Raw genomic sequence first — 142490 nt, 5'->3', positions numbered from 1 at the left:
TGAACTGCTTAAAAAACACATAATAGGGTAAGACCCAAGCCCTTAATGCCTACCCATGTTCCTACACAATGTAGAAGGATACTCTGACCCACTGCATCGAATGCAGCAACCCTATCTCAAAAAAACCATGTCAGCAGCCAACAATAAGTCATTTGTAACCTTAACACTACTATGGTGAGCTCTAAACTGTCAAACTAACTGAATGGAAAACCAACAAAAACTGTTTGAAATATCAGTCATTTCATATTGCTAACATTACTTTTGAGAACTCATTTTATTGAGTCATTTAAAATGGACCTACAGGAAGCTTATTTACCATTATAGCAGTTTCTCAGTATTTTCAAACTTTACACAACAATATATCTAAATCATAACTCAATGATTGCAACCTAGGAGGTCATGATGTAACATTTGGATCACTGTGTTTTGCTGGTTTGTCTTTTTACAGACACAGTATCATATCACGGCATTACAAAATTAGGATTACACTCAACTCTTCACTCTACTGGCAATGTAAGAGAACATATCAAAAAATAAATACAAGTGCTCAGGACACATTACATCTTTACATAGAAAATAGCTGTTTGCTGCTGTGTTAAGTTTAAAATCTAGTTTATAGAATCTTTAACAAGGTAAATCTGGTGTGAAGCCACTTTACTACATATACCTCTTTGAGCCTGGTCCATAAGGTCCGGGAGCTGGTATCTCCATCCAGGCAACAGCAGCTGACCAACAACACCTGGAAAACACAAGAACAAACACCTGAAACACTTGCAGGAAAACATGGCACAGAATATTTACTGCTTCTACAGAGTTTACAAGTTTGAATTTAACACCATGGTAACAATTACACCAAACACAAACTATGACACTACAATAGAAAACCAGTTGACGCAAGTTTATCACATACAAACATACATAAACACATGGATGAATTTGACTAAAAATGATGAATTCATTTCAGTTTTTGCTAAAACCTCGACTTGATTCAACAACAAAAAGGACTAAAGAGCTCCCTGCAGGTTAAAACCCCCCCCCCCCCCCACCCCTTCCCCCCATCACAACAATCACACTTTGAGTTTAGAAGTGGAGAACGTCTCCTGAAGTTGGGTCATTTTTCTGTACAATATAATAATAACAATTACATCATGATTATCATACTTTTTTTTCCCCAATTACAGAAGACATCCACAAAAATGTCATTCACTGCAACTACAGTACTTTGCTTTTATTTGAGGTTATCTACGTATACTACATCATGTTTGTACATTGAATTTGGCAAAGACACAAAACTGAGCACTAGAGTTGTGCCGATGCAAGATGGACGATCGACTTTAAAACATTAAGACATGCTTGACTTATTTCCCCACTAATGTACCAACTTATTATTATTATAAGCAGGTGATTTAGTCACACATTTAAACACACACACACAAACGCATGAAAACGACTGAAAACTGAAGTAAGTCAAAAGGTTTCACATAAAGACAGTGCTAATGCTAATGCTAATGCTAAAGCACGCAGCTAATTAGTTAGCTCGTTAGCCTAACCTTTGCGCCGCAGGTGTGTTCTGCGTCCAACCGTTTCACTCACACTCCACAATAACTGCTCCGTTTCTTTTGTTTTTTTTTTTTGCTCGGTCTCATTCTAGTCAACAAACTTCCAAACAACATCCGCTCAAATGTCGGTTTTACTCTGTGTTTTCGTTAGTTTTTCCCTATTTGTTTCTCCCACAGTGTCACGGCGCAGACGTCAGCCAACGTCGGTGCACAAACACCTGATTGGTCGGCTGACTCTGGTGTAAATAACTTATCATTTCAATCAGCAAATATTTGAGTGTGATTAACATCAGTCATTAGTACAGTTCTAATAACAACATTAAAGCATCATTGTCAAAACACTTGATGCCGTCTCTGTTCAAAGTCTTAAACAAAGGAGATATAAATCTGAATATGTCCATAGGGAGAGTTCAACTCAGAGGTCAAATCGAAGAACACACTAAAAGGAAACGACAAACACTGAGAATGGGAAGGGGGGGGGGCAACATTTACTTCTCACTTCAACTTCAGATCTAAATCTGTTGTTCAAATCAGAAACGTGTCAAGATGTTGAGAAATGAATCAAACTGAGGCTGGAGCTCTGTGGGTTGAACAAGTCTTTACCCATTATAGGAAAACATCCCACTGGTGTATGTGAGTGTGGAAGTTATTCATCCCTACAGGATGAATAAAGTACATGTGTGTGTGTGTGTGTGTGTGTGTGTGTGTGACAGGTCACAGCTCAGTGAAATGCTGCTCCACACTACTGTCGCTTCTACAGACAATGACCAGGTGGATTATGGGATGTTTATTACACACAGCTCCCTCCTGCAACACAGCATACACTCTAACTATCACCGGTCTCAGGATAATCACAGGAAAGTCCTATTTTCTCTGTGCATTTCAATAAACAATAAAATAAAATACACAAATCTTTTCATATGAAATAAAAACAAAAATGACATTCCAGTGTGATCGTATAGTGTATATTGTTATTCCACAAGCATAAGTACAAACCCCCCCCACCACATAATCCATTATGTGACATAAAATTGATTTTAAAAACACTTTCTACATTTACCATGAGGTAAGTACAGAAATACACTAAATTTAGATGAACAAATATTAACCCTTTAGCTGAACAGGTGGCAAAACATACAATAAAATGTCATGAAAGGCAACATAACAAAGTGCACAGCATATTACCTGCAACGCAGCACACAGCACAGCATCACCGGTCTCAGCATAATCTGAACAACACATGGAACAAGGGAAAGCTTTTAAGATAGTTTAGCATCATTACGAGTCTCCAAAAAGTATGTATGGCTTAACAAATCACAGTAAGTGCTAAAAACACTTAGCACAAATATCAGTGAGCACATTACACAGCAACATATAAAACATGAACACCGGAAACCAAAATCATAGATTATTCATGATTATTTTCTCTCAATAAGGATTTTTTAAAATGTATTTATTGCAAAATGGGAACTATTAGGAAAAAATCCGCATAATCAATTTGATAATACATCTCCATAAATCCTCCGACGATAAAGCATTTCTGCTGTTCCGGTAGGTGATTATATCTGTGACTGAACACAAAGAGAAAAGCTGTCCGACAAAACATATCTGGTATTTTTATCGAGGCGACACCCATCTATGTCTCTGTTGTTGTTTTGGTTGCTGGTTTGCTGCCGGTACTTTATGCGGGTTCAGATTTAACTATTGAACAACTTGTTTAATAGGTCAGGGGCCCGACTGAAAGGGGCCCCGAGACAGCTGCAGATTCTCTGAGGGAGGATAAAGTGTTCAGACGCTTAATGAAGAAATAAGGCAATTTAGAAATTCTCCTTTACAAGGTATAATCCTGCATCCAAAGCATTACTTGTGTTATATTATTCTATATTAGTTATTATTGTATTATTCCAGATGTGTTAACTAATTCATTCAAATGTATCACTGAACTCTTGTGACCTATAGTGTCTTTTAATATTTCTGTCTGAGGGATTTCTCTGAATCTTAATTACATCATAATATTTCTGTGTGGGATATGTGAGTTTTGTTGACAGACCTGTGAGTAAAGAGACTGACTCACCTCACATCAGCCTCTTTCTGCTGATTTCTGTAGTTGTGAATCACGTCACTGCAGCTTCATGACGCCATCTAGTGGACTGATGGTAGAAGTACAGCAGCTGACGGCAGCTTCCTCTGCCTCACACTGATATGAAACAGAGAAGAAGAGCCAATCAGCGGAGGAGCAGCTGGAGAAATGATGTACATTTGAGTCGATGTGCAGATGAATGATGTGTGTTTCTCTCCACATGAAGGTAGAAAGTGTGTGTGAGCTGATGTGGATGTGAACTCAGCAGCATGGATCAGTGTGAGGACAGAGAGGAGGGAGCCCCTCCCTCTAAAACCACTCTGTGTGGGGAACATGAGAGAAAGACCAGAGCTCAGAGGTGAGATGAGGATCTCTAACTGTCCATGACTCACATCACTGCTCCATCATTATTCACACTCAAAGCTCTGTGTGTGTTAGGGTTAGAGACACACCACACTCTGCTGGACCTGGACCGGGACCTGGACCTGGACATAGACATGGACCTGGACCTGGACCTGGACATAGACGTGGACCTGGACCTGGACCTGGACCTGGACATAGACCTGGACGTAGACGTAGACATAGACGTGGACCTGGACCTGGACGTAGACCTGGACCTGGACCGGGACCTGGACGTAGACATAGACGTGGACCTGGACATGGACCTGGACCTGGACCGGGACCTGGACGTAGACGTAGACGTAGACATAGACATAGACATGGACCTAGACATGGACCTGGACCTGGACCTGGACCGGGACCTGGACGTAGACGTAGACATAGACGTGGACCTGGACGTAGACCTGGACCTGGACCGGGACCTGGACGTAGACATAGACGTGGACCTGGACCTGGACCTGGACATGGACCGGGACCTGGACCTGGACCGGGACCTGGACGTAGACATAGACATGGACCTAGACGTGGACCTGGACCTGGACCTGGACCTGGACCTGGACCGGGACCTGGACGTAAACATAGATGTAGACATAGACATGGACCTGGACCTGGACCTGGACGTAGACGTGGACCTGGACCGGGACCTGGACCGGGACCTGGACGTAGACGTAGACGTAGACATAGACGTGGACCTGGACCTGGACCTGGACCTGGACCGGGACCTGGACATAGACGTACACATAGACGTGGACCTGGACCTGGACCTGGACCTGGGTCCAGCTGTGTGTCCATGAAGAGTGACCAGTCCATGGAATTTCCTGTTAATTTCAGACAATCTGTTGATGGAAGGTCAGAATTTAAAACAGTCAGAAAGACATTTCTCACTAAAAGTCATTTGTTGTGTTTATTTAAAGATTGAAGATATTTTTCATCAGTTTTTATTCAACATGCACATTTATCAGTTCTGTTTTCGTTTCAGGATCCAGCAGCAGAGACCAGACTCTCCTGAACCCAGCTGTCTGTCTTTAAAGAGCGACGGGTCTATGGGCAGGATCATTGACTTTAAAGGGCGACGTCCATCAGCTGATCAGATGTAAGCTGTAACTGACAGTGAGACTCAGGTTATTGCAGAAAAGAACTAGTTTGTACGACGTGTTGTCGGACCCGGTCTGAAATCAAAGTGTTTGTGTCTGTTGTGAACGTCCTCACTGGAAGGTGGAGGTAAAACAGTGGAGGCTTGGTGAGAGCTGTTGGGACTAAAGCAAACGCTGAGCTGAAAGCTACAAACAGCTGCAGACCGAGCTGTTGATTCTCAGTGGGATCAGCAGGACTGGTAAACCTTTACCGCCGCAGGGAGTCGTCCGATTGGCTGTCACGTCCAAAAGTGACTTCGTGGACCTTTAGCTTGTGTCCGTCTCTGTGTGGACAGACGTAATGTGAGCTCATTCTTCATGATTCCTCCACAGAGTGGACCAGGAGAGCTCAGAGGTTCCCAGGTCTCAGTCTGCCCAGCAGCATCAAACACAGCTGGACTCCATATTTATGGTCTGTACATGTACAACAACTACTGTTCCATCTGTTGTGTTCACAATAATCTCCGTGCTGCACTTTCAGACCAGTGGACTGTCAGTCTGTCCAACATGGATCTGATGTTTGATGCTGTCATTCATATAGTTTTCTGTTCCAGCTGCTGGAGGAGAACACGGTCGCTTTTGTCAAGAACGAGCTGAAGAAAATGCACAAGCTTCTGAGTCCAGATTACCCAGAATGCTCAGGGAGTCGGAGGGAGGATGAGGAGCTGTTGGGCGGTGAGGACGAAGAGCAGAGGAGGAGCAGCAGAGAGGCGTTTGTGAAGATCACAGTGAACTTCCTGAGGAGAATGAAGCAGGAGGAGCTGGCTGACTGTCTGCAGAGCAGTAAGAGGATTTCTCTAAAGATTCAACATGATGGAGAAATGAGACATTTACTAACATCAACACATGGAGGGAAACATGGTCATAGAGTCATTCTTTAGGGGAATTAAATGTTGTATTTTCTCATTGATCTTGTTTCTTGTTTGTTCATTCAGGACATTTTGCTGCAGTTTATCGACGTAAACTCAAATCTAACCTGAAGAAGAAGTTCCAGTTTGTGTTTGAGGGGATCGCTAAAGCAGGAAACCCAACCCTTCTGAACCAGATCTACACAGAGCTCTACATCACAGAGGGAGGGACTGGAGAGGTCAATGATCAACATGAGGTCAGACAGATTGAAACAACATCCAGGAAACCAGACAGACCAGAAACAACCATCAGACAAGAAGACATCTTTAAAGCCTCACCCGGAAGAGACGGACCAATCAGAACGGTGATGACAAAGGGAGTGGCTGGCATCGGGAAAACAGTCTTAACACAGAAGTTCACTCTGGACTGGGCCGAAGACAAAGCCAACCAGGACATACAGTTCACATTTCCATTCACCTTCAGAGAGCTGAACGTGCTGAAAGAGAGAAAGTTCAGCTTGGTGGAACTTGTTCATCACTTCTTTACTGAAACCAAAGAAGCAGGAATCTGCAGGTTCGATCGGTTCCAGGTCGTGTTCATCTTTGACGGTCTGGATGAGTGTAGACTTCCTCTGGACTTCCACAACACTGAGATCCTGACCGATGTTACAGAGTCCACCTCAGTGGACGTTCTGCTGACAAACCTCATCAGGGGGAAACTGCTTCCCTCTGCTCGCCTCTGGATAACCACACGACCTGCAGCGGCCAATCAGATCCCTCCTGAGTGTGTTGACGTGGTGACAGAGGTCAGAGGGTTCAATGACCCACAGAAGGAGGAGTACTTCAGGAAGAGGTTCAGAGATGAGGAGCAGGCCAGCAGCATCATCTCCCACATCAAGACATCACGAAGCCTCCACATCATGTGCCACATCCCGGTCTTCTGCTGGATCACCGCTACAGTTCTGGAGGAGGTGTTGGAAACCAGAAGGAAAGGAGAGCTGCCCAAGACCCTGACTGAGATGTACATCCACTTACAGAGTCCAGACGGACGCCTGGACTTGTTCCTCCGCTTCCTCCTGGGTCTTTCGCTGCAGACCAATCGGACTCTCCTACGAGGTCTGATGACACAGACAGGAAGTGGCTCAAAGACCAATCAGGAAACAGTCCAGTACATCAAGGAGAAGATTGAAGAGACTCCCTCTGCAGAGAAAAGCATCAACCTGTTCCACTGTCTGAATGAACTGAATGATCGTTCTCTAGTGGAGCAGATCCAACAGTCCCTGAGATCAGGACGTCTCTCCACAGATGAACTGTCTCCTGCTCAATGGTCAGCTCTGGTCTTCATCTTACTGTCATCAGAAGAAGATCTGGACGTGTTTGACCTGAAGAAATACTCTGCTTCAGAGGAGGCTCTTCTGAAGCTGCTGCCAGTGGTCAAAGCCTCCAACAAAGCTGTGTAAGTGTAGAGAGAGTTGATTTATTCATCATTATATAAAGACACTTCTGTCTTTTCAACAGGAGAGAAAATAACTTCCTTTCTTCTTTAATTCCTCCAAACTTTACTGTTTCTTTCAATAATTCAGTTTTTTCACCTCTGAAATAAAGGTGTCACAATGTTTAGGATTTATACCACAAACTGGGAAATGTACACGTATACGTTACACTTCAATCAATTCGAAGAAACCACAAACTGACAACCTTTAACATCTACACCCACGTGAAGGGAGTTACTCAAATCGCCTCCTCAACATACATGGAGCACATGGATGAATTTGACTAAAAAGGACGAATCCATTTCAGTTTTTGCTAAAACCTCAACTTGATTCAACAACAAAAAGGACTAGAGAGTTCCCTGCAGGTTAACACCCCCCCCCCCCCCCCATCACAACAATCACACTTTGAGTTTAGAAGTGGAGAACGTCTCCTGAAGTTCGGTCAAGGTGGGTCATTTTTCTGTACAATATAATAATAACAATTACATCGTGATGATCATACTTTTTTTTTTTTTTAAAACCATTTTCACAATTACTGAAGACATCCACAAAAATGTAATTCACTGCAACTACAGTACTTTGGTTTTATTTGAGGTTATTTATGTACTTTGAAACATCGAGACATGCTTGACTTATTTCCCCACTAATGTACCAACTTATTATTTGTAGTATTAATGTGAGCTGGTAATACTTCATGCACCCAGAATAAACCGGAACCACAAACTGCTATACCACAACATACATTTATTTACGATGCACGACATAAAAGGCTCGTCTCCAGTCGACAAGCAGCGAGGGAGTTTTGCTAGAAGGACACAATGTCGGTCTCACTGAAGGAGTAACGGGGCAAAATGTACAATTCAGTGAATCCACTCAAACATGAACAAACAAGCCAAAAAAATACAAAAATAATTCACTAATGTGGAGCTACACTGCACAGTGTTTCCTCTACATTCATTTAGCAGTGGTGGCCCGCCACTGCTAAATCATAGCCGCCACGCCTTCAAATTTCTTTTATTTTTTTATTTTTTATTTTTTAATTGTCGCAAATGCACCACCACCACCACATCTCTCCACCTTCACAGCCTGTGTGATGATGAGCGCAACAGCGGGGGGAGGGGAGGGAGGGAGTGGGGGGGTGGTTGGGGGATCCTATTGGAGTTAATTACTCGCGAGAGCGCAGCCTTGAAAGTGACGTCACGTCAGGCACCAGGTGAGAGTCAGAGAAGTGTAGTCGTGAGGATTAAGGTCGACTTATTATCCAACTCAGTGACGCTAACTTGGGTAAACTAATCGATAGCGTTAAGCTCATATCTACACGTCATTAAGTTTTAACTGCTGACTGCTTGTTCAGATGCTTCTCTAAGAAGAAGAAGACGCTAGTCAGGTAGCATCATAAGCCTGTTACTGACTCGGTAAAAAATAGTGTTTTAATGTTGACACTTGTGATCAGATGTGATGTGAGTGTAAACTATATAACGCTGTCAGCGTTACGTCACTCACACTTTTAATGTAATCTTATTAGACAAGTGACATTAGAGACAGGGAGGAGCTGTTAAACAAAGTGAAGGAGAGCTGGGTGAAGGTGCAGGAGAGAGTTGAGCCCCCCCCCCCCCCATAGCATGCCCCCCCCCACTGCTGAAAAAAATCCTAGAGGAAACACTGCTGCAACATAAGGAAGCCTAAAGTATAGAGTTAGAAATAAAACAAGCTCATTCACCACAAAACACATGAGGGGAATTCCACTTAAATCAAATCAAAGTGACTGAGAAGCAGGTGATTTAGTCTCTCACACACACACACACACACACACACACACACACACACACACTCTCTCTCTCTCTCTCTCTCTCTATCATTTTTCATCTCTAACTTATAATGAATAACAAATAAATAACTAGAACTTTTTTGCGCGCGCGCGCCACGTTTCCTTGTTCAATTTTAGTTTCACTTTCACATTTTCAGGTTTGTTTGTGACGCAGATGATTTCCTCCTCTGAAGGTAATGTGATCCGTGTTTGACCGTCGCTACCTGATTGAAAACCTGACTCTAGACTTACTTTAGTTTCATCGTCGTTATTTTATTATAATCTTAATGTAACTCTTCAGAGCTGTAACTGGAAAGTTCCCGCCTGAATCAGCCTGTGGAGGAGGCGGAGATGAGCCGCTGCTCTCCCGCCGTCTGAACCACTAAATGCGGCCTGAGCTCTGCCGGACAGCCGCTGGAGAACAGCTGGGACTTTCTCTGTGGGTGAACGGTCTGTCATTAGATTCACACTGTAGGACAGATGTGGACAGATGTGGACTGATGTGGACTCAGTGTGGCGGGCTGAGGGGCAGACAGCTGCTGTTGTTATTAAACAAGTAATCATGGCCGTATTCAGGAAGATAACTGCGTCACAAACCTGCCGCTCCTCCAACAGGAACTTCATCTTTATGAACATTTGAATTTAAACGTGATCGGTGACGTCATGAAAGAGATTTCCTTTGAATTAAGATTTGATCTTATTGTGAACTTTATTGAGACTGTCAGTCATTTATTTTGGAGCTGTCTCTTCAAGTTATTTGGAGGGGTGTGTCTGATTGTGACAGTAACTAAGTACATTTACTCCAGTACTTTACTGAATTACAATCTTAATTGTACTTTACTAGAGTATATCCATGTTCTGCTTCTTTATACTTGTACTACATTCATTTCACAGCTACAGTTACTTTTCAGACAATATGATGATATAATAACGACAGAGTCCATTCTGCATGATACTTGATGCTTTAACTATATTTGACTAATAACACTTGTGGACTTTTACTCTGGTAAAATGATTAAGAAGGATTTTCACTTGTAGTGGAGCCTTTTTCTCTCAATAAGGATTTTTTAAAATGTATTTATTGCAAAATGAGAACTATTAGGAAAAACTCTACATAATCAATTTGATAATACATCTCCATAAATCCTCCGACGATAAAGCATTTCTGCTGTTCCGGTAGGTGATTATATCTGTGACTGAACACAAAGAGAAAAGCTGTCCGACAAAACATGTCTGGTATTTTTATCGAAGCGACACCTATCTATGTCTCTGTTGTTGTTTTGGTTGCTGGTTTGCTGCCGGTACTTTATGCGGGTTCAGATTTAACTATTGGACAACTTGTTTAATAGGTCAGGGGCCCGACTGAAAGGGGCCCCGAGACAGCTGCAGATTCTCTGAGGGAGGATAAAGTGTTCAGACGCTTAATGGAGAAATAAGGCAATTTAGAAATTCTCCTTTACAAGTTATAATCTTGCATCCAAAGCATTACTTGTGTTATATTATTCTATGTTATTATTGTATTATTCCAGATGTGTTAACATGTCAGGAGCATTTTAATGTTCATCACAATGTAAACTTACTTGTAAACTGGTTCTAAGTTCTTGATTTCTATTGGTTTACAGGCCTGTTGCACTGCACTGTTCAGTTTCCACTGATTAATTAATTAATATTTCTGTCTGAGGGATTTCTCTGAATCTTAATTAGATCATAATATTTCTGGGTGGGATATGTGAGTTTTGTTGACAGACCTGTGAGTAAAGAGACTGTCTCACCTCCCATCAGCCTCTTTCTGCTGATTTCTGTAGTTGTGAATCACGTCACTGCAGCTCCATGACGCCATCTAGTGGACGGATGGTAGAAGTGCAGCAGCTGACGGCAGCTTCCTCTGCCTCACGCTGATATGAAACAGAGAAGAAGAGCCAATCAGTGGAGGAGCAGCTGGAGAAATGATGTACATTTGAGTCGATGTGCAGATGAATGATGTGTGTTTCTCTCCACATGAAGGTAGAAAGTGTGTGTGAGCTGATGTGGATGTGAACTCGGCAGCATGGATCAGTGTGAGGACAGAGAGGAGGGAGCCCCTCCCTCTAAAACCACTCTGTGTGGGGAACATGAGAGAAAGACCAGAGCTCAGAGGTGAGATGAGGATCTCTAACTGTCCATGACTCACATCACTGCTCCATCATTATTCACACTCAAAGCTCTGTGTGTGTTAGGGTTAGAGACACACCACACTCTGCTGGACCTGGACCGGGACCTGGACCTGGACCTGGACCTGGACGTAGACGTAGACGTAGACATGGACCTGGACCTGGACCTGTTGCAAAGAGGTGGGCTGTAACTAACATGATAATATTGCTGTAGTTTAAATAGCTGTGTATCCAGAGGTTTATTAATGTGTTTATTTGCAGCACCGTTCTTCTTCATGTTTATATTCTCATATCTGAAAGCTGTGCAGTATAACCAGTCTTTAACTGCAGACCTCAATTTAACATTTCCTCCACACACAGTCTGACTGTTGAACCCTCTGTTCCTGTTGTCAGACGACTGAGTATAAAACGTGGTTCATCTCAATTCCCTTAAATCCTCGTTTCCCTCTCGCATCTCTTCCCTGCGTCTTCGTCCCTCCGACTGAAGACATGAGAGATGATGAAGGAAAAGATGTGAGGAGACAAGGAGACGAGGAGACATGGTTTTAGAGAAATGAGACGTCCTTCTTTCTGAACCTTCATCTCCTCTGACAGCGGCTCAGCTGGATCAGCTGTCAGCTACATGTGCATGAACCATTTCTCATGACTCTGTTTTCATGTTGTTTTCACATTGATCCACTGAACTGCATGTTCAACAGGTTTTCTGTTCAGTGGTGAAAAAACACACTTATCCTGGTTTCTTAACTGTATCCACAATAGACTGTTGGACTGTGTTCTGGAAGCACTTCAGATTAAATCCTGTGTCTTTCAGGAGGAAACTGGAAGAACCTGGATCCAGCTGTGTGTCCATGAAGAGTGACGGGTCCATGGATCGTCCTCTTCAAGTCAGAAGATCAAGAAGGTCAGAATTTAAATCTGACAGAAAGACATTTCTCACTTAAATTCAGTTGTTGTGTTCAAGAAGCAATTGAAGATATTTTTCATCAGTTTTTATTCAACATGCACATTTATCAGTTCTGTTTTTGTTTCAGGATCCAGCAGCAGAGCGACGGGTCTATGGGCAGGTTCATTGGCTTTAAAGGGCGACGTCCATCAGCTGATCAGATGTAAGCTGTAACTGACAGTGAGACTCAGGTTATTGTAGAAAAGAACCAGTTTGTACGACGTGTTGTCGGACCCGGTCTGAAATCAAAGTGTTTGTGTCTGTTGTGAACGTCCTCGCTGGAAGGTGGAGGTAAAACAGTGGAGGCTTGGTGAGAGCTGTTGGGACTAAAGCAAACACTGAGCTGAAAGCTACAAACAGCTGCAGACCGAGCTGTTGATTCTCAGTGGGATCAGCAGGACTAGTAAACCTTTACCGCTACAGGGAGTCGTCCGATTGGCTGTCACATCCAAACGTGACTTCGTGGACCTTTAGCTTGTGTCTGTGTCTGTGTGGACAGACATAATGTGAGCTCATTCTTCATGATTCCTCCACAGAGTGGACCAGGAGAGCTCAGAGGTTCCCAGGTCTCAGTCTGCCCAGCAGCATCAAACACAGCTGGACTCCATATTTATGGTCTGTACATGTACAACAACTACTGTTCCATCTGTTGTGTTCACAATAATCTCCGTGCTGCACTTTCAGACCAGTGGACTGTCAGTCTGTCCAACATGGATCTGATGTTTGATGCTGTCATTCATATAGTTTTCTGTTCCAGCTGCTGGAGGAGAACACGGTCGCTTTTGTCAAGAACGAGCTGAAGAAGATGCACAAGCTTCTGAGTCCAGATTACCCAGAATGCTCAGGGAGTCGGAGGGAGGATGAGGAGGTGTTGGACGCTGAGGACGAAGAGCAGAGGAGGAGCAGCAGAAAGGCGTTTTTGAAGATCACAGTGAACTTCCTGAGGAGAATGAAGCAGGAGGAGCTGGCTGACTGTCTGCAGAGCAGTAAGAGGATTTCTCTAAAGGCTCAACATGATGGAGAAATGAGACATTTAAAAATAAACACAGCACAGGCTTTGCCTCATCATGATCAGTGTTTTACATGCAGCATCCGCATTGCCTTCATGTTGTGACACTAAACTTACCTTAAGTGGTAACATTTGCTCTCTCTATCTCTAAAAATACATACAGTCATGGCCAAAAATATTGGCACCCCTGCACTTCTTTCAGATAATGCAGCATTTCTCCCAGAAAATTGTTGCAATTAAAAATGCTTTTGTATTCACATGTTTATTTCTTTTGTTTGCATTGGAACAACACAAAAAAGCAGAGAGAAAAGCCAAATCTGACATCATTCTAAACAGAACTCCAAAAATGGACTGGACAAAATTATTGACACCCTCAACTTCATATTTGGTAGAACACACTTTGGAAAAAATTACTGAAATCAATCGCTTCCTGTAACCATGAATGAATTTATGAAACCTCTCTACTGGTATTTTGGGCCACTCTTCTTTTGTCAACTGCTCCAGGTTGCTCAGATTTGATGGGTGCCTTCTCCCAACTGCTGTTTTGAGATCTCTGCACAGGTGTTCTATGGGATTTAGATCTGGACTCATTGCTGGCCACTTCAGAACTCTCCAGCGCTTTGTCTTAAACCATTTTTGGGTGCTTTTTGAAGTATGGTCTGGGTCATTGTCCTGCTGGAAGACCCATGACCTCTGATGGAGACCCAGCTTTCTGACACTGGGTCCTACATTGCGCTCCAAAATTCTTTGGTAGTCTTCAGATTCCATGATGCCATGCACACAGTCAAGGCACCCAGTGCCAGAAGCAGCAAAGCAACCCCAAAACATCTGTGAACCTCCACCATGCTTGACCGTAGGGACCGTGTTCTTTGCTTTGAAGATCTCATTTCGTTTTCTGTAAACAGAACAATGATGTGCTTTACCAAAAAGCTCTATTTTGGTCTCATCTGTCCACAGGACGTTCTCCCAGAAGGATTTAGGCTTCCTCAGGTTTTGGCAAACTCCAGTCTGGGTTTTTTTATGTCTCTTTGTCAGCAGAGGGGTTCTCCTGGGTCTCCTACCATAGCATCCCATTTCATTCAGATGGTGACAGATAGTGCGAGCTGACACTGTTGTACCCTGTGTCTGCAGGTCAGTTTGAATTTCTTTGGAAGTTGATCTAGGTTCTTTATCCACCATTCAAACAATCCTTCATTGCAATCTTTCATCAATTTTCCTCTTCCATCCACATCCAGGGAGGTTAGCTGCAGTGCCATGGGTTGTAAACTTCTTGATGACATTGCGCACAGTAGACACAGGAACATTAAGATCTCTAGAGATGGACTTGTAGCCTTGAATTGTCCATGCTTTTCCACAATTTTGGTTCTCAAATCCTCAGACAATTCTTTGCTCTTTCTTTTCTCCATGCTCAGTGTGGTACACACAGACACATAACACAAAGGTTGAGTCAACTTTTCTCCATTTAAACTGGTTGCCAGTGTGATTTCTATATTGCTGGCACCTGTTACTTGCCATAGATGAGTTTAAATACAAATTAAAGGAGCATCACATGCTTGAAATCCTATTATTTCTTACAATTTTGAAAATGTGCCAATCATTTTGTCCAGTCCATTTTTGGAGTTCTGTGTAGAATTATGTCAAATAATTTGTGTTGTTCCAGTGCAAACAAAAGAAATAAACATGTGAATAGCAAAGCATTTTTAATTTAAACAATTTACGGGGAGAACTTGTGCATTGTCTAAAAGAAGTGCACAGGTGCCAATATTTTTGGCCATGACTGTATGAACAAGTCGAGGCAGCCACTACAAACAATATTTGGAATAATTATAAATTATGTGCTATGAATCCTAAGATGTAAACCTTCTTTACTGGTCATTGTGTTGTTGCAATGCTGTTTGTTATTCATCTGATTTTAGGTTTAAACCAGTTGCTGCCCTGCAAAGTTTGTCACAACAAGGCATCTGTTGTTCATGTCATGGTTTCAGCAAACAGGATGGGAGGGGCGAGGGGGCGGTGAGGATTTGCTCACAGTGTGAATTTGTTTAGAGTCATACTCCATTCTCTTGTTGGTGAACAAGTTAGATACAGCTACTTTCAGAAAATATACTTTTGTGTCCGTCCAGAATCTCCTGCTATGTGCCAACCTAGACTCAAATCTAACCTGAAGAAGAAGTTCCAGTGTGTGTTTGAGGGGATCTCTAAAGCAGGAAACCCAACCCTTCTGAACCAGATCTACACAGAGCTCTACATCACAGAGGGAGGGACTGGAGAGGTCAATGATCAACATGAGGTCAGACAGATTGAAACAACATCCAGGAAACCAGTCAGACCAGAAACAACCATCAGACAAGAAGACATCTTTAAAGCCTCACCCGGAAGAGACGGACCAATCAGAACGGTGATGACAAAGGGAGTGGCTGGCATCGGGAAAACAGTCTTAACACAGAAGTTCACTCTGGACTGGGCCGAAGACAAAGCCAACCAGGACATACAGTTCACATTTCCATTCACCTTCAGAGAGCTGAACGTGCTGAAAGAGAGAAAGTTCAGCTTGGTGGAACTTGTTCATCACTTCTTTACTGAAACCAAAGAAGCAGGAATCTGCAGGTTCGATCGGTTCCAGGTCGTGTTCATCTTTGACGGTCTGGATGAGTGTAGACTTCCTCTGGACTTCCACAACACTGAGATCCTGACCGATGTTACAGAGTCCACCTCAGTGGACGTGCTGCTGACAAACCTCATCAGGGGGAAGCTGCTTCCCTCTGCTGGCCTCTGGATAACCACACGACCTGCAGCAGCCAATCAGATCCCTCCTCAGTGTGTCGACATGGTGACAGAGGTCAGAGGGTTCACCGACCCACAGAAGGAGGAGTACTTCAGGAAGAGGTTCAGAGAGGAGGAGCAGGCCAGCAGGATCATCTCCCACATCAAGACGTCACGAAGCCTCCACATCATGTGCCACATCCCGGTCTTCTGCTGGATCACTGCTACAGTTCTGGAGGAGGTGTTGAAAACCAGAAGGAGAGGAGAGCTGCCCAAGACCCTGACTGAGATGTACATCCACTTCCTGGTGGTTCAGACCAAACTGAAGAAGGTCAAGTATGATGGAGGATCTGAGACGGATCCACACTGGAGTCCAGAGAGCAGGAAGATGATTGAGTCTCTGGGAAAACTGGCGTTTGAGCAGCTGCAGAAAGGAAACCTGATCTTCTATGAATCAGACCTGACAGAGTGTGGCATCGATATCAGAGCAGCCTCAGTGAACTCGGGAGTGTTCACACAGATCTTTAAAGAGGAGAGAGGCCTGTACCAGGACAAGGTGTTCTGCTTCGTCCATCTGAGTGTTCAGGAGTTTCTGGCTGCTCTTCATGTCCATCTGACCTTCATCAAGTCTGGACTCAATCTAATGTCAGAAGAACAATCAACCTCCAAGAAGTCTGAACCAAAACAAGACAAATCTGCAGAGACAAATTTCTACCAGAGAGCTGTGGACGAGGCCTTACAGAGTCCAGACGGACACCTGGACTTGTTCCTCCGCTTCCTCCTGGGTCTTTCGCTGCAGACCAATCGGACTCTCCTACGAGGTCTGATGTCACAGACAGGAATTGACTCACAGACCAATCAGGAAACAGTCCAGTACATCAAGAAGAAGATCGAAGAGACTCCCTCTGCAGAGAAAAGCATCAACCTGTTCCACTGTCTGAATGAACTGAACGATCGTTCTCTAGTGGAGCAGATCCAACAGTCCCTGAGATCAGGAAGTCTCTCCACAGATGAACTGTCTCCTGCTCAATGGTCAGCTCTGGTCTTCATCTTACTGTCCTCAGAAGAACATCTGGACGTGTTTGACCTGAAGAAATACTCTGCTTCAGAGGAGGCTCTTCTGAAGCTGCTGCCACTGATCAAAGCCTCTAACAAAGCTGTGTAAGTGTAGAGAGAGTTGATTTATTCATCATTATATAAAGACACTTCTGTCTTTTCAACAGGAGAGAAAATAACTTCCTTTCTTTAATTCCTCATGATCATTTCTTCAGACTGAGTGGCTGTAACCTCTCAGAGAGAAGCTGTGAAGCTCTGTCCTCAGTCCTCAGCTCCCAGTCCTCTAGTCTGAGACACCTGGACCTGAGTAACAACGACCTGCGGGACTCGGGAGTGAAGCTGTTGTCTGCTGGACTGGAGAGTCCACTCTGTACACTGGAGACTCTCAGGTCAGGATCCATCAACCTGTTTATCTGATGACAGTTTAACAGAGCAGCAGGTGTTGACAGAGGGTTCCTGTGTGTTGTTTTGTGTGTTCAGTCTGTCAGGATGTCAGGTCACAGAGGAAGGCTGTGCTTCTCTGGCCTCAGCTCTGAGCTCCAACCCCTCCCACCTGAGAGAGCTGGACCTGAGCTACAATCATCCAGGAGACTCAGAACTGAAGCTTCTGTCTGCTGGACTGGAGGATCCAGACTGGAGACTGGACACTCTCAGGTATGTAGAGGCCTGCTGCAGACACACACACTGTCTGATAGAGGAGGGACTTTATGCAGGTGCAGACTTTACTATTAGACAAGGTGATGAAGTATCTTCTCCATGTCTCCTCCCTACTCTGTATATTTAAAGATGAAGACTCCACTTCCTGTTTCTCTGTGGTCAACGTACATCCATAGACACAAGCCTCCATCTGAACACAGTCATCAAACAGTCTGTGTATGAGAGCCATGTAATGTCCATGTGTGCATGCTGACAGAGAACGTGCTGGTCTGACCCCCCTCCTCCTTTCAGGGCGGAGCCTGATGGAGTCCGATGGTTGACACCAGGTCTGAAGAAGTGTAAGTGTGTTTTTAATGTGATTGATGAAAACAAAGCAGCACATTCAACCGTCTTCAAACTGTCACATCACTGATGTCAGGAGTCATCATCAAACTGTCAATAACTGATCAGATGATCAATAACTGCAGCTGTGTCTTGTTCTCTCCATCAGATTCCTGTGAACTCACAATCGACACAAACACAGTGAACAGAGAGATCAAACTGTCTGACAACAACAGGAAGGTGAAACATGTGGAGGAGGATCAGTCATATCCTGATCATCCAGACAGATTTGACCTTCGACCTCAGCTGCTCTGTTCAAATGGTCTGACTGGTCGCTGTTACTGGGAGGTCAAGTGGAGCGGACATGTTGAGATATCAGTGAGTTACAGAGGAATCAGCAGGAGAGGAAATATGAAAGATTCTGTGTTTGGATGGAACAATCACTCCTGGAATCTGAACTGCTCTGATACTCTTGGTTACTCTGTCTGTCACAATGACAGAGAAACATATATCTCCTCCTCCTCCTCCTCCTCCTCCTCCTCCCCCTCCTCTAACAGAGTAGCAGTGTATGTGGACTGTCCTGCTGGCTCTCTGTCCTTCTACAGAGTCTCCTCTAACAAACTGATCCACCTCCACACCTTCAACACCACCTTCACTGAACCTCTGTATCCTGGGTTTGGGTTCTGGCCCTTGTGCTTGCCTGGTTCCTCATTGTCTCTGTGTTGAATGTAGCAGAGAGAGAAACGTTCTAATTGTTGAACAGATAGTTCAGTCTCTACAAGTCCGTCCGAAAATTATCTTTGTAACGATACACTGAGCATAACGAATCACTAAGTTTCATTTATTTAGTACTTCCTGTCTTATTGTGAAATCACTAACATGTCCTGTCATTTCAGTCCAATCATCCTCACCTGGTCCCCACTTACTACCTGCCCCTGCCCTTCCCTGTCAGTAGACCCTGTATATGTACTAGAGTTTCCTTTGTTCCTGTGTCTGATTGTCATTGTTGTGCGTGCTTTCTCATGGTTTTCCTCGTGTGATTGATCATGTGATGGCCTAAGTCTGCCTTTTGTAGACTGGTAACAAATTTGTATTACTGCAGTGTATAAGAGCACATTACATAACGTACAAAGTAGTGTAGCAAAGTAATAATAAAGTATATTGGTTATTATCCATAAAGTTTGCTGTTGGAATGTGTCAAAACTATAACAGCGTACTATTACATATATTCATGTTCTATTGCATCTATATCTCGTATACCCACGATACATTTTGAATTTGCTTGTAACACAAACAAATGTACACTTGAGTCTCACTAATCAAACAGCCATATACTTAAAGTGTATAAAGTACTCTTGAAGTTGTTTCATTTTACACATAAAAGTTCACTGAATACACTTCAATTTAATTAATACTAAAGTATAGTTGGTATAATCAGCTGTTCAAAAATATTGTACTTTAAGTTAACTAATCATTAACATGCTTGAAGTATACTGGTCCTTAGTTCCGCTACTAAAACTTAATTCTACTTAAACTCTACTTAAAGACAGAAGCGACGATTATTACAGGAGAAAAATGTTGACTTTCACTTTGTGAAGATTCTGGCCGTGATGTTCTTTTCTTTTCACAATAAAAGTGAATATCAGTGTTTGGTCTTTCTCTGAATCTTAATACAACTGAGACTCTCTCGTGAGGTGGTTGATGACTCTAGAAATTTTGAGGTTGTTGGTTCAATCCTGAGACAGATTTTTAATGTTGAAAGCCAATATCTAGAGGAAAGACTGGAAGTCTCCAAGAGAAGAACTGGTTTTTGTTTCTGTCCCAGTCTCTCAAGCTGTTGAAGACTTGTCTAAAGGTTAGAGGTCATGGGTTTTAATCCTCAGTGACTCAATGAAGCTTGAAGTCCAACACTAAAAGTTGAGAACTCAAAATCTCTCTCAACCTCAAAGTGTTGAGACATTTAGAGGTTGTGTGTTTGATAATTAGCATGTCAGAGAGTCCAACATCCAGAGGAAAGACTGAGAAGCTTTTAGAAAAGGCCAGTTATCTAAAGCGCATGTCTTTGGACTGCGGGAGGAAGCCGGAGCACCTGGAGGAAACCCACACACAACAGCTGTGTAGGAGGCTTAACACTGGTTGTGGAAGACAGTTTCATGTCACAGGTCACACACCGTGACAGGACTGAGCACAGCAACAAGACACAAGCTAGTTATACTGCATCAGCGAGGTCTCCCCCGGACAAAGATTTCAAAGCAGACTGGGGTTTCAAGATGTGCTGTTCAAGCTCTTTTGAAGAAGCACAAAGAAACAGGCAACGTTGAGGATCGTAGACGCAGTGGACGGCCAAGGAAACTTAGTGCAGCGGATGAAAAACACATCGAGCTCAACTAAGGGAAGGGAATAGGAAGTCAACTGCCCCATATTGTAAGTTCATCAGTAAATGCTATGTGATTTATTCTCAGTAACACCCCATGCTGTTGTTTTCAGCTGTGATGGAACTGGTTCACTGAGCAATAAAGAATATATGGAAACTTTACTGTTTCTTTCAATAATTCAGTTTTTTCACCTCTGAAATAAAGGTGTCACAATGTTTATTTATATATAGGATTTATACCACAAACTGGGAAATGTACACGTATACATTACACTTCAATCAATTTGAAGAAACCACAAACTGACAACCTTTAACATCTACACCCACATGAAGGAAGTTACTCAAATCGCCTCCTCAACATACATGGAGCACATGGATGAATTTGACTAAAAATGATGAATTCATTTCAGTTTTTGCTAAAACCTCGACTTGATTCAACAACAAAAAGGACTAAAGAGCTCCCTGCAGGTTAACCCCCCCCCCCCCATCACAACAATCACACTGAGTTTAGAAGTGGAGAACGTCTCCTGAAGTTGGGTCAAGGTGGGTCATTTTTCTGTACAATATAATAATAATAACAATTACATCATGATTATCATACTTTTTTTTTTCACAATTACTGAAGACATCCACAAAAATGTCATTCACTGCAACTACAGTACTTTGGTTTTATTTGAGGTTATTCACGTATTTATGTACTTTGAAACATCGAGACATGCTTGACTTATTTCCCCACTAATGTAACAACTTATTATTTGTAGTATTAATGTGAGCTGGTAATACTTCATGCACCCAGAATAAACCGGAACCACAAACTGCTATACCACAACATACATTTATTTACGATGCACGAAATAAAACGCTCGTCTCCAGTCGACAAGCAGCGAGGGAGTTTTGCTAGAAGGACACAATGTCGGTCTCACTGAAGGAGTAACGGGGCAAAATGTACAATTCAGTGAATCCACTCAAACATGAACAAACAAGCCAAAAAAATACAAAAATAATTCGACAATGTGGAGCTACACTGCAACATAAGGAAGCCTAAAGTATAGAGTTATAAATAAAACAAGCTCATTCATCACAAAAAACAGGAGGGGAATTCCACTTAAATCAAATCAAAGTGACTGAGAAGCAGGTGATTTAGTCACACATTTAAAAACACACACACACACACACACACACACACACACACACACACACACTTACACACTTACACACTTACACACACACACACACACACACACACACACACACACACACACACACACTCACACACACATACACACACACTTACACACACACACAAACACTTACACACACACACACTTACTTACACACACACACACACTTACACACACACACACACTTACACACACACTCTTACACACACACACACACTCACTCTTACACACACACACACTCTTACACACACACACACTCTTACACACACACGCATGAAAACGACTGAAAACTGAAGTAAGTCAAAAGGTTTCGCATAAAGACAGTGCTAATGCTAATGCTAATGCTAATGCTAAAGCACGCAGCTAATCAGTTAGCTCGTTAGCCTTACCTTTGCGCCGCAGGTGTGTTCTGCGTCCAACCGTCTCACTCACACTCCACAATAACTGCTCCGTTTCTTTTGTTTTTTTTGCTCGGTCTCATTCTAGTCAACAAACTTCTCCACTAATGATGTTTTTTTTCACGGTGCTAACAAACCAAAGTGACGAGAAATCCGCTCAAATGTTGGTTTTACTCTGTGTTTTCATGAGTTTTTCCATATTTGTTTCTCCCACAGTGTCACGGCGCAGACGTCAGCCAACGTCCGCGCACAAACACCTGATTGGTTGGCTGACTCTGGTCCGCCTAACGACCGCTTCCGATTGGTGGAAATAACTAATAATTTCAATCAGCAAATATTTGAGTGGTAATTACTGACAGAGACCACTGGGGGCAGTGTTCATGATAGTTCGTGAGTCTCCGTTACTGTAACATCCATCCACATGAATGTTTGTATTAAAGATATCACTTTTGGTATCAGTGTGTTCTAATAACAACAACATTAAAGCATCATTGTCAAAACACTTGATGCCGTCTCTGTTCATCAATCTGACACGTGCACTTTCTCTTTTCATCACCAGAGGGCGCCACATCACCATCAATGAAGAGTCAGAGTCAGAGTCAGAGTCATGTGAAGTGACAGAGACTCACAGAGGAACTATCAGATCTGATATTAGGAAACACATTGAGTCTGTTTTATATAGACGTGGGAGGACGGGTTGTGAATCAGGTTTTGCTGCGATGGAGGGAAATGAAAGAGCAGGTTCTAATGAAAAGTCGGTCTTTAAAAAAAGGAGAAATAAATCTGAATATGTCCATAGGGAGAGTTCAACTCAGAGGTCAAAACGAAGAAGACACTAAAAGGAAACGACAAACACTGAGAATGGGGGGGGGGGGGGGGGGGAAACGACAATTACTTCTCACTTCACCTTCAGATCTAAATCTGTTGTTCAAATCAGAAACGTGTGAGGATGTTGAGAAATGAATCAAACTGAGGCTGGAGCTCTGTGGGTTGAACAAGTCTTTACCCATTATAGGAAAACATCCCACTGGTGTATGTGAGTGTGGAAGTTATTCATCCCTACAGGATGGATAAAGTATGTATGTATGTATATGTGTGTGTGTGTGACAGGTCACAGCTCAGTGAAATGCTGCTCCACACTACTGTCGCTTCTACAGACCACAGAGGATGACCAGGTGGATTATGGGATGTTTATTACACACAGTTCCCTCCTGCAACACAGCATACACTCTAACTATCACCAGTCTCAGGATAATCACAGGAAAGTCCTATTTTCTCTGTGCATTTCAATAAACAATAAAATAAAATACACAAATCTTTTCATATGAAATAAAAACAAAAATGACATTCCAGTGTGATCGTATAGTGTATATTGTTATTCCACAAGCATAAGTACAACCCCCCCCACCACATAATCCATTATGTGACATAAAATTGATTTTAAAAACACTTTCAACATTTACCATGAGGTAAGTACAGAAATACACTAAATTTAGATGAACAAATATTAACCCTTTAGCTGAACAGGTGGCAAAACATACAATAAAATGTCATGAAAGGCAACATAACAAAGTGCACAGCATATTACCTGCAACGCAGCACACAGCACAGCATCACCGGTCTCAGGATAATCTGAACAACACATGGAACAAGGGAAAGCTTTTAAGATAGTTTAGCATCATTACGAGTCTCCAAAAAGTATGTATGGCTTAACAAATCACAGTAAGTGCTAAAAACACTTAGCACAAATATCAGTGAGCACATTACACAGCAACATATAAAACATGAACACCGGAAACCAAAATCATAGATTATCCCAGACCATGCAAGAGGACATCTCACCACAGTGAAGTCCTCTTTTCTCTGTGCAGTTCCCACACCAACCACTGCGCCAATAGATGGCAGTGTTGCACCTTTTTTGCCATAATTTAGATATGTATGTATGTATGTATGACTGAATGTGAATGTGAATAAATATCAATACAACTACCAAGTATTCAGCCTTTGTTGAGCTAGTAAAACAGTGAAGGGAAGAGGAATATTAACAAAGTGTGCCAACCACTTAACCTGAACCAAAAGGACAGAGATGTGTGTTGTGTTCACACACACACACACACAGACACACACACACACACACACACACACACACACATACAAACAAACACACTCTCTCTCTCTCTCTATCATTTTTCATTTCTAACTTATAATGAATAACAAATAAATAACTAAAACTTTTTTGTGTGTGTGTGTTTGTGTGCGTGCGCGCGCCACGTTTCCTTATCTGTATCTATTCATTCTCCCCCCGTTTCCTTGTTCAATTTTAGTTTCACTTTCACATTCTCAGGTTTGTTTGTGACGCAGATGATTTCCTCCTCTGAAGGTAATGTGATCCGTGTTTGATGTTTTAGTCGTTAACACCGTCGCTACCTGATTGAAAACCTGACTCTAGACTTACTTTAGTTTCATCGTCGTTATTTTGTTATAATCTTAATGTAACTCTTCAGAGCTGTAACTGGAAAGTTTAGACAGACTTTACAATGTCGATCACACAGACACAAACATGTCCGCCATGTTGTTTCGATGTTTTCAATGGAAGCGGGGGAATAAGAGGAGAAACAGAGTTAGTTGGTGGTCGGTGGTTAACAGTTATTATTAAACTCCTTATTACTGTGTAGCTCCACTTGCTGATGACAGGAGGCAGCTGTTCCCGCCTCAATCAGCCTGTGGAGGAGGCGGAGATGAGCCGCTGCTCTCCCGCCGTCTGAACCACTAAATGCGGCCTGAGCTCTGCCGGACAGCCGCTGGAGAACAGCTGGGACTTTCTCTGTGGGTGAACGGTCTGTCATTAGATTCACACTGTAGGACAGATGTGGACAGATGTGGACAGATGTGGACAGATGTGGACTGATGTGGACTCAGTGTGGCGGGCTGAGGGGCAGACAGCTGCTGTTGTTATTAAAGAAGTAATCATGGCCGTATTCAGGAAGATAACTGCGTCACAAACCTGCCGCTCCTCCAACAGGAACTTTATCTTTATGAACATTTGAATTTAAACGTGATCGGTGACGTCATGAAAGAGATTTCCTTTGAATTAAGATTTGATCTTATTGTGAACTTTATTGAGACTGTCAGTCATTTATTTTGGAGCTGTCTCTTCAAGTTATTTGGAGGGGTGTGTCTGATTGTGACAGTAACTAAGTACATTTACTCCAGTACTTTACTTAATTACAATCTTAATTGTACTTTACTAGAGTATATCCATGTTCTGCTTCTTTATACTTGTACTACATTCATTTCACAGCTACAGTTACTTTTCAGACAATATGATGATATAATAACGACAGAGTCCATTCTGCATGATACTTGATGCTTTAACTATATTTGACTAATAACACTTGTGGACTTTTACTCTGGTAAAATGATTAAGAAGGATTTTCACTTGTAGTGGAGCCTTTTTCTCTCAATAAGGATTTTTTAAAATGTATTTATTGCAAAATGGGAACTATTAGGAAAAACTCCACATAATCAATTTGATAATACATCTCCATAAATCCTCCGACGATAAAGCATTTCTGCTGTTCCGGTAGGTGATTATATCTGTGACTGAACACAAAGAGAAAAGCTGTCTGACAAAACATATCTGGTATTTTTATCGAGGCGACACCTATCTATGTCTCTGTTGTTGTTTTGGTTGCTGATTTGCTGCCGGTACTTTATGCGGGTTCAGATTTAACTATTGAACAACTTGTTTAATAGGTCAGGGGCCCGACTGAAAGGGGCCCCGAGACAGCTGCAGATTCTCTGAGGGAGGATAAAGTGTTCAGACGCTTAATGGTTGTGTTATATTATTCTATATTAGTTATTATTGTATTATTCCAGATGTGTTAACATGTCAGGAGCATTTTAATGTTCATTACAATGTAAACTTACTGATAAACTGGTTCTAAGTTCTTGATTTCTGTTGGTTTACAGGCCTGTTTCACTGCACTGTTCAGTTTCCACTTATTAATTAATTAATTAATTAATATTTCTGTCTGAGGGATTTCTCTGAATCTTAATTACATCATAATATTTCTGGGTGGGATATGTGAGTTTTGTTGACAGAGTAAAGAGACTGACTCACCTCACATCAGCCTCTTTCTGCTGATTTCTGTAGTTGTGAATCACGTCACTGCAGCTTCATGACGCCATCTAGTGGACGGATGGTAGAAGTGCAGCAGCTGATGGCAGCTTCCTCTGCCTCACGCTGATATGAAACAGAGAAGAAGAGCCAATCAGCGGAGGAGCAGCTGGAGAAATGATGTACATTTGAGTCGATGTGCAGATGAATGATGTGTGTTTCTCTCCACATGAAGGTAGAAAGTGTGTGTGAGCTGATGTGGATGTGAACTCAGCAGCATGGATCAGTGTGAGGACAGAGAGGAGGGAGCCCCTCCCTCTAAAACCACTCTGTGTGGGGAACATGAGAGAAAGACCAGAGCTCAGAGGTGAGATGAGGATCTCTAACTGTCCATGACTCACATCACTGCTCCATCATTATTCACACTCAAAGCTCTGTGTGTGTTAGAGACACACCACACTCTGCTGGACCTGGACCTGGACCTGGACCTGGACCTGGACCTGGACCTGGGTCCAGCTGTGTGTCCATGAAGAGTGACCAGTCCATGGAGTTTCCTGTTAATTTCAGACAATCTGTTGATGAAAGGTCAGAATTTAAAACAGTCAGAAAGACATTTCTCACTAAAAGTCAGTTGTTGTGTTTATTTAAAGATTGAAGATATTTTTCATCAGTTTTTATTCAACATGCACATTTATCAGTTCTGTTTTTGTTTCAGGATCCAGCAGCAGAGACCAGACTCTCCTGAACCCAGCTGTCTGTCTTTAAAGAGTGACATGTCAAAGGGCAGGCTCATTGGCTTTAAAGGGCGACGTCCATCAGCTGATCAGATGTAAGCTGTAACTGACAGTAAGACTCAGGTTATTGTAGAAAAGAACTAGTTTGTACGACGTGTTGTTGGACCTGGTCTGAAATCAAAGTGTTTGTGTCTGTTGTGAACGTCCTCACTGGAAGGTGGAGGTGAAACAGTGGAGGCTTGGTGAGAGCTGTTGGGACTAAAGCAAACACTGAGCTGAAAGCTACAAACAGCTGCAGACTGAGCTGTTGATTCTCAGTGGGATCAGCAGGACTAGTAAAACTTTACCACTACAGGGAGTCGTCTGATTGGCCGTCACATCCAAACATGACTTCGTGGACCTTTAGCTTGTGTCTGTCTCTGTGTGGACAGACGTAATGTGAGCTCATTCTTCATGATTCCTCCACAGAGTGGACCAGGAGAGCTCAGAGGTTCCCAGTGCTCAGTCTGCCCAGCAGCATCAAACACAGCTGGACTCCATATTTATGGTCTGTACATGTACAACAACTACTGTTCCATCTGTTGTGTTCACAATAATCTCCGTGCTGCACTTTCAGACCAGTGGACTGTCAGTCTGTCCAACATGGATCTGATGTTTGATGCTGTCATTCATATAGTTTTCTGTTCCAGCTGCTGGAGGAGAACACGGTCGCTTTTGTCAAGAACGAGCTGAAGAAGATGCACAAGCTTCTGAGTCCAGATTACCCAGAATGCTCAGGGAGTCGGAGGGAGGATGAGGAGGTGTTGGACGGTGAGGATGAAGAGCAGAGGAGGAGCAGCAGAGAGGCATTTGTGAAGATCACAGTGAACTTCCTGAGGAGAATGAAGCAGGAGGAGCTGGCTGACTGTCTGCAGAGCAGTAAGAGGATTTCTCTAAAGATTCAACATGATGGAGAAATGAGACATTTACTGACATCAACACATTCCTCAGGGGAAAAATTACCATATTTTCTTGATGATTCAGTAAAGATCTAATTTCTTGTCTGTTCATTCAGGACAATAATTTAGTGATGTTATTTAATCTAAACAGTGTCCAGTTTTGATGCCCTGATGATGGATAAATGGTGAAGGGGCAGAGACATCTCCTCCAAAGAAAACCACATTTTTATCAACTACAACATTAAAGGCACCTTGTTATTATAATATTGATCTTGACCTCTCTGTCCTCCGTCCCCTTGATGGGACCTCGAGGACGGGTGGAAAATTCTAATTTCAATGCTGCTTCTACAAACAATGTTTGGGAAAATTATGTGCTATCAATCCCAATCTGTAAACCTTCTTTACTAGTCATTGTGTTTTTGAAATGCTGCCATAGAGCAGCAAATTGTTATTCTTCTAATGCTAGTTTTAGATCAGTGGCTGCCCTGCAAAGTTGTGTTAAGTAGTGTTGTTAGTGTTGGCGTGTCAGGAAACAGAATGGGAGGGGCAAGGGGGCGATGAGTAGCTCACAGTGTGAATTTGTTTAGAGTCTTACTCCATTCTGTTTTTGGTGAACAAGTTAGATACAGCGACTTTAAGAAAATATACTTTTGTGTCCGTCTAGAATCTCCTGCTATGTGCCGACCAAGACTCAAATCTAACCTGAAGAAGAAGTTCCAGTGTGTGTTTGAGGGGATCTCTAAAGCAGGAAACCCGACCCTTCTGAACCAGATCTACACAGAGCTCTACATCACAGAGGGAGGGACTGGAGAGGTCAATGATGAACATGAGGTCAGACAGATTGAAACAGCATCCAGGAAACCAGTCAGACCAGAAACAACCATCAGACAAGAAGACATCTTTAAAGCCTCACCCGGAAGAGACGGACCAATCAGAACGGTGATGACATTGGGAGTGGCTGGCATCGGGAAAACAGTCTTAACACAGAAGTTCACTCTGGACTGGGCTGAAGACAAAGCCAACCAGGACATACAGTTCACATTTCCATTCACCTTCAGAGAGCTGAATGTGCTGAAAGAGAGAAAGTTCAGCTTGGTGGAACTTGTTCATCACTTCTTTACTGAAACCAAAGAAGCAGGAATCTGCAGGTTCGATCGGTTCCAGGTCGTGTTCATCTTTGACGGTCTGGATGAGTGTAGACTTCCTCTGGACTTCCACAACACTGAGATCCTGACTGATGTTACAGAGTCCACCTCAGTGGACGTGCTGCTGACAAACCTCATCAGGGGGAAGCTGCTTCCCTCTGCTCGCCTCTGGATAACCGCACGACCTGCAGCGGCCAATCAGATCCCTCCTGAGTGTGTTGACGTGGTGACAGAGGTCAGAGGGTTCACTGACCCACAGAAGGAGGAGTACTTCAGGAGGAGGTTCAGAGATGAGGAGCAGGCCAGCAGGATCATCTCCCACATCAAGACATCACGAAGCCTCCACATCATGTGCCACATCCCAGTCTTCTGCTGGATCACTGCTACAGTTCTGGAGGAGGTGTTGAAAACCAGAGAGGGAGGAGAGCTGCCCAAGACCCTGACTCAGATGTACATCCACTTCCTGGTGGTTCAGACCAAACTGAAGAAGGTCAAGTATGATGGAGGATCTGAGACGGATCCACACTGGAGTCCAGAGAGCAGGAAGATGATTGAGTCTCTGGGAAAACTGGCGTTTGAGCAGCTGCAGAAAGGAAACCTGATCTTCTATGAATCAGACCTGACAGAGTGTGGCATCGATATCAGAGCAGCCTCAGTGTACTCGGGAGTGTTCACACAGATCTTTAAAGAGGAGAGAGGCCTGTACCAGGACAAGGTGTTCTGCTTCGTCCATCTGAGTGTTCAGGAGTTTCTGGCTGCTCTTCATGTCCATCTGACCTTCATCAAGTCTGGAGTCAATCTGATGTCAGAAGAACAATCAACCTCCAAGAAGTCTGAACCAAGACGAGACAAATCTGCAGAGACAAACTTCTACCAGAGAGCTGTGGACGAGGCCTTACAGAGTCCAAATGGACACCTGGACTTGTTCCTCCGCTTCTTCCTGGGTCTTTCGCTGCAGACCAATCTGACTCTCCTACGAGGTCTGATGTCACAGACAGGAAGTGGCTCAAAGACCAATCAGGAAACAGTCCAGTACATCAAGGAGAAGATTGAAGAGACTCCCTCTGCAGAGAAAAGCATCAACCTGTTCCACTGTCTGAATGAACTGAATGATCGTTCTCTAGTGGAGCAGATCCAACAGTCCCTGAGATCAGGACGTCTCTCCACAGATAAACTGTCTCCTGCTCAATGGTCAGCTCTGGGCTTCATCTTACTGTCCTCAGAAGACCATCTGGACGTGTTTGACCTGAAGAAATACTCTGCTTCAGAGGAGGCTCTTCTGAAGCTGCTGCCAGTGGTCAAAGTCTCTAACAAAGCTGTGTAAGTGTAGAGAGAGTTGATGTATTCATCATTATATAAAGACACTTCTGTCTTTTCAACAGGAGAGAAAATAACTTCCTTTCTTCTTTAATTCCTCATGATCATCTCTTCAGACTGAATGGCTGTAACCTCTCAGAGAGAAGCTGTGAAGCTCTGTCCTCAGTCCTCAGCTCCCAGTCCTCTAGTCTGAGACACCTGGACCTGAGGAACAACGACCTGCGGGACTCAGGAGTGAAGCTGTTGTCTGCTGGACTGGAGAGTCCACTCTGTACACTGGAGACTCTCAGGTCAGGATCCATCAACCTGTTTATCTGATGACAGTTTAACAGAGCAGCAGGTGTTGACAGAGGGTTCCTGTGTGTTGTTTTGTGTGTTCAGTCTGTCAGGATGTCAGGTCACAGAGGAAGGCTGTGCTTCTCTGGCCTCAGCTCTGAGCTCCAACCCCTCCCACCTGAGAGAGCTGGACCTGAGCTTCAATCATCCAGGAGACTCAGGACTGAAGCTTCTGTCTGCTGGACTGGAGGATCCAGACTGGAGACTGGACACTCTCAGGTATGTAGAGGCCTGCTGCAGACATACACACTGACTGATAGAGGAGGGACTTTATGCAGGTGCAGACTTCACTATTAGACAAGGTGATGAAGTATCTTCTCCATGTCTCCTCCCTGCTCTGTATCATTAAAGATGAAGACTCCACTTCCTTTCTCTCTGTGGTCAATGTACATCCATACACACAAGCCTCCATCTGAACACAGTAATCAAACAGTCTGTGTATGAGCCATGTAATGTCCATGTGTGCATGCTGACAGAGAACGTGCTGGTCTGACCCCCCTCCTCCTTTCAGGGCGGAGCCTGGTGGAGTCCGATGGTTGACACCAGGTCTGAGGAAGTGTAAGTGTGTTTTTAATGTGATTGATGAAAACAAAGCAGCACATTCAACCATCTTCAAACTGTCAATAACTAATCAGATGATCAATAACTGCAGCTGTGTCTTGTTCTCTCCATCAGATTCCTGTGAACTCACAATCGACACAAACACAGTGAACAGAAGGATCAAACTGTCTGACAACAACAGGAAGGTGACACACGTGGAGGAGGATCAGTCATATCCTGGTCATCCAGACAGATTTGACCAGTGGCCTCAGCTGCTGTGTTCAACTGGTCTGACTGGTCGCTGTTACTGGGAGGTCGAGTTGAGTGGATGCGTTGATGTATCAGTGAATCACAGAGGAATCAGCAGGAAAGGAAACAGTAAAGACTCTGTGTTTGGAGAGAACGATCAATCCTGGAGTCTGCACTGCTCTGGTGCTGGTTACTCTGTCTGTCACAATAAAACAAGAACATCTGTTTTGTCCTCCTCCTCCTCCTCCTCCTCCTCTGTCTCTAACAGAGTAGCGGTGTATGTGGACTGTCCTGCTGGCTCTCTGTCCTTCTACAGAGTCTCCTCTAACAAACTGATCCACCTCCACACCTTCAACACCACCTTCACTGAACCTCTGTATCCTGGGTTTGGGTTCTGGCCCTTCTCTAGTCCTGGTTCCTCAGTGTCTCTGTGTTGAATGTAGCAGAGAGAGAAATGTTCTAATTGTTCAACAGATAGTTCAGTCTCTACAAGTCCGTCTGAAAATGATCTTTGCAATACACAATACACTGTAGTAATAAGTAATAATAAAGAATATTGGTTATTATTCATGAAGTTTGCTGTTGGAATGTGTCAAAACTATAACAGCGTACTATTACATATATTCATGTTCTATTGCATCTATATCTCGTATAACCACGATACATTTTGAATTTACTTGTAACACAAACAATGTACACTTGAGTTTCACTAATCAAACAGCCATATACTTAAAGTGTATAAAGTACTCTTGAAGTTGTTTCACTTTTACACATAAAAGTTCAGTGAATACACTTCAATTTAATTAAAACTAAAGCATAGTTGGCTTAACCAGCTGTTCAAAGATATTGTACTTTAAATTAACTAATCATTAACAAACTTTAAGTATACTGGTCCTTAGTCGCGCTGCCAAAATTTAATTTACTTGGCAAATTTTTTTTCACCAGGGATAATATCACCACAGGATAAAAATGTTGTTGACTTTCACTTTTTGAAGTTGTGTGTTTGATAATTAGCATGTCAGAAAGTCCAACACCCAGAGGAAAGACTGACAAGCTTTTAGAAAAGGCCAATTATCTAAAGCGCATGTCTTTGGACTGTGGGAGGAAGCCGGAGCACCTGGAGGAAACCCACGCACAACATGCTGATGCTGCACAGAAAGGCCACTGCACCACCGTGCTGCCCTGCTGGTCTTTAACATGCACATGATTTTCCTGGCAGTTACTCTGCATGATGAGTACTTTTACTTTGATACTTTCACTACATGTTACTGATAGTACTTGTTGACTTTTACTCAGGTAAAATTATAAAGCAGGATTTTCACTTGTAGTGGAGTGTATTTACTTCTTAACAACTTTTTCTCTTAATTAGGATTTTAAATGTATTTATTGTGTTTGTTTTGGACAACAGCACAAAAACAACTATTAGGATCAACTCTACCTGATAGATTTGAGAACACTTATCCATCTCTGTAAATAATCTGACAATAAAGCATTTCAGCTGCTCTGGTAGGTTATTATATGGATGATTATTTACGGTGCAAACAGAAAAGCTGTCTGTCCAAACATATTTAGTGTCTCCAAACAAAGTCAAACTACAACTTTACATGTTCTTAAATTCTTCTGCGCAGTAACTTTGCTTATCTTTATTTTGCACCTGATTTTCCTGGCAGTTATTGACGATCCTCCACCCTTCACACACACACACAGACCCTTCTGGTTGTTGCCATGTTGAACTTTAGTTTCACTTTGAACAAACATGATGTCGCAGATGTTTTTCTCCTCTGAAGGTAATGTGAGCAGTTTTTAATGTTTTACTCGTTAAGACCTGTCGTTACCTGAGTCACAGTAGAAGTATTGATGTTGATATTTAGAGTAGAAGCAAAGTTACACTAGAAGGATAATTCTGCTTTTTAACTAAATACATTTCCTAATATCATATATATATATAATGCAATTTAAAGATTCTCCTTTGCAAGTTATAATCCTGTATCCAAAGTATTACTTGTGCTTTATTATTCTATACTAATATATGTGTCATTATTACACTTGTGTTAACATGTAAAGAGCATTTTAATATTCCTTTTAGTATAAACATTTACACGTTTTGTTTATAACGTCTGTGCCGTCTTGCTGCTTTGAATTGATGTGGGAACTAAATACTTCTTTGCTTCTTGAGCTCCAGATCTTATCAAGAGTTTCATCAGTTTGGACTCCAGGTATTAATTACAGGTAAGATAGAGACAGTGTGCAGTTAGTCCTCTTCTAACTAATTCATTCAAATGTATCACTGACCTCTTGTGACCTATAGTGTCTTTTAATATTTCTGTCTGAGGGATTTCTCTGAATCTTAATTAGATCATAATATTTCTGTGTGTTTTGTTGACAGACCTGTGAGTAAAGAGACTGACTCACCTCACATCAGCCTCTTTCTGCTGATTTCTGTAGTTGTGAATCACGTCACTGCAGCGTCATGACGCCATCTAGTGGACGGATGGTAGAAGTACAGCAGCTGATGGCAGCTTCCTCTGCCTCACGCTGATATGAAACAGAGAAGAAGAGCCAATCAGCGGAGGAGCAGCTGGAGAAATGATGTATATTTGAGTCGATGTGCAGATGAATGATGTGTGTTTCTCTCCACATGAAGGTAGAAAGTGTGTGTGAGCTGATGTGGATGTGAACTCAGCAGCATGGATCAGTGTGAGGACAGAGAGGAGGGAGCCCCTCCCTCTAAAACCACTCTGTGTGGGGAACATGAGAGAAAGACCAGAGCTCAGAGGTGAGATGAGGATCTCTAACTGTCCATGACTCACATCACTGCTCCATCATTATTCACACTCAAAGCTCTGTGTGTGTTAGGGTTAGAGACACACCACACTCTGCTGGACCTGGACCTGGACCTGGACCTGGACCTGGACCTGGACCTGGACCTGGACCTGGACCTGGACCTGGACCTGGATCCAGCTGTGTGTCCATGAAGAGTGAATTCAGACAATCTGTTGATGAAAGGTCAGAATTTAAAACAGTCAGAAAGAAGTTTCTCACTAAAAGTCAGTTGTGTTTATTTAAAGATTGAAGATATTTTTCATCAGTTTTTATTCAACATGCACATTTATCAGTTCTGTTTTTGTTTCAGGATCCAGCAGCAGAGACCAGACTCTCCTGAACCCAGCTGTCTGTCTTTAAAGAGCGACGAGTCGAAGGAGTTTGTCATTCACTTTAAAGGGCGACATCCATCAGCTGATCAGATGTAAGCTGTAACTGACAGTAAGACTCAGGTTATTGTAGAAAAGAACTAGTTTGTACGACGTGTTGTTGGACCTGGTCTGAAATCAAAGTGTTTGTGTCTGTTGTGAACGTCCTCACTGGAAGGTGGAGGTAAAACAGTGGAGGGTTGGTGAGAGCTTTTGGGACTTTAGCAAACACCGAGCTGAAAGCTACAAAGCAGTTTGTCGACGTAAACTCAAATGTAACCTGAAGAAGTTCCAGTTTGTGTTTGAGGGGATCTCTAAAGCAGGAAACCCAACCCTTCTGAAGCAGATCTACACAGAGCTCTACATCACAGAGGGAGGGACTGGAGAGGTCAATGATGAACATGACAACCACTCTGTGGATCCATCTTCTGTTTCATGTCAACTTTTCTCTTCTTTCTACATTTCTGCTCTTTTCTCTGACATCTGTCATTTCACATCCTGCTGGTCCTCACTTGTCCTGTAGTTGCCTCAGTGTGTTCCCACCATCTCCAGTCACCTGATCCCTTCATCCAGCAAATAGAGGAAATAGTTTGGGTGTTGAAGACGTCAGTTGATGGATTATTAGTTGTCAGGTTTCTCAGCGTGTCAGAGTCGGAGCAGGAAGCTGCTGCAGGTTAAATATTAAAGATAATAAAGTCATATAAAGGTGCAGCAGCTGATGTTTGAGCGGAGCTGCAGGTTCAGACTGGTTCATAAGTGTTTCACTCTGACAGCAGCCTGCACACACAGAGGACTGGTGAAGGACAACAAGCAGAGGATTTCAGCTCATGGTTTTCTTCACAGACCTGGTCCAGACCCCAGAGAGAGTGAAGAATCTGAGTAAGTGGACCTTTGATTGATTTCAGTCTCTGACGTTTGCTCTTCATCACAGACGAGCTGCTGTTTGTTTGTTGGTGTGTTGACGTGGAGAACAGAAGAAGAAGAATGACTCCACAGCTCTTTAATTCTTTCATTCATACATCGTCTTTCTCTTGTTTCTGAAGGTTTTATTTGCTTTGTAAAGTGTCTTTGGGTGTTTAGAGAGGGGCTTATAAATACAATGTACTATTATTATTATTATTATTATTATTATTATTATTATTATTGTTGTTATTATTAAAGTTTATCCAACAACAGACACTTGAGAATCCAGCTCAGTCCACAAGTAGATCTTTCCTGATGAGACACAAGTCAAATCAGACTGAAGTGTGTGTGTGTGTGTGTGTGTGTGTGTGTGTGTGTGTGTGTGTGTGTGTGTGTGTGTGTCACACTCTACACTTCACATTAGAACTGATTCAGTTTGATCCTTGAAGCTCGTTTGTTTTTTATTGTGACTGTTTTTATTTGAACGTTGAACAGACTCATAATAAAACTCTGAACCAGAGTCCTGATATCAGATCCTGATCTAGATGCTGGACTTTGATCTAATAACAAGTTGTTTTATGAAGGATCATGATTCATGTTAAATTGGGGCAATGACTGTGGTTACCATGGTTACACACAGAGTGATCTACATGAATAGTCTCTAACAGAAACCAGTGAGCGCCCCCTGGTGGCTCCTGTCAGTCTACAGGGATCCTGGAGGATGGATTGATGGTGGATGTGAAGGGTTAACAGGAGTCTCACTGTTGCCTTCAGTGCAAATTTTCATTTACATTTATTTTATATTTTTAATTACATTTTACCTCATTAAAAAACAAGGTGACATTTACATGAAGCATATTTTTATATTATGTTTCTAGACGTATTGAAATAGAAGAAATAAGCACTAAACATAGAAATCATCATATTAAAAGCCTGTAAAACACAGTTATACGTCAGCTACGACTGACACACTGACTCTGTCTGGAACAGGAGCTTTGCAGCTTCACAGTGATCAGAGAAAGTGTCAGAGTGAAGTTTGTAAAGATTTGTCCAGAAACACTGAAACATTAAAATTATAATGAGTCAGAGCTGTAACTGTAAAGTCCAGACATGTCCGCCATGTTGAGTCGATGTTTTCAGGAGAAGCAGAGTTAGTTGATGAACACAGAGTCGTTATTACTGTGTAGCTCCACTTACTGATGACTGGAGGCAGCTTTTCCCGCCTGAATCATCCTGTGGAGGAGATGAACTGCTGCTCTCCTGCTGTCTGAGCGTCATGACGCCATCTAGTGGACGGATGGTAGAAGTGCAGCAGCTGATGGCAGCTTCCTCTGCCTCACGCTGATATGAAACAGAGAAGAAGAGCCAATCAGTGGAGGAGCAGCTGGAGAAATGATGTACATTTGAGTCGATGTGCAGATGAATGATGTGTGTTTCTCTCCACATGAAGGTAGAAAGTGTGTGTGAGCTGATGTGGATGTGAACTCGGCAGCATGGATCAGTGTGAGGACAGAGAGGAGGGAGCCCCTCCCTCTAAAACCACTCTGTGTGGGGAACATGAGAGAAAGACCAGAGCTCAGAGGTGAGATGAGGATCTCTAACTGTCCATGACTCGCATCACTGCTCCATCATTATTCACACTCAAAGCTCTGTGTGTGTTAGAGACACACCACACTCTGCTGGACCTGGACCTGGACCTGGACCTGGACCTGGACCTGGATCTGGACCTGGACCTGGACCTGGACATAGACGTAGACGTAGACGTAGACGTAAACCTGGACCTGGACCTGGACCTGGACCTGGACCGGGACCTGGACATAGACGTAGACGTAGACGTAAACCTGGACGTGGATCTGGACCTGGACCTGGATTCAGCTGTGTGTCCATGAAGAGTGAATTCAGACAATCTGTTGATGGAAGGTCAGAATTTAAAACAGTCAGAAAGACGTTTCTCACTAAAAGTCAGTTGTTGTGTTTATTTAAAGATTGAAGATGTTTTTCATCCGTTTTTATTCAACATGCACATTTATCAGTTCTGTTTTTGTTTCAGGATCCAGCAGCAGAGACCAGACTCTCCTGAACCCAGCTGTCTGTCTTTAAAGAGCGACCTGTCAAAGGATGTTTTCATTGACTTTAAAGGGCGACGTCCATCAGCTGATCAGATGTAAGCTGTAACTGACAGTGAGACTCAGGTTATTGTAGAAAAGAACTAGTTTGTACGACGTGTTGTTGGACCTGGTCTGAAATCAAAGTGTTTGTGTCTGTTGTGAACGTCCTCACTGGAAGGTGGAGGTAAAACAGTGGAGGCTTGGTGAGAGCTGTTGGGACTAAAGCAAACACTGAGCTGAAAGCTACAAACAGCTGCAGACTGAGCTGTTGATTCTCAGTGGGATCAGCAGGACTAGTAAACCTTTACCGCTACAGGGAGTCGTCTGATTGGCCGTCACATCCAAACATGACTTCGTGGACCTTTAGCTTGTGTCTGTCTCTGTGTGGACAGACATAATGTGAGCTCATTCTTCATGATTCCTCCACAGAGTGGACCAGGAGAGCTCAGAGGTTCCCAGGTCTCAGTCTGCCCAGCAGCATCAAACACAGCTGGACTCCATATTTATGGTCTGTACATGTACAACAACTACTGTTCCATCTGTTGTGTTCACAATAATCTCCATGCTGCACTTTCAGACCAGTGGACTGTCAGTCTGTCCAACATGGATCTGATGTTTGATGCTGTCATTCATATAGTTTTCTGTTCCAGCTGCTGGAGGAGAACATGGTCACTTTTGTGAAGAACGAGCTGAAGAAGATGCACAAGCTTCTGAGTCCAGATTACCCAGAATGCTCAGGGAGTCAGAGGGAGGATGAGGAGCTGTTGGCCGCTGAGGATGAAGAGCAGAGGAGCAGCAGAGAGGCGTTTGTGAAGATCACAGTGAACTTCCTGAGGAGAATGAAGCAGGAGGAGCTGGCTGACTGTCTGCAGAGCAGTAAGAGGATTTCTCTAAAGATTCAACATGATGGAGAAATGAGACATTTAAAAATAAACACAGCACAGGCTTTGCCTCATCATGATCAGTGTTTTACATGCAGCATCCGCATTGCCTTCATGTTGTGACACTAAACTTACCTTAAGTGGTAACATTTGCTCTCTCTATCTATAAAAATACATACAGTCATGGCCAAAAATATTGGCACCCCTGCACTTCTTTCAGATAATGCAGCATTTCTCCCAGAAAATTGTTGCAATTAAAAATGCTTTTGTATTCACATGTTTATTTCTTTTGTTTGCATTGGAACAACACAAAAAAGCAGAGAGAAAAGCCAAATCTGACATCATTCTAAACAGAACTCCAAAAATGGACTGGACAAAATTATCGACACCCTCAACTTCATATTTGGTAGAACACACTTTGGAAAAAGTAACTGAAATAAATTGCTTCCTGTAACCATGAATGAATTTATGAAACCTCTCTACTGGAATTTTGGACCACTCTTCTTTTTCAACTGCTCCAGGTTGCTCAGATTTGATGGGTGCCTTCTCCCAACTGCTGTTTTGAGATCTCTGCACAGGTGTTCTATGGGATTTAGATCTGGACTCATTTCTGGCCACTTCAGAACTCTCCAGTGCTTTGTCTTAAACCATTTTTGGGTGCTTTTTGAAGTATGCTGTGGGTCATTGTCCTGCTGGAAAACCCATGACCTCTGATGGAGACCCAGCTTTCTGACATTGGGCCCTACATTGCACTCCAAAATTCTTTGGTAGTCTTCAGATTTCATGATGCCATGCACACAGTCAAAATGTTCTCCCAGAAGGACTTAGGCTTCCTCAAGTAAGTTTTGGCAAACTCCAGTCTGGCTTTTTTATGTCTCTTTGTCAGCAGAGGGGTTCTCCTGGGTCTCCTACCATAGTGTCCCATTTCATTCAGATGGTGACAGATAGTGCGAGCTGACACTGTTGTACCCTGTGTCTGCAGGTCAGTTTGAATTTCTTCAAACTTTATCATTGCAATCTTTCATCAATTTTCCTCTTCCATCCACATCCAGGGAGGTTAGCTGCAGTGCCATGGGTTGTAAACTTCTTGATGACATTGTGCACAGTAGACACAGGAACATTAAGATCTCTGGAGATGGACTTGTAGCCTTGAGATTGTCCATGCTTTTCCACAATTTTGGTTCTCAAATCCTCAGACAATTCTTTGCTCTTCTTTCTTTTCTCCATGCTCAGTGTGGTACACACAGACACATAACACAAAGGTTGAGTCAACTTTTCTCCATTTAAACTGGTTGCCAGTGTGATTTCTATATTGCTGGCACCTGTTACTTGCCATAGATGAGTTTAAATACAAATTAAAGGAGCATCACATGCTTGAAATCATATTATTTCTTATAATTTTGAAAAGATGCCAATCATTTTGTCCAGTCCATTTTTGGAGTTCTGTGTAGAATTATGTCTAATAATTTGTGTTGTTCCAGTGCAAACAAAAGAAATAAACATGTGAATAGCAAAGCATTTTTAATTTCAACAATTTTCAGGAAGAAATGATGCATTATCTGAAAGAAGTGCACAGGTGTCAATATTTTTGGCCATGACTGTATGAACAAGTCGAGCCAGCCACTACAAACAATATTTGGAATAATTATAAATTATGTGCTATGAATCCTAAGATGTAAACCTTCTTTACTGGTCATTGTGTTGTTGCAATGCTGCTTGTTATTCATCTGAAGTTAGTTTTAAACCAGTTGCTGCCCTGCAAAGTTTGTCACAACAAGGCATCTGTTGTTAAAGTCATAGTTTCGGGAAAGAGGATGGGAGGGGCGAGGGGGCGGTGAGGAGTAGCTAACAGTGTGAATTTGTTAAGAGTCTTACTCCATTCTCTTGTTGGTGAAAAAGTTAGATACAGCTACCTATACTAAATATACTTTCAGAATCTCCTGCCATGTGCCAACCTACACTAAAATCTAACCTGAAGAAGAAGTTCCAGTGTGTGTTTGAGGGGATCTCTAAAGCAGGAAACCCGACCCTTCTGAACCAGATCTACACAGAGCTCTACATCACAGAGGGAGGGACTGGAGAGGTCAACGATCAACATGAGGTCAGACAGATTGAAACAGCATCCAGGAAACCAGTCAGACCAGAAACAACCATCAGACAAGAAGACATCTTTAAAGCCTCACCTGGAAGAGAAGGACCAATCAGAACAGTGATGACACTGGGAGTGGCTGGCATTGGGAAAACAGTCTTAACACAGAAGTTCACTCTGGACTGGGCTGAAGACAAAGCCAACCAGGACATACAGTTCACATTTCCATTCACCTTCAGAGAGCTGAACGTGGTGAAAGAAAGAAAGTTCAGCTTGGTGGAACTTGTTCATCACTTCTTTACTGAAACCAAAGAAGCAGGAATCTGTAGGTTTGATCGGTTCCAGGTCGTGTTCATCTTTGACGGTCTGGATGAGTGTAGACTTCCTCTGGACTTCCACAACACTGAGATCCTGACTGATGTTACAGAGTCCACCTCAGTGGACGTGCTGCTGACAAACCTCATCAGGGGGAAGCTGCTTCCCTCTGCTCGCCTCTGGATAACCACACGGCCTGCAGCAGCCAATCAGATCCCTCCTGAGTGTGTTGACGTGGTGACAGAGGTCAGAGGGTTCACTGATCCACAGAAGGAGGAGTACTTCAGGAAGCGGATCAGAGATGAGGAGCAGGCCAGCAGCATCATCTCCCACATCAAGACATCACGAAGCCTCCACATCATGTGCCACATCCCAGTCTTCTGCTGGATCACTGCTACAGTTCTGGAGGAGGTGTTGAAAACCAGAGAGGGAGGAGAGCTGCCCAAGACCCTGACTGAGATGTACATCCACTTCCTGGTGGTTCAGTCCAAACTGAAGAAGGTCAAGTATGATGGAGGATCTGAGACAGATCCACACTGGAGTCCAGAGAGCAGGAAGATGATTGAGTCTCTGGGAAAACTGGCTTTTGAGCAGCTGCAGAAAGGAAACCTGATCTTCTATGAATCAGACCTGACAGAGTGTGGCATCGATATCAGAGCAGCCTCAGTGTACTCAGGAGTGTTCACACAGATCTTTAAAGAGGAGAGAGGCCTGTACCAGGACAAGGTGTTCTGCTTCGTCCATCTGAGTGTTCAGGAGTTTCTGGCTGCTCTTCATGTCCATGTGACCTTCATCAACTCTGGACTCAATCTGATGTCAGAAGAACAATCAACCTCCCAGAAGTCTGAACCAAAACGAGACGATTCTGCAGAGACAAACTTCTACCGGAGAGCTGTGGACGAGGCCTTACAGAGTCCAGACGGACACCTGGACTTGTTCCTTCGCTTCCTCCTGGGTCTGTCGCTTCAGACCAATCAGACTCACTTACAAGGTCTGATGTCAAAGACAGGAAATGACTCACAGACCAATCAGGAAACAGTCCACTATATCAAGAAGAAGATCGAAGAGACTCCCTCTGCAGAGAAAAGCATCAACCTGTTCCACTGTCTGAATGAACTGAATGATCGTTCTCTAGTGGAGCAGATCCAACAGTCCCTGAGATCAGGACGTCTCTCCACAGATAAACTGTCTCCTGCTCAATGGTCAGCTCTGGTCTTCATCTTACTGTCCTCAGAAGAAGATCTGGATGTGTTTGACCTGAAGAAATACTCTGCTTCAGAGGAGGCTCTTCTGAAGCTGCTGCCAGTGGTCAAAGCCTCTAACAAAGCTGTGTAAGTGTAGAGAGAGTTCATTTATTCATCATTATATAAAGACACTTCTGTCTTTTCAACAGGAGAGAAAATAACTTCCTTTCTTCTTTAATTCCTCATGATCATCTCTTCAGACTGAGTGGCTGTAACCTCTCAGAGAGAAGCTGTGAAGCTCTGTCCTCAGTCCTCAGCTCCCAGTCCTCTAGTCTGAGACACCTGGACCTGAGTAACAACGACCTGCAGGACTCAGGAGTGAAGCTGTTGTCTGCTGGACTGGAGAGTCCACTCTGTACACTGGAGACTCTCAGGTCAGGATCCATCAACCTATTTATCTGAGGACAATTTAACAGAGCACCAGGTGTTGACAGAGGGTTCCTGTGTGTTGTTTTGTGTGTTCAGTCTGTCAGGATGTCTGGTCACAGAGGAAGGCTGTGCTTCTCTGGCCTCAGCTCTGAGCTCCAACCCCTCCCACCTGAGAGAGCTGGACCTGAGCTACAATCATCCAGGAGACTCAGGACTGAAGCTTCTGTCTGCTGGACTGGAGGATCCAGACTGGAGACTGGACACTCTCAGGTATGTAGAGGCCTGCTGCAGACACACACACTGACTGATAGAGGAGGAAGAGCTGAAACAGTTTCTGTGTCACAGCTGATGACAGATCTGTACAGAAGAGCTTTGACTTCAACAACAACAACAACAACAGAGGAGTTTTCTCCTGATGACTTCAGTGTCTCATTATGACTCACTGTGTCATATTTAGAGATCTGTCAGTTGTGAATCCAGCTGTTGTCAGCTGTGTCTGTGACCTGAGTCTCTACAGATGTTTTGATCAGACTTTATTTCAGGCTGTATCAGGAAACATTTTAGCTGCAGCTGCTTTAACTGCTCCTGAACCAACAGAGTGTTTTCACCAGAACAGTCCAAAGACTGTAGAGACGTGTTCAGTGTTGACACACCAACAATAATAAAACCATGCACACTGATCACAGACATTCATGTCCCAGTGTCTCCAACCAAGGAGGAAATCAGAGACAATTCAATCAGGTCACATCATCATGTCTTTGTCTTCTCAAACATTGATGATCAATAATCAATGTGGTCAATGTACATCCATACACACAAGCCTCCATCTGAACACAGTAATCAAACAGTCTGTGTATGAGAGCCATGTAATGTCCATGTGTGCATGCTGACAGAGAACGTGCTGGTCTGACCCCCCTCCTCCTTTCAGGGCGGAGCCTGATGGAGTCCGATGGTTGACACCAGGTCTGAGGAAGTGTAAGTGTGTTTTTAATGTGATTGATGAAAACAAAGCAGCACATTCAACCATCTTCAAACTGTCACATCACTGATGTCAGGAGTCATCATCAAACTGTCAGTAACTGATCAGATGATCAATAACTGCAGCTGTGTCTTGTTCTCTCCATCAGATTCCTGTGAACTCACAATCGACACAAACACAGTGAACAGAAGGATCAAACTGTCTGACAACAACAGGAAGGTGACACGTGTGGAGGAGGATCAGTCATATCCTGATCATCCAGACAGATTTGACCACTGGCCTCAGCTGCTGTGTTCAACTGGTCTGACTGGTCGTTGTTACTGGGAGGTCAAGTGCAGAGGAGGGGTTAATGTATCAGTGAGTTACAGAGGAATCAGAAGGAAAGGAAACAGAGAGGAGTGTGTGTTCGGAAGGAACGATCAGTCCTGGAGACTGTTCTGCTCTGATGATGGTTACCCTGTCTCTCACAATGATAGAGGAATATTTATCTCCTCCTCCTCCTCCTCCTCCTCCTCTGTCTCTGACAGAGTAGCAGTGTATGTGGACTATCCTGGTGGCTCTCTCTCCTTCTACAGAGTCTCCTCTAACAAACTGATCCACCTCCACACCTTCAACACCACCTTCACTGAACCTCTGTATCCTGGGTTTGGGTTCTGGCACTTGTCTAGTCCTGGTTCCTCAGTGTCTCTGTGTTGAATGAAGCAGAGACAGAAACGTTCTCACTGTTGAACGGATAGTTCAGTCTCTACATGTCTGTCTCTTTCACTCACACACTAGTTTTCAGATTCACGGATTAAGAAATCAGTAACGTTTTTGATGAATAATCTATCTATCTATCTTCTTGTCTTTTCACAATAAAAGCATCACTGCTAATCTTTGTGTTGTGTCTGAATCTGAGGACAACTGAGTCGATTCTGTTCAAACTAAAACATTTTCACAGTTTGTTTGAAAAGTCTGAGAAAAGACAAAGACAGTCAATGAAAATGTTGTTGAGGCTCTCAGTGTTGAAGGTTTACATTCAGAGAAAAGAATGAAAGTTTTGAGGTTGTTGGTTCAATCCTGAGACAGAGATTTAATGTTAAAAGCCAAAGTCCAGAGGAAAGACTGGAAGTCTCCAAGAGAAGAACTGGTTTTTGTTTCTGTCCCAGTCTCTCAAGTTGTTGAAGACTTGTCTAAAGGTTAGAAGTCATAGGTTTTAATCCTCAGTGACTCAATGAAGTTTGAAGTCCAACACTAAAAGTTGAGAACTCAAAATCTCTCTCAACCTCAAAGTGTTGAGACATTTAGAGGTTTTGTGTTTGATAATTAGCATGTCAGAGAGTCCAACATCCAGAGGAAAGACTGACAAGCTTTTAGAAAAGGCCAATTATCTAAAGCGCATGTCTTTGGACTGTGGGAGGAAGCCGGAGCACCTGGAGGAAACCCACGCACAACATGCTGATGCTGCACAGAAAGGCCACTGCACCACCGTGCTGCCCTGCTGATCTTTAACATGCACATGATTTTCCTGGCAGTTACTCTGCATGATGAGTACTTTTACTTTGATACTTTCACTACATGTTACTGATAGTACTTTTGGACTTATACTCAGGTAAAATTATAAAGCAGGATTTTCACTTGTAGTGGAGTGTATTTACTTCTTAACAACTTTTTCTCTTAATTAGGATTTTAAATGTATTTATTGTGTTTGTTTTGGACAACAGCACAAAAACAACTATTAGGATCAACTCTACCTGATAGATTTGAGAACACTTATCCATCTCTGTAAATAATCTGACAATAAAGCATTTCAGCTGCTCTGGTAGGTGATTATATGGATGATTATTTACGGTGCAAACAGAAAAGCTGTCTGTCCAAACATATTTAGTGTCTCCAAACAAAGTCAAACTACAACTTTACATGTTCTTAAATTCTTCTGCGCAGTAACTTTGCTTATCTTTATTTTGCACCTGATTTTCCTGGCAGTTATTGACGATCCTCCACCCTTCACACACACACACAGACCCTTCTGGTTGTTGCCATGTTGAACTTTAGTTTCACTTTGAACAAACATGATGTCGCAGATGTTTTTCTCCTCTGAAGGTAATGTGAGCAGTTTTTAATATTTTACTCGTTAAGACCTGTCGTTACCTGAGTCACAGTAGAAGTATTGATGTTGATATTTAGAGTAGAAGCAAAGTTACACTAGAAGGATAATTCTGCTTTTTAACTAAATACATTTCCTAATATCATATATATATAATGCAATTTAAAGATTCTCCTTTGCAAGTTATAATCCTGTATCCAAAGTATTACTTGTGCTTTATTATTCTATACTAATATATGTGTCATTATTACACTTGTGTTAACATGTAAAGAGCATTTTAATATTCCTTTTAATATAAACATTTACACGTTTTGTTTATAACGTCTGTGCCGTCTTGCTGATTTGAATTGATGTGGGAACTAAATACTTCTTTGCTTCTTGAGCTCCAGATCTTATCAAGAGTTTCATCAGTTTGGACTCCAGGTATTAATTACAGGTAAGATAGAGACAGTGTGCAGTTAGTCCTCTTCTAACTAATTCATTCAAATGTATCACTGACCTCTTGTGAACTATAGTGTCATTTAATATTTCTGTCTGAGGGATTTCTCTGAATCTTAATTAGATCATAATATTTCTGTGTGTGTTTTGTTGACAGACCTGTGAGTAAAGAGACTGACTCACCTCCCATCAGCCTCTTTCTGCTGATTTCTGTAGTTGTGAATCACGTCACTGCAGCTTCATGACGCCATCTAGTGGACGGATGGTAGAAGTACAGCAGCTGATGGCAGCTTCCTCTGCCTCACGCTGATATGAAACAGAGAAGAAGAGCCAATCAGTGGAGGAGCAGCTGGAGAAATGATGTACATTTGAGTCGATGTGCAGATGAATGATGTGTGTTTCTCTCCACATGAAGGTAGAAAGTGTGTGTGAGCTGATGTGGATGTGAACTCAGCAGCATGGATCAGTGTGAGGACAGAGAGGAGGGAGCCCCTCCCTCTAAAACCACTCTGTGTGGGGAACATGAGAGAAAGACCAGAGCTCAGAGGTGAGATGAGGATCTCTAACTGTCCATGACTCACATCACTGCTCCATCATTATTCACACTCAAAGCTTTGTGTGTGTTAGAGACACACCACACTCTGCTGGACCTGGACCTGGACCTGGACCTGGATGTAGACGTAGACCTGGACCTGGACCTGGACCTGGACCTGGACCTGGACCTGCATCCAGCTATGTGTCCATGAAGAGTGAATTCAGACAATCTGTTGATGGAAGGTCAGAATTTAAAACAGTCAGAAAGACATTTCTTACTAAAAGTCAGTTGTTGTGTTTATTTAAAGATTGAAGATATTTTTCATCAGTTTTTTATTCAACATGCACATTTATCAGTTCTGTTTTTGTTTCAGGATCCAGCAGCAGAGACCAGACTCTCCTGAACCCAGCTGTCTGTCTTTAAAGAGCGACGGGTCGAAGGGCTGGTTCATTGACTTTAAAGGGCGACGTCCATCAGCTGATCAGATGTAAGCTGTAACTGACAGTGAGACTCAGGTTATTGTAGAAAAGAACTAGTTTGTACGACGTGTTGTTGGACCTGGTCTGAAATCAAAGTGTTTGTGTCTGTTGTGAACGTCCTCACTGGAAGGTGGAGGTAAAACAGTGGAGGCTTGGTGAGAGCTGTTGGGACTAAAGCAAACACCGAGCTGAAAGCTACAAAGCAGTTTGTCGACGTAAACTCAAATGTAACCTGAAGAAGTTCCAGTTTGTGTTTGAGGGGATCTCTAAAGCAGGAAACCCAACCCTTCTGAAGCAGATCTACACAGAGCTCTACATCACAGAGGGAGGGACTGGAGAGGTCAATGATGAACATGACAACCACTCTGTGGATCCATCTTCTGTTTCATGTCAACTTTTCTCTCCTTCTTTCTACATTTCTGCTCTTTTCTCTGACATCTGTCATTTCACATCCTGCTGGTCCTCACTTGTCCTGTAGTTGCCTCAGTGTGTTCCCACCATCTCCAGTCACCTGATCCCTTCATCCAGCAAATAGAGGAAATAGTTTGGGTGTTGAAGACGTCAGTTGATGGATTATTAGTCGTCAGGTTTCTCAGCGTGTCAGAGTCGGAGCAGGAAGCTGCTGCAGGTTAAATATTAAAGATAATAAAGTCATATAAAGGTGCAGCAGCTGATCTTTGAGCGGAGCTGCAGGTTCAGACTGGTTCATAAGTGTTTCACTCTGACAGCAGCCTGCACACACAGAGGACTGGTGAAGGACAACAAGCAGAGGATTTCAGCTCATGGTTTTCTTCACAGACCTGGTCCAGACCCCAGAGAGAGTGAAGAATCTGAGTAAGTGGACCTTTGATTGATTTCAGTCTCTGACGTTTGCTCTTCATCACAGACGAGCTGCTGTTTGTTTGTTGGTGTGTTGACGTGGAGAACAGAAGAAGAAGAATGACTCCACAGCTCTTTCATTCTTTCATTCATACATCGTCTTTCTCTTGTTTCTGAAGGTTTCATTTGCTTTGTAAAGTGTCCTTGGGTGTTTAGAGAGGGGCTTATAAATACAATGTACTATTATTATTATTATTATTATTATTATTATTGTTATTATTAAAGTTCATCCAACAACAGACACTTGAGAATCCAGCTCAGTCCACAAGTAGATCTTTCCTGATGAGACACAAGTCAAATCAGACTGAAGACTAAGTGTGTGTGCGTGTGTGTGTGTGTGTGTGTGTGTGTGTGTGTGTGTGTGTGTGTGTGTGTGTGTCACACTCTACACTTCACATTAGAACTGATTCAGTTTGATCCTTGAAGCTCGTTTGTTTTTTATTGTGACTGTTTTTATTTGAACGTTGAACAGACTCATAATAAAACTCTGAACCAGAGTCCTGATATCGGATCCTGATCTAGATGCTGGACTTTGATCTGATAACAAGTTGTTTTATGAAGGATCATGATTCATGTTTAATTGGGGCAATGACTGTGGTTACCATGGTTACACACAGAGTGATCTGAATGAATAGTCTCTAACAGAAACCAGTGAGCGCCCCCTGGTGGCTCCTGTCAGTCTACAGGGATCCTGGAGGATGGATTGATGCTGGATGTGAAGGGTTAACAGGAGTCTCACTGTTGCCTTCAGTGCAACTTTTCATTTACATTTATTTTATATTTTTAATTACATTTTACCTAATTAAAAAACAAGGTGACATTTACATGAAGCATATTTTTATATTATGTTTCTAAACGTATTGAAATAGAAGAAATAAGCACTAAACACAGAAATCATCATATTAAAAGCCTGTAAAACACAGTTATACATCAGCTACGACTGACACACTGACTCTGTCTGGAACAGGAGCTTTGCAGCTTCACAGTGATCAGAGAAAGTGTCAGAGTGAAGTTTGTAAAGATTTGTCCAGAAACGCTGAAACATTAAAATTATAATGAGTCAGAGCTGTAACTGTAAAGTCCAGACATGTCCGCCATGTTGAGTCGATGTTTTCAGGAGAAGCAGAGTTAGTTGATGAACACAGAGTCGTTATTACTGTGTAGCTCCACTTACTGATGACTGGAGGCAGCTTTTCCCGCCTGAATCATCCTGTGGAGGAGATGAGCTGCTGCTCTCCTGCTGTCTGAGCGTCATGACGCCATCTAGTGGACGGATGGTAGAAGTGCAGCAGCTGATGGCAGCTTCCTCTTCCTCACACTGATATGAAACAGAGAAGAAGAGCCAATCAGTGGAGGAGCAGCTGGAGAAATGATGTACATTTGAGTTGATGTGCAGATGAATGATGTGTGTTTCTCTCCACATGAAGGTAGAAAGTGTGTGTGAGCTGATGTGGATGTGAACTCAGCAGCATGGATCAGTGTGAGGACAGAGAGGAGGGAGCCCCTCCCTCTAAAACCACTCTGTGTGGGGAACATGAGAGAAAGACCAGAGCTCAGAGGTGAGATGAGGATCTCTAACTGTCCATGACTCACATCACTGCTCCATCATTATTCACACTCAAAGCTCTGTGTGTGTTAGAGACACACCACACTCTGCTGGACCTGGACCTGGACCTGGACCTGGACCGGGACCGGGACCTGGACCTGGACCTGGATCCAGTTGTGTGTCCATGAAGAGTGAATTCAGACAATCTGTTGATGGAAGGTCAGAATTTAAAACAGTCAGAAAGACATTTCTCACTAAAAGTCAGTTATTGTGTTTATTTAAAGATTGAAGATGTTTTCAATCAGTTTTTATTCAACACGCACATTTATCAGTTCTGTTTTTGTTTCAGGATCCAGCAGAAGAGACCAGACTCTCCTGAACCCAGCTGTCTGTCTTTAAAGAGCGACATGTCAAAGGGCAGGTTCATTAACTTTAAAGGGCGACGTCCATCAGCTGATCAGATGTAAGCTGTAACTGACAGTGAGACTCAGGTTATTGTAGAAAAGAACTAGTTTGTACGACGTGTTGTTGGACCTGGTCTGAAATCAAAGTGTTTGTGTCTGTTGTGAACGTCCTCACTGGAAGGTGGAGGTAAAACAGTGGAGGCTTGGTGAGAGCTGTTGGGACTAAAGCAAACACCGAGCTGAAAGCTACAAACAGCTGCAGACTGAGCTGTTGATTCTCAGTGGGATCAGCAGGACTAGTAAACCTTTACCGCTACAGGGAGTCGTCTGATTGGCTGTCACATCCAAATGTGACTTCATGGACCTTCAGCTTGTCTCTGTCTCTGTGTGGACAGACATAATGTGAGCTCATTCTTCATGATTCCTCCACAGAGTGGACCAGGAGAGCTCAGAGGTTCCCAGGTCTCAGTCTGCCCAGCAGCATCAAACACAGCTGGACTCCATATTTATGGTCTGTACATGTACAACAACTACTGTTCCATCTGTTGTGTTCACAATAATCTCCATGCTGCACTTTCAGACCAGTGGACTGTCAGTCTGTCCAACATGGATCTGATGTTTGATGCTGTCATTCATATAGTTTTCTGTTCCAGCTGCTGGAGGAGAACATGGTCACTTTTGTGAAGAACGAGCTGAAGAAGATGAAGAAGCTTCTGAGTCCAGATTACCCAGAATGCTCAGGGAGTCAGAGGGAGGATGAGGAGGTGTTGGACGGTGAGGATGAAGAGCAGAGGAGCAGCAGAGAGGCATTTGTGAAGATCGCAGTGAACTTCCTGAGGAGAATGAAGCAGGAGGAGCTGGCTGACTGTCTGCAGAGCAGTAAGAGGATTTCTCTAAAGATTCAACATGATGGAGAAATGAGACATTTACTGACATCAACACATTCCTCAGGGGAAAAATTATCATATTTTTTCTTCATGAATAAGTAAATATTTAATTTCTTGTCTGTTTGTTCAGGACAATAATTTAATGATGCAATTTAATCTAAACAGTGCCCAGTTTTGAGGCTCTGATGATGGATAACTGGTGAAGGGGCAGAGACATCTCCTCCAAAGAAAACCACATGTTTATCAACTACAACATGGGTGTCCAAAGTTTTTTTTAGTGAGGGCCAAATACAGAAAAATAAACAAAGGGCCGGGCCACACACTAGAGGTGACATATTGACACATGAATACTGTGTGTATTTCTAACTCACCTATAATGTGTAGAACATTGCACTCAGTGGGAGCAGTGGTGCTGTCCTTTGGATTGAAGGATGGCCGACATGTCAGGAGAAAGTTTGGTGGTTGAGACACGAAGGACTTCACAGAGATGGCTATCAGTCATTCTGGATCTCAGTCTGCTTTTGTTCTGATTTAACAAAGAAAATGTTTGTTCACATATGTATGTTGAGCCGAACAGGCTCATCATTCTTTTTGCATGGCGTCTCATCAGAGGAAACTTGGCAGACTTGGCTTAGAAGTCAGGGAGGGAGAGAAGCTGATGTTGACTCTTCAGAGAATCATCACATTGCATTTCAATCAGTTCTAACTGCAGAGTCTCTTCCACTTCTTCTGCATCCACCAGGAAGGGGGTCGAGAACAGCTTGATTTGTTTTTCAATGACAGAAAAATCTTGGAAACGCTGGTTGAATTCTGTCACGAGAGATGCAATCACAGACACATATTTCTCCTTTTTAGCAGAAAGGTCGGCCTTTGGAAAAGCAGACTTGTTTTCAGACAGCGCAGGGATGTGTGCAGCATTAAAGCTTCGTAGTTGTCTCAAACAGGCGGAGCTTCACACAAGGGCTTTCATGTGCGCATACAGGTGTGGCACCAGCTGTTCTTTGCCTTGTAGGTTCTTGTTCAGTGTATTCAGATGATGAGTAAGATCAACTAAAAATGCCAGGTCTGCCAGTCACAGAGGGTCACTTCAGTTCATGAAGAGGTCGGCCCTTCTCTTTCAAAAACTGGTCGATTTCTGATCTCAGCGAATAAAACCGCTGCAGCACGGATGAGCCAGCGCACATCAGAGTGGTAGAGTACATTCCCGTATTCAGCATCCACATCAGAGAGGAAAGCTTGAAATTCTCTGTGGTACAGTCCTCTAGCTCAAATTATGTCGACAGTTTTAACAACAGTGTTCATCACATCGCCCAGTTGGACAGTCTTGGCACACAGTGCTTCTTGGTGGATTATACAGTGCGTCCTAACAGCCTGACCTCCGCTCTCTTTTACCTTGGCGCACACCATCGATGCCATTCCTTTGCGCTCGCCCGTCATGGCAGGAGCTCCATCCGTTGTTACTCCACAGAGCTTGTCCCATTTAAGCCCCATCTTTTCAAATGCCTCTGACACAGCTTCAAAAATATCTCTACCCGTTGTTTTGCCTTTTAGGCTCATCATATCAAGCAGCTCCTCCGTACAGCAAAAATTATCATCTACTCCCCGCAAAAAAATGAACAGCTGCACGGTGTCTGTGGCATCTGTGCTCTCATCGCATGCTATCGAGTAAAAATCAAAAGCACAAGTTTGGTCTCTCAGCTGAAGTTTCAAGTTAGCTGACAAGTCCTCGACTCTCCGCACCACTGTGTTTCTGGATAAGCTCACGTTGTTGAAATCCTGCACTTTTTCCAGGCACATTATTTCTGTGACTTTGATGAGGCACTGCTTTATGAAATCACCGTCTGAGAACGGTTTGCCGTGCTGGGCAATAAGTTTAGCGACTTCATAGCTTGCTGTTGTGGCGTTTTCCTGTATTTTGTTTGCACGAAAAAAAAAACTGTTGTTGAGCTTGCAAGCTAGCTGCCATTTTCTTGACTTTCTGTGTTCGTTCGGCACCGGTGTACGATGTGTAGCTCTGATGTTTGGTCTCATAGTGCCTGCGGGCATTATACTCTTTCATCACAGAAACATCTTCATTGCAAATCAAACAGACACACTTTCCGTTGATTTCTTTGAAGAAATATTCATTTTCCCACCGTGTTTGAAATCTTCTACACTCACTTGCTATTTTGCGTTTCTTGTGTGCTGCCATTTGTTTTGACTCGCGGTAAAAGTTTTTCTTTGCTTAATTTTGTTTAGTGGAGAAGCACCGTTTCCGTGGCTGATTCCATCTAGTGTTGAAACTGAGAAGTGCAACGGAGTTGAGCTCAAGCTTCTTGTGCGGGTCATATTCAATTATATTTTAAGAATTTGCTGCGGGCCAATAAAAACTGGACCGCAGGCCATAGTTTGGACACCCCTGAACTACAACATTGAAGGCAACTTTTTATTATAATATTGATCATGACACAGATTTGTCTCTTCTTTGCCTACGAAGAAAATTGACTCTCTCATCTTGACTCCTCTTCCTCTCCTCTCTCTCCCAGCTCCACCTCACTGTCCTCAGGCCCTCCTCCGTCCCCTTGATGGTACCAAGAGGACGGGTGGACCATCACTCCCTTAATGCACAAAATTTACTGTCCCTCTAAAAATAAACACAGCACAGGCTTCCCCTAATCATGATCAGTCAGCTACCGAATCATACGCAAACCAATTATAGTTACAAGTGTTACATGCTACACCCCCATTGCATTCATGTTGTGAAGCTAAATTAGCTTAACTGCTAGCATTATGCTATCTCCTCTTCAAAATAAATATAACCAAATCAAGCAGCCACTACAAACAATGTTTGGAATAATTGTAATCTATGTGCTATAAATCCCAATCTGTAAACTTCTTTACTGGTCATTCTGTTTTTGCAATGCTGCCATAGAGCAGCAAATTGTTATTCTTCTAATGCTAGTTTTGGATCAGTGGCTGCCCTGCAAAGTTGTGTTAAGTAGTGTTGTTAGTGTCGTCGTGTCAGGAAACAGGATGGGAGGGGCAAGGGGGCGGTAAGGAGTAGCTAACAGTGTGACTTTGTTTAGAGTCTTACTCCATTCTCTTGTTGGTGAAAAAGTTAGATACAGCGACTTTCAGAAAGTATACTTTTGTGTTCTTTCAGAATCTCCTGCTATGTGCCGACAGAGACTCAAATCTAACCTGAAGAAGAAGTTCCAGTGTGTGTTTGAGGAAATCTCTAAAGCAGGAAACCCAACCCTTCTGAAGCAGATCTACACAGAGCTCTACATCACAGAGGGAGGGACTGGAGAGGTCAATGATGAACATGAAGTCAGACAGATTGAAACAGCATCCAGGAAACCAGTAAGACCAGAAACAACCATCAGACAAGAAGACATCTTTAAAGCCTCACCTGGAAGAGACGGACCAATCAGAACAGTGATGACACTGGGAGTGGCTGGCATCGGGAAAACAGTCTTAACACAGAAGTTCACTCTGGACTGGGCTGAAGACAAAGCCAACCAGGACATACAGTTCACATTTCCATTCACCTTCAGAGAGCTGAATGTGCTGAAAGAGAGAAAGTTCAGCTTGGTGGAACTTGTTCATCACTTCTTTACTGAAACCAAAGAAGCAGGAATCTGCAGGTTTGATCAGTTCCAGGTCGTGTTCATCTTTGACGGTCTGGATGAGTGTAGACTTCCTCTGGACTTCCACAACACTGAGATCCTGACTGATGTTACAGAGTCCACCTCAGTGGACGTGCTGCTGACAAACCTCATCAGGGGGAAGCTGCTTCCCTCTGCTCGCCTCTGGATAACCACACGACCTGCAGCAGCCAATCAGATCCCTCCTGAGTGTGTTGACGTGGTGACAGAGGTCAGGGGGTTCACTGACCCACAGAAGGAGCAGTACTTCAGGAAGCGGATCAGAGATGAGGAGCAGGCCAGCAGGATCATCTCCCACATCAAGACATCACGAAGCCTCCACATCATGTGCCACATCCCAGTCTTCTGCTGGATCACTGCTACAGTTCTGGAGGAGGTGTTGAGAACCAGAGAGGGAGGAGAGCTGCCCAAGACCCTGACTCAGATGTACATCCACTTCCTGGTGGTTCAGACCAAACTGAAGAAGGTCAAGTATGATGGAGGTTCTGAGACAGATCCACACTGGAGTCCAGAGAGCAGGGAGATGATTGAGTCTCTGGGAAAACTGGCTTTTGAGCAGCTGCAGAAAGGAAACCTGATCTTCTATGAATCAGACCTGACAGAGTGTGGCATCGATATCAGAGCAGCCTCAGTGTACTCAGGAGTGTTCACACAGATCTTTAAAGAGGAGAGAGGCCTGTACCAGGACAAGGTGTTCTGCTTCGTCCATCTGAGTGTTCAGGAGTTTCTGGCTGCTCTTCATGTCCATCTGACCTTCATCAACTCTGGAGTCAATCTGATGTCAGAAGAACAATCAACCTCCAAGAAGTCTAAAAGAAGAAAGGCCAAATCTGCACAGACAAACTTCTACCAGAGAGCTGTGGACGAGGCCTTACAGAGTCCAGACGGACACCTGGACTTGTTCCTCCGCTTCCTCCTGGGTCTTTCACTGCAGACCAATCAGACTCTCCTACAAGGTCTGATGTCACAGACAGGAAGTGACTCACAGACCAATCAAGAAAAAGTCCAGTACATCAAGAGGAAGATCGAACAGACTCCCTCTGCAGAGAAAAGCATCAACCTGTTCCACTGTCTGAATGAACTGAATGATCGTTCTCTAGTGGAGCAGATCCAACAGTCCCTGAGATCAGGAAGTCTCTCCACAGATAAACTGTCTCCTGCTCAATGGTCAGCTCTGGTCTTCATCTTACTGTCCTCAGAAGAACATCTGGACGTGTTTGACCTGAAGAAATACTCTGCTTCAGAGGAGGCTCTTCTGAAGCTGCTGCCACTGATCAAAGTCTCTAACAAAGCTGTGTAAGTGTAGAGAGAGTTGATGTATTCATCATTATATAAAGACACTTCTTTCTTTTCAACAGGAGAGAAAATAACTTCCTTTCTTCTTTAATTCCTCATGATCATCTCTTCAGACTGAGTGGCTGTAACCTCTCAGAGAGAAGCTGTGAAGCTCTGTCCTCAGTCCTCAGCTCCCAGTCCTCTAGTCTGAGACACCTGGACCTGAGTAACAACGACCTGCAGGATTCAGGAGTGAAGCTGTTGTCTGCTGGACTGGAGAGTCCACTCTGTACACTGGAGACTCTCAGGTCAGGATCCATCAACCTGTTTATTTGATGACAGTTTAACAGAGCAGCAGGTGTTGACAGAGGGTTCCTGTGTGTTGTTTTGTGTGTTCAGTCTGTCAGGATGTCTGGTCACAGAGGAAGGCTGTGCTTCTCTGGCCTCAGCTCTGAGCTCCAACCCCTCCCACCTGAGAGAGCTGGACCTGAGCTACAATCATCCAGGAGACTCAGGACTGAAGCTTCTGTCTGCTGGACTGGAGGATCCAGACTGGAGACTGGACACTCTCAGGTATGTAGAGGCCTGCTGCAGACACACACACTGTCTGATAGAGGAGGGACTTTATGCAGGTGCAGACTTTACTATTAGACAAGGTGATGAAGTATCTTCTCCATGTCTCCTCCCTGCTCTGTATCATTAAAAATGAAGACTCCACTTCCTGTTTCTCTGTGATCAATGTACATCCATAGATACAAGCCTCCATCTGAACACAGTAATCAAACAGTCTGTGTATGAGAGCCATGTAATGTCCATGTGTGCATGCTGACAGAGAACGTGCTGGTCTGACCCCCCTCCTCCTTTCAGGGCGGAGCCTGGTGGAGTCCGATGGTTGACACCAGGTCTGAGGAAGTGTAAGTGTGTTTTTAATGTGATTGATGAAAACAAAGCAACACATTCAACCATCTTCAAACTGTCAATAACTGATCAGATGATCAATAACTGCAGCTGTGTCTTGTTCTCTCCATCAGATTCCTGTGAACTCACAATCGACACAAACACAGTGAACAGACAGATCAAACTGTCTCACAACAACAGGAAGATGAGACATGTGGAAGAGGATCAGTCATATCCTGATCATCCAGGCAGATATGACCCATGGCCTCAGCTGATGTGTTCAACTAGTCTGACTGGTCGCTGTTACTGGGAGGTCGAGTGGAGCGGAAATGTTGAGATATCAGTGAGTTACAGAGGAATCAGCAGGAGAGGAAACAGAGACGAGTGTAGGTTTGGAGAGAACAATCAGTCCTGGAGTCTGAAAATCTCTGATGCTCTTGGTAATTCTGTCTATCACAATAAAACAAAAACATCTATCTCCTCCTCTGTCTCTGACAGAGTAGCAGTGTATGTGAACTGTCCTGCTGGCTCTCTGTCCTTCTACAGAGTCTCCTCTAACAAACTGATCCACCTCCACACTTTCAACACCACCTTCACTGAACCTCTGTATCCTGGGTTTGGGTTCTGGCCCTTGTGCTTGCCTGGTTCCTCATTGTCTCTGTGTTGAATGTAGCAGAGAGAGAAACGTTCTAATTGTTGAACAGATAGTTCAGTCTCTACAAGTCCGTCCGAAAATTATCTTTGTAACGATACACTGAACATAACGAATCACTAAGTTTCATTTATTTAGTACTTCCTGTCTTATTGTGAAATCACTAACATGTCCTGTCATTTCAGTCCAATCACCCTCACCTGGTCCCCACTTACTACCTGCCCCTGCTCTTCCGTGTCAGTAGACCCTGTATATGTACTAGAGTTTCCTTTGTTCCTGTGTCTGATTGTCATTGTCATTGTTGTGCGTGCTTTTCTCATGGTTTTCCTCGTGTGATCGATCATGTAATTGCCTAAGTCTGCCTTTTGTAGACTGGTAACAAATTTGTATTACTGCAGTGTATAAGAGCACATTACATAACGTACAAAGTAGTGTAGCAAAGTAATAATAAAGTATATTGGTTATTATCCATAAAGTTTGCTGTTGGAATCTGACAAAATTATAACAGCGTACTATTACATATATTCATGTTATACTGCATCTATATCTCGTATACCCACGATACATTTTGAATTTGCTTGTAACACAAACAAATGTACACTTGAGTTTCACTAATCAAGCAGCCATATACTTAAAGTGTATAAAGTACTCTTGAAGTTGTTTCATTTTACACATAAAAGTTCACTGAATACACTTCAATTTAATTAAAACTAAAGTATAGTTGGTATAATCAGCTGTTCAAAAATATTGTACTTTAAGTTAACTAATCATTAACATGCTTGAAGTATACTGGTCCTTAGTTCCGCTACTAAAACTTAATTCTACTTAAACTCTACTTAAAGACAGAGGCGACGATTATTACAGGAGAAAAATGTTGACTTTCACTTTGTGAAGATTCTGGCAGTGATGTTCTTTTCTTTTCACAATAAAAGTGAATATCAGTGTTTGGTCTTTCTCTGAATCTTAATACAACTGAGACTCTCAGTGTTGAAGGTTTATGTCCAGAGCAAGGACTCAAAAGTTCTAAGAAATTAGGTTTACAGTGTCTTTGCAAAAAATCGTGAGGTGGTCGATGACTCTCTAGAAATTTTGAGGTTGTTGGTTCAATCCTGAGACAGATTTTTAATGTTGAAAGCCAATATCTAGAGGAAAGACTGGAAGTCTCCAAGAGAAGAACTGGTTTTTGTTTTTGTCCCAGTCTCTCAAGCTGTTGAAGACTTGTCTAAAGGTTAGAGGTCATGGGTTTTAATCCTCAGTGACTCGATGAAGTTTGAAGTCCAACACTAAAAGTTGAGAAATCAAAATCTCTCTCAACCTTAAAGTGTTGAGACATTTAGGGGTTGTGTGTTTGATAATTAGCATGTCAGAGAGTCCAACATCCGGAGGAAAGACTGACAAGCTTTTAGAAAAGGCCAATTATCTAAAGCGCATGTCTTTGGACTGTGGGAGGAAGCTGGAGCACCTGGAGGAAACCCACGCACAACATGCTGATTCTGCACAGAAAGGCCACTGCACCACCGTGATACATGTAGGTTGAAACATGTAGGTTGAAACACAGTCATTAACTGAAACAGAAACAGCTGTGTAGGAGGCTTAAAACTGGGTGAGGAACAGCCAAACTCTGCTACCAAGGTGAGGTTGTGGAAGACAGTTTCATGTCACAGGTCATACACCGTGGCAAGACTGAGCACAGCAACAAGACACAAGCTAGTTATACTGCATCAGCGAGGTCTCTCCCGGACAAAGATTTCAAAGCAGACTGGGGTTTCAAGATGTGCTGTTCAAGCTCTTTTGAAGAAGCACAAAGAAACGAGCAACATTGAGGATCGTAGACGCAGTGGACGGCCAAGGAAACTTAGTGCAGCGGATGAAAAACACATTGAGCTCATTTCCATTAGAAATCAGAAGATGTCCAGCGGTGACATTGGCTGAGAACTGGCAGAAACCAGTGGGACCCAGGTACACCCGTCTACTGTCCGGAGAAGTCTGGCCAGAAGTGGTCTTCATGGAAGAGCTGCAGCTAAAGAGCCATACCTCCGACATGGAAACGAGGCCAAGCCACTCAACTATGCACGAAAACATAGGAACTGGGGAGCAGAAAAATGGCAGCAGGTGCTCTGGACTGATGAGTCAAAATTTGAAATATTTGGCTGTAGCAGAGGGCAGTTTGTTTGCCGAAGGGCTGGAGAGCGGTACGATAATGAATACATTTATTCTGCAGCAGGACAACAACCCCAAACATACAGCCAATGTCATTAAGAATTATCCTCAGTGTAAAGAAGAACAAGAAGTCCTGGAAGTGATGGTATGGCCCCCACAGAGGCCTGATCTCAACATCATCCACTCTGTCTGGGATTACGTGAAGACACACAAAGATTTGAGGAAGCCTACATCCTCCTAGAAGAATTGATGCTGTTTTGAAGGCAAAGGGTGGTCACACCAAATATTCATTTGATTTAGATTTCTCTTCTGTTCATCACTGCATTTTGTTAATTGATGAAAATCAACTATTAACGCTTCCATTTTTGAAAGCTTTCTTAATTTACAGCATTAATTCACACCTGCTTAAAACTTTTGCACAGTACTGTATATATATATATATATATATATTACTACAATTTAGAAATTCTCTGTTGCAAGTTATAATCCTGTATCAAAAGTATTAATTGTGCTTTATTATTCTATGCTTAGATACGTATTGTTATTACACTTGTGTTAACATGTAAAGAGCATTTTAATATTCTTTTCAATATAAACTTTTACAAACGTTTTGTTTATAACGTGTGTGTCGTCTTGCTTCTTTGAAGTGATGTGGGAACTAAATACTTCTTTGCTTGTTGAGCTCCAGATCTTATTAAGAGTTTGATCAGTTTGGATTCCAGGTATTAATTACAGTAAGATAGAGACAGTGTGCAGTTAGTCCTCGTCTAACTAATTAATTCAAATTAATCACTGAGCTCTTGTGACCTATAGTGTCTTTTAATATTTCTGGCTGAGGGATTTCTCTGAATCTTAATTAGATCATAATATTTCTGTGTGGGATATGTGTGTTTTGTTGACAGACCTGTGAGTAAAGAGACTGACTCACCTCCCATCAGCCTCTTTCTGTTGATTTCTGTAGTTGTGAATCACTTCACTGCAGCTTCATGACGCCATCTAGTGGACGGATGGTAGAAGTGCAGCAGCTGATGGCAGCTTCCTCTGCCTCACACTGATATGAAACAGAGAAGAAGAGCCAATCAGTGGAGGAGCAGCTGGAGAAATGATGTACATTTGAGTTGATGTGCAGATGAATGATGTGTGTTTCTCTCCACATGAAGGTAGAAAGTGTGTGTGAGCTGATGTGGATGTGAACTCAGCAGCATGGATCAGTGTGAGGACAGAGAGGAGGGAGCCCCTCCCTCTAAAACCACTCTGTGTGGGGAACATGAGAGAAAGACCAGAGCTCAGAGGTGAGATGAGGATCTCTAACTGTCCATGACTCACATCACTGCTCCATCATTATTCACACTCAAAGCTCTGTGTGTGTTAGAGACACACCACACTCTGCTGGACCTGGACCTGGACCTGGACCTGGACCTGGACCTGGATCCAGCTGTGTGTCCATGAAGAGTGAATTCAGACAATCTGTTGATGGAAGGTCAGAATTTAAAACAGTCAGAAAGACATTTCTCACTAAAAGTCAGTTGTTGTGTTTATTTAAAGATTGAAGATATTTTTCATCAGTTTTTATTCAACATGCACATTTATCAGTTCTGTCTTTGTTTCAGGATCCAGCAGAAGAGACCAGACTCTCCTGAATCCAGCTGTCTGTCTTTAAAGAGTGACATGTCAAAGGAGTTTGTCATTCACTTTAAAGGGCGACATCCATCAGCTGATCAGATGTAAGCTGTAACTGACAGTAAGACTCAGGTTATTGTAGAAAAGAACTAGTTTGTACGACGTGTTGTTGGACCTGGTCTGAAATCAAAGTGTTTGTGTCTGTTGTGAACGTCCTCACTGGAAGGTGGAGGTAAAACAGTGGAGGCTTGGTGAGAGCTGTTGGGACTAAAGCAAACACCGAGCTGAAAGCTACAAAGCAGTTTGTCGACGTAAACTCAAATGTAACCTGAAGAAGTTCCAGTTTGTGTTTGAGGGGATCTCTAAAGCAGGAAACCCAACCCTTCTGAAGCAGATCTACACAGAGCTCTACATCACAGAGGGAGGGACTGGAGAGGTCAATGATGAACATGACAACCACTCTGTGGATCCATCTTCTGTTTCATGTCAACCTTTCTCTCCTTCTTTCTACATTTCTGCTCTTTTCTCTGACATCTGTCATTTCACATCCTGCTGGTCCTCACTTGTCCTGTAGTTCCCTCAGTGTGTTCCCACCATCTCCAGTCACCTGATCCCTTCATCCAGCAAATAGAGGAAATAGTTTGGGTGTTGAAGACGTCAGTTGATGGATTATTAGTTGTCAGGTTTCTCAGCGTGTCAGAGTCGGAGCAGGAAGCTGCTGCAGGTTAAATATTAAAGATAATAAAGTCATATAAAGGTGCAGCAGCTGATGTTTGAGCGGAGCTGCAGGTTCAGACTGGTTCATAAGTGTTTCACTCTGACAGCAGCCTGCACACACAGAGGACTGGTGAAGGACAACAAGCAGAGGATTTCAGCTCATGGTTTTCTTCACAGACCTGGTCCAGACCCCAGAGAGAGTGAAGAATCTGAGTAAGTGGACCTTTGATTGATTTCAGTCTCTGATGTTTGCTCTTCATCACAGACGAGCTGCTGTTTGTTTGTTGGTGTGTTGACGTGGAGAACAGAAGAAGAAGAATGACTCCACAGCTCTTTCATTCTTTCATTCATACATCGTCTTTCTCTTGTTTCTGAAGGTTTCATTTGCTTTGTAAAGTGTCTTTGGGTGTTTAGAGAGGGGCTTATAAATACAATGTATTATTATTATTATTATTATTATTATTATTGTTATTATTAAAGTTCATCCAACAACAGACACTTGAGAATCCAGCTCAGTCCACAAGTAGATCTTTCCTGATGAGACACAAGTCAAATCAGACTGAAGACTAAGTGTGTGTGTGTGTGTGTGTGTGTGTGTGTGTGTGTCACACTCTACACTTCACATTAGAACTGATACAGTTTGATCCTTGAAGCTCGTTTGTTTTTTATTGTGACTGTTTTTATTTGAACGTTGAACAGACTCATAATAAAACTCTGAACCAGAGTCCTGATATCAGATCCTGATCTAGATGCTGGACTTTGATCTGATAACAAGTTGTTTTATGAAGGATCATGATTCATGTTAAATTGGGGCAATGACTGTGGTTACCATGGTTACACACAGAGTGATCTGAATGAAGAGTCTCTAACAGAAACCAGTGAGCGCCCCCTGGTGGCTCCTGTCAGTCTACAGGGATCCTGGAGGATGGATTGATGGTGGATGTGAAGGGTTAACAGGAGTCTCACTGTTGCCTTCAGTGCAGCTTTTGTTTCAACTTATTTATTTTAGATTTTTAATTACATTTTACCTCATTAAAAAACAAGGTGACATTTACATGAAGCATATTTTTATATTATGTTTTGAGACGTATTGCAATAGAAGAAATAAGCACTAAACATAGAAATCATCATATTAAAAGCCTGTAAAACACAGTTATACGTCAGCTACGACTGACACACTGACTCTGTCTGGAACAGGAGCTTTGCAGCTTCACAGTGATCAGAGAAATTGTCAGAGTGAAGTTTGTATAGATTTGTCCAGAAACACTGAAACATTAAAATTATAATGAGTCAGAGCTGTAACTGTAAAGTCCAGACATGTCCGCCATGTTGAGTCGATGTTTTCAGGAGAAGCAGAGTTAGTTGATGAACACAGAGTCGTTATTACTGTGTAGCTCCACTTACTGATGACTGGAGGCAGCTTTTCCCGCCTGAATCATCCTGTGGAGGAGATGAGCTGCTGCTCTCCTGCTGTCTGAGCTTCATGACGCCATCTAGTGGACGGATGGTAGAAGTGCAGCAGCTGATGGCAGCTTCCTCTGCCTCACACTGATATGAAACAGAGAAGAAGAGCCAATCAGTGGAGGAGCAGCTGGAGAAATGATGTACATTTGAGTTGATGTGCAGATGAATGATGTGTGTTTCTCTCCACATGAAGGTAGAAAGTGTGTGTGAGCTGATGTGGATGTGAACTCAGCAGCATGGATCAGTGTGAGGACAGAGAGGAGGGAGCCCCTCCCTCTAAAACCACTCTGTGTGGGGAACATGAGAGAAAGACCAGAGCTCAGAGGTGAGATGAGGATCTCTAACTGTCCATGACTCACATCACTGCTCCATCATTATTCACACTCAAAGCTCTGTGTGTGTTAGGGTTAGAGACACACCACACTCTGCTGGACCTGGACCTGGACCTGGACCTGGACCTGGACCTGTTGCAAAGAGGTAGGCTGTAACTCACATGATAATATTGCTGATGTTTAAATGGCTGTGTATCCAGAGGTTTATTAATGTGTTTATTTACAGCATCGTTCTTCTTCTTGTTTATATTCTCATATCTGAAAGCTGTGCAGTATAACCAGTCTTTAACTGCAGAACTCAATTTAACATTTCCTCCACACACAGTCTGACTGTTGAACCCTCTGTTCCTGTTGTCAGACGACTGAGTATAAAACGTGGTTCATCTCAATTCCTTTAAATCCTCGTTTCCCTCTTGCATCTCTTCCCTGCGTCTTCGTCCCTCCGCCTGAAGACATGAGAGATGATGAAGGAAAAGATGTGAGGAGAGAGGAGACGAGGAGACATGATTTTAGAGAAATGAGACGTCCTTCTCTTTGAACCTTCATCTCCTCTGACAGCGGCTCAGCTGGATCAGCTGTCAGCTACATGTGCATGAACCATTTCTCATGACTGTTTTCATGTTGTTTTCACATTGATCCACTGAACTGCATGTTCAACAGGTTTTCTGTTCAGTGGTGAAAGAACACACTTATCCTGGTTTCTTAACTGTATCCACAATAGACTGTTTGACTGTGTTCTGGAAACACTTCAGATTAAATCCTGTGTCTTTCAGGAGGAAACTGGAAGAACCTGGATCCACCTGTGTGTCCATGAAGAGTGACGGGTCCATGGATCGTCCTCTTCAAGTCAGAAGATCAAGAAGGTCAGAATTTAAATCTGACAGAAAGACTCATTTAAATTCAGTTGTTGTGTTCAAGAAGCTATTGAAGATGTTTTTCATCAGTTTTTATTCAACATGCACATTTATCAGTTCTGTTTTTGTTTCAGGATCCAGCAGCAGAGACCAGACTCTCCTGAACCCAGCTGTCTGTCTTTAAAGAGCGACGAGTCGAAGGGCAGGCTCATTGAGTTTAAAGGGCGACGTCCATCAGCTGATCAGATGTAAGCTGTAACTGACAGTGAGACTCAGGTTATTGTAGAAAAGAACTAGTTTGTACGACGTGTTGTTGGACCTGGTCTGAAATCAAAGTGTTTGTGTCTGTTGTGAACGTCCTCACTGGAAGGTGGAGGTAAAACAGTGGAGGCTTGGTGAGAGCTGTTGGGACTAAAGCAAACACTGAGCTGAAAGCTACAAACAGCTGCAGACTGAGCTGTTGATTCTCAGTGGGATCAGCAGGACTAGTAAACCTTTACCGCTACAGGGAGTCGTCCGATTGGCTGTCACGTCCAAACGTGACTTCGTGGACCTTTAGCTTGTGTCTGTCTCTGTGTGCACAGACATAATGTGAGCTCATTCTTCATGATTCCTCCACAGAGTGGACCAGGAGAGCTCAGAGGTTCCCAGGTCTCAGTCTGCCCAGCAGCATCAAACACAGCTGGACTCCATATTTATGGTCTGTACATGTACAACAACTACTGTTCCATCTGTTGTGTTCACAATAATCTCCATGCTGCACTTTCAGACCAGTGGACTGTCAGTCTGTCCAACATGGATCTGATGTTTGATGCTGTCATTCATATAGTTTTCTGTTCCAGCTGCTGGAGGAGAACACGGTCACTTTTGTCAAGAACGAGCTGAAGAAGATGAAGAAGCTTCTGAGTCCAGATTACCCAGAATGCTCAGGGAGTCAGAGGGAAGATGAGGAGGTGTTGGATGGTGAGGATGAAGAGCAGAGGAGGAGCAGAGAGGCATTTGTGAAGATCACAGTGAACTTCCTGAGGAGAATGAAGCAGGAGGAGCTGGCTGACTGTCTGCAGAGCAGTAAGAGGATTTCTCTAAAGATTCAACATGATGGAGAGATGAGACATTTACTGACATCAACACATTCCTCAGGGGAAAAATTGCCATATTTTCTTGATGATTCAGTAAAGATCTAATTTCTTGTCTGTTCATTCAGGACAATAATTTAGTGATGCAACAAAATCTAAGAAGTACCCAGTTTTGAGGCTCTGATGATGGATAAATGGTGAAGGGGCAGAGACATCTCCTCGAAAGAAATTATGACACACAGATCTGTCTTTTCTTTGCCTATGAAAAACCTCGACTCTCTCATCTTGACTCCTCTTCCTCTCCTCCTCTTCCTGTCCTCCCTCTCCCAGCTCCACCTCACTGTCCTCAGGCCCTCCTCCGTCCCCTTGATGGGACCCAGAGGACGGGTGGACCATCACTCACTCTAAAAATCAACACAGCACAGCTTTACCCTCATCATGATTAGTGCGCTACTGAATCGTATACAAACTACTTTCAGTATTGCCTTCATGTTGTGAAGTTAAATTAGCTTAACTGCTAACATCATTCTGTCTCCTCATCAAAATAAATATTACCAAGTCAAGGCAGCCACTACAAACAATGTTAGGAATAATTATAAACTATGTGCTATAAATTCTAAGCTGTAAACCTTCTTTACTGGTTATTGTGTTGTTGTAATGCTGCTTGTTATTCATCTAACTCTATTTTTTGACCAGTGGCTGCCTTGCAAAGGTTGTTGCAACCAGGCATCTGTTGTTCATGTCATGGTTTCAGCAAACAGGATGGGAGGGGCAAGGGGGCGGTGAGGAGTAGCTAACAGTGTGACTTTGTTTAGAGTCTTACTCCATTCTCTTGTTGGTGAAAAAGTTAGACACAGCCACTTATACTAAATATACTTTCAGAATCTCCTGCTATGTGCCGACCTACACTTAAATCTAACCTGAAGAAGAAGTTCCAGTGTGTGTTTGAGGGGATCGCTAAAGCAGGAAACCCGACCCTTCTGAACCAGATCTACACAGAGCTCTACATCACAGAGGGAGGGACTGGAGAGGTCAATGATGAACATGAGGTCAGACAGATTGAAACAGCATCCAGGAAACCAGTCAGACCAGAAATAACCATCAGACAAGAAGACATCTTTAAAGCCTCACCTGGAAGAGACGGACCAATCAGAACAGTGATGACACTGGGAGTGGCTGGCATTGGGAAAACAGTCTTAACACAGAAGTTCACTCTGGACTGGGCTGAAGACAAAGACAACCAGGACATACAGTTCACATTTCCATTCACCTTCAGAGAGCTGAATGTGCTGAAAGAGAGAAAGTTCAGCTTGGTGGAACTTGTTCATCACTTCTTTACTGAAACCAAAGAAGCAGGAATCTGCAGGTTTGATCAGTTCCAGGTCGTGTTCATCTTTGACGGTCTGGATGAGTGTCGACTTCCTCTGGACTTCCACAACACTGAGATCCTGACTGATGTTACAGAGTCCACCTCAGTGGACGTGCTCCTGACAAACCTCATCAGGGGGAAACTGCTTCCCTCTGCTCGCCTCTGGATAACCACACGACCTGCAGCAGCCAATCAGATCCCTCCTGAGTGTGTTGACATGGTGACAGAGGTCAGAGGGTTCACTGACCCACAGAAGGAGGAGTACTTCAGGAAGAGGTTCAGAGATGCGGAGCAGGCCAGCAGGATCATCTCCCACATCAAGACATCACAAAGCCTCCACATCATGTGCCACATCCCAGTCTTCTGCTGGATCACTGCTACAGTTCTGGAGGAGGTGTTGAAAACCAGAAGGAGAGGAGAGCTGCCCAAGACCCTGACTGAGATGTACATCCACTTCCTGGTGGTTCAGTCCAAACTGAATAAGGTCAAGTATGATGGAGGATCTGAGACAGATCCACACTGGAGTCCAGAGAGCAGGAAGATGATTGAGTCTCTGGGAAAACTGGCTTTTGAGCAGCTGCAGAAAGGAAACCTGATCTTCTATGAATCAGACCTGACAGAGTGTGGCATCGATATCAGAGCAGCCTCAGTGTACTCAGGAGTGTTCACACAGATCTTTAAAGAGGAGAGAGGCCTGTACCAGGACAAGGTGTTCTGCTTCGTCCATCTGAGTGTTCAGGAGTTTCTGGCTGCTCTTCATGTCCATCTGACCTTCATCAACTCTGGAGACAATCTGATGTCAGAAGAACAATCAACCTCCAAGAAGTCTGAACCAAGACAAAACGAATCTGCAGAGACAAATTTCTACCAGAGAGCTGTGGACGAGGCCTTACAGAGTCCAAATGGACACCTGGACTTGTTCCTCCGCTTCTTCCTGGGTCTTTCACTGCAGACCAATCAGACTCTCCTACGAGGTCTGATGACACAGACAGGAAGTGGCTCACAGACCAATCAGGAAACAGTCCAGTACATCAAGAAAAAGATCATAGAGACTCCCTCTGCGGAGAAAAGCATCAACCTGTTCCACTGTCTGAATGAACTGAATGATCGTTCTCTAGTGGAGCAGATCCAACAGTCCCTGAGATCAGGACGTCTCTCCACAGATAAACTGTCTCCTGCTCAATGGTCAGCTCTGGTCTTCATCTTACTGTCCTCAGAAGAACATCTGGATGTGTTTGACCTGAAGAAATACTCTGCTTCAGAGGAGGCTCTTCTGAAGCTGCTGCCAGTGGTTGAGGTCTCTAAAACAGCTGTGTAAGTGTAGAGAGAGTTGATTTATTCATCATTATATAAAAGACACTTCTATCTTTTCAACAGGAGAGAAAATAACTTCCTTTCTTCTTTAATTCCTCATGATCAACTCTTCAGACTGAGTGGCTGTAACCTCTCAGAGAGAAGCTGTGAAGCTCTGTCCTCAGCCCTCAGCTCCCAGTCCTCTAGTCTGAGACACCTGGACCTGAGTAACAACGACCTGCAGGACTCGGGAGTAAAGCTGTTGTCTGCTGGACTGGAGAGTCCACTCTGTTCACTGGAGACTCTCAGGTCAGGATCCATCAACCTGTTTATCTGACAGTTTAACAGAGCACCAGGTGTTGACAGAGGCTTCCTGTATGTTGTTTTGTGTGTTCAGTCTGTCAGGATGTCTGGTCACAGAGGAAGGCTGTGCTTCTCTGGCCTCAGCTCTGAGCTCCAACCCCTCCCACCTGAGAGAGCTGGACCTGAGCTACAATCATCCAGGAGACTCAGGACTGAAGCTTCTGTCTGCTGGACTGGAGGATCCAGACTGGAGACTGGACACTCTCAGGTATGTAGAGGCCTGCTGCAGACACACACACTGTCTGATAGAGGAGGGACTTTATGCAGGTGCAGACTTTACTATTAGACAAGGTGATGAAGTATCTTCTCCATGTCTCCTCCCTACTCTGTATATTTAAAGATGAAGACTCCACTTCCTGTTTCTCTGTGATCAACGTACATCCATAGACACAAGCCTCCATCTGAACACAGTAATCAAACAGTCTGTGTATGAGAGCCATGTAATGTCCATGTGTGCATGCTGACAGAGAACGTGCTGGTCTGACCCCCCTCCTCCTTTCAGGGCGGAGCCTGGTGGAGTCCGATGGTTGACACCAGGTCTGAGGAAGTGTAAGTGTGTTTTTAATGGGATTGATGAAAACAAAGCAGCACATTCAACCGTCTTCAAACTGTCACATCACTGATGTCAGGAGTCTACATCAAACTGTCAATAACTGATCAGATGATCAATAACTGCAGCTGTGTCTTGTTCTCTCCATCAGATTCCTGTGAACTCACAATCGACACAAACACAGTGAACAGAAGGATCACACTGTCTGAAAACAACAGGAAGGTGACACTTGTGGAGGAGGATCAGTCATATCCTGATCATCCAGACAGATTTGACCAGTGGCCTCAGCTGCTGTGTTCAACTGGTCTGACTGGTCGCTGTTACTGGGAGGTCGAGTGGAGCGGAGCGGTTGATGTATCAGTGAGTTACAGAGGAATCAGCAGGAAAGGAAACAGTGAAAACTGCAGGCTTGGAGGGAACGATCATTCCTGGAGTCTGAAATGTTCTAGTGATGGTTACTCTGTCAGTCACAATAAGACAGTGACTTCCTCCTCCTCCTCCTCCTCCTCCTCTGTCTCTGACAGAGTAGCAGTGTATGTGGACTGTCCTGCTGGCTCTCTGTCCTTCTACAGAGTCTCCTCTAACAAACTGATCCACCTCCACACTTTCAACACCACCTTCACTGAACCTCTGTATCCTGGGTTTAGGTTTAGGTCCTGGTTCTGGACTCACTCCTCAGTGTCTCTGTGTTCAGTTTAGCAGAGAGAGTCTCCCCTGTTAAAAAAAAAAAAAAAATAGGACCGTGAAAGTTAACGTGTTAATGCTCATTATTAATCTGTAAACCTGAACATGTTATATATATATATATATATATATATATATATATTTATTTATTTTAACACAAATTAATCATATTCACAAGATTGACCGCAACTTCCTCCCATAGTCTTCCAGTGCGGAATGAGGAGACAGACCCCAGTGTGCTTAATGGCAAATTTTGATTTAAAAAGCTTTGGAATAGAAGTTTAGATAAAACCAAAGTTCTGTGTATATACTGCAGTGATTAACTGTCTTTCCACCAAAGTACAAGTCTGAAGTACCGTATTCGGGCAAAGCACATCTATTGCTATTGTTAGAAGTAAATAGTAGTATTTTAGTAGTATTTTAAACATATGATTAATCATGATTAATCACAGCCTATTTATGTGATTAACTTGATTAATTTTTTTAATGAATTGACATCACAAAAAAGAAAGTATTATTTTTTTTTTAAATATATTCACATTTTGAAATGTATATTGCATATATACTGACAAAGAATTGTACCAACTGAAAGTATATAAAAAGTATACTGCTTTTTTACCAGTTTTCACAATATACCTTTAACACATTTGGTAATAATACACTTCCTTTAGCAGTAATAGCATTGTAAAGCAATCTGACTGAAACATCATTGTGCCACAAACAATCACATCTAATAAAGAGATTGTGAAATGTTCTTTATACATGAATTTCTTTGTTTCTTGGGCCTGGAGCAGTTTCACCACCATCCACAAATTTGTTCAGATGTCCACACACTTTTGTCAATGTAGTTGCTATGTACTTATTTTAATAACTAACTAAAATAAGACGAGATGAGAATAAACCTTTGCATTTCCCCTCATGTATGGTTCTGATATGTATATATTAACAAAAGCAGACACTGGGCAAAGGATGAAGAGCAGAGCAGCTGTGACAAAACACAGAAAGACCGACTGAATTTAATGACTGCAGCAGGTGAATGTAGTGCCTCCACTTCTGATAATGTGTCGTTAAAATGTCTTTCCTTTAAGCTCCGCTCGTCTGACTTTTGCCTCATCATGCCATTACCTCCTTCTTCCTGGACATACGATTGTGTGTGTTTGTGTTGTGTGTAATGGATTGAATGGAGGTTCAAGGCTGTGCGAGCGGTCTAATGGGTTTATATTTACCTGCCTGCCTCCAGATGCTCCTCAATTTGTTCCATTAGAAAAACAAAAAAACAGCCCTTCAGAGGAATTACTTACTATGACTGACTGACATGAAGTACTGAAGCTTCAGAAAACACTTTATATAACCTCTATGTCCAAAGCCATGATTTTTCATGTACTTAACACCAATTACTGTTATTCTAATGAACATGATGTGATTGCAGGTAAGTCAAGTAGTCAAGACTAATCTAAAAGGTCAAAACTCATCTCTCAAGAAAAAGATCAAACTAGAAAACTAAAACTATTATTATCATTGTTTTTCTACTGTTGCTGCAACCATTCATATTTTACAACACAATATCACAAACTATCGTGAACGCAGAGGAATGATAGATGCAGGGCCTTAAACAGAGACTCCTGGTGGCAGTAGACCCTTCAAGAGAAATATGCCGCTAAGAAAACTAAAGTAGACGTAGAGCCTTTTAAAGAGGTTCCTGTTGAGATGTGCCTACTGGAAAATAAGCTTCAACGAGAGGTTCCTGTGCAACATAGAGCCTTAAAGAGAGACTCCCGTGGATGTAGATACTTTAAGAAAACTTTTTAAGGGATGTAAAACCTCAGAGAGATGTGTATGAAGTATTTTTGGGGGATGTACAGCTCTAAATACATTTTTTGTGGATGCAAAGCCTGAAAACAAAACTTTGCAGTGGACACAAAGCTTCAAGAGAGGTTCATGGTGGATAAAGAACACTGTAGATGAGCTTTAACGAGACTCCCAGTGATGTAGATCCTTAAAGAAAACTTTCTAGTGGACATCGAGCCTGGAAGAGGTTCCAGGTGGATCCCGAAACTGAAAGCTGAGCTTCGTATTCTTCACCTTTCCCGAGTGGTCCGTTAAATGAGATAAACCCTGTGGCGCTTCAGTATTAGTCACACTGAGCGTCCAGACAAAGGGAAGATGCTGCAGCAGGTGTGTCTGTGTGTAATTGTAAACCATCACTCACAGGTTTGAATCCCGCCTTCCCTCCGGTGATGACATGACAGTTCGGTGTTAATCTGCCAAATCTGCCGTCTGACATTTAACACGCAGCCCTGAGGCGGTGAATGTCACGTACATCCTGGGAAAACCTGGTATCTGCAGTTTTGGTCTTTTTGTTATAATTTTGTTTGTTTTTAAAGTTTTGAGCCCACCTGTTTGGATTTGTTGTTGTTCATTTTTTTTTGTCCAATCTGCACCTGAAAACAGAGCAGAAAGCAGATAAACAATTAAATTACAAATAAACAATAACCAATACATAGCAATAATATTCAATTATCACATAATCAATGAATGAATGTTTCTTCCTAAAAAAGTTCAGCTTGTGGAGTTACAGGGTTTTCACAGGAGGGAAAATATGTGTGGGAGGAGGAGGAGGATGATATTTCATTGATTGTCCATTTTCATCTAGCAGTGTGTGTTTACCAGCATGAATGAATTTTGGCGATGACGTTGTTTTATCTGTGTGTGTGTGTGTGTGTGTGTGTGTGTGTGTGTGTGTGTCTGTGTGTGTGTGTGCAGGCGTGTCCTTGGCTGACAGAATATAAAAGTCAGCCGAACGGTCAGAGCAACAAAAGAGGAGAAACGACAGACTTCTCTGTCTGACGGCCGAACGACAAGAAAACACCAGCAATAAGAGAAGGAAGAAGAGAGACAGAGACAGGACAGAGTGGTGAGAACATTAATTATTAATTGTATAATCATTTCAGTTATAAAATATTCTTTGATTAATACTAACTACTGAGTCAATCATTTTAAAAAAGTTTTCAAAATTGCTACCAAATCGTTTTCAATGATAAAATTTAATCTTAACAGCAAAATTTCTTTATGCTTTTCTAGAGTTAAGAAATAAAAGACAAGATTATAAATCAAAGTATAACTTACAATAATTTAAATAAGTACTAATTTAAAAGGTTGGTAATAAGATAAAGATATGAGGGACAAGTTCAGATATTTAGAATAAAACAAGGATATGACACATTTTTAAAAGTTGGAAATTTAATTTGTTAGGGAAATGAAAATCAAAAGCTAAATACTTTACATATGTTATAATACATATATAAATAGACTATATAATTGTTTGTGTAATAAATAATAATTTTGTAAAATATATGTGCAAAAATAATGAATCCTAATCGAATTATAGGTATACGTACAATTATTCCAATATATATTTTAGTATATATAGTTTATAGTGTAGTTAGGTATATATATGCAATATACTGTATCATCACTGTCCTGTAAAAACTATGTATTTCCACAAATAGTGATTTTGAATTTTTTTGATAAATTGAACATAATAATTGAAAGTGTTTATTTTTGATAAATAAACCCTTTAAAACACATTGGATTATCTCAAAAATGTGTTTTTACAAAGCTGAAGACTATAGATCACGATTGAATATCAACAATTATACTGTATTTATTAAAGTGTACATTATATTACGTATATTATATTATATTTGTTTTTATACATAAAATAGTATAAAAGAAAATTTTATCTACAGTAGGTGACAAAAACTTTTTTTTAATGATATGTTTGATCAAGTAAGATGTGTAATTTGTGTCCTTGTCTCTGATTGGCCAACAGGAGAATGTGTCCTGCGTGGATATTGGTGGCGGTGGTGGTTGTGGATGTGGCTAGAGGAGCTGTCAGTCAGTGCTGGGAGCATCCGAGCTGTCATGACCTCAGCTCTGAGAGCAGCATGATGGTAACACACATACACACACTACATACACCCTATATAACCTATACTGTGTACTATACTGGGTACACACTCAGCGTGCAACGGTGACACTAAATATTCAGTGTATTTTATGTTGCTGTTTTGTCATTGGATGATATTAAATTAAAAATCACATTATCACATTTCATGAATCAGAGGCATTTTTCTGAGTTTGTTCTTATTCAGAAAAAATAACAGAAAAAAAACCCTCTTATTTCTTACCTTCACTACACCTCCTTGTTCTACTGCAGGAGTGCATCCAGCTCTGTCACTCTGACCTCACCGCCGAGACCCCCATCATCCCAGGCAACGCCCACCTCCAACCTCCCCCTCTGTCAGACCCCTCCTCCTTCATCCTGCCGTCCTCCTCCTCCTCCTCCTCCTCCTCACCTCAGGCCAAGCGCTCCTACTCCATGGAGCACTTCCGCTGGGGGAAGCCCGTCGGTCGCAAGCGCCGCCCAGTCAAAGTCTACACCTCTAACGGCGTGGAGGAGGAGTCTGCAGAGGTTTTCCCCGGAGAGATGAGGAGGCGGGAGCTGGCCAGTGAGTTGTTGGCGGCAGCAGAGGAGGAGGACAAGGTGCAGGAGGTGATGGAGGAGGCGGAGGAAGAGGAGCAACAGCAGCTCTCGGATGGCGAGAAGAAAGACGGTTCATACAAGATGAAGCATTTTCGCTGGAGTGGTCCGCCGGCCAACAAACGCTACGGCGGCTTCATGAAGAGCTGGGATGAGCGCAGCCAGAGGCCGCTGCTCACACTCTTCAAGAACGTCATCAACAAAGATGGACAGCAGCAGAAGTGAGAGGGAGGAGGGGGAAAGGAGGGAAGGAAAGAGGGAGGAAAAAGAGAGAGATTACTTTTTACACAGCTGACAGGCAGGCAGCAGAGTTCTCATTAGCCAGGGAAGCTCATTAGCAGACAAGTTAGTGACCAACAAAAAGCTCTGAAACTGCTGATTGTGACTTGATCCTGAATGACTGGAAGAGAGATAAAGAGAGAGAGTGAGAAAGAAGTTTTGATATTTATTGATTTGTGTAAATAACTGTAAATTATATGAAAACATAAAGAAGTATTTGCAAGCAAAAGAAGTGTTTTATTTATCTATCTATCTATCTATTTATCTATCTATCTATCTATCTATCTATCTATCTATCTATCGTTTCTACAGTTACACTTAAATATTAATACAGAAGAGTTAAATTCAGCAATGAATGTCTTACCTGAAGTTCACACAGATGCAGCTTCTGTTTCGACAAACCTGCAACACGGTCTTCACCAGGCCGACTAATACCACGACTCATAAGTGGTTTACGATAACGGTGGCAGGTTTGCCACTTGGAATACATATATAAACTAATTTTTAAAAACAACGGGTGCTTGATTTCAAACATATTTCCACATTTGCAGCCGGCGACCATCAACTTTGCTGATTTAAATGAAATTAACTCCTTGAGTTGGTTGAACACGCTGTCTCTGGTTGACTTGTTTTAAAATGAAGCATATTTGTCTTTTTACCAATAATAGTAATTATATATATATATATATATATACACATACATACATACATATATATAAATACACACACACATATTCATGACTAAATAAGCAACAAATTTAAGTTTAGGAAAGAAAAGGTCCTTAGTAATGCACGACCGATACACCGTCAGAATGATTTTATCAGCAGATTCGAGTTGATTGCAGATAAATCTGTGATTATAAATGCAGATAAATGACACTTAATTAAAGTAAGTGAAAGCTGAAGACAGCTGAAGAGACTGCTGTGATGCCACCACTGGCAACAGTGGGGCTCATTGTCACCTGTCTCACCTGACTTGAATGACAACAAACAACAACCCTTTTGTCTACAAAAGTTTGATTTTACATTTATTTGTTAAACACTCAGTAACACAGTTCTAGCAAGTGGGAATAAATATATATAAACATATCCGTGACTCAACAGTCAGTACAGTTACTGTCAGTTGCATTGGAAACACAAGTCTGGTTTCCACTAGATACTATGCCTGCAGTTTAAAACATGGTTTTCACTATAAGTTTTGGAGCTTTGACCATGTTTTTCTAAAATATCACTTGATCACTGGGTTATATTATAATATTCTGGTAAAGTGTGTGGTCAAATTCGGTTTGGCGGAGTCAGACTATAGTCTCTGTCTACCTGCCAATCATCAGTATGGGATGGTAATGGTGCATGCAGGTGATTGGTGGAAACGGGGTGAGGGCTGGTCCACTGGGTGTGTTGTGTTGGGTTTTACCTGGTGAAAGGAAGTTGCTGAGTCCCTCTGCCTAGTTTACCTAGTTATACATGCCAAGCTGCAGATTTGTGTAGCTGGAATAAACCAAGTGGTTCTGGAAATGAACTCATACCTCTGCCTCGTCCGTTATTATAACAATATACAGTTAAGGTCAAACGTTCAGTTTAAAACCATTGTTTCCATGATAATATATATATATATATATATATATAGTATTTTATTGTACGATAATATGTGTGCTTATACAAACTAATAAAACATGAGTAAATTTCAGTTATTTCAATTATTTAATAAGAATTTTATATATTGTAACCTGTTTTCATTTTCAAGTACAGAAACGGATGTTGTGATAGTTTCTCAGTGTCATCATCTATCCTCACGTTTAATTTAAATACAGGGCTTGCGCGCGCGCACACACACACTTCCGGTAAGTAATTTCTGAGGCGCAATTCTATGAAAAGTCACGTTTAACGTTTAATCTGCCTCACACGGACAACATAAATTAACGTTCATCTGCTAATTCAAATGTCTGGAAGCTAGCTTGATAATTACGTAACGTTAGGCTAACGTTATTACCGTTAGACCTTACCAATCGTTACCGACGTTATCAACGTTAGCCTAACAGGTTTAGCAAGTCTGCGTTAATTTAATTCAATTCATGATCAACTGCACACATCCTCCACAGCCCCTTAACCTGTGCAGACGAGTTAAAACCCCGCCCTTACCTGAGGAAGCAGCAAACCGGTTCCTGTTGCCGTGTTGTTCATCAATTATTCCCGCTTAAAGTTTGAGGGACTGAACCGAGCGCTGTGATTGGTCGAAGTCTTCTTCTTCTTCTCTTAGTCAGCAGACGAGACGCTGCTGCCCCCTGCTGCTCGCCTTGAGTACTGCACGTAGTTTACAGCGACACATCGTACCAACGTACCCTGATGTAATAAAACGTTCCTGCTACGTAAAATGCGTAAAGATCGGCAGCTCTACATACAGTACGAGTAGGTATCCTCACCAGTTAGATGATCATCTGTTCCAACCTCCGACTCACGATGGATGAGTTCTGGGACATCAAACATTTTCCACCTGGCAGCTAGAAAATCATTTGCTTCTGCAAAAAAAAGCTATGTTATAATTATTGATTTTAATTAAATCAGAAAAAGGCCTGAATCATTAATTACAGATACTGTTAATAACAAAACATATTCACAACATATAAACAACAGATTTTGCTGCTGTGGATCAATGAATCAATAAAATAACACATTTATATCAATATTTTATTAGAGCATCTTCTACCGAGTGTACAGATTTACCTCTGATGACACAGTGACAAATCTCTCACAGACATTTAAAACAGAAAAAAAAACAAAAAGGCTGAATGATGAACAAAAGGTTGGAATCAGAAATCAATAAATCAATTTATCATTCAAATCAAAATAAAATCTGACTTTAAAGGACACGGCAGCAAAGACAAAACATCTTTTGACATGAAATTAGCAAAAAAAATTCATGTTACATGTTTTTATTTAATCGAACCAGTGTAAGGGCTGATGTGACTCATCCTCCCCTAACTCCTTCTCACCTTCCCTACCTCCTTGTGCCCTCGTCTCCTAACACGTCACATTAAGTAAGGAAAGAGCTTCAACACAAAACCAGCTGGTAAATTACTGCTGAATGTGCATCCGCATCTAATAGACGCACAGGTCAGGAAACTTCATCTCGTAAAGCGGCGTGGAGCGAGGTGGCGAGTGTCCGGACGGAGACGGAGGAGGATGTATGATCAAATCAAAGACCTGATCCAGTTTAGACTGAAGTAATGAGGTCTGTGGAGAGAAAACAAGTCATCTTACAGAAATACTGTAAATTTCGTCCGTCTATATGAGAGACGTTGGGCTTCTTCATAGAATGAGGATGACTTAGACGCCTCTCTGCTGCTGACTGATTACAGTACAATAAGTATAATCATAATTACAGTACAATAACCCTCTCACCCTGGCTCCACAGTGAGCAGCGATCTCCTCAAACGGAGCCGTCTGAAACCTCTCCACCACCTCCATCCTCTTCCTCCTCTCCTCCTCCTCCACACTCCCTCTGTCCTCTGAAAGACAGGATGTTAACACAGAACGACTGACTGACTGGTTTCATGCTGTTCCATATAACGTGGGTGGGTGAAGACGGCAGGTTTCATGTGAACTTGTTTGATCCGTCTGCACTGGTTCAAAATCAAACACCTACCGATGGCGTTCTTCAGTGTCTCAAAGGTGATGTGCTCCGTCTGAGGTTTCTACAGAAGAGAGAGATGGTGACATCATAGATAGCTACGTAGCTTCATAGTTAGCTACATAGCTAGCTAGACAGATAGATACCTGCTGTGCATCAGGACAGTACTGAGGGTCCATGTCAATCTGCAGGGAGACGACATCTCCAATACTCTTCCTCTTCGACAGACGATCCTCATCTGAAATAAACACAGTACAGTCTGAATACTAGAAGCAACAGTGTTAGCTTCAGCACTGAGGGAAGCATGGAGTCTTATGTTGTGTGTTTCCTGCTCAGTGTGTGTGTGTGTGTGTGTGTGTGTGTGTGTGTGCGCGCACCTGAGAGCTGAGGTATGTACGGTGTGTTGAAGCATTCGGCGTGTGCACTGTAGCTGCTTCCTGTCAGAGCCTCGCAGATCTTTGATTGGGTGAACAGAAGGGCTTCGTCCACCTTCAGCTCACCTTCTGGCAGTCTGACACACACACACACACACACACACACACACACACACACACACACACACACACATAATGAAAAGTTAAACCTAATGTTATTGTCTACTGCAGGGAAGAAGAAATATTTAAGACCTTTATAAATTTAAAGGACATTCAAGTGAAAAGTTGAAGAATTTTATGATTTAATGTCTTTTTTAACTTATTTATAAGGTATAGTTTATATTTTTTAAAAACCCTGGTTACGGCTCCATATACATCTTAATATAACATTAACTCTCTCTCTCTCAACTGTCTGTATTTGTCTCTCTACCTGGGTTGGTCACAGAGGACGTCTTCAGGCAGCAGGTGTGGAGCGTCACTCTGTCGACTCTCTATGACCTGCAGATACATGAGAAATAAATTAACTATATGTGATGCTGTGCTGACACACACCTTCATTTGTCATTTTCTCTCACTCTGACACACACACACACACACACACACCTGGGTGACGTGCTCGTGCAGCGGTGGAGGCGGGCCGAGCTGGGACAGCAGGTTGAGGAAGGCGGCACAGACGGCATGAACGCTGCAGCGGTTAAACACTGACAGACACTCCTGATTGGACAACGCCAGCTCCTGAGCAGCAGATCACAGAGTAGAAGAGGGATGATCAATCAGAGAGAAAGCAGCAACATTATTATTATTATAAACAGAAGCTCTGCTCACCTGCAGGGCCAGGACCAATCGGATCAGGTCTACCACCACCTCCTCATTGGCCAGTTCCACACTCAGTACGGCCAATAGGGTGAAGAGAGCCTGGTAGTGGCTCTGCCCACTGCTCTCTTCCTTACAGGCCAGGTAGACATGTCTGTAGAGACGCTGAGCATGCTGCACACACACACACACACACACACACACACACACACACACACACACACACACACACACCACACACACACACACACACACACACAGTTGTCATTACTGTACTACAACATGCTACTGGAGATTCTGGCATTCTAATATTTCTGTTCCTCAAACTAGCGGCGTCACGTTATATCCTCTTACCTTCCTCATGAACAGGTTGTCCTGTCGAGAGCATCTGTCCTCCTTCAGCTCCAACACTGAGACATCAAACGCCACACTGCAGACACAGAGAGAGAGAGTCTGTCTATGTGCAGTAACATGAGTCTGCCACAAGATGGCGCCAGTGGACTTCATCAGAAACATAGGGATCGATCCCCTCTGATCATGGGGTCTGTGCTGTGTCTGTGGGGATGTGACCTGGCTGTGGTGAGTCTGGCGGCGTTGTGGCGTCGGTCGATGAGCGAGGTGAGGATGGAGAGAACCAGCAGACGGATCTCAGGGTCTTCCATCAGAGTGAAGGAGAGCAGGGGCTCCAAGAAGGATGAGGGCAGCGCCGTCAACAGATTACTGCTCTCATAACGCTGTGATACCTGAGGCAGGGAAGAGGTTACACAAGTCCTCAGGCTCTGTTATAGAGACAGTATGGACGGTCTTCCTGGACGTCTTTACGCAGGGTTACTAAAGGCCCATGGAAGCAGGTTTGCATTTCGAAAGTCCCAGAAACATCAAATCTACAGCTAAATACTACTAATACTTTTTTAACTGTAACTGCGACGGCGAGAGTCAGAGCCGATGGGATTATGTTTCCGGGTTTTCCTTCTTGTGAATCTCTCGCGATGTCTCAGTAACGCCTTCAGGGAACTTGGTACAAACATTCACTCGGATTCAAGGATGAACTGATTATATTTTGATGGTCAAAAGTCAAAGGTCAAGCTCTAACTCAAGACTTCACACAGTAATTATGACAAAATTTCACACAAATGGTTAATATTTGATATGACACTGGATAAACAGGGATGTAACCTGAAAGTAGTCTGAGTGGCGGAGGGATACGACCACGAGGTCCCACGACTCAGTAGGTGTGTTTGCTTTGTGGTTTAACTCAGCAGTAGTTTAGTAGTTTTGTCGCCAGAGAGACTGAAGCTTCGCAAAACTGAACTCACCTGGAGGAGGGACTTCAACAACATCACCTGGATCATCCTGCTGCCTTCAAACCTGAGACACAGAGGGAGGTCACGGCACCGTCACACACGTTCACTATTTAGATTTTAAAATATCTCAAACATGTTAAGTCGGTTTCAGAGAGCGGTACCCGGCATTGGGCGACCCCAGGGCGGGGTAGATACCAGGAACAGGAATCTTCCCCATGATGAACAGCATGACCTCTGACCTCTGGTAGACAGGAAGCGTGTTGGCGAAGGACCCTGGACAGATGACACCACTTCAAATGAGGCGACCACCTTAAAAAGTATTTCATCACAACAAGAACACAAACGCGTCCGGGCCTCACCGATAGTTTTGATGACGGCGTCCTGCAGTGTTTTCTCCTCGGGCGAGGTGGTTTTGTGTTTTCCTGCGTTGTCATAGTAACCGGTCAGCTCGTAGTCGACGCTCTGCCTGAGCTGCCGCAGTAACGTGTTGAACACTTCGAGGACTGTGGGACCTGACGGGATCATTCAAATACCACAAACGACAGACTTAGCGAACGGCGTGAACGCAGAAGACACAAACACACTGAACAGACTCGGACTCACCTACAGACCCAGTAGCTTCTATAACAGCAGCTTCAGACAGAACCTCGACGATCCCGGCTCTGACTGAAGCTGGACTCCGGCTGTTGGCGTCCAGGTGACCCAACAGCTGCTGGATCACCAGGTGGGAATGCTGGGACTGAGGAGAACAGATAAGTGGAACAACACAGAGAAATACAGGCTAATAAAATCAAGCCAAAGACAGTCAAGTACAACCAATGTACAGTTAATTAATTACAGTTAAGTACAATTAAGTGCATTTGATTACAACGAAGTAGTTTAAATGTATATACAGAGTTCAGTTTAGTAAGGTGCAGCACATTTAGTTAAAAGGTAAATAAATGTTAAGGTAATAAAGTTGTGATAAGTACAGTTAAATACAGTTAAGATACAGAGTTCAGTTAAATACATTCAGTTTAAATTAAGTTAAATAAAATTTAGCGAATTACATTTAGATACATTTAATTTAAGACTGGTGAAAAGATAATAACTATCAGGTAGTAGTTTAGAGTTGGTACCACAGAGTAGTACATGGTACCAGTGTAGTGTACTACTTGTAGTATTACAGGTATTACTAACCTGTATTGAGTACATGATGATCTGAAAACATCGAACAGCAAAACTCCGTCCTTCCCAAAGACCGTGACTGTCCAGGTGCCTGAAAACACACGGAGAGTAAAACACACTGTGAATGAACTGAAAACACAACTGAAGCAGCTGCTAACAGGTACTACTTCAACAACTACTGCTAATACTGTGTCTACAACAGGTACTACTGCAACAACTACTGCTAATACTGCGTCTACAACAGGTACTACTGTAACAACTACTGCTAATACTGCGTCTACAACAGGTACTACTTCAACAACTACTGCTAATACTGCGTCTACAACAGGTACTACTGCAACAACTACTGCTAATACTGCGTCTACAACAGGTACTACTGTAACAACTACTGCTAATACTGCGTCTACAACAGGTACTACTTCAACAACTACTGCTAATACTGCGTCTACAAGAGGTACTACTGCAACAACTACTGCTAATACTGCGTCTACTGTAGTTTGTGTGTATCTTACATGAGCACAGGTCTGATAGCGTTGGTAATGTGTCCATAAGCAGCTCGGCCCAACAGCTCTCTGAAACACACCTCAGTCTGCTCTGCTGGAGACTCACTACACACACACACACACACACACACACACACACACACACACACACACACGTTACAATTTTTTGAGTATTTACAAAAAAAAAAAATCATAAAATTTCATTTGTAGTGTCAGTGTGTGTGTGTGTGTGTGTGTGTGTGTGTGTGTGTGTGTGTGTGTGTGTGTGTGTGTGTGTTTACCTGTTGGTGTGTGTGTGCTGCTGCAGGTTGACCAGCAGGGCGGGAACAATCTGCTCCATGTGACGAGGCTCCCAAATGTTCACCTGTAGCTCGTCGTCCACCGTCTTCCTGACCACGCCCTGCAGACCGCGGATCCCTGACACACGGATCCTAAACACACACACACACACACACACACACACACATTCAGAGGTTACATCACCACTAACTGGACGGTCAGTATCTGCGTTCCTATTGGTCAACGGCAGCAGGTGTGACAGTATCATCACAGGTAGGAGGCTCTGTGATGACGGACAGAAACAGACGCACTTGTTCTGGATGTCGGCGTCTTCGTGTTCGGAGTGACACATCTCACTGAAGCGCGACACGAAGAAGTCGTAGCTGCGATGATACGACGGCGTGTCCTCCTCGATGTTCGCAAACTTCACAAACTACACAAAGAGACACAAAAGCCTCTGGTGACTGTGACAGAGCTGAAAACAACTCAACAAAGACACGACCACATCTGCAGTAAAGGAAGAACTGAGGGACGTGCATCAACGTTTCCAGCAGAGATAAACCTGCTGTGACACACCCTGATAATCCCTGTGTGTGTGTGTGTGTGTGTGTGTGTGTGTGTGTGTATACTGCACATCTTCCAAGGGTAAATACAAATATCAAGGCTTATAGATTACATAAATACGTGTAGGACACGATCATGATCTGTCAGCTCTGCTCTAACACTCACTCGGCCCTCTGCTCGTTCACACTTCCATAATGTTTTTATATTTACGTTATAATTCCTGGTGACAGTTAAAATATATAAGATAAATCTGAATACATGATAAATACAGTTTAAAAACCTCCGTGTTCCTAATAAAGTTCCAGCTGTATTTCCTCCTTTGCTGTGTCATTATTGGATGTTGTCAGTCCAGCTGTATCGTGTGTGGTGTGTGTGTGTGTGTGTGTGTGTGTGTGTGTGTGTGTGTGTGTGTGTGTGTGTGTGTGTGTGTGACGTACAGAGTTGGTGGCCAGGATGTGGAGGTGTGGCTTGTCGGCCTCCAGCAGCAGACGCAGCGTACTGAGGAAACTCTCCACCAGCAGGTTGATGCTCTGACAGTGACAGGCCAGCAGCAGCTGCTCCAGCGCCTCCATCGCGATACACACATACCTGAAACACAGGTAACTGCCCAATGTTCACTCCGGTACAAACCTGAGTCTCTTCATGCTACATTTTTATGTAGTTTATTTTTGCACCGTATTCTGTTCGTTTTCGTTCTTATTTCCTGTGTATTTTAAAACCAAAAACAACTACTTGAATAACTTTAATTTATTTTAATAATCTTGAGGTTTTGACGGTTGGTTGGACAAACATTATGAAGGTTTCACACTGGGGCAACTGGGACGTCGTTTCTCACCATCTTCTGATTTGAAATGATCAACTGATGGAACAAGATTCATAAATAAAATGATCATTAGTTGCTATAAAATAGTTAAAACTCAACATCAAACAACTACAACAGTAAAATCCTGCTTTTATATTAATGATAATCTAGTGATATGATATAACACTCACAGTACTTTTACCTTTAATACTTTAAGTACATTTTCCTGATGGTATTTAGTTACTGTGGCACTTTGTGTTGTAGATTTAATTGTAAACGGATAAAAATAATAAAGACAAATTATTAAAAATCAAGAACTGAAATCTCTCAGTATTCAGTAGTATTCAGGCCTAAATTCACATTGCAGTATTACTACTTTTACTGAAGTACAAGGGCTGAGTACTTCCTCCACCACAGCTGAAACACCAACACACTCATGTCAAAATGGATGTAGATTTTGTGTGTGTTGTTGCTGTTGTGTATCAGTGTGTATTTGTGTGTGCACTGACCCGTAGCGGTGGCGGTTCAGCTCCCTGGTCAGGCGCTCTGACAGGTACGCCGCAATGCGGTCCAGTTTCTCCGGCGCCGACAGAGCAAAGAACGTCAGCTTCTCCATGTTGGCTTTCACCAGCCCATCCTGAACACAAACACGTTTTGTTAATATTAAAACATTCATAAATATTAATGCAAGAAATAGTAAATACATAGAAGTTAAAAGGGAAGAGAAAAGTTAAAATACAAGAGTAAACATTAAGGTGCATTATGATAAAGCAAAGTTCATTTAGTTTTTCTGCAGACAAACAAAAGAAATCAGCAACATAAGACGAACAGCCTGTGTGTCCTTCTGTTAAAGGGACAGTTCACCCAAATCAATACTTAAAAAAAACATTCAAATCAGATTTTCTTCTGTTATTTATCCACACAGACAGTTTTGGTTTAATCTGTCTCCTTCCTGAAACAATAATCAGACTCACCTGCAGATAAAAACCCAGACAAATACACCTGTGCTACCTGCGTGTATAAATACCATTACCAATAGAGGAAAGTCATTTGGGTGAACTGACCCTTTAATCGAATGAGACAGTAAAGTCACAGAATATGAGTGTGTGTTTACCTCTGGGTCTTCTGGGAAAATATTGTCCACCAGTCTCTTGTAGCGAGGACGCAGCGCCCAGCAGCAGCCGCACAGACCTGGACACAGAGTTGACGGGTCAGTGCAAGAATTACAAGAATATTTTGACGGCGTGGGTTCAACACGTGTCATGTGTCTCTGGAGAGAGAAGGATGAAGTCATGGAACAACCAGCGACTGGAATCTTATTCAGAGAGGATTTTTAATTTGAGGTTTTGATTTCTAAATTCCAAATTGTGTCCATTAATAAATAAATGAATAAATGAACGTTACAGCCACACGGGGGCGGTAGAGTGTCTGTCGAGTTTGACCTTGTTTCTTCTTTAATTTTTCATCTCTCTCTATGTTCAGTTTAATAGATTCTGGGAGATTAAAGGAGACAAGAGATCCACCACTGGTCAACTCACAAAACACACACACACACACACACACACACACACACACACACACACACACACACACACACACACTACAATGTATTAGTAATACTACATCTTAAGCGTTAATCCTGCGGTGGCTTGTTGCATAATGTGTTTATATTGTTGTTTTTTAGTTAGCGCAGCTTAAAGAGTCCTCGCTGTCACTGCAAGGACACAGGTTCAATCCCCAAACATGTCGGAGTGTTGCTGAGCAAGGCACTGAGCTGATAACTGACGACTTGTCTGACATCATGAGAAATCCTCTTGTTCCGTCTCCCACAGGCGTCCAGATGTGTTTCTCGAACCGTATTTAACTTATAATTATCAAAATGTTAATGTAAAGATTAAAATCAACTTAATTTTTTGTTGGTTTTTAACTTGATGCCTCAAGATTTAGTTTTACCTTAAAGCCATAAATTCGATTTATTTCATAATTTTGACTTTAAAAGTTTTATGTACAACTTTTCATTCTTTCTTGAGCATTTTTAATACTCAATATATTGTGGAGCAGAACCCATATATATATATATATATATATATATATATATATATATATTCACACACACATAATATATTACTTAAAAAGTTATTATTTTGACTCAGTATTGTATATGTTTTTACTTTTGTGATGCAGTTGAAAACAAACAAAACAAATTTGTTTACCCCTTAAACTTAATGGGGAACACATTCAAAATACCTTAAAATAGTAAAATTAATGAATTATCTTTTTAACATTTGATGAAAAATACCTTTACATCATAGTTAACAGGTGAATTAATGGTGTGAGGTCTGGATTTTTTGAGATGATCTGTTTTAGATTTTATATTTATTCGTTTTCAACACCTGCTCAATAAACAAGACAACACATGGAAATCAGATTTATCTGCAGCTGAACGTCACATCAAAGGAAATTCATAATTTATTTTTTCATTACTGGTTAAATCTAAACTGCAAACGAAGCATCACAACATTCAGATGAGTGAAGAAGAAAAATGTAATAAATATTAAAATATTTCTCACCGTACATGAAGACGACTCCTTCAGCTCACAGACACACTGTCTCCTCCATCACACACACGCTTGTAGTTAATCCTTCACACACACACACACACACACACACACACACACACACACACACTGAACCCGCCTCCTTTCATTCACCATCATCACTGTCAGTTAAAAACCTCATATCTCCACATTCAGTGCCTGATTTAAACATGAAAACGTTTTCACGTCACGTCTGTTTGTTTTAGTTGTTGTTCATTTTGCAGGTTTCAGGTTTCGTGTTTTCATGGTTTTCATGTTTTTTTAATGAGTCGTGTTTGTTGTCCTTAAAACAGAATAAACAGATTTAATACAGAGTAGTATTAATATTCTGTCCAGCTCTTAACCGTGAAAGATTTTCCTGTGTGTGTGTGAGATCCGGGCCATGTGCAGCAGCTCAGCGCTCTATAATCTGCTCTGGATTTATTTATCATTCCAGCAGAAACAGAAAAAAAATCAGATCAGAAACCTGCAGAACTGGAGCTGAAAACGCAGAACTGACACTGCAGGACTGAACTCAGTAAAACCCTCCTGTGTTTACAGAGACGACGACATGAAAGTACATCACTACAACCCAGAGCGAGAATTAATGCTGTTACAGTTTATACTGATACATTAATAAACAGTTAACACTACCTTGCTGTTGTAGCTGTTTGACGTGAAGCTAATTTTAATGTAAATAATGATTATTTTAATTACGAATGAATCTGCTGATAATTAACTACAGTCCAATCTGTTTACATGTAAACAGATTTAAACATTTCTTTCACATGGCCAACATGCAGAGATGAAATACTAGCACTTGTCTCTAGATGATATTTAAATAAATGGTTATGTTATGTATATATGTTAGGATAAATAAAACATGATCAGTGCATTGATCAGTGTATTCATTGGTCAATAGACAGACTCCGGAGGGTTCATTAAAAATAAGAAAATCAATCAAAATCTCCAGCTAACTGATCACAGTTAGTAACTTGTTACCTCCTGGTGTCTGATGGTCCAGCACGGAGCAGCAGTCCTGCAGCAGCCTCCGATGAGCCTGGGTTACGGTTGGCATGGCAACGGCCCTGGGCAGCGACATACCCCTGGGCAAGCTGGGTATGGTCACGCCTCGCGGCATGCTGGGTAAACTGGGTAAAGTGGGCAGACTGGGCATGGTGATGCCTCTGGGTAAAGTGGGAGGGTTGATGCCCCGGGGCAGGGAGCTGAGCAAGGCGGGCATTGTGGGAAACCTGGGCAGAGTCCCCGTCATCGCCGTGGTCGACCTGGAAGGAGGAGAAGGCGTCCTGAGGAAGAGGAGGATGAGACGGAGGGATGGAGAAAGTGAGCGGAGGTAGAGTAATTGGATTGAAATGAAAAAAGCCTCGTGCCTCCACCTCCTGCCTCCCCACATTCCTCTGGATCTTAACCCCTTCACTTCAACTCCTGCTGCTCTGCAGACCTAAATAAAGTTTCTCCATGTGAAGCACAAAGTCTTCAGCAAGTCAGAAAATGGAAAACAATAACAGAGATCCGACAATGGAAAACAAAACAAACAGCGTTAGTAGCTGCAGTCACGACCTTGATGCCGGGACACCAGAGTTATCCTGCAGAGATTCAGTCCATTTCACAGGACTGAGCCGCTCCACCCACATCACACGTATCAACCACATCAATTAACCTAATTCATAAGCTGCCGAGAACAAACTTTATTATATATTCATGTGTTACGTACTGATGTACAATATATTATATATTTTATCTCATTTTCTTAAAATCTAAATGTCATTTCATCACTCTGCCAGGAATAAATTCTGGTGGGACATTTGTTAAATACATACTTGCATTTAATTTTCTTCTTCTTTCTATAAAATGTAAAATTTCAGGAAACATATTATTGGTATCCACATTTTCTAAAACCTCTTTGTGCAACAATTCCCTGAAAAAACACTGTAATACTATGAGATATAAAATAATAAAAGAAATTATTAAGTAGAAAAGTAAAACAAAATATATAAATTTATAAATATTCAGAGCCTTTACTTTAGTAAAACACAGTGAATATTATCAGTAAAATGTTCCTCAGTATCAAATATAAAAGTATGACTGATGCAGAATGCATGTGTACTTACGTTGGGTAGTTCAATCTATAATCAATCATTATCTTCCTTGAACTGATCACACTGCGACAGGGTTCTAATGAAATGAAATAAAATATTTACCTGTCCTGTAAAACACTCCGACCTCCTCGTCTCCACCGCTGCTCTCTTCCAGTTATTTCCCTCTGACAGACCAACAGCTGCTTATGTAACATCTGCTGAGCCTCAGCTGGCCGCGCGGCTCAGATCAATAATCAATGAGTGTGATCGATCGGCTTTGCTCTGCACGCTGGACCGTCTCTGACACCAGCGCACGTGTGGCAGCCGTGTTACCAAAAACTTTGATTGCATCTGGGCGTTTCAGCTGCAGGATCATCCCACTGTTTTCAAACAGGAACATTTAACATTATATGAACATTTCAAATGTTACTGATGAAATATTCAACTTTTCATCCAGTTTGAAACTTTAATGAGTAAAAAAAACATCAGTGTACAGTGTGAGTTCAAACATTTTATACACGTTATAATATGTGACTACCTTTTTCAAAACAAAGATCATCCACACAGGCTGCACAAAAACAAGCGCACCCTCCCCTCCCTCTGTCCAAGGTAAAAACATCTCTTCAATCAAACAGCTGCTGCGGTGAAGGAGAAGCTCCGCCTGCTGTTTGACGCTGGTTACTGCAGTGACAACTCTGAAGAGCAGCCATGTGGAGTTGAGTCATTGTCTGATCCCTACCTGTAGGAGTTTTACCTGCCGACAGATGTTCCCTCTGCTGGATGTCTGTTAGAATTCAGTTTAATCCAGCTCAACACAAAAAACCATGAGGGTCCAAACATCTGATCGACTCCAGAGGTGAGCTGAGGAAGCAAAGAGCACTGACAGATCGGAGCGTTCACAGGTGTGAACAGGTGAATCCAGTGAAAGTTCAGGTATGTTCTGTGGACGGACACTAGATGGCAGCATGAATCATGGACAGTAAAGTAATGTCAAATCTTTACATCAGCTATAATGGATGTTTTTTATCATACTGACGTATGAAATGACATTCTGACATAAAGATGTTGAATGTGATGAACCGTTCACAGTATGTGAATAAAAACCGCTGAGTCCGTCTGTGGTTTGTTTTTTGTGGTTGCTTCCTCCAGCACACACCTTTACCTTCCTCTGCCACATTTCACATTTGATCCTTTGATGTTTTGGACGTCAGAAACACTTTCAGCTGTGACAATAAACATGATGCTTCAACACTGTCACTGCTCTGAAAGAACCAGGTGGCTGAACTCAGATCAGTGAGTCTTCAGGTTAAAGGTTTAATCTGTCCACCTCAGTGAGTTTGCTGACCTCCGCTGACCCTCCTACAAACAGTCCTCCAAGCTCCGCCTCCAGATCCTGCAGGTGGGCGGGGGTAAACACGTCGACCGGCTCTCCCAGCGTCCTCCACCAAGGCAGCCGGCTCGCCTGCAGCCTTGCGTTGTGGGCGTCACGGGCACGAGCGGCGACGGGACCGAGAGGCTCAGGAAGGATTCGGCATCTGTCGCCGTGACAACAGAGAGGGGCGGGGCATCTGTGGGTTGATTAAAGGTTGAGGTTATCGTTACTCCCTCTCTAAAGTCGTCAGTAAAACTTATGTTTCGTAAAGAGGAGGTGTGTGTTTGTGTCCAGACCTCTGAGCAGCTCCAGCTGAGTGTGTGTGTGAGCCAGCAGCGCCTCCATCCTCTGCTCCTCCCTCCTCCGCTGCTCTCCTCTCTGCAGCGCCGACAGCAGCAGCAGCTGCACCTCCTCGTGGAGACGCTGACACTCCTCAGGAGACACGTGTGACGACTGCAGACAGAGGACAGAGACACGGTGATGACGGCGAAGCATCAGGAGATAAAACATCAAGTACGAACTGAGCGTCTTACAGGATGCGCAGCGATGTAGTCCTCCAACTGTGCCTTCAGCTCCGCCCTCCTGCTGTCCGTCAAACCTTTCTGACCAATCCAGAAAGGTGCAACGGGCGGGGCTTTCGCTGCCCGTCGTTCCTGCAGAAAGTGACGCACCTGAAAGAGGGAGGAGTCGACGACATGTGTCAGGTGTTTGATTCTGTGTGAGAGAGTGGGCTTGTATTGCTTTCTTTATTTAACTATAAGAGTGAGGACATTTTCCCTGATGCTCAATAATAATGTAATGTGTGACTGTGAGGTTCAGGGGTGGGGGGTTTGACCGTACTGGCACAGATATAAGACGATCTTTCTGGGGACGGGAGAAAGCTCCTTTTCTCTGGTGTCAGTGAGACATGAAATACAGTCGTACATAAACCCACATCAGAGGATCTTCACTCTCTCTCCTGTCAGACCGCTGAAGCGTCACAATCATTTTCTCTGATAGTATTTTTCAGACTTCAGTGTTTCTGAGCTCTTCGTCTGTCTCAGCTGTGACTCTCGGCCGTGTGACACATTTTCTCTCCGATTCATTTCTGCTGCAAAGACGTCGGCGGATGCTGTGAACCCGTTTTCACTGGTCATGAATTTATTTAAAGCCTGTCACAGCATCCTTCAGAAACTCCTGCAGGTTAAACTAGTGCTGTAAACGTTAGCCTAGCAACATTAAAGCTACAAACAATCCATAATGCATCAGTCTCTATAGAACGCTGATAGACAGAAGTCTCGTCCTTGAAAATAAGACGACCCAGACTTCAAACCTCATTCTCAGTAAAAAAATATCATCTTATATTCAAGCCAGTACAGTAGCAGTGATGGTTAATGTCTTGGGGATTGGAGAATGCATCATGTCAGTGAGCATCGTCCTGAGTGTGTACCGCTCTCTGCAGCGTCCTGGCGGCTTGCTGCTGTGAGCGTGTGTGTCTCAGTGTGTGTCGGTGTGTGTTGTTGTAGCGGCGTCTCTCTCTGAAGCCTCTCCAGAAGCTCTGGATCACCACGGCTGCACGACGCTCGCACTCCTGCAGATACGACTGCACCTGGTCTGAAAACACAAACACACACACTGGGCTGTTTTTACACTGAAACTCTCACAACTACTGGACTCGTAATCGTCCCACCATCACTTGGACATTAACTTAGACTGCAAACTATAGAAGGTACAAAGAAGCGACAGCATCTCTCCTCTGTCTGACATTTCAGAGATTAATTGAAAAGATTCTCTCTTTTTTTGACCTGTATAAACAAAGATTTCTTCTTCCACTCTGACAAAACAAGTAGTAGCTGATCTGAGGAGAAAGAAAAATACTGCTGCTTTTCTGGAGAATGAACTTGTTTCAAGATGCAGCTGCTGGTGTGTAGGACTTCACACAGAAAACAACAGGAGTGGGTGTTTTGAGGCGCTTGTTGTCAGTTTGCTTTGAGAAGAGAAAACTCGACTCCCATTGAAAATGAATATGATAATGAACCAGGTTTCACCACACAAAGACTTAAACTGTCGCTAGGGCAAACAAAGCTAATGTGGCGACTTCAGGAAACAAAAGAAAAAGTCGTTGAGAGGCTGAGGTCGGGCTTGGTTTGATTTCTCTACTAAAAAGATTCCCTTCTACTCCCTGATCTGAGGACGAAGACTAAATGTAGAGTGTGAGTATTTACCAGGAGGAAGCAGCTGCAGCAGTTGTCTCTGCTTTTGGTGGAACGCCCTCCTCGCCTGCTGACGTCTCACACACACCTGAAACACACACATTTTACATGCTGTATTCAAATGTTTAAAGAGATTATGAATATTCTTTGACACTCATGGGAAGAGAACTGCAACATAAAAATCACATAATTCATCCATCACACTGTAATGTTTGCACATGTCCACAGCTCTTGCTAACACAGCCATAAGACCGTACCTGGTGGCAGCAGCTGTATTCTGGCGAACACTGTATCTTCACATAAAGCTGCATTAAATGAGACACTTATTCACTTTGTCTGCATCCTGTCAGTCGGGCTTTGGTCTTACCTGGTACTTCAACTCCTCCTCCCACTGCTGGGCCTGCTTCTGTTGCTGCTGCTGCCTCCTCCGAGCCCTGACACACACACACACACACACACACACACACACACACACACACACACACACACACACACACACACACACACACACACACAAAGAAAAGTTAAACCTAATTTTATTGTGGGGAGTACAAGAAGTATAGTACAAGTACAATTAACTCAAATCTGTACTTTAGTCGAGTACTTTCTTTCTTAATTGATTAATCTGCCAATTTTTTTCTTGATTGATCTGTTAATCCATTATTTGGTGTATTTAACATCAGAAAACAGTTAAAAATGAATCACAGTATAAGTTTGGTCACATTTGAGAAGATTAAAGAAGTTAAAAAATGATTGAAGCAATAAATTACTTATGAAAATAGTTTGATATTTTACCAGAATGTTCAGTCTCTGATAGAAAAATGTTGAACTTGTCCTTTAAGGTTAATTATGGTGCAGCTGACTGCAGCTCAGTCAGGTACCTGTATCTCCTCTGCAGCGTGCTCACAGCTCTGCTCAGACTCTTCACTCTGCGTCTGGTCTGATACGACCTCCAGGCCGCCTGGATCACACACGCCGCCCGCACATGCTCAGTACGCAACTACACACAGAGAGAGAGAGAGAGAGAGAGAGGAGGGGTCAGAGGTCAACCAACAGAAAGACAGAAAGAGGAAACATCCCAGGTGCGTCCATGTTTCCCTCACCTGCGTCTTTGCCTTCCTCCATCCCACTGAAGACGTGAAGAGAGGAAACGAGGAAACAATGAAACGTCCTTTTGTCAAAACCGTCATCTGAAGCCAGGTCTGTCTGTGATGACGACACAGCTGGATCACAGCTGGATCACAACTGGATCACAGCTGGATCAGTATGGATTATTGTATAATGTCATAATATTAAAAAGAATAAACACTTTAAAAATTACAAAAAAAAGAAACAGGTGGCTTCAGATGAGGAAAGATGTCTCACTTCTCTAACGTTTCCTTGTTTCCTCTGTCCTTGCATCTCAGGTGGGACGGACTAAGACTCAAGGAAAAGACTGAGATGTATCCAGACGCACCTGAGAGGGACTCATCGTGCCTCTGTCTGATTGGATGAGTGAAATCAGCTGATCCACATCCTGGTCAAAGCCCTGCCCCCTCCAGTCTTTGTCCAGCAGGTTGTCCAGACCTGCAGAGAGAGGAGGACAGTGACCTCTGACCTTTCAGTACATTTGACTGAACAGTCCGCCATGCTGCAGTGAGGCAGGTTTCAGCTGCTACTATGTGTGACCTCTGACCTCTGAAGCTGAGGAGGAGGGGCTGAAGGCGGAGCTGCAGCTGATTGGCCATGAGGAGGACGAGCCTGACGGAGGCCCTGCCCACCACAGAGTCAGAGCTGACAGCTAATTGGCCGACAGCCTCGTTAAGCAGCAACAGGACGGAGTCATCACTCAACCTGGACAGGAAGTCCCTGCAGAGAGAGTTTTATTTTGGATTTGCTTTATTGGCATGACATGGAAAGACAAGTTTTATAAAGAGTTTATTAAAAAAACTGAAACCTTCTAGTTTGAAGTTGGATCACATCACCTGAACTGGTCTGGGTAAAGTAAAACTTTTAAAGATGTTACTTTTCAAACACACTCTGACCTTTTTCAAGCTTGATTACTCTGCTGGGAATCAGATATTACATTACAGAATCCCTAAAGTATCTTTGTGTGTTGTGTTCTTGTACGTTACCTGCTGGCTGTGCAGGTTTGAATCCACAGCTGGACACACAGCAGAGACACAGTCGCGTCATCACACATCTGGATCCGCTCATAGTGGACAGAGCTGAGAACTGGAGGAACAAACAGACAGTTTTTCTTCTTACAGATCTGATTTGACCAGAAACTAATAATATCACAGGACTCCTCCAAAAACAGACCAAACTAATCAACTATGAGTGAGATGACTGACCCTGTGTGGTGAGCTGTGTGTGGGCTCTGAGCAGCCAGCTGACTGAATCCATCACCTTCCTGAACAGAGACGAACTCTGACAGACACAGAGAAATAAATCTAGTTTGACTTCAGATAGTTCAACGGTAAAAGTTAAAAATTTAAATTATGGAGGAATATGTTGAAGTTATAAAGACAGGCAGGAACGTCTCGTCTCACCTCTACCCGCCTCATCAGCTGGCTGGCCAATGACAGGAGGCTGTCTATGACTGACGGCAGGAACAGCCTATGAAAGGCCTTCGAATGTTTCCCGGGGTCAACCCCAACACAGCAGGAACTGAGAGGACGGACAATATTCTTAATTAAAATACTGTAAAAAAAACGTTCAAATATTTTAAACAAATAATCTGTCTTGATTTAAAATACTGTTGTGTAAACTAAAAATATTTAAATATTTTATAAATTAGAATATTGTGCACTTAAACTTGTTAAACTAAACCATATAATTCTACCATTTTCTTCATTAAAAAAATATTTTAAATACTGACACTGATCATTTTTAGGCACAATAAATATCTCTTAGGATTTAAAATAATTTTTAACAAACTGAAAATGATTCAGACGTTCCTTCCTAGTAAATAAATTACAGATAAAATGACGGTATGTCTGTACTCTGAGACATACCTGGTGAGCTGGGCGAGTGTGGCGGCGGCGCCGGTCCAGTTGCCCCTCAGTCTTATGGGATCCAGAGAGAGGGCGCGTACACACTGACTCAAGACGCCGGTGTGATACAACTGAGACTTCACACGAGTCAACACACTGCTGTCGGTCTGCGCGGCCGCCACGTTCAGAGCCTCTGACGGAGACACAGCAACACAAAGATTAACAGATATCTCTATTAAACTGCAAATAAGAAATAAAGATATGTGTGTCGTTGATGTGTTATTCTAAATTGAGTATTTTGGGGTTTTGGACTATTAATTGGACAAAACCAGCCATTTGAAGATTTCAAATTTAATTTCAAGATGCAACTTTTTCTTCTTGAATTTTATAAACAAAGTGATTAATCAGGTACATAAACAGGAGATTAACCATATGACTGTTAGTTGCACAGGCGAGTGGCAGACAGGTATTACAGTCTGTGTTTTCAGCCTTCACCGAGTTGAATGTAAGAATTTTTTAGATAATTTTGCATATAACAATGACAGTGATGAAGCTGGTTGTCTCACTGTTAATGCCGTTATTCAGCAGGTTGATTTTCTGCTCCGGGTTCAGGTCTTCATCCTGCAGCTGCTTCTTCAGCTCCGACACCACAGCCTCCTCCACCGACTCCATCCTCACTGCACCGCCTTTCACTGTCTGGTTAACCCACAAAAACACAAACACTGACGTCAGAATGCATGGAAAAGGGTTTTAGATGAAATTATGCAACCTGTCAAAATTCTGTGACCATTTCTTCTAAAGCTCTATTGTTTTTAACACTGTATTTTAGTCACTTCACCAAAAAGTGTCAGCGCTGCAGGATTTAAACAGTCACAAATAGCTGTTATCCAAACGATGTGACTCCATATTATTCACATATTCTGTCTCTAATTATACGTACGGGTATATGTAAGTGTTACAGGTGTGTCTGTGGAGCACTGACACCTCACCTGTCCAGTTTCCTTTAGCTTCTCCTCCGCTGTCACAGAATCTGAAGAGTCACAGATTGTAGCTCAACACCTGTTAGCACGACTCGGAGCCGAACACGAGTCTTGTTGTTTGTGGTTTTAGCCAACAGTTAGGAAACATTCACTGTGATAAAAAGTGACGTTGACCGGTTAAACTAACCGTCCGTTGACTTATTCATGTTTGAACGTTAGTTTACAGACGCTACGGAGCTGCAAAAATAACGTTTTATCCAGCTAGCACAGTTAGCTTTTAGCAGCCGAGCGAGGGGCGACGCGCTTCTGTTTCTACGGCAACATGACGTCAAGACGCTGCGAGGACGCACACCCCTCTGCACCAAATCAGACCAAGAAAATCTATCTCTCTACAAAAAACATAGATTTTTAAATGCAGATGGAATAATAGTAACATAATAAATGAAATAATAAATAATTAAGATAAAAAAAGATTATATAGAAAGCATAAAATCGTTAAGACATTATAAATGTTCATCAATCATTAATAAACGTTCTACAATAATCCATACAGTCTGCGTTTGAAAATGTTAATAATCAGCTTATAAATGGAGCTTTATCAGAATGTGGCATTACGATTTGCTTCTGTTTGTGAGGGCATTTTGTGTGAAATATTGTAAGATAAGTGTTTAGATAAAATAAGTAAAGTGTGTAGTGTAAAGGGTTAACTCCTTGTCTCCACAGTGTCCTGTGTTAGTAGGTTGCTGTGTGCTGATCTGGTCTCTGGGTGGCGCTTTGGCTTCAGTTGAATGAGTAAATCACAAAACAGCAGCAGCTTCATTCAGCGGATAATACACTTTTTTGTGCTCATCCTTTGATGCTCTTCTGAAGTCTTTATTTAGACTAAGATACTCTTGTTTCTGATCACTGTATTTATACCTTGAATTGTGGCATTTTCCTTTTTATTCTTTCTCTTACAAGAAAATCAAATACAACTTGAAATATTAGTTGAATCTTATATTAATCATTCATTCCTAAGTGTTGTAATTTAGTGCATTTTGAGATGGGTATTGTATTTGTAACTGTTTGCATTGAATGTGCAACATAAATAAAGTGTTATTATTACTTTTATTTAAATTTGGATTCTACTGTCCGTTAATAAAGAATTTATATGTGAAATAGAACACAATATAATATAATATAATATAATATAATATAATATAATATAATATAATATAATATAATATAAAAAGGATAGAATCATAAAAATTATAATTAACATAAAATAATTGAGATGCTTCTCGCAGCTGATCACGTCAGAATCCGTCATGTTAACGGGACCAGTGGTAATAGTAACTGTACCGACAGTAACAGAAACGTTATAGTAACGGGGAGAGGCGGGGTGTGTGTGTGTGTGTGTGTGTTAATCGGTGCAGCAGCTGCTGCAGCCCTCGTGCACAGCGCCCCTCTCTCCGCGGTGCGCCTGCGTGCACAAACACACCGACCGACCGCTGCCTGGAGCGGCAGGAGGGGAGAGGGAGAGGGGTACCGGGGCTACGGTAACGGTATCTGCAGCCAGTAACGGTAACGGTACCAGTAACGGTGACGTGATGTGATGCGATGCCGCGCGGGATCACGGTAACGTAAGAGCAGCAGCAGCAGCATCGGAGGAGGAGGAGGAGGAGGAGGAGGAGGAGGACTGTCGAGGCTGAGCCGAGGAGGATGCAGCAGTGATCGGTACCGGGAGGAAGGGAACACATCCGTCCGTCCAACGGTGCGACCGACCACCCGCCCGCCGGCCTGCCCGGGAGCCTGGACCGATCCGATCTGATGTAAACCCGCAGGGATGGACGGGTAGGCAGGGAGGAGGCGCGAGGAGCGGAGCAACCGACGGTACATAACGGAGGAGAGAGCGCGAGGAGGAGGAGGAGGAGGAGGAGGAGGAGGAGGAGGAGGAGGAGGAGGAGGAGGAGGGAGGCGGTGGAGCAGCGCGAGGAGGAGGGAGGATGAATCCGGTGGATGGAGGAGGAGAAGCGGGCCCGGACGGCCTGGCGACGGCAGGTAGGGTGTGAGTGTGTGTGTGTGTGTGTGTGTGTGTGTGTGTAGTGGGAGCTGCTGTCGCCATGATGCCTCCACATCCGCCCATTGACTCAGAGAATGTGTGTGTGTGTGTGTGTGTGTGTGTGTGTGTGTGTGTAGGCTATATGCTATGAATGTGTGTGTGTGTTGGGTGTTAAGTGTGTGTTAGCATCCCTCCGTCCAATGGCACTGAGGTGTGTGTTGGGGGTGGAGGGTCCTACCAAGGAGGATTGTGGGAAGGCCTGCTTGGTTATTAAATGTATGTGTGTGTGTGTGTGTGTGTGTGTGTGTGTTCAGTTAAAATACATTCATTAGCTGCTCAGATGTAGTCACATGACGCTCATGTTCCATTCATTCCAACTGAGGTATCAGTGCAGTATTGGCTCAGTAGTATTTACACCACCACAGAAAATACTGGCTTCTGATTGGCTGATTGGTGTCAATTAAGATCATCTCATCATTTTTAATCCTCCAAATTCAGGCCTCAAGGTGCTGTATTAACCTGCGGGTAACCATAGCAACAGAACTGATGTTTCGTCCAACATTACCAGATAACTGACAGGTAAAAACTACAGTCGATTAGTCGGGCGACCGAAAATCAATCGCAAACTGTATTGATAATCAATCGATCTCCTTCAATGAGAGGATGTGCAGCTTCGATCTTTAGGTTTTACACGGTTGGTCACACAGAACAAGAAGTTTGACTGTACAGATATTTCTTTTTGCTGTTCTCTGACAAATTTTAGACCAAATGATTGATTGGTTGATCGACTGAAAGAAGAACCGACAGAAGAATCAATGACGTAAATAATGGTTCAGTTGAGGTGCAGCCCTGGAAATATATTTAGCTCTTTGATACCTTCAGTGTTTTTTAAGACTTTAAATAAGCTGCAGATTCTCAGCCTATAAACTGAAACTAAGCAAATCAGATCTAAATTTCTTCAGATATTTATTATATTATTATTATTATATTATTGATATTATTATTATTATTATGAGAGAGGTGAGGCCATGAATGGTATGAAACATGAAAATCTGTCCGATTTGCATTAAAATGTTGACACAATTTTCATAAACCTGCTGTAAATAACAACGTAAATACAAAGTGAAGTGGGGCCTTTACTATGAAACAGCTGAATGCATTTTACAGTGAAGTAGCTGTGAAGCTTTTACTGTGAAAATGTTTATTTGTTGATTTTTTTTGTACTGCAAAACAATTAGGAGGCTTTTATTGTGAAGCACCTAGAGAGATTGTACTGTGAAGCTGCTGGAGGACTTTTACTGTGAAGTAGCTGAATGGATTTTACTCTGAAGCAGCAGGAGGACTTTTATTGTGAAGCAGCTGGAGGACTTTTATTGTGAAGCAGCTTAGTGTTAAATGATAGGTGTCTTTTTTTACTGTGTTCTGGTGAGAGTCTTTACTATGAGGCTTTTACTGTGAACTAGCTGCAGCTACCATATATAGTATATTTACATTTTTCTACATTTTAATGTTAAAACTGTGAAAGTAACCCTCAACATAAGTTCATTATAACCCCTAATATAAACTCATGACACAGTCTGACTCTTTATTTTATGTATTTAATTATTTTTTTTAGATTTATGTTCATTTCCAAAAAGAAAAGTAGTAATAGTTGTTAAAAGAAAATGATCGGCTGAAGAATCCAGTGTCATCGGGGCTCTGACGTCTTCATTTGTAACAGGCTGACATTTTGGGGATTCAGAGGACAGTGTGGTGAAATGTATTCATTATTTTTTGTTGTATAATCAGTGTGATGAGTCCTGACAGACTGACAGCAAGTTTCTCTGAAGGCTTTTCATCTGCTCTGCACAGCAGCTATTTTAGGCTTTACACTGACTCAGTGTGAGTGTGTGTGTGTGTGTGTGTGTGTGTGTGTGTGTGTGTGTGTGTTATTAGTGTGAGACAGCTTTATCACAATGGAAATCCCTTCTCCAGCTCTCGGTGCTGGTGTGGACTCGGCTTGACTGACAGCTGGTCTGGAGTCTGTAAACTGACAGCTGTTCTCGGATCAGTCAGTCTGACAGACAGCTGATCAGGGATCAATCAGACCCCTAATTGAGTTTTCTGATGATAGCCAGTGTGGAGCAGCATGGCTGATTCAGACACAGTGTCATGTTTACACTCTAACAGACCACAAACACCCACCACTAACTCATTAGTGTGTGCAGGCTGTTAGCTGCTCTCAGACCTGCGAGATATTAACATGAGGTCTACTACTCTAACACCAGTCTGTGGGATTCACACACTCTCTGATTACACAGAAAACACACACTTATCTCTGCCTCCTCTTGTTCAGCAAACTGCTAAGTCACACAGGAAATAGAGGCTGAAGTGAAGCTGGAGTGTGGTGTTTAACTCAGTTATCAGCAGCGATAAGGAACAGCCTGTTCCCATATTTCTTATTGATGATCTATCACTCGTAACATGGAAATAAAATCCGGCTGTAGCCACGATTGCAGATAATTTACTGATGTCATGAGTCCATCGCTCAGTTTTCAACCAGCCACCAACAAAACTCTGGAAGATTTTTTAGTATTTTCACAAAAATCACAAAAAACTGTTCTGTCATATTTAACATGGCAACTTGACACCTTCTTTAAACTACCAGGTCGACGACACTGATACAGGATATTCAATCCCATTTCATTTATACAGTTTTCTGTGTAAAGCAGAAGTGAGCAGGGGGATTTACTGTGTACCTACCCACCTAAAAACAGCCACAGATACAGTATCAGTAAACATCTAGCAGACTACACACAATAATGTCCTTCATGAGCACTAATCAGTGGGCTGGTGACTCCACCTCCGAACTCAACCTTAACTTTAACCAGAACCAGTTGTGTCGTATGAAACAAACTAGACAAACAAGACACAAGTGAAAAAGTAGAAAGACTGACCTGACAGCGACGACGCTGATGACAGGAGCTGGAGGGAAGAGCAGAGGGAGACGATCAGACCAACATAACGTTAGAAAAGAAGCATTTTACTGCTTCGTGTTTTATCAGCTCATCATTTCTTTTGTTTGTAAAATGTCAAACTGTGAAGAAAATAGTGACTGAAGCTGTGAAGTGAATAACGTGGAGAAAAAAAGGACATTTACCCACTAAACTACTGAGAAACATTCAAGTACAAGTCCCTTTAATTTATCCTTAATTTATACAGTTCCATTCAACTTTACTTCACATTACCTTCAGATGACAGTGCAGCCACCCACCAAGACACCACTACCATCAAGCTGATGACTGTGCTCCACCCACACTTCAGTAGTCGTGCTCTGAAAGTGAGCTGAGCGGCAGAAGATATGAAATATTGATTAAATATGTAAATAACAGCTGGAGCATCAGGCTACAACTAACGAGTTAGAGATGATCAGAATAGTTGCTGATTGCTTTTCTGTTGATCAACAGTTTCCACTAATGATTCATCTGCTGATTGTAAGAGCTCCACTGGAGCGAACTGACTTTTACACTTTATTTTTCACCAGCAACTTGATGCAAATACAAGAAGTTCTGAGTCTGATTCTCAGCTTAAAATATTAATATGATAAATATAAAAGTTTAACTTGGAAATTCAAAGTCTCACACGAAAACAGTGTGACCAAAAACACACATACGTCGCTAACATACGTAGGAGTGTGTAGGAAGACCAAAACGTAACCAGGAAGTGGATGGGGGTGGTCTTTAAAGGGGGAGTGAAATTTGTTGTGACACAGAAAGAGGCACAATCATCGTTTGATCTCGATTATCTTGTTTTCATAATCGTTAGAAGCCGAAATCGGGAAAGGAAAGTAAAATTTGAGCCTGAGTGGCCTGTTAATGTTGATGTTGAAACAGCCATGAAAGTAACAACACAGCTAATGATCATTTACGTTATCGAAGAATTATTTTCTTAATTAATCACTTAGTAAATAAACTGTGAGGAGACAAGTTCCTGAAAACCGTTCATACTGTCGTCCGACTGATGATTTGTTGATACAGATTTCAGAGATAAAACTATATAAAACAAATGATGATACTGTCTCATGAAAACTTGGATCATAACTTCATGAATTTACAAACAGAACATCAATAAATGCAGATTCACATAATTCAAAATAAAGAAAGTGCTTTCATAAGATATAAATGAGGGAAACGAGGAGACACTTTCAGGTAACGAGACGCGTCCATGTTTCTTTTGTCGTCGGCCGACAGACAAACTGACCCTGATGTATCCGGAGATTAAACTGATATCAGCCTCAACATTCATATTGAGACTCTGCTTGTCTTTATCATTCCTTCCAAATATTCAGTTCAGGGTCGTGTTGCCTGACAGAGCTTTTCTGTACCTGTTTGAGGGAGGTTTCCTTTTCACCACAGCTGGACTGACCTGGTTATGTGCAGATGTGTGTTTTCAGTGCTGTGACACAGTTGAGGAGGGAGTGTCGGAGGATCTCCTGGTCAGACAGTCAGTCCTGATGAAACAGGCGCTGGATCTGGGTCTGAGGAAGAAAGGATTCAAGGACGGTGATGAAGGAGAACGAGGACAGTGCGAGGAGGGAGTTTAGGCTCCCTTTCACTTCTCCTTCATCTCCTTCCTGTTTTTAGGTTTTCTCTCTGAGGGTTATCGCTGCTCGCCAAGCTGCTAATGTGAGACGTTTAATGCCCTCAGTGTGTGTGTGTGTTGGATTAGCCTCCTCCCGCTGTGCAGGATGATCTGATGCACATGGGAGGCCTGTATGTCTGTCTGCAACACACACACACACACACACACACACACACACTGAGCTGCAGGACTCAGCTTTTTAATTGAAACGTCTGTCAGCCCGTTTCTCTGAAGCCTGATTGGCTCCTTTCGGTGGACGGTTGGAAACAGTTTGATGTTGTTCGCTCGGCTTTTTATTCTTACTATTTTAAAACATGACACACACACACTGAGAACGAGGCATGGCGGATGAGCGAACGGGCTGCGGCTGCACCCAAAGAGAGACAGAGTTCAGGTTCTCAACACATTAGCAGCGAAGCTGGAGGGATGCCAGCGCCAATCAGTCAGTCGTGGAGCTTCTCTGAAACATCTAGAGCTGAAGCGATTTGCTGAGGTGGAGATTTTGACCACGATGGACGAGCGGAGACCGGTCTTGTTTATGTCACGCATGGGCACGTGGGTGACATTGGGTGGGTGACTGACAGACAGCTGGTTGTGAGAACAGAGAAGTGCAAGCTGATGAATGATAAGATGGAAATTTACTTTGCAAATGTTTTATATTTGCATTTAACACATCCTGAAATAAAGTTGACAAATTGTTTGTTTTCAGTAACCAAACCCAAAGATATCCAGACTCCTGACAGGAGAAGCTCTAACTGCCTGAAAAATAACTTCAACACCGAATCAATCAAAGTAATTTCCAGTTTATTTCTGTTGATGGTCAATTATTTGATGTAGATGAGAAACAGTGACTAGAGCTGACAGACGGATCAATCAATCAGAAAATGAATCAGCTACAACCTTTATAATCTCCTGAGGATTCTCTGCTTCTTCTTCTCTGTTTTAAGTCACAGTGAACTGAACAGCTTCGGGTTCAGGACAAAGACGACGTGTCACTTCGGACTGGGCGAATTTCAGAAGTCATTTCATAAACAAAACAGTTCAATCATTTGATCCGAGAAATAACAAGAAATTCACTGAGAATGAAAATAAACGTTGCCATGACATTTTACGCAGGTATTCATGTTCATGACTTTTCCTAATGTGCTTTTGGCCAATCACAGCCCACGATTAGCAGTGAGATGTTTACATTCTTGCTGCAACAGTTTTAATTGATTAACTGATCGATGGTTAGAATCACTGATCTAAGCTGCAGCTGAAATGTTTGTGTGTAATTTCTCATTGCAGAGAAAAACTGACACGATTTTAGAAACACTGAAGTCACGAGTAAAAACTCCTCCGACAGATCTCCACCCACTGAACTGAAGATTTCTGTGTGTGTGTGTGTGTGTGTGTCTCAGGTTCGGGTAAAGCAGAGTGTGTTCGTGCGGTCGACGTCCTGACGGTGCTCAGAGAGAAAGTGGCCTTCGTGTCAGGTAACACACACAAACACCGCTGCAGGTTGCGGCCCAGTGCTGCAGGATGTGACCCACTTCAACTTTAAGTGGGGTTTTTGTTTTCTCCAGGTGGGCGGGACAAACGAGGCGGACCAATCCTGACCTTCCCTGCCAGGACCAATCATGATCGAATAAAACAGGAGGACCTCAGCCGGCTGGTCACATACCTGTCGACCATACCCAGGTACGCCTGTCTACCTGTCTCTCTCTCAGTGACGTCTTCGGGTTGGACTAACACTACGTCTCCCTGTCCACCTGTCTGTCTGCCTCCACCTGTCTGTCTGTCAGTGAGGACGTGCGAGCTCGTGGCTTCACCGTGGTGGTGGACATGCGCGGCAGTAAGTGGGACAGCGTGAAGCCGGTGCTGCGGACGCTGCAGGAGTCGTTTTCCTCCAGCATCCACACGGCGCTGCTCATCAAACCCGACACCTTCTGGCAGAAACACAAGACCAACCTGGGCAGCGCCAAGCTCAGCTTCGAGGTACTACTGCAGTACTACTGCTCCTTACTGCAGTACTAACACTGATAACTAAAGAACTGATAGCTTAAGTACAACTACTACTGATAACTTATGTTCTAATACTGGAAAGTGCAGTACACCTAAGTAATACTATAATACTGCTGAAGTACTGCAGTTCTGCTACTGAAAGCTAAAGCACTAAAAATCTGCATAACTGAAGTACTACTATTAATAACTATGATACTACTACCTGAAGTACTGCTGCAGCTAACTGAACTTCTACCATTGCTAACTGAAGTACCAGTAGTGCTGCTAAACGCTGTATCACTACTGCTAACAGTAATACTACAACTGCTGCTAACTAATCTTTTACTACTACTGACTGAAGTACTACTACTGATTGAAGTACTACTACTGCGACTAACTGAAATGCTATGTCGCTAACTGAAGTACTGCTACCACAGTAATCTGCTGTCAGTAAAAGTACTCATCGTGTTGCAGTACTATTGGTGGACTTTTGTGCAGTATAGTTTTTGCTACTTGAGTTTTAGGGCAGTTGAAGTACAAGACTGTAGTACTAGTAGAAAAAAAACGTAGTAGTAGTATTTGCTGAGAGTGTAATTATTGTTAAGGTCAGTAGTATTTATTGTATTGCTGTTGGGGTGTGGTTGTTTTTGAAGTAATACTGTAGTAGTGTTGTATCCGTAGTAACCTGTCTCTGTCTCCAGACCAGCCTGGTGTCGGTGGAGGGTCTGTCCCGGCTCGTCGACCCCTCCCAGCTGACCTCTGACCTTGGCGGCTCGTTGGAGTACGACCACGTGGAGTGGACCGAGCTGCGTCTGGGTCTGGAGGAGTTCTCGGGGGCCGCCACGCAGCTGCTGGCCCAGCTGGAGCAGCTGGAGGTCGGGCTCAACCGCATCCCCGAGCCCCAGGACGTCGACGAGGCCAGGAAGTGAGACGGAGCCTCAGTCATACTTATTGATCATTAATAGGTTATTGATTGTGTATTAGAACTGTTGATTATATTTACCTCCATGTTTTCCCTCCCCAGACTCCTGGAGGAACACGGTCGTCTCCGTAACACCATCGCCACGGCGCCGGTCGACGCCCTCGACCGAGAGGGGCGCAGTTTGCTCCAGCGTATGCGTCTGGGGCCAGCGCATGGCGACGCCTCTAACGAAGGCGGCGGCGGCGGCGGTAGCCACGGCAGCTGGCTGTCGGGCGGGGCGGACTTCCAGAGCGTGGCGCCCAAAGTCTCGTCTCTGCTGGACCGACTGCAGGCGGCTCGCAGCCACCTGCTGCAGAGCTGGAGCGACAGGAAGCTGCACCTGGACCAGGCGCTGCAGCTGCACCTGTTTGAACAGGACGCCACCAAGGTGAGCGGAGGGGGTGTGTCTGTAAGTACACCTGTGCAAGGAGGGGGTGGAGTCTAGTTAGGGTGTATCCCTGCACCAGCTGATTTATGTGATGCACTCTGAACACCTGAGCTGCTGTGTGACCTGTCTCACTCTTTCTGCCCGTCTCTCTCTCAGATGTCAGAGTGGATCGCCCACAGTAAAGAGCTGTTCACGCAGAGTCTGGCGGAGGTCGGCCAGAACCACCAGCACGCCCTCGACCTCCAGACACAACACCAGCACTTCACCGCCAACTGCATGGTCAGTCTGCTTTCCCGCTCTGTGATCGGTGTTAACGAGATTCTTAACGAACCCTTAACGACGTCTCTGAATGTCTCTGAACAGAACGGCAGTGTGAACGTGGACAGCGTGGTTACCGTGGCGGCGAGGCTCGCAGAGGCCGGTCACTACGGGGCGGAGCGGATCGCCATGGTGTCGTCACGGTTACAGGAAGACTGGAAGTCCCTGACGACGGCTCTGGAGGAACGCAGCAACACGCTTGCCATGGCAACTGGCTTCCACCAGGGGGCAGAACAGGTGATTACTACACCTGTTTGTCTACCTGTCTTTGTGCTTGTCTCACTCTCTATCCATCTTTAATTGTCCACATCCCACCTGGTGTCTACCTGTCTGTCTACCTACATTTACCTATGTTTACTTTACAGGTGTTTTTATTTCTCTACCTACCTGTCTTCCTGACTGTTGTCCCATATCATCTACCTGTTTACCTGTCAACTTGTATTTTTATTTGTCAACCTGTCTGTCTCCTATTTTTAGTTTAGTTTTATATTTCTACGTTACCTGTCTATCTACCTGTCTCACTGTCTGTCTACCTGTCTCTGTCTCCTCCCTCTGTAGAGACTGTATTCAATCAGTCAGGTGACGTTCACAGGACTAACCACTGTCTTCATGTCTGTCTCTTTACCTGTCCGTCTGTCTACCTGTTTGTCTCTCTACCTGTCCGTCTGGCTGTTCAGTTTCTGCTCAAGGTGGAGGGTTGGGTTCAGGTGTGCTCTGAAGGGTCGTTGCCGTCGGCAACAGCAGAGCTGGAAGCTGCAATAAAGAAACACCAGGAACTAAATGAGGAGATCTCTGCTAACTACACACAGGTACCTGTCTCTCTCAACACCTGTCTGTCTAAACACCTGTCTGTCTGTACACTTGTCTGTCTCAACACCTGTCTGTCTGAACACCTGTCTATCTTTCTGAACACCTGTCTGTCTGTCTCAACACCTGTCTGTCTGTCTGTCTCAACACCTGCCTGTCTATCTCAACACCTGTCTGTCTACAGGTCAGTGAGAGTGGTAAAGCCTTATTGGACGTCCTCCAGCGTTGCCCAGCAACCGAATCTGATGACTCAGCAACCAAACCAGACTTCACCACGGCCACACATGGCATCATGGGAGTTCTGCACCAGGTGATGCAGGTACGACTCACTTTAGCCCGTCTCACATCCTTTTGTCTCTCTGTCACTGACCAACAGACAGGCAGGTGGACTGATTTGACGTTTGTTTGTTTTATTTTTTTGCAGGGTCAACATGAGGTGGAGGGGGCGTGGCAGCACCGTAAGCTCCGCCTCCACCAACGCTTGCAGCTGTGCGTCTTTCAACAGGACGTTAGACAGGTACGACAAATCCAGATCCAGATCCAGACCTAGATTCACATTAGGGTCCAGATTCATTTTAACGTCTCCACCTGTCTGCCTCTCTGCACCTGTCTGCCTCTCTGCACCTGTCTGCCTCTCTGCACCTGTCTGCCTCTCTGCACCTGTCTGCCTCTCTGCACCTGTCTGCCTCTCAGGTGTTGGACTGGGTGGAGCAGCATGGTGAGGTTTTCCTGAACAAACACAGCGGCGTGGGGAAGTCTCTGCACCGAGCGCGAGCTCTGCAGAAACGCCACGACGACTTCCAGCAGGTCGCACAGGTAATGCACAAACTTAGTTTACCGTCCCGCTAAAGAAGAAAGCTACGTTGATGAAATACGAGCGTAAATTTAAGGTTTGGATGATGGTGCCTCAGGACTTGTTTTGTCCGACCATGTGAGAGATCGAATGTGTGCATCACAGTCGTTCTCAATTCTCATATATTTATTTAAAAACAGGGACAATGATGCATGTTTTCAGACAGTCTCTCATTGAGGACGTTCATGCTGTTTCATTGGTTGTTCACATTAAAAGTGGCACAAATAGTTGCCACTAGTTGTGTCCCTGTTGTTTCTCACCTCCAGCCTGAAGTGGGTGTAGATGTCGGATTGTTGGTTTCACTCACTGAGAAAGTGATCTGCCTCCAAAAACTACAACCTGTGTTGTTTAAATTTCAACAAAACTCATGATGATTATCGTACAAAAGACGTGAAAATGCAGAACTTTGTCAAAGAACATCAACATTTCTCCTCACAGCACCGACGTCCTCCAGAGACCTGAGGAAAAACCATCACTACATATGCAACATGTACAGTACTGATCCAAGTACTAACTCAGCACTCACCCAACCAAATGACTGCACCTCTAATGTACCTCTTTATGTGTGTGTGTGTGTGTGTGTGTGTGTGTGTGTGTGTGTGTGTGTGTGTGTGTGTGTGTGTGTGTGTGTGTCAGAACACTTACACTAATGCAGAGAAGCTTCTGGAAGCAGCGGATCAGCTGGCTCAGTCCGGAGAGTGTGAGGAGGAGGAGATCTACCAGGCAGCCAGAGACCTGGAGCTTCGTATGCAGGTAACTCTGACAGAGAGAGAACAAGTGAATGAGTTTTTGTTCATCCATGATACACGAGAAAGTTAATGGCATGATTAAAGTAACGTGTTGTTAACGTGTTGTTACTCTATGTCGTGTATGTAGGCGTTTATCCAGCGGGTGGAACAGAGGAAGCTGCTGCTGGATCTCGCTGTTTCTTTCTACACACACACCAAGGAGGTAACACACACACACAGGTGTAAATACTGTGATGTACTGCAGTACATTATCCTGCAGTATAATGTACTGCAGTATGATGCAGTATAATGTACTGCGTGCTGTGATTTGAGAGATGATGTAATGAATGTGGCTGTGGTTATTATTTATTACCAGATGTGACAACAAGACAAATGGGTCATATTCTTCCTTTTACTCCTCTCTCTCCTCCAATCTTTACCTCCTCTCTCCCCCTGTCTCCTCTCTCCTCTCCTCCTGTCTCCTCTCCTCCTGTCTCCTCTCCTCCTGTCTCCTCCTCTCCTCTCTCCTCTCTCCTCCTGTCTCCTCTCCTCTCTCCTCCTCTCCTCTCTCTCTCCTCTCCTCTCTCCTCTCTCCTCCTGTCTCCTCTCTTCTCTCCTCTCCTCTCTCCTCCTGTCTCCTCTCCTCTCTCCTCTCCTCCTGTCTCCTCTCTCTCCTCCTCTCTCCTCTCCTCCTGTCTCCTCTCCTCTCTTCTCTCCTCTCCTCCTGTCTCCTCTTCTCTCCTCTCCTCCTCCTGTCTCCTCTCCTCTCCTCTCTCCTCCTGTCTCCTCTCTTCTCTCCTCTCCTCCTGTCTCCTCTCCTCTCCTCTCCTCTCTCCTCCTGTCTCCTCTCCTCTCCTCTCTCCTCCAATCTTTACCTCCTCTCTCCTCTCCTCTCTCCTCCTCTCCTCTCCTCTCCTCTCCTCCTGTCTCCTCTCCTCTCTTCTCCTCCTCTCCTCTCTCCTCTCTCCTCTGTCTCCTCTTCTCTCTCCTCCTGTCTCATCTCCTCTCTCCTCTCCTCCTCTCCTCCTCTCTCCTCCTGTCTCCTCTCCTCCTCTCCTCTCCTCCTCTCCTCTCCTCCTCCTATCTCCTCCTCCTCCTCAGCTCTCAGTGTGGATGGAGGGCCTCCAGAAGCAGCTCTCCTCAGATCTCTGTGTTTGTCCCGACACTGTGGAGGCTCTGCAGACTCTCATCAGCCAGCAGCAACAGCAGCAGGCCAACACACAGGTACCTGCTGACCTCTGTCCCCGCCCGTCTGAGCTGACCCCATCATAACAACCTAACATCCAAGTGACCTCTGACCCTGCACCTCTAACCCCCACACTAACCCTAACTCTAACCCTGACCCACAGGAAGCTGCGATGAGTGTCATCCGGGAAGGAGAAGACCTCATCCTGCAACTCAGGTACACACGGAGAGCGTGGGTGTGTTTGATTCACGCCTCAGCACTGCACGGACAGCTTGATCATAACTTGTGTGGGTGCATTTGTTTCATCTGCCAGGGCAGCACAAAGGCCTGTGTTGAACCGGCGTGCGTCATTATGATGCGTGTTTGTTTTAGATTGGCAAAACTTGGGTGGGTGCGTTCGTTTTAGATCTCAAGGCAGCTCTGTTGGCCATGTGATGTTGGTGTATGAATTCTGTGTGGGCGCGTTTGTTTTCATGTTTATGTTGAATGTGTGGGCGCGTTTGTTTTCTAGAGTATATAGAAAGTGTGGGTGCGTTTGTTTTCTACATTATATAGAAAGTGTGGGTGCGTTTGTTTTCTACATTATATAGAATGTGTGGGCGCGTTTGTTTTCTAGATTATATAGAAAATGTGGGTGCGTTTGTTTTCATGTTTATGTTGAATGTGTGGGTGTGTTTGATTTCTAGTTTTGTGTTGCCTTTACAGGTGTTTGTTTTCTATTTTAAAGTCAGACAAAGTAAAAGCTTTTATGGATCCGTGCTGGTTTGGAGTGTGTGGGTGCATTTTCTATTTTAGGTGCGCTTGTTTTTTAGTTTGTGTAGAATGTGTGAATGAGCTACTTGTTTGTGTGCATTAGTTTTTTTAGCTTGTAAATACTTTATTAATGTGCTTTTTTTTCCAAGTTTGTAAGGCCTGTATGGGTGCGTTTGTTTTCTGATTTGTATAACCTGTGTGGGTACGTTTGTTGTGTAGGTGTTTGTTTCACTCCACAGGGCAACTCAGAGGCCTGAGTGGAGTTAGTTTTTGTAATAGTTGTGAGTGCATGTGTTTTCAGGTTTATAAAGCATGTAGGTGCATTTGTTTCTAGCTTTGTAAAGCCTACGTGGGTGCGTTTGTTTCACTGCTCATGGCAGCTCAGAGGCCTGTGGAGGAGTTGGGAGTTTGTAATGATAGTGGGTGCTGTTGTTTTTAGGTTTGCACAGCCCTCGTGGGGGGTTTATGTAGTTTGTATAATTTGTGTGGATGCATTTGTTTTATGGTGTTCAGCCCTTTTTTTTTTTTAGGATAATATAGTCTGTGTGGGTGGGCACATTTTACTTTTAACTTTTACATCCTTTTGGGTTGGTTTGTTTTCAGGTTTGTATAACGTGTGGGTGCGTTTGTTTCAGGCCCCAGGGCAGCTCGGTGGCCCATGTGGAGTCGGTGCTGCAGCAGCTGGAGGAATCTCATGTTCAGCTGGAGGAACTTTTCCACCAGAGGAAGATCCGCCTGGATGTTTACCTGCAGCTCCGCATACTGCAGCAGTGCACGCTGGAGGTACACTGCTTTTTAATTACAAATGTTAAATTTCCTTCTCTGTGTTGCATTAGTTGGATCAGGGTTAAACTCCCTCTGTGTGTGTTTTGTAGGTCACGGGGGAAATGGACGCCTGGAAGCAGGACCTCCAGAAACAGTCCCAGGACTTCTCCACCGAGAAGCTAGCATCACCGCGGCTAGCCGACGTAAACCAGGACAAGCTGCCCAGGATAAGCTAGCACTGGGCCAGTCACGACTAGTGGAGGCTAGCCCTGAGGCGCTAACGCTAGCACAGCAACGCATCCACAGGTAAATAAGCTGAAGACATCGTCCTCACTCAGCATTAAAACGACTCATCAATATAAGATCATGGCAGGTGTTGATTGATTGACTGATTATTTGATCTGCAGGCACATGGAGCGAAGGCTGGCTATGAACAACATGATCTATGAGGTCATACAACAAGGTCATGACCTTCAGCAGTACATCAACGAGGTCCAAGCATCAGGTCAGACTCAAACTGTTGCTGTTAGCTTGTACTAACACTGTGTTTAATGCTACTATTACTACGACTGTCATGATTAGTGCTGCCAATCATTACTACGTTGATTACTTTCAATTATGGTCTGAAATGCAATTAACAAGGCTGTCAACAGGGCTGAGGTCACGAGGTGAGAAGAAACATAAAGCCGAGTGTCATCTGCATATCGACAAAACTTATTCCATGTTTTTTGAATGACAGAACTTAATGGCAGCTTATAAACACAGAAGAGAATGGCGACCTTGGATTACACCACAAGAAATGAGAAAGTGACCACATGAGTCACTGGAGGGGCTTTAAGGAGTCTTTAAGTGGGTTTCAGAGATCCTTCATTGGATTCTAGTTCTCCATATTGGGTGTTCAGAAGTTCTTGGGTTGTTCTAGTTCTTCCTACAAGGGTTTCAGAGGTTCTTGGATGGTTTCTAATGTGTCCTGAGGCGGTTCCAGAGATCTCTGAGTGGATTTGAATCCTTCCTAAAGAGGTTTTCGATGGTCTTTGAGGATGTTCCACAGATCTTTGTTAGTGCTCCTGTAGTCTTGAAGGGGATTGCCCGAAAAGGAAGCAAGGTGTTTATTGTTTTACTCTCTCAGGGAGCATTGAATGGTCCTTGAGGAGCTTCCAGAGATAGGGGTTTCCAGGAGTCACCGACAGGGACACTGACGGGCTTCCAGGAGTGTTTGTGGGTTTCAGGGCTCCTTCAGTGGTTTCTAGTCCATCCTCGATGGTTTCCAGTTGCTTTTGAGGGGATTTCCATACGTCCTCCACAGTGGTCCAGTGCTCCTTGAGGGGATTCTGGAAGTCCAAAATGGGGATCAAGGATTTCAAGTTTGCGTGGAGGTAGAGATACCTTAAAGGGTTTATGAGGCCCTTAAAGTGCTTGCTTCCAGTAGTCTGAATGGGTTTTGGGCTTGGAGCAGTATGTGAGGGGGGTGGGGGAGATTGGGATCCTTGATGGCACCAACCAACAATAAACAAGCAAAAGGTCAAACAGGCGGAAAGAAAACCAGTTCACACTCTGGAAGAGGACACGATATAAAACCATAATGATTAAATCATATTCACCTCGACTGTTAATAGAATAGAACAGAAAGCAGTCGGCACATTTCATACCACAGTCTGACCAGTTCAGTTATGCACTGATGATATTAGGGGAAAGGGGGGGCAGAGAGGATAATGGGGGGAGGGGGAAAGGGGGATAGGGTTGCCATGGAAACTGCTCTCTGAAGCACACAGCTGGTCCCCATGGAAACCAACGTATTGAATTTGCCATGGAGACACACACACACACACACACACACGAAAATACATGGACACACACATTAATGGAGATGAACACACACATATGTACAGTTGTACTGCTGTACTAGTGAGGACCTAACAGCCAAAATGTGTGTGTGTGTGTGTGTCTGTGTGTGTGTGTGTGTCTGTGTGTGTGTGTCTGTGTGTGTGTCTGTGTGTGTGTGTGTGTGTGTTTCAGGTATTGAGCTGTCAGAGGCAGATGGGGGTCTGTCCTCTCAGGTGGAGGAGCTGCAGCGCCTCCTGCAGGACAAACAGAAGGAACTGCAGCAGATTGCAGATCACACACACACACACCTGGAGCAGAACCTGCAGCTGAGACATCTGCAGAGTCAGGTCAAACAGGTAACACACACTCATTGACACACACAGTTTCAGGTGACATCCAGGCACTGCAGGTGAGTGATGATCCCTAACTGTCTGTGTCTCAGGTGCTGGGCTGGATCTCAGAGGGCGAGGTCATGTTGGCGTCCTGCATGTTGAACTCCAGCTGTTTATCTGAGGCAGAGCAACTGCAGAGGGAGCACGAGCGCCTCCAGCAGGCCATAGAGGTTACTGCACACACACACACACACACACACACACACACACACACACACACACACACACACACACACACACACACTCATATATAGTGCATACAGGGATCTCTGATAAGTGATGAATCAATAATGCTGCCCTCATGCAGAGGGCAGGGCTGTCTGCTGTCCATCCCAGGAGACAGATATAAAAGTTACCACGGCAACGGGACACTAATCAGCACCTATTAAAACCTATTTCTTGGACTAATAGAAATGAAGTGGACATACCTGTGTTCACGGCTGCCTGTACAATCTGTCTCTCCAGGCGCTCCTCCATGCTGACTCCCTGCAGAGGACTCATCAGGTGGCGCTGGCTCTGCAGCAGAGAGCAGAGCTGCTGGTCAGGTGAGTTACCTCCAGAGCTAACAGGTCAATCCTCATCCACTGTTTGTCCACCATACCAACAACGTGACCTCTGACCTCTTCCCCTCAGGTCAGGTCACTATGATCCAGATGCAGTGAGGTCTTGCGCCCAGACGGTGGCGCTCCACTGGCAGACGCTGATGCTGAGGATCGAGGACCGACTCAAACTGGTCAACGCCTCTGCTGCCTTCTACAGGACGTCCCAGCAGGTGACACAGACTGTTTATCTCTACCTGTCGTGCTGCACTACCTCAAGTCTGTACATCTCCTTACCCGTCTGTCTGCCTCTCCAGGTGTGTGGGGTCCTGGAGAGTCTGGAGCAGGAGTACCGCAGGGAGGAGGACTGGTGTGGCGGAGGAGACAGACAGCCAGAGCAGCTCCTGCCGCTCATCAACAAACACATGGAGCAGAAGGAGGCGTTTCTAAAGGTGAGGAGGGCTGGGAAAGCATCTGAAAGTCTTACATACTCGATGAGCAAAAATTATCTTAAATACTCTGTTTAAGAGCAAGTGACAGACTCTGGTTTCTAAATGGTCTCTAACACACTATAATGTAGTTGTAAGAGAATTGGTTTGTTTCTCTTATTTAATATTCTTTTAGAGTCTAATATTGTTGGATAATGTTTGAAAATGTCTTGAATATTCCTTGATAGTCCTGAACAGTGCTTATAATAAACTCTAGTGTATTTCATAAATGTCCTTGTGCTAATGTAATATCCCAGGGTCATTAACAGTCTTGTTTCCACGGCAACAGGCCTGCACTCTGGCCAGAAGAAACGCAGAGGTTTTCCTCAAGTACATCCATCGCAACAGCGTCACCATGGCGAACATCTCAGGCCACAGCGTCACCGTCTCCGGGGTAACCGAGGTCACCGGGCACTCCAGGGTCCCGGAGCAGCAAGTCAAAGGTGAACGAACACACAGAAATACACGTTCGAAGTAGTATAGTGGAGCAAGGACAGAGCCCTGAGGAACGCCATGGGTAATTAGTTTATGTATGTGGACAATAAAGGGTTAATTTTACTGATTCAGGTGTGTCTTTGCGTGCACAGGTATCCTCAGCGAGCTGCTCCAGAGAGAAAACAGAGTTCTTCATTTCTGGACGTTGAAGAAGCGTCGACTGGATCAATGTCAGCAGTACCTGATGTTCCAGAGCCACGCCCAGCAGGTACAACACTGTCCTTGTGCTGGAAAGTGATGGAAGAAGCACAAGGCAGCGTGATGGTAACGTGTTCTTTGATTGCAGGCTATGGATTGGCTGCAGCAGTCAGGTGACCACTACCTGGCCACGCACACATCACCGGGGGCAAATATGGCCGAGACTCAAGAGCTGTTGAACCAACACAGGGAGTTCTGTGTTTCTGCCAAGGTGAGAAAACACAACCACAATAAATCCACTATTACTTCAGTAAATATTATAGAAGGAAATCTGATGGAGGTTATATTTGATAATACAGAGCTACTCAACAGTTCAACATCTAAACTGCTTCACTAATTTCAAAGCAGCGTAGAAGAAATAAATGATAAAACCATGTAAATATCGGATCATAATGGACGGTCAGAAAATCCTTAAATGAGTAGGAATAAAACCAGCAGACGTATGTTTTGTTGATGACATGACACAGAGGCAAAACCTCAGCTGAATTAAATTTAAATACCATTAAATAATTTCTCCCAGCATACACAAGAGAAGGTTCACCTGCTGATCCAGCTGGCTGAGAGCATGCTGGCTAAAGGCCACGCCCACCGCACCGAGCTTCGCCGTTGCGTTTCCACCGTGGATAAACGTTACCGCGACTTCACCGTCAGGATGGGACAGTACCGCCACCTGCTGGAGACGGCGCTGGGAGGATGCTCGCAGGTAGGGAGCGTGCGAATAGCAAAAACAATGCATGTTTATGTGGACTCACCTTGAACGAGTGTCATGTACGGTGTCCCCGTCAGGACAACAAGGACCTGGAGCTGGAGCTGATCCCCAACAGTCTGTCTGACTCCGACCCTGAGGTCAACCTGTCCGACCCCAGCCACCAGGTCAGCGACGAGAAGAGACGCTCCGCCCGCAAGAAAGAGTGAGTAGTATTAGTATTAGTAGTAGTATTAGTATTAGTAGCAGTACTGATGTATTTCCTCTGATAACACCTCTGTCTGTGTGTGTGTGTGAGTTCAGGTACATCATGGCTGAGCTGCTTCAAACAGAGAGAGTCTACGTCAGAGATCTGCAGGAGTGTATCGAGGTAAACGTCAAACATCACAGTACTGAAGTACCACGTTCAACAGAGTACAACATGTACTTATACTTCATATACTTTATAATACTGCAGTACGTTCTGTTACATGACGCCACGTGACAACACTTAATGACACTAAGTGGAGAAACCTCACCGCAAGATCGAATTAGTAGATGTTCTGGACCTTTCAGACATGAGCTTCCTCAGAAGACTGAGGTTCCTCATCACAATCAGTCAGGATTTTTTGTTCTCACTGGCTTTACAGTTCAGGTTCAAAGTTCGGTAAATAAACCAGAAAGTTCAGACCCCAGAACCTTTTTTTGGAGGTGTGGTCTCCCTGAAGACTGACATGACATAAAACGTTGTAGTACTACATCATACTGGATAGTACTTCCTGATGGTAATACTGTAACCCCGTGCAGACGTACCTGTGGGAGATGACGAGCGGCTCAGAGGACGTCCCTCCTGGTCTCACCAACAAGGACGACATCGTGTTCGGGAACATCCAGGACATCTACGAGTTCCACAACAGGTACTGTCAATTATACTACAAAATATACTGCAATACATGTACTACAGTAGGAAACATCCACAAGATCACCTGTAAAATATAATACAATATAATACATGTACTGCACATATATACTACATATAACTGGAACTACAATATATCCTAAAATCAGTGATTCCACGGTACGCCCACATATTGTGATATGTACTACAGTACTGCAAAGTATTTGATGTATGTATATTTACTCTAATACTTCGGAGACACTGCTCAGTATTCTGTGTGTTGATGCAGTACTTTGTGTTTTGCAGTATTTTCCTGAAGGAGCTGGAAAACTACGAACAGCTTCCTGAAGACGTCGGACACTGTTTTGTTACCTGGGTAACCGGTTTGGTTTAAGTTAAATCAATAAAAAAAATAAAAATTACAGATTCAAATAGTGAATAAATATTTTTATTTCTCTGTTTCAGGCCGATAAGTTTCACATGTACGTGACGTACTGCAGAAATAAACCGGACTCCAGTTTACTGATCCAACAACACGGCGTGGGATTCTTTGAGGTCAGGCTTCCTTAATCTTTTCTTTAAACATCTGTGTCACATTTAAATAATAACTAATAATTCAGTTGAGTAAAACCTTATGTGCTTGATAGTGTAATTTAGTACTAATGACAGGAATACATGGCACATTTCTAGTTTTATCATTCCAGAGCTGCTCAATTTCCATAACAATGCTTTTATTTTGAAGAACCGTTTCATGCTGCACAGTAACAGCGACAGACTTCGACTCACAGATATAAAAACAGTTCTACAAGTCTGAATAAACCTAACTGTGACTACGATTACGATGCTTTTAATGTTATTCAAATGTTGGTTTAAACCCCGACTGCACTCTCTTTCTGTGATGCTTCTTAAAGCCCCAGTTTCTTCTCTGCCCCAGTTAATTTATTTTTATTTTTGTGAATTAAAACTGAGGGCTGGCTTGATGGTTTGCACATGAAGACAGTTTTAGGGTTTGTGTCTGGTGCAGAGGACGGACGGAGATAAAACTGAATGGATGTTTAGTTGGTTTACGTTTGGACAGTGACTTCCAGACCCTGAGGCGAGACTGGTTGGGAACCACTGACCTAAAAAGTAATGTAGTCGGAGCACAGCAGGTCAGCTGAACATTCAAAAAGCTAAATTTGTCTTGGTGGGTAGCTGTAGAAATCAGTTTGAATCAATGGGGCAAAAGCAACCAGTGATCTAGTGTTAGTCACGGTGTGAAAGTCTGACTGATATCAGCCTCCGGCCCTGTGGTTTGAACTGTCGCTGGGGGAAAAGCTACAGTTTGGCTTGTAATTTGTTATTGAGTTTCTCTCTCTGGTTTTGTGTTCGTGCTCAGGAGGTCCAGAGGAGACACGGTCTAGCCAACTCCATCTCCTCAGCTCTCATCAAGCCGGTTCAGAGGATCACCAAATACCAGCTGCTGCTCAAGGTAATGCGAGTCGTTTTACACATTTTCAGTTTTCAGCCGAAGTTTGTCCCGGTGTCGGAGCGCAGAGCAGCACTGGTTTGAATGGATGTTAAATCCAGAGGAAACAAAGCGTTTCTTCCTTCTGGCTGTTTGGAAAACACAACACCTCAGAGGGTAAAGCTGAGCGCAGCTTTAACTCCAAAACACTTTATATGGAGCCCAGAGGACACAGTCTGTGTGCCCAGGACAATAAAGGAAAAAGATTTTATGTCAGTTTGAAAACTTTGTTGTAACCTGAGCTCGGCAGCAGCGGGAGCCTGAAGGTGTCGTACATGTAGCCCCTTCAGACCAGGTGTGTCTTTTATGTTGTCTCCTATTTTATCTGTTCAAAGTAAAGATTAAAGCCGATTCTCAAACTTCTTAAAGGATCAAAGTCTGATGTTTCATGTGTCATAATATTTGTTACCTATACACGATGGAAAATACTTAAATATTTCATACTTAGACACAAAGAAACGGAGCTGTATTAACTATAGGTTTGTACTTTTGGGTAAAATGCAGATAGAAAATGGTGGACAAAAGAGAATATTAGAAATTAGTCACAGTGCAGTATTTACTCTGGGTCTTTAAATCTTCAACATGAACATTTATATTCTAATTATATTCTTATAAGTAGCAAATAATTACTCAATGATTTATTATGCTGTGTGTGTGTGTGTGTGTGTGTGTGTGTTTGTAGGAGTTGTTGGCTTGCTGCGAAGAGGGCAAAGGTGAGATTAAAGAAGGCCTGGATGTGATGCTGAGCGTCCCAAAGAGAGCGAATGATGCTATGCACGTTAGCATGTTGGAAGGTAACACTTATTTATTGTTGAATTTATTTCAATTATATAATTTTTTTAAAATAAGATTAAAAGAAAACGCCACAATTAGACTGGTTGGCCTTACGTGCTCATGCTCCTGTTGATGCTTCACATTAAAAGCCTTTTCTTGAAGACTTACATTCGTTAAACTCCCGGTGGCTGGAGGGCTTTTACTGTGAAAGAGGAGGAGGCCTTTTACTCTGAAGCAGTTTAAAGGCTTTTACTGTGAAATAGTTTTGTGTCACTGTGAAGGAGGATTTTTATTGTGAAGCAGCTGTTGGTGTTTTACTAAAAGACTGGGGGCTTTTATTGTGAAGGCGCTGTAGTTTTGTTGTTGAGTTCCTGAGAAGCTTAAAATGTGACATTGAACCTGTACTTGCTGTGGTGTCCCCGTCAGGTCTGGAGGAGGGTCTGGAGGTCCAGGGCGAGCTCCTCCTCCAGGACTCCTTCCTGGTTTGGGAGCCGAAGTCTCTGATCAGGAAGGGACGGGACAGACACCTCTTCCTGTTCGAGCTGTCACTCATCTTCAGCAAGGAGATCAAAGACTCGTCCGGACGAACCAAATACCTCTACAAGAGCAGACTGAGGGTAACACACGTTATTTTAATTGATCAACATTAATATCAAACTGTTTTTATGGGTTTATGGGGACATTGTGCCGGAGTGAGACGTGGTGTTTTGTGGTTGTGGTCTTCCTCTCTCTGTCTCACTCGTCTTCCTGTCACTCTCAGACCTCAGAGCTCGGTGTGACAGAGCACATCGAGGGGGATCCCTGTAAGTTTGCTCTGTGGGTCGGACGAACGCCGACGTCCGACAACAAGACGGTGCTGAAGGTACGTTCACCTCTGATGAACTTCAGTAATGATGCAGATGTTTAAACCTCTGTCTTTACGGTTTACCTGTATCCCTGTTGTCCTCTCTCTCCACAGGCCTCGTCGCTGGAGCTGAAGCAGGAGTGGGTCCGCAGTATTCGTCAGGTGATCCAGGAGAGGCGGGGTCACCTGCGGGGAGCACTGAGGGAGCCCATCCCCCTCCCCAAGACACCCAACCCCACCCTGGGTCGACAGCGCAGCATCACCCGCAGGTCAGCACACACACACACACAAACACACACACACACACACACACACACACAAACACACACACACACACACACACAGTTAGCACAGCCATGTCAGATGCCTCTCACCATGTGACCCGTCAGCTCTTCTAAGTAAAACTGTCCTTTGACCGTGTTAAAGTTCTGACACCTCACACAACCAGCCTGATCAATCACTGATCAATTACTGTCTGTTTTTATGGTAAATCAGCTGCTCATCACTTTATTTAACCCTCTGAGGTCGATGGATGTTTCTATTAATATCTTTGTGATAAAACAGAGTAGAAATACAGTTTAACTGTTGTTAGAATCTGTCGACTCTCCACTGTCCCTTACATATTCTTTCATCAACAACAACAACTATGACTCAGTGATATTACACAATTTCCTTTTAGGCATTTATTATCCATTGATCTACTATTTTACTCATATATTGCACTATTTCCATGAACCTTTAGACTTTGGTCAAACACATTTCAAGCACCAAAACAATTCATCCAAATCAGTAAAGGTTTGTTTTCACAAAATATTTGAAGAGCAAACTGGGTTTCTGATATTTAAAAGTTCGTGAATAAAAATGTATTTTAAATATTTTTTTGTTATTAAAAGAATATTTAAGTTTTGTTGTTGGTATAACCACAGAGGGGCGCCAAAGTTACAAAATGGGTGGTGTAAGTGGACAATTATTACTCCATGTGGCCAAAAGTATGTGGACGATTGAAAAGGTATAATTGATGGTTGAACACGTGATCTCAAAAACATGTTGATTAATCTGCTATTTTAAGAAAATAATACAAAGATTAGATTTTTAAGGAAGAATGTTGAAACTCTTTGGTTCTCGTCACTTACGTGAAAGTTTTCTAGTTCTTTAAGTGTTTTTTATAAGTATATGAATATTTTTGAGTTTTGAACTGTCGATTTGATAAAATCATTTAAAGATGTAATTTTCACTATTTCCTGTCATTAAATGGAGCGTGAAAATAATTGGCACATGAATCAATAATGACAATCGTTGGTTGCAGCCTTAGTGCGCTGCAGGATTCAGATTAAGAGGCAGAGAAACAGAAGTAGAGTAGAAGAACTGACTTTCTTTACCCAACACATTAAAAACATGTTTCTCTTCCTGTGTGAAAATGTCAGGGAGACCAGCGAGGATGCAGACAGTCTGGGTGATGCCAGCAGTCAACCCGACACCGTCTCCATCGCCTCCAGAACATCGCAAAACACCGCAGACAGCGACAAGGTAACACACACACACACACACACACACAACACACACACACACACACACACAGTTAGCACAGCCATGTCAGATGCCTCTCACCATGTGACCCGTCAGCTCTTCTAAGTAAAACTGTCCTTTGACCGTGTTAAAGTTCTGACACCTCACACAACCAGCCTGATCAATCACTGATCAATTACTGTCTGTTTTTATGGTAAATCAGCTGCTCATCACTTTATTTAACCCTCTGAGGTCGATGGATGTTTCTATTAATATCTTTGTGATAAAACAGAGTAGAAATACAGTTTAACTGTTGTTAGAATCTGTCGACTCTCCACTGTCCCTTACATATTCTTTCATCAACAACAACAACTATGACTCAGTGATATTACACAATTTCCTTTTAGGCATTTATTATCCATTGATCTACTATTTTACTCATATATTGCACTATTTCCATGAACCTTTAGACTTTGGTCAAACACATTTCAAGCACCAAAACAATTCATCCAAATCAGTAAAGGTTTGTTTTCACAAAATATTTGAAGAATTTCAAAAACTGGGTTTCTGATATTTAAAAGTTCGTGAATAAAAATGTATTTTAAATATTTTTTTGTTATTAAAAAAATATTTAAGTTTTGTTGTTGGTATAACCACAGAGGGGCGCCAAAGTTACAAAATGGGTGGTGTAAGTGGACAATTATTACTCCATGTGGCCAAAAGTATGTGGACGATTGAAAAGGTATAATTGACGGTTGAACACGTGATCTCAAAAACATGTTGATTAATCTGCTATTTTAAGAAAATAATACAAAGATTAGATTTTTAAGGAAGAATGTTGAAACTCTTTGGTTCTCGTCTTTGACATGTGAATGTTTTCTAGTTCTTTAAGTATTTTTAAAGTATATGAATATTTTTGAGTTTTGAACTGTCGATTTGATAAAATCATTTAAAGATGTAATTTTCACTATTTCCTGTCATTAAATGGAGCGTGAAAATAATTGGCACATGAATCAATAATGACAATCGTTGGTTGCAGCTTTAGTGCGCTGCAGGATTCAGATTAAGAGGCAGAGAAACAGAAGTAGAGTAGAAGAACTGACTTTCTTTACCCAACACATTAAAAACATGTTTCTCTTCCTGTGTGAAAATGTCAGGGAGACCAGCGAGGATGCAGACAGTCTGGGTGATGCCAGCAGTCAACCCGACACCGTCTCCATCGCCTCCAGAACATCGCAAAACACCGCAGACAGCGACAAGGTAACACACACACACACACACACACACACACACACACACACACATATGCTGTGTATTCAGAGGGGTGTGTTGAGCAGTCTTATGACCTCACCACTGCTGCAGCTGGCTGGGTGTGTATGTGTGTGTGTGTGTGTGTGTGTGTGTGTGTGTGTGTGTGTGTGTGTGTGTGTGTGTGTGTGTGTGTGAGGGAGTTTCCTCTGTTCGTCATCAAACTCTGTTTAGAAACTTTCGCTTCTTTTCTGCTCTCCGGACGAGGTATGTTTGATTTATTTTACCTGCTCTTAGTTCGCTGAGGCTGGGTGGGGTTAGTGGTTGGATGCTGTGACCTCTGACCTTTGACACTCAGACTACACTAGCTGTGGGCTGTTGGTAATGTTTAGCACTAACTCTAGCACCGCACCAGCTGACCTGCATGAAGACGGTCTTCAGATTCTTAAAGAAGGACAGAGTGTAGAGTAACTGTGGTGCGTTTGTTTTGTTTAAACTGGTTTGAAAGGCGTCGATTCAACAACTGTCTCAGTCTGTTTCCAAGTGAACTCTGTGTGATGAACTGAATCAATTAATCAATCACACACAGAGACAATTGGCAGATATCTTGAGAGTTGATTATTTGTTTCAGTCATTTTCAGGCAGAAATAATGAAACATTCTCTGGTTTCAGCTTCTTAAACGAGAAGATTTGCTGCTTTTCTTTGTCACATTTCATGGTTAACGTTAGACGAACAAAACAAAACGTACGGAGGTCACTCGGGCCATTTTCGGCATTTTAACAATTGACTTATTGATTGATTAAAGTAATTGTGATTTTCAGTTGTACTGTGATCGTTTGATAAATTCATGGGATTGATTCATATTAAATCCATCTGCTGAACTTATATATCTGTATTCACGATCGCTTGGTAACCATGGTAACACACGTGATTGCAGAGGCAAAAGGAAGTGATTTTTAACTATTCCCCTGTATTGTTACAGGACATAAATATGATAATATTTACAGTCTTGATTAATAATCCTCTTTCTATTCTATTTGCTGACGAGCTCTTTGTTATTTTGATTTTCCTGTGTGTCGCTCTGATAATGAAGGATGACATCACATGAGCCTGTCCAATCAGTGAGTGACCCGTCAGTCCATATGACCCGATGTTTTACTTCGTAGGACGTGGAGACAAAACAGAGCGGAGCTCAAAGGCAGGACCACATGAACTGAACCACAGCTGTTTTTCACGTTAATGGATAATAAAAAATATCGTTAGTTGCCTAAATTAAGTGTGTAATATATTATAATATTGGAGACCAGTTTGAATTCTACAGGATTTCTTCACAACTGAAACAGTATAATGAACAAAATATACTTAAAGTATCTCAAGTATAAGTACTTTAGGCCTGTGAGTGTTATATTTGTATTATTCTTACTGATGCATTAACATCTAAATGTTATTTTAATGTTGCAGCAGTTTGAAGTAAAGCTAATTTACTGTAGCTTCATATTTAACACACTAAAGAAGAAATGAAGTAGAAAATATTTAACTTTACTTCTAAATTATACTTGTGTAAATGTACGAAGGTGCTTTCCACCACTGTACACACGTGTGTATGTGTGCTGCGTGTGACGCTGGCTGGGCGGTACGACTGATCACAGCTGTGTTCGATTTGGACGGGGAACACCCCACTACTCCCTATAGACTGTGTGTGTGTGTGTGTGTGTGTGTGTGTGTGTGTGTGTGTGTATTGACTTATAGTTAACTGGAGCACATGGTCTCCAGCTCAGGAAGGACACACACACACACACACACACACACACACACACATACACAGTCTTGTTTTCTACTCCTTGTTCAGCCAATCAGGGCTCAGTGGGCCCTGCTGTGATTGGACGAGTACAGAACATCTATTAGGATGATGTATGTCGGTCTCACTGTTTATATTTTGGTCGTTTGTCATGTTGAGTTTATTATTCTCCTCTGAATTCCTGGAAGAAAAAGCCTCCAGTGTTTCCTGCCGTTCTCTGAGGAGAATCCGATCACTTCTGAATTAATCTGATCACTTATTTAATCAGTGACAGGTTTTAAAGTCCCTGCAGGTTGATTATCTGGTTCATTGATCTTTTTTATGCTTTTTATCTGTAACTTTATGTGTGATTTTTATCAAAGTTTCCACTTATCCTGTGAAATATCTCAAAATCTGCTCAATATAATTTGGTTCAGATCTCCATGGTAACCAGATGATGAATCCTAACGACTTTGGTGAGCCCTTCACTTTCCCTCGAGCGCCACCATGAGTTATAATAGTTATAGTTATAATAATGGTTCATTTAAAAAAACCAGTAAGGAAGAGATCTTAGTAAATTTCATGGTTTATGATTTACAGTCAATATGAGAAACAGATATTGAGTTATTTAGACTGTTGTTTACAGCTTCATATAATTGTTATTTTATTACTTTAACTGAACATTTGTCACAAAGTTTCTATTTTGTGAATATTATTATTAGGTGGAAGAAATGTGATGTAAATACTATTAACACAGGTTTGTTATTACTTCCCATGATGCCTCTAATGCTACAGAATCTTTCAGTAGCATGTTTCATAATATTAAATAACACTGTTCTGTCACATTTGACATTTTCCCTCTTTTTAAAGCACACACCCAGACAGCAGTAGCAGTGGTGAGGTCATGGGACTGAAGGACACACCCCTTTGGAAACTGTGATGCTACTGATGCTAATGATGCTAATGATGCTAATGATGCTACTACCACTCCTGAAAAAGCTGCTAGTATCCGTATTAATAATGTTTATTACTATGCAACAGTAACAGTGACGGGTTAATGGAGGTCGCTGATTTTAACACACAGATCCTCTTCAGTCTGTTGGAGATGAATAAATTGTCTCACCTGTCTGTCTCATGTGTCTCTGTCTGTCTGTCCAGCTGTCAGGAGGCTGCGAGTTAGTGGTGGTGTTGTTGGATTTCTCCTCCGGTGGACCAGGAGAGCTCAGCGTTCGCTGTGGTCAGACCGTGGAGCTGGTGGAGCGCTCAGCCGAAAGACCCGGGTGGTGTCTGGTCAGAACGACAGATCAAACGCCCCAACAGGTAAAAAACAAAACATCAACATCCTCACAGGTAACGAACTAAACGTCCTCGCAGGTACATTTTTGCATTTAGCACATCGCTAACGACAGGCTTTGTTTCCCTCCAGGAGGGTTTACTCCCGATGAGCGCCCTCTGTCTGTCACACTCCCACAGTGCAGCCGACATGGAGGGGCTCATCCCGGCATCCACCTCCTCCAGCACCTCGTCTACCTGCACCACCACCTCTTCCTCCTGCAACTCCTCCACCACCACCACCTCCTCCAACGCCTCCAACTCCTCCTCTACCATGTGCGCTGGGAAGGGTGAGTTCATCCCTCTAATGACAGAAACACACCATGTGCTGTGTTTCAGATTTGGGCTAAAAACGTGGCCAGACTTTGTACAAAGACACGTGATCGTGGTTTTTTATTTCCCATCATGCACCATGTCAGAACAGAGAACCATTTGTAAATAATAACAGGGCTAAAATGAGCAAACCCAGCCCAGTTCTGGATACCACAGATTGGTAGAAAGATTTGTTTTCTCTTAAATCACCATCAATAATTTAATTTCTGTTTTTGTTTTTGATTTGTTTGTTGATTTGGAGCAGATTACAGTTTAAGGCCTTCCACCACCTGTCACTGCTGCAGCACGTCCCGTTTGCCCCATGTCACTTCCTGTTTAAACAGAGGGAACTTTAAACATCCTCAGCCCTCACTGTGACCCACATCCTGTCGATCTCTCCAACTGTGGCCCCTAAATATTTAAAACCGTGTTTATAAAGCTGTAAACGTGCTCGAGTCCCCCCCATGAGCTTGTTGTGCAGCTCAGCATGAAAAATTAAACCTGTTTTGTTTGTTTGTCGGGATCTGCTGTTTCACATTGTTCGTTTTAGGGAGACAGTCTGGAAATCCATCTTTTCAGCTTCTGTCCAACTGGTTGAATAAAAACCTCTTAATGCTGCAGCTCTAGAACAGATCTCTGATTTTTAATCACTCAAAATATGATAATAATATATGATACAATAATATAAATTAACTTTAACATGTTGTTCTACAGATGTAATTCTGTATTTGTTTTGTTTGCATCCAAACACATTCAGGTGGAGGCACTAATGCAATACAGACACCATTTGTGTCAGTAAATTAAAAGACCAGAAACAGATTTTAGTGTTTGTTGTTTCATTGTTGACAGAAGTCGAAAAGTAAACAGAGTTCAAATTTAAGAGAGTGAGAGTGAATGTGGCCTCGGTCTGATAAATTAACTTTGTTCCAGTCTTAATCTGTAATCTGGTTTGGCAAGTCACACAAACAAACACACACACACACACACACACACACACACACACACACACACACACCAGGAGTCAGACACAGTTTCAGGGTTAAACATTGACCTGAGGGAGTTTCAGACTCAACAGGAATCTGCAGTTTAACATCCTGATTGTGTGTGTGTGTGTGTGTGTGTGTGTGTGTGTGTGTGTGCGTGCGTGTGTGTGTGTGTGTGTGTGTGCGTGTGTGTGCGTGTGTGTGTGTGTGTGTTAATGTGGCTACCTGCTGTGTTGTCTTCCCTGTCAGAAACAATGGGAGCTTTAGTTTAAAAATAAAGTAGTTGTTTGTTTTCAGGTCAGTTCTCCTGTTTATTTTGGATATTGTTTTATTTTATATATAATTTTATATATATATTTTGGGCTTTATTTTTTTACTTTGACATTATTCTTTGTGTTTTATCATATTTAATTTTATTAAAAATTTACTCATTTTGTTTTGTTTTATTTTATTTTTGTTATTTATATTTTTCTATTTCATTTTGGTTTTTATTATTCAGTATTATTATATATATTTTTTGTCAAGTTTATTTTATTTTACGTTGTTTTCTGATATAATTTTTTTACTTTAATTCTGAATGTGACTGGTCAGTTATTCTTTTTAACATCATAATTAGTTTTTCCATAACATGTTTCACAACATTTTTAAGATTCCACTGATGTAAATTGGTTTCATGTATAAGCCACCCCTCTTTCCTGTAACCCCGCCCCTCTTGGTTTAGCCCCGCCCCTGCAAACTTCTGACTGCTGTGTAGATTCATTCAGCTCCGTGGAGAGAAACACCTACCTGCCTCTCTCGTTGTCGCTTCTTGTTTTTATTTTGACTTTCTGAATGGACTGATGTTGAAGCATGCAGAGGGGCAGAGGTGCATGCTGGGACTGCTCTGCCGTTTGGGGATGGATTGTGGGAGAGGGAGAGGACGATCGAGGTGGGTTTTAATCTGAAAGAGAGACGAAGAGAGGAGTGTTAGAGAGGTTGGTTAATAAGTGATAGAACAAGGTGACTCTCTCTCTCTCTCTCTGTTTTATTGTCTCTCTACCATTTTCTTGAAACACATGAGCCGGAGGAAGAATGTTGACAATGTGTGTGATTGTGTTGAACAGGACACGCAGGTTTTCTGTATCACACTTAACGATGACACACCACACCCGACACACACACAGCGTCATTGTGTTGAGACCGTCCAGTCTGCAGGAGGTCGACCCTCAGTGACCTGAAACAGTCTGTGTGCTGCGTCTCTAATGGTTGACTTACTGACAGCTGAGTCTGTAATCTAGAAAACCTCGTATGTGTGACAGTTTCCTCTCGGACGTGTTTACATGGAACATGTGAGCAGAACAGAGACTTCAGGCAGGGAAAGAGTCGCTGTGACAAACTGAGATACTTGTATTTACTTCAGCACTTTATCCACCTTTAATTGGCTGCTATAGTTACTGTATATTTACCATATTATTATCATTCATGGTTTGATGTTTTACTCACCAACATTGAATAAAGCAGTTAATATTTGCTTCAGCCGGCGACAACAATAACATTTTTATTAGTTGTTATTGCATCTATGGCAATAACAATGATCTAATATAATAATAATGCGTACTTTAACCTTTGATGCCTGTTGCTAATACTGATCAGTATTACTGCTGATTAAACTTTAACTGGTAGCTTTAAAGTAAAGTCACCTCTAGAAGTGTAAATAAGTGAGTTTCCACCACTGACTAAAAAACAGACTAAATAACAAAAATCTTGCGGCATCGTCACGTATGAACTTAAAATCACTGATCCATGATTACAAAATAAGGTTGAGGTACTCAGATCAATACAGGTGCAGGTCTCCTGATTTCTGAAGTGAATGTAAACACAGTGTTTGATTCTCTCTCTCTCTCTCCATTGTTTCGTTTTCATCAAAGAGTTAAAATAAAAAACAAGTATGATTCATGAAATATTAATAATTTCCTTTACCTACTTTTATGAGAATATAATCAAGACATGAGCAGATTACATCATTAACAGAGCTCCAGGAACAACAGGAAATCTCACTATTAATTCTTTGGTTTTATTTTGAAGGAAAACACAATCAATATCCTTTTTTTTACCTAATCACCTAATTTTTATTCTTTGCTTTTCTTCTTCTTACTTTCATTATTATTCTGTTGGTATTTTTTAACTTATATCTCGTCATCTTGTTGATTATTTTGTGATTATTTTTGCTTTAACATGTGCAGAATAAAGCAGCAGCAGCAGAGTAGATCCACAGGCCCTGAGTGTTAATGTGTCGATGTTAATAAAGTTGTAGGTAAGAATTTAAAAACTGGGGACAGTGAGGTTTCTTTCTGGGGAAGTGAATTTCCACTCAGATCTTTTTGTGTTTAATTTAGAAAATATAAAAAGAGGTGGATTAAAGTGTGAGGTCTCCTTGAAGCTCAGGTTAAACTTTACATTAGGACCATCATTAACTCCATCATGTCTCTCTGTGTCTCCACAGACTCCAGTCTCTACGGCTCTGAAGCTTCGGGGCTTCACACTCAGACGACCAGTGAGACATTAATTAATTATCTCCGAATTTATTCACAACCCTGACGTACAGTGAACTCATCGTGACGACGCTGACTCCTCCTCCTTGTTCTCCCTCTCTCAGGTGCCACCTCCCCCACAGTGTATGGGTTAGGCGGAGCTCCAGGGGGCGCCGTCGGCTCTCCGGGGCCCAAGCGCAGCGGCTCTGGAACCGGAAACACCCTGAAGGTAACAGCTGATCCTCGTAGTCCTGCAGCCAACAGAGGCAGTGGGAGTATTAGTTATATTTACATTAAATTTTTTCTTTTGTAGTAATAAAGTTAAGTTACTTAATTTGTTATTGTTTTATAATTATGTAATATCTGCAGCGTTGGCTGACGAGTCCTGTTCGGAGGCTGAGTCAAGGTAAAGCTGACGGACAGAAGAAACCGCCAATCAGAACCAGGAGGCGGGACAACAGGCCGGAGCTGACCACACCCCTCACTGGCAATGCTCAGACGGTATATAAACACACAGGTTGAAGACACACAAAGAAAGTGTGTGTGTGTAATGTAATGTCATCGGTCGTTGTTTCTCTGTTGCTACAGAAGGCGAGGAAGGAGGAGGGCGGGCAGAGTGGAGGGGAGGAGGAGCCAGAGGAAGAAAGCCACACCCCTCTACCACCTCCCATGCAGATCATCAAAGACCCCAACAACCCCGAGGTAACGGGGGAGGGAGGGGGCAACAATTACTTTCAGAATAAAACAGACACATACTACTAACACTGGCCAACACAATAGAAGTCACTGCAGCACTGAGTGTCTTCTGCCATTTTTCTAACTAGATTTAAAATGTTTAAAAGCAGCTTGAACGTTTCAGTTAATTTTTACTTATTTTTACTTTGTTTCTCTTTGTTTTTCTCTTTGTTTTATTTCTTCTGTTTCTCTCTCTTCAGGCTTTGGACTCAGATCAGGGCTCCAACGAATCAGACACCGAACACAGGAGCAAAGCACTGAGAGGACGCATGTAAGACACACACACACACACACACACACACACACACACACACACATATAACACTTTTATACAAATTGTTGTTTAAAAACAAACAAACGTGAACTTTGCGTCCATGTGTTTGTGCAGGTTTGTGGTTAACGAGATGGTCCAATCAGAGAAGGACTATGTGAAAGACCTGGGTGTGATCGTAGAGGTGAGACATGATGTGGCAAATGATGTCATACTGAAGTCCTGAAGCTCCACCCACCAAACATTACTTGTATTAACACTTCTGTGTTAATGCACAGATTGTTGTAAATGATGTTAAATTAAATGTGAAACACAAACTGTTTGTCTGCGTCTGTCAGGGCTTCATGTCCAGGTTGGAGGTCAGAGGGATTCCCGAGGACATGAGAGGGAAAGACAAAATCGTCTTCGGCAACATCCAGCAGATCTATGACTGGCACCGCGAGTGCGTGCGCACACACACACACACACACACACACACACACACACACACACATGGATAAACACACACACACACACACACACACACACACACACACACACAAACACACACACACACACACACACACACACACACACACACACACACACACACACACACACACGGATAAACACACACACACACACTCTGACTCACTGTGTGTTTTCTTGTTTCAGTTTCTTCCTGGTGGAGTTGGAGCGTTGTATTCAGAATCACGACCTGCTGGCCGACCTCTTCATCCGACACGTGAGTCACCATGGCGACTGCATCAGGACCAGGAGCCGCCAATCATTCGTGCTCCTGAAAGAGAGTTCACACGGATGTTATTGATCTGTGATTGATTGTGAGAGTAATGTAAGTATTTATTCGTGTGTTGCAGGAGCGTCGTCTCCACATGTACGTGGTTTACTGTCAGAACAAGCCGAGGTCAGAGTTCATCGTCATCGAGTACGAGAACTTCTTCGAGGTAAAACATTCAACATCTTTATGTTTCTGAAGAGGTTTTGATTTTCTTCACTGTTTGTTTCATTCTTTCAAATGTAAAGTGCCAGAATTTTCCAAAACCTAAAGAAATTCAGTTTTAAATTATATAAAAAAGACAAAAGTAGGAGATCTTGAAGCAGAGAACGTTTGAGTTTTGGCTCAAGAGAGTGACAGAAACCAATAATCAACTCTCAAAACAGTTGCAGATTCATTTTCTGTCAGTTAATTGATTAATCGACTAATCAGTTTAGGTCTAGTGGGAAATAATTACAGTATCGTGTCGTGAAAGCTGAAGCCGAGAAACAAGACAAAGTCTGTCACAGTGACGTACCCACAGGCCTCACTGAACAGTTTGAACAGCAGCAGCAGGTTTTCATTTCAGCAGCAGAAGTGACGAGTTTTCAGGCGAACACAAACAATAGCTGATTATTATCAGTTAGAAAACGACCCCGTCTCTCTGTCTGCAGGAAATCCAGCACGAGATCAGCTGCAGGATGTCGATCAGTGATTATCTGATCAAACCAATCCAGAGAATCACCAAGTACCAGCTGCTGCTCAAGGTCTGTCCCACGCGCTTCAGCACACATGTACATTTACATCTACAGGAGCCAGTAACTTAAAAATATTCTCATGCATCGAGAGAGTTTACTGCAGCAGGTCATTATTATATTTCCAAGGTCTCGGCTGGTGACTGAAGGTGATCGGGCCTTTGCTGTCAGAGCCAGTCGACCAATCGAGACCAGACAGAATACGTCTGTTAAAACTCTTATTTTATCGGAAAGCTTTTATGAATGTTTGAAACGTTGTTGTGTTTTATTTTCCCATGAGACGGACGATCTATATTTTCCTGTAACTTACTTCTTCTTTCCGTGAAGCACGTTGTAACTTTGTTAAGAGAAGTGCTATTTAAATAAAGTTTATTATTATACATTATTATATTAGAAACTCAAGCACGTCTGTCTGTCTCTCAGGATTTTCTCAAGTATACGTCCAAAGCAGGACTGGACTGTGAGGAGATCGAGGTGAGTGTTACGCTTCAGTTCACACCACATGATGTCACGATGATGATGTTAAATGATTTACACAGGACGCTGAATCATCGCCCTGGAGACCGCCTTAAACATGCACAGGCTTCTGTAATATCTAACAGCCGTGTGTGTGTTTGTGTGTGTGTGTGTGTGTGTGTGTGTGTGTGTGTGTGTGTGTGTTTACAGAAAGCGGTGGAGCTGATGTCATTGGTTCCAAAGCGCTGCAACGACATGATGAACCTGGGACGGTTGCAGGGATACGAGGTACACCTGTCTGTCTGTCTACCTGTCTGTCTACCTGGTCAGAGCTGCAGTGATGGGAGGATAATACAGAGGCGCAGACACTGCCCCCAAGTGGCCACAATGATGAAGTGATGAAGCCTTCTCCGCTCACCTGTCTGTCCTCACCTGTCTTTCTGTCCGTCATCCAGGGGAAGTTGACGTCTCAGGGGAAGCTGCTGCAGCAGGAGACCTTCTGTGTGTGGGAGCAGGACGGAGGAGTTTTGTCTCGCAGTAAAGAGCGCAGAGTTTTCCTGTTCGAGCAGATCATCATCTTCAGCGAACTGCTGCGTAAAGGCTCCAACAACCCTGGATACCAGTTCAAGAACAGCATCAAGGTAAGACTGTTGGATACTGGTTTATACTGGGTCACGACATGGATCAGGGTTAGACTGGTTTACACTGGGATTAATATGTTTATGTGTGATCAGGTGAGTTACCTGGCGATGCAGGACAGCGTGGACGGTGATCCCTGTAAGTTCGTGTTGTGGTCTCGCGGTTCGGCGGAGCGCTTCACGTTGCAGGCGTCCTCCGCCAGCATCAAGATGACCTGGGTGGAGACCATCGCCGCCCTGCTGGACGCCCAGAACAACTTCCTGTCCGGTGAGTACATCCTCAAATCCCAAAGAACATCCTTCTCCCTGGTCATCAGATCCATAAAACTAGACCTCCCCGAATCGCTCCTTTGTCTGCCTCAGTAGTAACTGAAACATCCTTCAATCTTTTGGAAACTTTTTGAAATGAAATCTCACTGAAACAGCTTTGAATCATTTTAATCCACCGACGTTCACAAACGTCTGATTTGGATTTGAGTCTCGTCTAGCTGAATCTGGATCTAATCCGATCCTGTTTACAGCTCTCCAGTCTCCCATTGAGTACCAGAGGAAGGAGGGCGGGATCTCCGTGACCCGCCCACTGTCGTCAGGGCGACCACCGTCTACCCCGCCTACGCCCAACGGGCACGCACCTCAGCCTCAACCTGACAGCGAGCAGGACGACCAGGTTTGAATTTCCGCACCTCCTTCCTGTGTTTGATTTTCAAACGTGTCAGACGTGGTGACATCATGTGACCGTCTCTCCCTCAGGAGCTGGTTATGGTGCTGCAGGACTTCGTGGCGGTGCGGGAGGATGAGATCTCCGTGTTTCGGGGGGAGAAGGTTCAGATTCTGGCGTGCAACCAGCAGGGTCAGAGTCTGGTTTATCGGCCGGCCAACAGTGACTCGCCGGCCGCCGAGGGCTGGGTGCCACGCAGCGTGCTCAACACACACTGACACACACACACACACACACACTCACACACACACACAAAAACACACACACTGACAGCAGGGTCAGAGTCTGGTTTACTGTTAATACAAACACACACACACTTAAAATACTGCAAGCCAATGGAGCCAAAGGCATGTTTGGAAACTCTCTCATGATGGTAATGTTTGCTCTGCAAGGGGTGGAGCCTCAAGATGGTGATGTCACCTCTACATATGACTACACTGATCACGTTCTCCTAATCTTTCCTGTGGCATCACTACCTTTCATTTGACCTGGCGACATTGAAAACGAGTTTCCAGGCAGTAACGCCACACAGTCAAACAGGGAGTCGTTGCTTTTTTAAGTCCTTATAAAATATATGAGTAAGTAAGTATTTCTGTCAAACTGAGGGTCAACAGGCTAAAACCAAAGGAAATTTAATTTGCAATGATAGAAAACAGACAAAAGCAACTTTTGAGAACATGTTTGGACATTTGACTGCTTTTTGTTTTGTCTGACTAACAGTCTAAAACCCTGAGTTTCCTGTGACCCTTCAGACTGATCTTGTGACCCCTTGATGGGTCCCCGACCCTTATGTTGGGAACGAGACAGACAGATGTCTCCATCTTCAGGCTCCACCTTTACAACTGTGACGCTGCATGTTTCCTGACACACTTTAGGCCCTGATTGTTTGCCAGTGCTAAAACATAAATCACACACACACACACACACACACACACACACACACACACACACACACACACACACACACACACACACACACACACACACACACACACACACACACAGCAGCAGGTACTGTTAATCTCCTCCTTCCCTCCTGGTGCTTCAACATTCAGCCAAAACACTCCTCCTTCCTCCTCCGCCCTCACCTCGTCCAATCAGACGCTGCCGTCAGGTCGGCCTCCAGTTTACTGCCCCGAGCATCCGATCGTCCCCTGATGACATCACAAACTGTTTCCTCTTGGTCAGCGGGATGGAGATCGCATCACCACATCTTCATCACCAACATCAACAGACTGGGACTCCAGGAAGCTGCCGTTGCCTAGCAACAAGAGACAATTAAAAAAAAACGGGGAAAAAAAGTCTCCTGTAAGAGGTGAAAAGACCCGTCAGCCAATCAGAACTCAGCTCTCTCTGCGTGTCATCCTGTGAATAGTGTGTATAAACAGACTGAGGACACACACACACACACACTCCATACACACACCACTGCTACATACAGATGATGAAGATGAAGATGAAGATTACTATGATGATTATGATAATTAAGAATAATAGAGTCTGTTTTTCACCTCAATAGAGAAAAAAAATGAGATAAACTGTTTGTCATATAAATGTTTGTTTGCGTGTGTGTGTGTGTGCGTGAGAGCGTGGGTGTGTGTGTGTTAGTGACACTGTCCTGTGTGTGTGTGTGTGTGTGTGTGTGTGTGTGTGTGTGTTTTCCGCGGACAGTTAGGTGGTGTCGCGGTGTAGCGTTGCCATGACGAATCGTTGTGTTTGCGGTGACACCCTTTTTTCGTCTTTTTAGGGAACCAGAGCTGTCCCCCCCCCCTTTATCTACCCCCCCTTCCCCCAACGTTACCATAGCAACCGGCAGTGAAGCCAACATGGTGGTGTGTGCAGCTCTGGTTAGTTTGGATATTCTGATTATGCATTTCTTGTTTCTGTATATAGACCAGACCTGAACTGCTACTCCACTAACTCTGGACACTGAACCTGTCTGTCTCTCTGTCCACCTGTCTGTCTGTCTGACTGTCTAACAGACAGACAGCAGCAGCTCAACCTACTGTGACTGTCTGTTTCTACTAAAACTAAAAACTGTAACCTTCAACACGCTCTCTACCTGTCTCTCTACCTGTCTCTCTCTCTACCTCTCTGTCTCTCTCTCTGTTTCTCTGGTGCCATTCTCAGACAACACCCCGGTCCTTAAGGAGCTACGCGTCCTGTCAAGTGCACTACGGGGGGTTAGGGTGGGAAGTAGTGCACTATGAAGGGTGTAGGGAGAGACAAAGCAAACTATAAAGGATTTAAGGTGGAACGCTGCCTTCAAATGGAGCTCATGAGGTTGTACCTTTGAAGCCAACAGGACGATATGCTTCGTTTTAAGGGCAACACACACTAGCATCACAAGTCTCTCCTGTGTGTTATCACGCAAGATGGTACGCGTGGTTTGGTTGGAGGCCACTTAGCAGCTGATAGAAAGCTCCAGAACAGCTACTAAATGGACCACGCAGTAAGATGGTTTAGTCAAATTGAGTGTCTCCAGGGTCAAGAATGCAACCTGAGAAGTCCTCAAGGTTGGCAGAGAAATTCATATTTTAGCAGGTGCAGGTCCATCACACTCCATCTGCTGATGAAGACTCTGTGATTTGACTGAAAGTTCCACACGTAACATCATCAGAGAGGGCGGGTCCAGCAGCGTCCCCCGAAAAACTCAATGAATTCAGGTGATGAAAAAGGAAGATTTTCACATTTTGAGATGCAACATCTTGGCATGTACGGACAAAAAACATCTTGCACGATAACACACATGAGAAACTACACAACACTGATCCAGCTGGTGTGTCATTGCAACTTCATACGCCACCATCCTAAACTGTGCTTTCATTAAACACATTTCCATATTTGCAGTTGCAAGCTGGCAGTATATTATAACAGTCGCTAGGAAACATGGCAACAAATGACACAATGTTAGTGTGTGTTGCACTTATATAAAGTTTAGTGCTGCATTCATGTCATGTGGGAATTTCTGTGATTACCATTTCCGGTCATGTGAAGTGAGTTCACGTCGAGTTGTAATTTTAAAAGCTCTGATTTAACAAACTTGGCGCTAAATAATATGGACGTGCATGAAACAGCAAACAAACATGGACACCTCAAGCTCATGTTCAAGGTACATAAATACACATTTAATGGATACGGTACTGTTTTAACCACGCACTGTTTTTAACTCTGCAATCATTCAACTCTTCCGTTGTCTGATGACGTTCACAATCAGAAGTCGTGAACATGCGAATCTTTGGAATCCCACAGAACATGAACACAGCATTAGTCAGGTGACTAACACTAGAAATGAACGCCACTTCGTTCAGGAACTGTTTTCAGGAAAGTTTATGGTGTTCAAAACGCAACTTTGCAACTTGTGAACTCGGAGTGCACCACAGGTGGTTTAGGATGGACTGCAGTGCACTACAAAGGGCACAAGATGGTGACCGTGCACTTTGAAAGTCTTAAGGTGGAACGTAGTGCATTATGAAGAGTTTAAGGTGGAATGTGGTGCACTATGGAGGGTTTAAGATAGAAGATAGATGGTGCACTCAGGAAGGTTTTAGGTTAAAAGTGGCACACTATTAAGAGTTAAGAATGGAAGGTAGTGCACTAAGGAGGGTTTAAAGTGGAAAATAGCACACTATCAAGGGTTTAAGATGGGGAGTAGTGCACTATACAGAAGATGTAGCATAGAAAGCAGTGCACTACGAAAGTTTAAAGGTGTAAAGTAGTGTACTATGGCAGGTTAAGGGTGGAAAATAGTACACTACAGAGGGCGTAGGGTGCTGTTTGAGACCTAGCCTTGTTGCCGATTGGCAAACTCAACTAACCAATCAAACAGTGTTATTTGTACAGAACTAACAGCTGCTAACTGACTGCTAACAGCTCTCTGTTGTTGTTTGTAATAAACTTCATTTTTCATCCAAACCTCTCTCTGTATGTGGGTTTTATTATCTATTATTCTGCGTGGGGATGACGGACACTGAAGTGAAAACAGAATTTTACAAATTTTTGCAAATTTATTGGAAAGGAAAAACTAAAATATCACATTCTCTCCATCATTCCTTAAATGGAAGAGTAACTGAGCAATCAGGGTGAAGGACTGTGGTAAGAGAGGTGACCAAGAACCTGATGGTGACGCTGGCTGAGCTCCAGAGATCCTGAGGATCCTCCAGCTCTCCACCAGTCGAGTGCTGCTTCTCCTCAGTGAACGTTTGCAAAAAAGCAGCTAAAGGACTAAAGGAAAAGCCGAATGCAGCAAATACAGACAAATGCTTAATGAAAACCTGGTGCAGAGCTCAGGACCTCAGACTGGGCCGAAGATGATTTGTTTTTCTTTACAGTATGAACATCAACCACTGCTGGAAGAAATACTCCTTTACTTTACTCCACGACCACAGAGTCAATTAAAATGCATTAAAAATCTTACTTACATATCTTACGGAAATAAATCTAATGGAGTAAAACGACTAAAACTTACTGTACTAAATTTACTTGCCTTTATGTACTTGTGGTATTATCATGTGTCATTACATAATATACTGTAATGCTGACTCAAAGCTTGAATTGGGGACATGAACTCTGCGCTCTGGTGTCAAAGTCATGGGCCTCATAACATAAAAATAAGAGAAAGTCACAATATTTTTACACTGGAACAAACCAAAGCTGTAAACGTCATCCGAGCTGCAATACTTAACTTCTAAAATGTATTACACAATCCAAATTATTTGTATTTTCAGGTTAAGTAATTTGTAGGACGCAGTGTTGGCGTGGCTCTTTGTGGGACTGTGACCTACAGAGTAATCTGGATAAGAAAGGCTGTAAAGCAGTAAACTGATTTAACCAATTACAGCCGGAGAGATAGCTGACGAGTCTGAAGTTCAAACTCTCATATCTTCTCTGATCTTTAACACACTTAATGCAATCATCAGAAACAAAAGGTAGAAAATTATAAATTAAATACTTTTGATATTAGTCTTTTTTTGTATTTCAAAATAGGAGACAATAAAATCTTCAACAAAATACATGTATCCAAACTTTAACCCAAAACCTAAAATTAATTAAACCTAAAATTAAAAAAAATATACATTTTACTGAAGATTGGATTCTGTAATTTGGTAAAACATTACTCTACTAGCAACAATTAGTCGATTTTGATTTTAAACCATTTTGATCCTCAAATAATTGCCACAATTTTTTCATATAAATTAGTAAACTGAATATTTTTAAGTCTTGAACAGCTGGTCAGCCAAATGAGACATTCAAAGACATCAACTTGGGAAATTATTATATGAATTTTTCCCAATTTTCTCACATTTTATGGATAAAAATTATTTAGAAAATAATCAGCCGATGAGTCAATAATAAAAATAATTGTTAGCTGCAGCCCCAGTGAGAATACTATTAATAATATTAACATTAACATTGTAGTCTCATCAATTAAGGAATCATATAGTTGAACAGCAGGGAGTATCACCTGTTTGTAAACAGGTGATAATAGGATGTTATAACTTGCTGCATCTTATCGTCAGCACACAGATAATCATCCATCTTCATGATAGATTTGGGTTCAAGGATTCGTCCAGCAGCACTTTTATTTGCTAGCAAATTCCCCTTCAAATTAAAAGCACAAAGAGTGAATGAAGCTATTTAAGTTATAAGTGAAACACATGAATTTTGTCAGTTTACTCGAATATTATTTATTTCTAGTTATTTGTGGATCACACTTTCTTCAGTCAGGGATCATGAAACGTGCAGGTAAGCAGGTTAGAGGTAGCCAGATGACCCCAACACAGAGTCTTTTATTGTGAAAAGCCGAGTGAAGTCCACAGCAGCAAGGTTACGCAATCCACAAAGTTTCATGTGCTTCATTTTCTGAAGCCTGAAGATAATCACGTACACAGACAGGAGTCATATAAAGTTAGTTTCCATCGGCCTGCGGATTCATTCTGTGGTGGGGCTGCAGCGGAGAGCAGTGTATTCTGGGAAATATACGAGGCTTGTAGGTCCAGAGAAAAACATGCAGTCGATATTTGCAAAAAATGGATCAGAGACTCGGGAGCCGGTGAAAGCTCAAATGAAAGGTGAGTTTCAGACAGGGTTTATGAACCATAACATCTGCTGGCGTTGATAAGATCTTAATAAATTAATTCTGGTCCAGATATTCACTGGAGGGGTTTTCCTGATTAATTAAAGAGTGAAAAAGACAAAGCAAGTATGTTGAAGTTCAGCATTGGATTTTTTTCAACCTCACAAATCAAGAAGTTGTTGCTGTTAATGGCTTATAAATCATTTTTTAAGTATGAATGAATCAAAAATTACAATAGTACCACCAATCAGAAAGGGGCTCAACAGTCTTAAATGAATAATTAACTATAACTGATGTTTTTTTGTTATTATGAAATGTAAAATCCCAAAAAACTAAAAAATAAACTGAATATTTTATTTGCATAAAACAGAATATCATAAAGTTTGTTTTATAGGAGTGATGAGAATCACTGACTGGATCTAAGTGACAGTAGAAACCAGTTGAATCTATTTTGCTGCAGAAACGTATTAAACTTAAATCTTTACACTTTGATTTCACCTCTGAGTGACTTTCATCTTCATCTTTTTAGAATCACAAAGGAAATGTGGTTTGCAGTCAGACCTTTAAAACTACAGGTTTTCACCAATGACAATAAACAAGATAAATCTATAGAAAAGCACCTGTGTGTCGACCTGCAGGCTCCATCCCGTCATGGCTGCAGGGAACTTTGGTGAGGAACGGGCCCGGGCTTTTCTCCGTGGGCAACTCCGAGTACAACCACTGGTTTGACGGCATGTCGCTCATCCACAGCTTCACCTTCAGCAACGGTGAGATGGACGTTAAAATCAAGTTTTACGAATATAAAACCATTATCTCATGTGATGTAATATTCAAAATGTCATGGAAGAAAAGATAAATTACAGTGTGTACTTACAGTTTTGTTTTGTCGTCGTTTTAGGTGAGGTGAGTTACAGAAGTAAGTTTCTGAAGAGCGACACCTACAAGAGAAACATCAAGGCCGACAGGATCATCGTCTCCGAGTTCGGAACCATGATCTACCCAGATCCCTGCAAAAACATCTTCTCCAGGTACGGTCTATCCAGGACACATGGATATCAGTTTTGATCCATCCAGAATACATGTAGATCTGTTAGAGTCCACTAAAGTGATAAAGATATACGTTCTCATCCATCCAAGACCCGTAGAGATCTGTTTCAGTCCACTGAAAACATATAGAGGTCCACGTCAGACCATTCAATGTCTATACAACTATTACTGTCCGTCCAGGACCCCTTGAAATCAATTCTAGTCAATCATAGATCAACAATAATTGATAACAAATACTCAAAAATCTTCCTTTTCTTGCTAGGGCATTCACGCACCTCAGCAACGTCATCCCTGACTTCACTGACAACAACTTGATCAACATCATTCGTTATGGTCAGGACTACTACGCCTCCTCCGAGGTCAACTACATGAACCAGATCGACCCTGCTACTCTGGAAACTGTAGGCAAGGTAAGTTTGTCCCACCTTCGTCCTCAGAGCTCTAAACGGTCAGTGATCAGGTTCAAATACTTCCTCAAACGTATCTCATGATGTGTTTATACAAACTAAAACCTGTCCTTCAAATTCCAGATAAACTACAGGAACCATATTGCTCTGAACTTGGCGACAGCTCACCCTCACTATGACGACGAGGGCAACACCTACAACATGGGTACCGCCATCATGGGCTTCGGACGGCCAAAATACGTCATCTTCAAGGTCCCAGCTGAGGCCTCAGGTATGGTTGATGCACACCTGGACATCTGTCACAAGCTAACTTATACAGGTCCACCTATAGACCCATATAGCTTCAGAAGTCACATCTGTATCTAATTACAGCATAAAGTCTAATTGATTTATGATGCAGCAATCAGATTTATGTCATTGTCAACTGTCCTACACAGTCTTGATATCAGTAATCTCACACTCTGGCAGCATGACAGACAATTACTGTAATCTGCATCATAGCTCGCTGTAGATCGGTCTCTTCAGAAGTCATTGTCTGATTTTCCTTTTAAAGGATTAAGAAAATACAATGGGGGATTAGGCTTACTGTACAGGAAAAACCCGTTTGGAGAACAAAGTAGTAATATTTTGA

General features: G+C 43.0%; 9 protein-coding genes and 1 long non-coding RNA gene across 12 annotated transcripts in view; 7 read left to right on the top strand and 3 right to left on the bottom strand.

Moving 5' to 3' along the window:
* The first annotated feature begins 4787 nt into the window (after positions 1-4787).
* On the top strand, positions 4788-19866 carry LOC130165420 (NACHT, LRR and PYD domains-containing protein 3-like). 3 transcript variants are annotated; one of them, XR_008826795.1, is made up of 11 exons: positions 9524-11455; positions 11536-11649; positions 12281-12370; positions 12501-12575; positions 12949-13027; positions 13170-13398; positions 15545-17345; positions 17456-17629; positions 17721-17894; positions 18027-18235; positions 18388-18489. XR_008826795.1 is itself a non-coding variant. In XM_056370689.1 (11 exons), the coding sequence occupies exons 1-11, from the start codon at positions 11367-11369 to the stop codon at positions 18942-18944; spliced, it is 3429 nt and encodes a 1142-aa protein (XP_056226664.1). In that variant the 5' UTR covers positions 9524-11366; the 3' UTR covers positions 18945-19866. The 3 variants fall into 3 exon arrangements, 2 of the variants coding, with proteins under 2 accessions (XP_056226665.1, XP_056226664.1); XM_056370689.1 differs by having other exon boundaries at positions 18189-18235; positions 18388-19866; XM_056370690.1 differs by lacking the exons at positions 9524-11455; positions 11536-11649; positions 12281-12370; ... (2 more) ...; positions 13170-13398; positions 15545-17345 and adding exons at positions 4788-4887; positions 5018-5131; positions 5505-5583; positions 5726-5954; positions 6107-7475 and having other exon boundaries at positions 18189-18235; positions 18388-19866.
* Positions 19867-25023: 5157 nt separating this feature from the next.
* On the top strand, positions 25024-32533 carry LOC130165476 (protein NLRC3-like). The gene is made up of 10 exons (XM_056370793.1): positions 25024-26659; positions 26734-26876; positions 27007-27120; positions 27494-27572; positions 27715-27943; positions 28628-30428; positions 30542-30715; positions 30807-30980; positions 31273-31319; positions 31437-32533. Exons 1-10 carry the CDS (start codon positions 26570-26572, stop codon positions 31985-31987), a joined length of 3402 nt encoding a protein of 1133 aa, XP_056226768.1. The 5' UTR covers positions 25024-26569; the 3' UTR covers positions 31988-32533.
* Positions 32534-33280: 747 nt separating this feature from the next.
* On the top strand, positions 33281-70597 carry LOC130165652 (uncharacterized). The gene is given in 28 exon segments (XM_056371100.1): positions 33281-33337; positions 33733-33779; positions 33937-34326; positions 34407-34556; positions 34684-34797; positions 35515-35620; positions 37095-37226; positions 37307-37564; positions 37695-37808; positions 38182-38260; positions 38403-38628; positions 40568-42368; positions 42482-42655; positions 42747-42920; positions 43579-43625; positions 43778-44318; positions 50392-50458; positions 50650-50760; positions 63537-63640; positions 63721-63792; positions 64421-64510; positions 64636-64749; positions 65123-65201; positions 65344-65569; positions 66460-68548; positions 68637-68810; positions 69105-69151; positions 69304-70597. Coding segments are annotated over 22 exon segments (7224 nt in total). The 5' UTR covers positions 33281-33337; positions 33733-33779; positions 33937-34326; positions 34407-34556; positions 34684-34797; positions 35515-35620; positions 37095-37137; the 3' UTR covers positions 69852-70597.
* On the top strand, positions 55975-58298 carry LOC130165455 (stonustoxin subunit beta-like). Its single transcript, XM_056370765.1, has 4 exons — positions 55975-56113; positions 56205-56378; positions 56638-56719; positions 56837-58298. The coding sequence occupies exons 2-4, from the start codon at positions 56214-56216 to the stop codon at positions 57367-57369; spliced, it is 780 nt and encodes a 259-aa protein (XP_056226740.1). The 5' UTR covers positions 55975-56113; positions 56205-56213; the 3' UTR covers positions 57370-58298.
* Positions 70598-72596: 1999 nt separating the features above from the next.
* On the top strand, positions 72597-74890 carry LOC130165458 (pro-opiomelanocortin). The gene is made up of 3 exons (XM_056370769.1): positions 72597-72750; positions 73669-73789; positions 74056-74890. The coding sequence occupies exons 2-3, from the start codon at positions 73673-73675 to the stop codon at positions 74602-74604; spliced, it is 666 nt and encodes a 221-aa protein (XP_056226744.1). The 5' UTR covers positions 72597-72750; positions 73669-73672; the 3' UTR covers positions 74605-74890.
* Positions 74891-77240: 2350 nt separating this feature from the next.
* LOC130165477 (protein EFR3 homolog B-like) lies at positions 77241-89123 on the bottom strand. Its single transcript, XM_056370794.1, has 24 exons — positions 88891-89123; positions 87839-87975; positions 87671-87799; positions 85207-85283; positions 84602-84729; positions 83728-83878; positions 83038-83159; positions 82729-82878; positions 82457-82552; positions 81957-82035; positions 81381-81516; positions 81137-81289; positions 80939-81050; positions 80790-80841; positions 80044-80216; positions 79828-79903; positions 79486-79647; positions 79264-79395; positions 79091-79158; positions 78664-78797; positions 78433-78524; positions 78302-78350; positions 78058-78164; positions 77241-77889 (listed from the first exon to the last, which is right to left on the bottom strand). The coding sequence occupies exons 1-24, from the start codon at positions 88980-88982 to the stop codon at positions 77755-77757; spliced, it is 2742 nt and encodes a 913-aa protein (XP_056226769.1). The 5' UTR covers positions 88983-89123; the 3' UTR covers positions 77241-77754.
* Positions 89124-89265: 142 nt separating this feature from the next.
* Positions 89266-105740, bottom strand: LOC130165430 (IQ calmodulin-binding motif-containing protein 1-like). The gene is given in 19 exon segments (XM_056370716.1): positions 89266-90273; positions 90276-90335; positions 90436-90592; positions 90673-90810; positions 91569-91732; positions 92344-92419; positions 92699-92765; positions 93213-93331; positions 93788-93897; positions 94007-94179; positions 94446-94545; positions 94665-94740; positions 94863-94980; positions 95328-95499; positions 95873-96002; positions 101264-101291; positions 101555-101651; positions 102732-102843; positions 105616-105740. Coding segments are annotated over 15 exon segments (1836 nt in total). The 5' UTR covers positions 95979-96002; positions 101264-101291; positions 101555-101651; positions 102732-102843; positions 105616-105740; the 3' UTR covers positions 89266-90073.
* On the top strand, positions 98214-138244 carry LOC130165475 (kalirin-like). Its single transcript, XM_056370791.1, is given in 58 exon segments — positions 98214-98326; positions 104348-104422; positions 104513-104627; positions 104732-104924; positions 105632-105855; positions 105955-106279; positions 106436-106558; positions 106643-106834; positions 107275-107406; positions 107589-107723; positions 107829-107921; positions 108098-108220; positions 108894-109010; positions 109134-109208; positions 110087-110209; positions 110335-110387; positions 111560-111707; positions 111800-111899; positions 111902-111995; positions 112097-112194; positions 113706-113869; positions 113956-114075; positions 114371-114450; positions 114539-114677; positions 114762-114896; positions 115222-115375; positions 115520-115635; positions 115714-115836; positions 116146-116328; positions 116412-116536; positions 116635-116701; positions 117118-117227; positions 117515-117584; positions 117674-117763; positions 118587-118679; positions 119398-119509; positions 119916-120106; positions 120250-120351; positions 120448-120602; positions 121758-121860; positions 126024-126185; positions 126292-126487; positions 129975-130025; positions 130128-130231; positions 130372-130503; positions 130591-130704; positions 130938-131008; positions 131126-131192; positions 131347-131450; positions 131663-131732; positions 131866-131952; positions 132437-132529; positions 132941-132991; positions 133184-133261; positions 133429-133614; positions 133708-133879; positions 134133-134278; positions 134362-138244. Coding segments are annotated over 58 exon segments (7095 nt in total). The 5' UTR covers positions 98214-98271; the 3' UTR covers positions 134548-138244.
* Positions 106197-109410, bottom strand: LOC130165483 (uncharacterized). Its single transcript, XR_008826810.1, has 4 exons — positions 109359-109410; positions 109116-109189; positions 108903-109016; positions 106197-106310 (listed from the first exon to the last, which is right to left on the bottom strand). It is a non-coding gene; the product is annotated as an uncharacterized LOC130165483 (long non-coding RNA).
* Positions 138245-140215: 1971 nt separating the features above from the next.
* The window catches only part of LOC130165437 (beta,beta-carotene 15,15'-dioxygenase-like), a 4815-nt gene continuing 2540 nt past the window's right edge, over positions 140216-142490 (top strand). Inside the window, exons 1-5 of the mRNA XM_056370729.1 lie at positions 140216-140400; positions 141044-141172; positions 141304-141433; positions 141715-141862; positions 141983-142130. Of these exons, the coding sequence (XP_056226704.1) occupies positions 140337-140400; positions 141044-141172; positions 141304-141433; positions 141715-141862; positions 141983-142130 (619 nt within the window). The 5' untranslated portion in view covers positions 140216-140336. The remainder of the gene's footprint in view (positions 140401-141043; positions 141173-141303; positions 141434-141714; positions 141863-141982; positions 142131-142490) is intronic.

Source organism: Seriola aureovittata, chromosome 24 (assembly GCF_021018895.1).
Source record: "Seriola aureovittata isolate HTS-2021-v1 ecotype China chromosome 24, ASM2101889v1, whole genome shotgun sequence".
NCBI lineage: Eukaryota > Metazoa > Chordata > Actinopteri > Carangiformes > Carangidae > Seriola > Seriola aureovittata.
The sequence above is the reverse complement of the archived record's forward strand: the minus strand, read 5'-3'. Positions and strand labels throughout refer to the sequence as shown.

Excerpts from the sequence above, each read along its gene's own strand:
- LOC130165420 (XM_056370689.1), top strand. The coding sequence starts at position 11,367 with ATGGATCAGTGTGAGGACAGAGAGGAGGGAGCCCCTCCCTCTAAAACC. Across the intron at positions 12,576-12,948 it reads CGTCCATCAGCTGATCAGAT|AGTGGACCAGGAGAGCTCAG; the intron begins GTAAGCTGTAAC and ends ATTCCTCCACAG. Across the intron at positions 17,630-17,720 it reads TGTACACTGGAGACTCTCAG|TCTGTCAGGATGTCAGGTCA; the intron begins GTCAGGATCCAT and ends TTGTGTGTTCAG.
- LOC130165476 (XM_056370793.1), top strand. The coding sequence starts at position 26,570 with ATGGATCAGTGTGAGGACAGAGAGGAGGGAGCCCCTCCCTCTAAAACC. Across the intron at positions 27,121-27,493 it reads CGTCCATCAGCTGATCAGAT|AGTGGACCAGGAGAGCTCAG; the intron begins GTAAGCTGTAAC and ends ATTCCTCCACAG. Across the intron at positions 30,981-31,272 it reads TGGAGACTGGACACTCTCAG|GGCGGAGCCTGGTGGAGTCC; the intron begins GTATGTAGAGGC and ends TCCTCCTTTCAG.
- LOC130165455 (XM_056370765.1), top strand. The coding sequence starts at position 56,214 with ATGTCTGGTCACAGAGGAAGGCTGTGCTTCTCTGGCCTCAGCTCTGAG. Across the intron at positions 56,379-56,637 it reads TGGAGACTGGACACTCTCAG|AGAACGTGCTGGTCTGACCC; the intron begins GTATGTAGAGGC and ends GCATGCTGACAG. Across the intron at positions 56,720-56,836 it reads GACACCAGGTCTGAGGAAGT|ATTCCTGTGAACTCACAATC; the intron begins GTAAGTGTGTTT and ends TCTCTCCATCAG.
- LOC130165458 (XM_056370769.1), top strand. The coding sequence starts at position 73,673 with ATGTGTCCTGCGTGGATATTGGTGGCGGTGGTGGTTGTGGATGTGGCT. Across the intron at positions 73,790-74,055 it reads GCTCTGAGAGCAGCATGATG|GAGTGCATCCAGCTCTGTCA; the intron begins GTAACACACATA and ends GTTCTACTGCAG.
- LOC130165477 (XM_056370794.1), bottom strand. The coding sequence starts at position 88,982 with ATGTTACATAAGCAGCTGTTGGTCTGTCAGAGGGAAATAACTGGAAGA. Across the intron at positions 85,284-87,670 it reads GGACCATCAGACACCAGGAG|GTCTGTGCGGCTGCTGCTGG; the intron begins GTAACAAGTTAC and ends CTCTGTGTCCAG. Across the intron at positions 83,160-83,727 it reads ACATCCTGGCCACCAACTCT|TTTGTGAAGTTTGCGAACAT; the intron begins GTACGTCACACA and ends CTCTTTGTGTAG.